The following is a 121,210-nucleotide window of genomic DNA, read 5'->3' as shown; positions in this document are numbered from 1 at the left end:
GCATTCATGAACAAAAATCTGTCATCAGCTCTAAAAATGCATTCTGTTTATTTATAGTGCTATTTTGTCATTCAATTAAGATTCATTTTGCATATTTGCAATTGAAAAAGAATTGTGTTTGCACCTCTCGGACAGTGTGATAACTCAGTAAATTCAAGTATAGAGTCACTGTTTTGTTCTCCAGCTGGGAGTCTTGGCCAGACCGACTTGGCTTAATGAGGATAAGGCTGCTCCTCACATGAATAAGCTGCTTGCCCATGTGCTGTTCCTAAAGTTACTCTGTGCTGTTTGCCAAAGGAAACGACAGCAAGCCATACTGGCCAAGAAGAACGCAGAGAGGACAGTGAGAAGGACTCACTTCAGAAGCCACCACTGCCTCCCGAGGGTAAGGGAACAACAGAATCAAAAGAAACATTCTTCACATTTGGCCCAAACGTCCATTTGGACCCAACAGTGAACTGATTAGAATTTAGTGGTCAAAGGTCAAGGTCACTCTGACTGCACAAAACATGTTTTTTTGCCATAACTCAAGAATTCATACACTTTTTTCATGAAGTTTTCATGGGAAAAAAATTATGACTTCTTAAAATAACTTTTTCATGACATACTCTGCTGTGAATGATTAATGAAATTTTATGGCCTACTAGGATTTTTTCATCTCATTTAATGCATTATACTATAATATACTACACTTTAAAAAAAAAAAAAAAAACTGACACTGTACCATTACAGTTTTACAGCACATTACACTGCGACTATATATATATATATATATATATATATATATACACACAATTTTTATATATAACACACTTCTTTTGTTGACGACATACTATACTATAGCTTTAATGACTTTATATCTTTATGTGACATACTATACTTTGACTTTTTTTTACAACAAACTATACTATGACTTTTTAATGACTTCTACAACATACTATAACTTTTTTTATGGCATACTATACCAGATGTTTTTAATGACATTTTTATGACCTACTATACTATGACACCACACAAATCTGACAGTCTTCACCCTCTTGTCCACATGCAGCAGACCACCGCTGCCAGAAAACCAGCCCCAGTGAAAGACGATTCCTTCTTCGGAGCCTTCCAAGGCCTCAGTCTGGATGAACTGCTGGGAGGCAGCAGTGGATCTCCTGCTGTCTCTGTGTCAGCAGGTGGTGGAGGAGATCAGTGCAAAGTCATGTGAGACCTCACATTTAAGGACAATCAAACTGTAAATATTCTCATGCATGAGAGACTTGAAGGACAAAAGGGCTCATGGTGGAAAGGTGATTTGCAAATGACACGGAGGCTCACACCTCATAACCCAAGAAAAGGCAGAAAGGCACTTATTTGTTATACTGTTTTCATTTCTTTAGATTTTTTTTTCTTTTAGAAAAGTTAATATTGCTTATTCGTAATTCTCTGATGATTGTGCAGATTGTACTCTGTATTACTCTTTGTACAGCTTCTGTCTACTTGTTTTTGTGAAATATGACTGTTATAAAATTGAGCAAATCTGACACATTGGTCTTGAATAACTACAATTTTATTGATCCAGCATTGTCACTCCTGAGCTGCTTTCATTGTGTGGACTTATTTGAAATCCAAAGCAGGAACTTAACAGGTAAAACAATTTTATTCAACATAAATAGAAAATTATGTGCAGCAAACACCGGTCAGGTGTTTTTAATGACAGTATTTTAATGAATACATTTAAGACATGCAGAACTAAGACATTAAATGTAAATCCTGCATTTGTACTGTGGAATATTTTTCTGTGAATTGGTGGACGGTCCAGAAATCTGTTCCTGTTCTGCTTTGATCTGAGAGCACATATCAAGGTTGTGTGTGTGTGTATGTGGTCAGCATAGTACTGGCATATAAAGTATCTGTAATACAACCAGATCCCCAATAACAGTAATGCCACATACCTTTAGAACTCACCCCTCACATCTAGCTATAGCTACCTATCTAATGTTTCTTCACATGTTAGACTCTGCTCTTCAGACCACTGTAATGTAGGCTTGTTTGGACCAAGCTTTATTTAGTTATAAAAACAAAAAGAAAAAAACAATGACAAACCACATTTTTCTCATCAGTTACAGAACTGTAAGATGCAGCATTTCTCTTTCTTACATGAGGAGAGTATGATCTCTGGGTCCAGATCACAAATATGTACATTAGAAAAACCAAGTACAAAACTATGTTTGTCAGGGTCGGGATGAGGAAAGTATCTCGATGACTGTGGAACAACGACTTCAAAGTTGACTGTAGACGAAGAGGTGATAACACACAGAACTGTTTTTTTAACAACAGTAGGTTTATTCTAACAAAGTCCAGCTTTACAACATCATTCCCTCTGTTCCATCTTGACTTTCGGGGGCTTGAGGAAGGACCTGTTCTTTTTCTCCTTGCTCTTCTTGCCTTTGGCCTGGAAGGTCCTCCAACTGTCCACACGCCCATCTCTTGTTTCCTGACAGATGTGGTACAAAAAAAATGGTTATTTAAGAAATGCCAAAAGAAATCATGTGTCCATCTAAAAGTACATCAAGTAACCACGGTCATGGAGGAACACACCTCAAAGTTTTTCTGCCATTCTCTCTCCCGCTTTGCTTTCTCTGCTGCCTCGATTTCTTCCTCTCTTGCCCTTTTCCTGGTAAATTGAGGAATTAAGAATTTAATGGCATTCTGAATGAATTTTAAATTTCAAAAGTGAAATCAGTTACATTAGAATCAACATAATTTAGACACTGAAAGAGGTGAAGGCAGGTTACCTTTTTTTTTTTTTTTTTTTTTTTTACACTTTACAGTATAAAACACAAGTTGTAAAGATAATGTGCAGCAGTACCTTTCATGCATGTCCTTAGCTTCCCTTTCCTTCCTCTTGATTTCAAGCTCTGCGAACAGCTTCATGGTCTGTTTGTACACAGCTTGCTTAAACTGGAAAAGCACAAGGTAAGGTTTGTATTAACCCATATTTAGTAATGGACATGAACGTGACAAATGAAAATATTTTGTTAATAAAACGTCACAAAAATGTCATCTAAAAAAATAACAGTATGTAATAAAAAGGTCATTAAACATTCATACTAAGTCATAAAAAAAAGCCACGGGTATGTCATAAAAATGTTACAGTACAGCATGTAATAAAATGTCATAGTATAGTTCTTCATAAAAACACCACTAAAAATCTATCATTAAAATAATGCCATCGTATTATACATTTTAAAAATGTCCTTAAAAAGTCATAGCATACCAAAATGTCTGATAAAAACATTTGACTTATTTTTATAATGTTTTGACAGCTATAACCACTTACATGTCCGTTAACACAATAATAATAATAATGACTAACAGATCTTTTTCATCACTGTCCCTTTAACTTTGACGTACCACTTCAGGGTCATCTTCCTCCACATATAACGGCTTTCCATCCTTCTTCAGCTGTTTCCTTTTCTCCTTTACCTGTTGGGAGCAAAGAGTGGACAGTAAACCACCAGAACAGCTGGGTTACTTTGAGGGAAAATGACTTGAATGTTTGAATGGTAATTGAATGTGTTGAACACTCACGATATGCTCCACATATTCCTGTCCTGCATGGATCACATCTAAGGCTCTCTTCCTCTGCTCTGGTTCCAGCAGGAGTTTGTACGCCTTGTCCACAGCTAGAACAATGAGATGTTCAAGTGAAATTAAACTGATGTGTTTGTTTTTCATCTACTGACAGCATGCACAAAGGCAGAAGCTGAATGTACTATTAACTGTGCTAACACCACAGAAAGCCACTAACGAGTTCATCTGTTTAACAGCAGCCAATGTATATTTGCAACATACACCTAATCAGAGATGGAAGGAATTTACCTTCAAAGGCTTTCTGTGCTCTGTCTGGATCATCCTGATTTTTGTCTGGATGGACCAAAATGGACAACTGCGCAGTTAAAAAGACCAAATATTAGGTATTAAAAAGCAAAAACATGATGGCAGTATCACTCTGTCCACAGGTATGTCATATTCTCAGAGAGAAGACACCTGAATTTGTTTTTTTTGTTTTTGGCTTACCGCCCGAAATCTTTTCTTCAATTCATCATCAGTTGCCTCCGGATCAATTTGCAGCACCTGAAAATGATATGAACATTGTTTTGTTTATTTTACATAGTGTCTCCATTTTTCTCTGATTCTGTTTTTGGGGAAATACAGAGTTGCAATATTATGTAAAAGAAAATGCTAGTGGTTAAGTCAGGGATTTGATTTCACATTTGGATTTCATGTAAGGCAAGGCAATATATTGATATTATATCGATGTTGTGATATAAGACTAGATATTGTCTAGGATTTTGGTATGGTAAGTGTTGTCCTCTCCTGATTTTGAAAGCTGCATAACAGTAAAGTGATGTGATTATTTGAATTTACCAGACTTTTCTAGCTGGTCTATTATTCGCCTTTACCCAGGGGTCTGTAAATACGATGAGTTCTCGCTATCAACTCAAGGACAGGGAGACTCCCTGCCTCTTAGATACATGGCTAGCAATTGCACCTTCACAAGTCCATTAGAAGGCCGTGGTGTGGACCCTTGGTGCTTTCTGTGGGTCTTCAGGTGAGCACCCCCCTTCAACGGTGTTTCACCAATTTAAGCTCACAACACCTCCGGAGGGCTTGACAGCACGCTCCAGCGTCCTGGGGCAGCCCCCATGGCCCCTCGGGCTCCACAACCACGATGCTCTATGATGTCTCCTCTCTACTGAGTGGGTTAATCCAGCCCTAGTTGTGCTTCAGCTGCTAAGTCATTATATCCATGTTACTGATGATTATTTATCAAAAATAACACTGTGTAATAATTTGTGAAAGCACCAATAGTGAATCTGGCAATATCAGTATCGCAGTTGGTCCAAAATATCACCTGATGTTTGGCACTCAACAATATTTTAGGCATTTTTTTAATTAAAAATAATTCATACAAACATGGATAATGAAAGCACTGAATTGATGGCATGCTTACCTCAAAGGGATTGAGGTTGAAGTAGGACGAGCCAGGTCTGAGCAGTCTGTCAATCTGCTGCTTGGAAGTTAACACAGAGTCTCTCTTTTCAATCTGCTTCACCTGTCAAAAAGAAATTACGACCATGAAAACCTTCATGATACAACCAGAAGTTAAACTGCAATGTCCGTCTGAAAACTAATATACAAAGCGGTGTTTTTCTTTTCTTTTATACATTATGTAAGTGACATGTTTATAACCTGGAAATCCAGATGCCCCACCCCTAGCAAGAGTCTGGATTTCCAGGCTAACATGTTTAACTATCGGGGAAACATATGGGCCAGTCTCAGGCACTGAATTATCTTTATTGGTAGACTGATTTAAATGGTTAAAATATGTTTTGATGGGACCAACTTTCATCATAATTCTGCCTAACAGGGTGGAAAATCAAGATACAAGGAAAAAGACACGTGATAGCCTATATGCTCACCCTACTTTACTATTTTGTGTTCCCTTCAAACGATGTCACCTCCTAACACGATCTCAATGGAATTGAAGTCTATTTGGAAGGTGAGAAACTAGGAAGGGTGGAAAATGACTTGAGGGTCACACAACAAATTAAGAAAATGGTACATTATCTGAGCAAGATATTGATAGTTACCATCTTAAGATTTTGGATATGTTGTTGTTTTCTTTGTTTTTAAAGGATGCATTACAGTAATGTGATGAAATTTTCTGATCTTACCAGGCTGACCTAGCTATTGTATTATTGTCCTTTACCCACATTACTGATAATTATCTATCAGCAATATCATTGTGTAAATATTTCAAGAAAGCACCAATAATCAACCCTGCAATACTACAATGCAATATATTTAGTATATGTTTATGAATTAGCACGTATGTACCAAAAAAGTACAGAAAAATAACACATATTCTTGTATTTGTGTAAACAAACGACTCTAATGTATAATTTAAACCATCTGTTACAGTTATTTGACACATTATAAAGAACATATGAGGGAGTATTGAAGGAGGACAGAGAAGCTGCTACATAACGTTAACAGGAATGACCTGCTATGATATGATGTGACTGGTTAAAACGCAGTTACGCTGCACTATGATTAAAGCTGCTAAATAGAAAACTATCAGCACCTGCACTGACCGTAAATACTGTTTATCCTATTGTGATTCAGACTGCGTTGACTTGTGATAGTTGAGAAAGGGAAACTAAAAACTGAAACGATCTTTGATGGTGTCCTGATAACACCAGAGAGACGAAGCTGCTAACAGAACATCTCAGTATGTTAGCTTCTCGTCGTTAGCCGATGCTCATGTCCGCGAGGCCTCGTAGGTGATAAACACAACCGTTGGTTAAACGGCTTCAGCCGATGTGCGGAGAGCTACCGACACTTTCAGAATACACACAGTCACATGAGTTTAATCCTACCTCCGTGTAAAAGTTTTGAAATAATTCATCTGACACATTTTCGGTGGAAGGCTCTCCTCCGGCGGCCGCCATCTTCCCCCTGGTTTACATGTGACGTATAGCATCACGTGACTATGCAGTCCATTTAATGTAAACCGTTCTAGCGCGTGCTCTACATACAACAACGGCACATCTTTACGAAAAAAATAAATAAAATAATATTTAACTGTTGCTTTAAACTGGAATTAATGGACACGGCTATGTTAGAGGTAACTAGAAATATGAAAATATATCGCTGCTAGAATATAGAAACTTATCTGTACCAAAGACGGAAAATATAATTGAAAGTTAAATTATATTAAAAGTATAACGTTAGCTTCTTTTTTAAAAATCATTAAAAACGTGTTTTTTGACGTTTTTAAAACATTTAAAAAGATAAATGTTTTATCATGCACTATAAAACTGTACTTGTTATATTATTGTTACATTTTATAGAGCGCAACGATTTGCGATGTAACGAAGTCATCCCGACAAGTTCGCGTAGAGTTTACATTTTTCATTTAGAGACCAACCAGCAGAGCTTTGCACTGGGTGTCGCTGGCATAACATAACAATAACAAGGAGCAGCTAGCAGCCCCATGTCATATCCAGGAACTACATTTCCTATAAGTTCCGTGCATGCATCCTTTATTAGGATCACCCCTTGGATCCCACGACGTGTCGCTCACAGGATGCTCAGCTGCTCAAACACTGAATTTAACACCGGTGGCCTTAATTTTAACCTGAATTTTAAGGCTTGAAATTTCCTCCAACATCCTTGAAACACCTGTAGCCACCACGATTATGCAGGAATGGGTAAGCACAGTAAACAGGATTAGCACAGGTAGACCAAAATCAGGTTACACTGGTCCATTCATTATGTTTACATGTCCACCCCGTATTTCCATCCTCTGTGATGAAGTTTGCAGTAACAAACATGTTAATCCTTTACTGAAGGAAACATACTTATTATAATGAGCTCAGTGATGCTGCAGACAATTCACCATGACTGTCATTTATAAGAGCCAAGGTAAAGTTGGCACATACTGCAATGTTTGTAATCAAAACTTCACTAGATCCGTGTTAATATAAAAAATAAAATAAATATGCATACACAAACACACATGTGATTGGGTAATAAAATGTATTGAACAAACAAGAGCAACACATCCTTCACCTTTGCATGACTAATAATTTAAGCTGGCTAAGGAAGCAGCAGTCTGCTGGATGGAGCTCTGGATCATGACATGTCCATCAACTGTATCCTCCTACGCCTCTGCAGTGAGTAAAAAAACATGAACCATTAGAATAGACATTTCTCATGTTGGTCCAGGCAATAAAAATACTACTAGGGTTACAAGAATATGAGATTTCACATTATCAGTGTATTAAACAACTGTTATCGGTTACAATGACCCTTTAAGGAATGAAAGGTTTTTTATTGTAAATAAATGCTTCATTATAATTGAAACTTAATTTTTAAATGGACAAGGCTACAAACCTAAACAATGCAAACTCAAACTTTCTCCAGTACATGAGTAGCTGCACCAATCTGCAATTACTTCTCACCTGTGCCTTCTGCTGAGCTGGGAACAGGGCAGCTAGCTAGCGTTCCCATGCGTACTGGACCTTGAGTGTACGGACCAGTGACTATTTCATGCTGAGGGATGTGAAGCCCTGTGATGAGTGGCAGCAGCTGGTGGAGAACAGTCCCCTGACTGAGAGCTAGAAAAAAGCAACACAGATGCATGTTAACAAATCTCAGTAAATGAGCTCCTTAAAATCGACACACTGACATATGATGCAGTGTATCTAAAACTGACCCAAAAAAGGTGTATGCCAGATTTGTGACTTGATGCAGAGTTAATATTCTGAAAACCAACTTACAGAATTTACTGGCTCTGGTAAGCAAAGAGTTCATAAAAAGAAAGTAGGACATCAAGCACATTCTACAATATAATTAAGTAGGAGCATATTGAGACTTTGTGAGCATTAGTGCAGATGATGAACAACCTTACCAATCAGTCCCTTCCATTTGTGTGAACTCATTCACATGGATGGGGGCAGCTCCTTTACTGCCTAGTGACAAGAGGCAACATATAAAGACACAGTTCTGATATGAGAGACTTGTCAAGGACACTCCAGCATTTCATGGCACTTCAATACAAACCAAAACATGTGTCAACTGATGCAACTAGCCTTGTACTGCAATGCTATGCTCCATGCTTCAGTCTTACCTGTGCACTATAAATACTGGAACCCATCTACTGCCATCTTGTGGCCTTATAGGGTGCAGACATCTGTTTTGAGGCACAGCCATTGTTCCTACATCAGCCAATTTGATCAGTATTTCATTTAGCATCCTCTCGGCTATTTTGATTAATTTGAACAACAGCTCCTACAGTTAATATCTAAGTTTTAGTTAACACCTTTCTGGCTCAGGAAACGGTCAATAAACATAGTGTCGGATAAAGGAACAATGGACCAATAGTGGTGCTGGTGTAAAACTGCTACCTCTACTGGTGTAGGAGGGGAAATGTCCACCACCACCCTCCATTCACAGAGTGCGTGCAGACAGCTGAGCTGCTTTTGGTGCAGTGAGCCAAGGCTTGCAACAGGTGCTTGCAGGGTTTATAGCGCTTACCAAATCCTTGACTGTCAGCCTTCTGGCTGTTTAATCCAGACTAAAGAAACAGCCATTTGGCTCTTAAAATTGTGCGTGACTTCTCATTTGGCTTATAAGGGGAAAATATGTCTGTGGAGGAAATCCGCGCCGCTCATGTTTTCTCTAAACCCAAGAAACATACTGGTAACACAATTTTAATATTTCCAATGATTCTTCAGTCAGCTTTAGTGACTTGTGTTCTTCATAACCTAGGAAAAAAATCACACTCCTATTGAATTTAAAAAAAAAAAAAAAGCTTGATTCGTAGTATATTAGTAAGGAAACAATAAAAAGAAAGTATAATTATGGGTAATGTTTCTCCAGTGATTACAATTAGCTACAGGAGAGGAGACAGTACTCTGTGCAAGGCTAGCTCACCCTTGAGTACCGTTCAGGTGAGTTCCTCATTCTAGTGGTGCCGCTCTCAATGCTTCTCCACCTAGGCAGGTTGGAATAAGAGGACAGACACATGAAACAAGATACAATGATACCATGGTACCAAAAGGCAGATGCTAAATAATCACTTTTCTATGGTATGCAAATTCTGACAGGTGGTCTCTTGCTATGGCAGAAGGCACATTTTAAGAATTTTAACCCTTTGGATGGTCAGATCCTTGGAGTCTTCAAATAGGAGAGCACAAGATGGTTGAGATGATTTGCAGATTTTTGGAAATGAATTCAACTCAGCATACATGTACAAATCCATTCAAAGTCAAATGTGTTGACTTACTGCTTACTGCTGTAAGGGTGTCAGTATCAGGACCATACCAGTGCAAGTGACATTTTAGCATCATTCAAGATTGTCCTCGTCTGTAAAGTTTATATTAACAGATATACACAGTATATGCTTTAGTAAATGTTAGCCAGCCATTTGTATTAAGAAAGGTGAAAAACTCAGCACAGGAACTCTAAACCTGTGAAAATAATGTGTTTTCTACTACGCTATTATACTACATCCCATAATTTTCACAAAATCATCACATTTCTATGCTTTTGCACAAGAAATATATATTTTGAAATGTATCCAAAAATGTTACTCTGGCTATCTGAAGAGGTAGAAATAGAGACAAGAAACATGAGGCACAGTTTAAAGTGAAAGACTGTGCTAATAATTTTTTTTTTTAGGTCTGACCAGGATGCTTCAAAGCTTCAACTGTTGCCAAGGTAATCGACATCCAAATAAGTATTTGCTTTGTTTTTTTCACCTATAAACAGGTGAAGTAAACTGAAAGGAGGTGGCAAACGTCAGACACGATGAGGCCAGTTGGTTACAGACAGTTATCCATGGCTGGCAACTGTAGTGAAGCATTCGCTTTGCATCTGATGTGGCCCGACCTACTGCGTTTTAGTTACAGCTCATTAAGCATCCACAATTTTCACAAAAATAAATTACCTATGTAAAGAGTTGGCTGAAGTTTACTGAAGCATACACTGTTTACCTGTGCACACAACTTTTGAAAGACAAGTACAATCTTGAGTAATGGCAAAAAGTCAAATTAAAGTTTGGTACTTCAGTAGTTGTTGGTACTGTCATATTCACGATATGAATTCTGAGTGCAGGGAATGACTGTAGTCTGATGTAACATGCACTGAAAAATAAAGGGTTAAAATCCTGTTATCATCCAAACACCTTTCAAATTCTCTCTTACACAATTTCAGTCTTTTGAAATTATCCTTTGAGGTGAAAAATTTGAAGATCTTCATCCAAATAAGAGAATTGAGGTAGAAATCAAATCAAATACTAAATGACAACACTGAATTTGAGTATCTGACAATTGACTGATGCTCAGCTGAGTTTTATTGAAACGGAACAAACGTAAAAGTTATAAATACAAAGAACATCAGAACAAACTGCTATGGCTCTTAAGGTAAGCCAAACCAAATTCTACTGGGCAAGTTCAAAGAAAACATAGGAAGTTATGGTATCAGTTTAAAAAAAACACAATTTGTCTACCTCTAGAAATGCTAGGCATACACTTTGACATTACAAAACTTTGATTTCTTCCTTCCTGTGGATTCTTTTCTCCACCATTGCAAAAAATGAAGTATGAAGCTCTAACCATATGCATTTATTTACAAGCAAGTCCCTAAGCAACTATGAGAAACCACAAATAAAGGGAGTACAAGAAGGGGAAGGAGGAAAGGGGCATGGACAAAAACTTCCTGCAAGGCAATGTCATTATTTAATGTCCTCTCAGACTTTTGAGAATGAACGTCCACTTTTTTTTTTTCTTTTTTGTAAATGTTCATTGTTGGCTTAAAAAGAATCAGGAACAAAACGTAACAATAAAAGTGTTTTGTGTGTTTTTTTTAAAGACACGTCCCAATGTAACCGTAGGAGTAAGAAATGATTCACCACAACGGTTACGTTCACTTCTTCAGCCAAAAGGCTTTCCAGCCAATCATCTCGAGCCAATTCTGGGGTCTGTCCATTTTTTTCTGAGATATATACAGATTTTTTTTTTCATGAGGGGTGAAGAATAAAAAGTCAATCAAAAAATTGTGGCCAATCTCCTTTTTTCTCTTTTTATTGTTGTTTTTCTCTTTTTTTGTTGCCAAATACCTTTGGGTGCATCTACTTCCACTGCTGCCCATAAGAATCCTGTGAAAACTCCATGGTGTCATTACTGTAACCATAGTTACCGGAATAGTCGGCCCCTTGCTGCAGGGGCTGCTGGGCGATGGGCTGGGATCCCCAGTTCTGTTGGTTGTTGGTCTGGCGGCGCTTGGAGTCAGGCTGGTTAAACACGTCTGCCTTCCTCTTTCCGCCAACGTTGCCACCACGGTTGCCCCTGGCCCCGCGAGGACCGCGGCCCCTCTGCGGCTGGAAAGGGGCTCCACGCCCTCCTCGGCCACCCCTTGGACCACCAAGGGGCGGCCCTCTTTGGGCGTAGCCCCCCCGGCCCCGTGCTGGGGGTGCTCCACGAGCTCTAGGCGGAGGAGGCCCCCCCCTGCTGGGACGAGTACCACGGCCCCTCATGCTGTACACATCTTCGTAGCCGTAGTAAGGGTCTTCATAGCCACCACGGTAGTCATGATAGTCGTAGCCATAGTAGTCATCATAGTAGTCATCATATCCATAGTAATCTGGTGGATAGGCATAGCCCCCTCGGCCACCACGACCCCTGCCTCGGCCTGGCGGCGGCATGCGAGGAGGAGGGTAATAGTAGTAGTCATCATACCTGCAGAGGGGAAGATAGTGTTACATTTAATGAATTCCTTATAAGAGAGTTGGGCAGTTGACGAGTCACATGTCTCTGTCCCTCACCCTGCATTCCTGGTGGTCTGCCGAGCTGCTTGGCGCTCTTTCCTCTTCTTGTCTGGGGGCTTTGCCAGGACGATCTCAATTTCCTCTCCTCCTAGCTCCTTCCCGTTCATCTCATCCATTGCCTAACCGAACAAAACAATCTATTACTGTAACATACACACAATCAGCAGACATACGAAACATCTTGTCCAAGTGATAAATAACCCACCTTTACAGCAGCATCTCTTTCTTCAAAATGCACAAACGCGTAGTCTTTCAATTTCTTCACTCGCTCCAGCTTTCCAAACTGAGAGAAGGTCTTTTCAAGGAGCTCTTCAGTGACTGCTGTGGCCAGCTTCCTTACAAAGAGCACCTTAACCTGTGACAACAAAAAACAGGATGTTTGTTACCCTGAGAAAAGTGAATGGTTGTCTTTCAAGGACATTCTATGCAGACTTTTCCTAATTAACAATGTATAGACTCCCTCTCAATTATCACTTATGACTTGTGTGGCGGTGTATTTTTCTGTAGAGAATCTGCCTGTGTTTTATTTTCTATGTGAAGATGTACCCCCACAGGTGCCCCCCACAGCGTCCAGGTGCCAGAGCATGAGCAGCAGGCATCCACGAGACAGTGCAGAAAAAATGCAAACATAGCAAAACGAAATGCCAAAGAGAGTGGATCTGGGGTTGGCTTTTACTTTCGCTAGCAAGTGTTTTAACAAACAGTAACTGACAATCCTACATACTATAACTTTAAAGACAGAAAGACATGGAACTAACCTTGGCCATGACCTCCGGGTCTGGCTCAGCAACAGGGTCAGCCCACTCTACAGTGACTGGGTTTCCCCACACCTTGACCTTGCCGCTCATCAGGCGGCGGCGAGCCTGTGCTGCGGACTTGTGATCCTCATACTCCAGGAAACAGAAGCCACGGTTCTTCTTCTTGTCATCTGGCTGGTGGTACAGTATCACCTCTTGGAGACCCTCTGTAAGATTGAACAGGAACATCTCTGACTTTCTATCTATTTTTCTATTCTTAATAAGGATTTGTTTTAATGAGTGTCTGACACAGATCCACAAATGTGCTTTTGAGACTGACCTGTGACTTTGCCAAAGTCTTCCAATATACTTTCCCTCGTCTTGTTCTTTGGAATTGATCCGACAAACAGGCGATTGTTTGCAACAGATATACACACTCCCAAGTACTTGCCAGGGCGGATTTCATGGTTATCACACTAAAAACAAAAAACTGTGTGAAATTCATTGTATATGAACAGCAATTTAAAAAATTAAGCAATGTGAAAGTAAAGTAAAACTCTAGGAATCAAATCAAGACCATTTCCAAAATATCTTGAATATTCCTTTAAAACTAATAACCATTAAACTGTTTAATATATTTCTTTCAATGCATTGCCATTCTACTTACAAGCTTTACAGCCTTTTGTGCATCATCTTTATTGCAGTATGTGATGAAAGCGTAACCTCTATTCTGACCAGAGAGAGGGTCCATCATTAGCCTGAGGTCCCAGATTGCACCAGCCGACTCAAAGAGCGGCACCAGCTCATCCTCATACAAATCCCTTGGGATTTTTCCGACAAACACCTGATGAAGAAAACAGGTGGATAGGTGCATGGATTTGTAAATTGCAATATACAGCATGTTGTGCAGAATTATGAATGACACTGCAGCACAGACCTAATACATTTAAAATTAGGGACTTGAAAATCCATGATGAGCTGCTGTATATATTACTTATCTACCTCAGTTCCAATCCCTGGTTGTGTTCCTTTGAACACATCCTCAGGTGGGGGACCGCCATACTTTCTTTGCCCTGTGGTGACATCCAGGGTGTATCCTGTCCGCTCCAACAGAGCCTGGGAAACACACAAAGCAAAACATTAACTGAGCTGCAGAGGAATGTTTACATGACATTAATAATGACCTGCGTTAAAACAAACCTCAACCACACGACTTTGTTTACCTTTATTTTTGCCTCATCTGGGCCCTTGGTGGACTCTTGTACTTTACTTCCTTGTTTTTCTCTCTGTCTGTAAGTCTTCATGACTCCACAAAGGAAAGCACTTTTATTCTACAATAAAAACAGAGAGATGTTGTTATTTATGACCAACATTAACATCAAACTCCTGTTTAAGACAAGAAGGGCTATAAACCAGTTATGTGGTTACCTGTACGTGGGACAGGTCGCTCTCTTTGAATTGCTGCAGCACAGTAAGCGCTCCCTCCTCGTTGAACTCACGCAGTGCATCAATGGCCCTTTCATCTAGGTCAACATACGCCACTAAGCCTACAATTTCAAAACATGTTCACTGTCAGGCTCAGTTACAGTAGATAACAATACTACTACTGCACAGCTTGTCAATATGAGATCTCATAGCTCTTTGTGTCAAAACATCTATTACCCACCTGTCTGGAAGATGTTATCTAGACTTTCAGCCACTTTCTGGGGCAGCCCAGCATCAATGAGCGTCTGGTAGTTCTCTGTGTGTGTTGTTGTCACATCCATGGGCTCCTCTTCCTCCTTAGGCGTGGCAGAGCTGCCGTTCACCTCAGCGGCAGCCATTGTCCTGAAAAACAATATATGGCAACAAAAAAAATAATTAACAAAATTTCTTTTTTTTCCCATCAGACTTATTTTATATCTATTAACCTCCAGAAAATGTTCCCAAACAGCTCAACTCTGTTACAAATGAACAACACATTAAGGTACATATATCCATTTGTTCCGGTTATGTGACCCATACATTCTTGAGAGAGGTTCATTCTGCAATCCGGGAGGTTACCGGTAAACACTTTTAATTGTCATCTTCATTTTATCTGTTAAATCACACTTCAGAAAATCTTTCTGATACAGACACCAAATTTCTGTTATTAAATTCTCCTGTCTGGCTACAAAGTGCACATTGCTATGCTGGTCTGCCCTGCAGGTCCCCACAGACGGCATGTGGACATCACAGATATCAGCTATTGTCCCTCTGGAGAAACTGACCTATGATCTGGATCATATCTCAGACAAATTCTGCAGACTTTGGAAACACTTGCATTCCTGTTTACAGAGTTTGACTTTAATGTGCTATGCTATTAATCTGTTTCCTGTAATATTCCTGTTTTCCATCTTTTTTAATTATTCATATAATGCAGCGTATGTTTTTTTTCTCTGTTGTTGATAATTCTAGTGTGTTTAGTGTTTCTAAAATTCAAATATCAAAAGAAAAAACAATAAAGAGAAGGTTTATATATCTGTCATCAAGCAAACTGTTTTCAAATGGGTGGATGTTGTGATCTTGACTTTTGGTTGATGGCCTGTGTAACTTAGGGACATTACACACACTTGAGAATAATAATAAAAGCCAATTCTAAAAGTTGTGACAAGAATCTACTAGGAAATGCATTTGTTGTAATAGAAATTGACGTGAAAACGTACAAGTACTGCCCGGTAACACAACATGGTCACTTCAAGAAACCACCGTCCCGCCCCCTTCACATGCAGCTTGCTAGCTACCGAGGTGCACACATTTTATTGTCACATTTACATGCAATAGGTGTTACTGCATAGCAGCAATTACTGTAGTCAGGTGTATTTAACAATTTACAGACCAAAACAGAGCTCCGATATTTTTTTATCTTGAGCTAACAATAATATTGGTTAGCTTGCTGGCTAGCTAACGAGCTTATACGAAGGCCTCGCCGTGCAGAGACAGCTTTCACACACACACAAACACACACGCTCCGTACAAGGTGCAAACAGATAGTTAGCAAAACTCACCGGTCTAATTCGGGACACTAACAGTGGCGTGTGTTAAAATGTGAAACGATTAAATTCACGCACGTATACAAAAATGTCTAATACGAAGAATACGTTTCAGTCTAACCCACGAGACAAATTTCCAGACAGCTTCGGTCTCGTCGTCGGCTCGCCCGAACAACGCCACCGCTCGGCAATCATCGCGAGATGTTAGGGAAAAACGCACAGTTGGGGCGGGTGTGTTTGTTTTGACTTCGTCTTGTCATGGTGATTTTCACCCGGGCGCGGCGTTTTTGCCAACAAAAACAGGTACCTTTTATTAGTCATGTGTCTGGTAAATAAGTGAAGACATACTTTAAAATTCAAATGTCAGAATTTATAGCGCTGAGTCGACTTCCCGCACAACAAACCGTAATGCGGTGCCATCATGTAGAACTGACCTAAATAAAGCAATATCAATATTATTGAGCAAATCTTTCGGCTCCCCTGCTATAGTATCCTATAAAAGGTATAACATACACTCATTCTAAACACAAGGTACGAAAATAGCATTGTTTCATACTAACAAAGCTAGAAGAGATAGTTACGCCCCAGCAACGGCTTTTAACTCGAGCGGGCAGCGCGGTGATTGAAAACGAGCGCTTCATTACCAATTATCCAATCACAGAGACTGAACTTTGACCGACACGACTCCAGCCCAATGAAATCCAGCCATCTTTAAAGAGGATCCGCCTCATTTGTCTAACACAGTTCAAAGCACAATCCACAACTGACAAACTGACAATAAGCAGGAGGGACATACAAACACACACTCATGTTAAAAAAAAACTTTCAAGTAAATGAAAAATTAAGCACTTTATTGGAATTGAGGATGACATTATAACGTCTTATACAGGACCCGCCTTGACCAGCAACAAATCAATCTGTATCAGATAATTATTGACTTGGCAATCAGATGGCTGGGAGGAGGAGTGGTAACAGGCTTCCCAGCTTTAGTCATCATGTTTCAGCTTTCTGATCTTGCCCTCGTGACGTTCAATTTCTTTTTTTAAGCGCTCAATCTCTTTTTTGTGGTGGTCAATCTCTTCTGAGTGATGTTTCCGCAGCGCTGCCATCTGCTCCTTCTCTTTCTGCCTGCAGGTGGAAACGAAATGAAGAGAAAGTGAATCTCGTGGAAAACCAAAGATACAGGCATGAGCCTTCTACAGTGTGATTACTAATGCAATGACATGCTTCTCACCTGAAGTACCGTTCCTCCTGTGCCGCTTCCCGCTTTCCAAAGGCACCCCCGGCCTCCCTGATGGAGCCTCCTCCACCTCCACCCTTGCCTGCTCCCTTGCCCAGCTCGCCAAGCTGAATTAAACAGAGGGAATTGTCAGAATTAATATGTACATGTGCAGCTATCATTCCAAGACTATCTGTTGGTGGTCAACACATTTTTTAGATTAAAAAAACAAACACATTTCATGTTTGTAAAGAAAATAAGCTCTGCCTTACTTGTACCTATTTAACAAACTGGTAAATATAAAAGCAATTTCCCCTATATGCTCATCGTGTGAATCTAAAATACATTCAATGTACCTGGTTGTTTTTTTACTGCTGTTACTCCAAATAATTGTTGTGCAGACATTTCTGTTATTTGCTTCAGGAAACTATATTATTTCTCTGAATACATGGTATTCTGCTCATACTACAACTGAACTCGATGACCATCTTAAAGTTCTCGATCGTCACGAAAAATATAATATCCCTAAGAGAGGCATTTAAGAAACCTGTATACACTAGATCTGTGTTTTTTTAATATACATTGTGTTTTCTTGTTTTATATTGTTTTTTATTATTATGTATTGTGCTATAAGTTTTGCACTTTCTAAATATGTGGCTCTGCATTCACTCATGTGATTTCTTTACTGTATGTTGTCTAATGCCCTTGCAGATCATTTTGTGATTTATGTCTGTAAAAAGGACTATAAAAATACATTTTACTTCCTTACTTACAAACCTAGAAGAACACAGTGTTGCTAAATTAATACTATTCTTAATTAGTGCGAAAAAATATGCAACTTTTAAACAATCTCTGTGATGTAAAAAAAAATAAATAAAAAAATCCCTCTCTTCTAGGAGACTTGTACACATTTGGGGAAAAGTACATATATTTCATTGTCTGTATCACAAGTTGTAGCCTACTTAGATCTTTACTTGTGTAAAAATAACTAAACCACAATGAAAAAAAGATATTTACAAGTTAAAAGTCCTGCATTCAAAATCGCACCTAAAGTAAATATACAAAATTATTAGCAGCAAACTGTACTTAAAGTATAAAAGTAAAGTCTTGTGCAAAATAGCTCCATTCATTGATCATGTATCTATCAGTGTCATGTTACCGTCCAAGGTGAAGCAATCTCTCAATTTTGTCATGGTACGGCATGTACTGTTCATGTAACTATAGCTGTCACATAAACATGGTGGAGGAAAAGTACAGTATTTCTCTCTGAGGTGCAGTAGTGCAGAGTTGTAAACATAATATAGTTACAAGTATTCTAATTTTGTACCTAACTTTAGGCCAGTACTTGATTAAATGTACTCAGTTAGCTACCTTACAGCACTGTGACGTAACACCGGCAGAGCACCTTTCCAGTTATGCAGGACCCGTCTTTGATCGGTCAATGGATGATTTGCAACTTTTCTAACATTACATTGGGGCCATAGGCAACATGCTGCAGTATTTGCAATCACACAACGAAAGGTAATCGATGAACCGGCACAACAAATCTATCCCTGACTGTGCAAGCTAGCAACTAGCCAGCCTAGCTAACTCCATCCGATACCATCTGCTGTGCTGCGGTTAGCAAGCTAATGCTAACGACGTTAAAAGTCATGTGTCACCAATCCACCGCAGTCAAAGTTTACCTGATCAGATGCCATCCTAATCTGAGAAGCGACGCATTTCCTGATGTTTAATCTGATAAGGAATGATGCCATTATACTCTCAGATATGATGCAACTGCAGCTGAGCAGGGAAAGTTTGATGTTACCACCCTGGCGAGCTGAATGCGGAAATATGAACGGGAGCTTCCCATATGGGTGCTGCGCGTGGAGGTGGAGGCATGCGCCTCTGCTCCATGCTGCCACCAGGCGGCGAGGGGTGGGAACTGCAGGGGTTATGTTTATGGTTTGCAGACATTTGAGATCTGCAGCTGTGCTTGTGCAGCACATAAAAACAGTCAACAAATCAACCCTAATAAGAAACCTCACACTCGTACTGATTTGTTACCATTTATATTTGGATATGACCTTTATTCTAGTCAGTACATTTCGGCACCAATTCAGTGCACAGTAAGTCAGTTTTATGTCAATTTTGGCAACAACTGTAGGAGAAAGTTAATTTCTTGAACTGCGACATTTAGACCAAAGTAAAATATCGTTCCTCGTTTATTACTGGAAAATTAATTCTTCATATCTTTTGAATTGCTTTGCCTATAGAGAAGAATCAAATCTTAACATGTTCACCTGACCTGCTCTGCACTGACTACTATCTAGATTACACAAGCAGTTAATTATAATCAAAGGAGCAGTGTGTAGGAATTAGTGGCATGTAGTGATTAGGACAGCAGATTTCAACCAGCTGACACCTCTTCTCCATATGACAAGCGTGAACTCCTGGTTAGAATTCTTTCTGAGTTCAATGTTCAGGACGTTATTACCAGGAGCCATATTATCAGCAGAGGCCCCCCCTCTCCAAAGGCCAGTTCAGGCCAAAGATTCCAGATGCAATGAAACAGTTTTAGTATGCTGCAGAGAAAAGTTGCAGTGGTCTGAATGACTCTGTTGCATATTTGTACAGCTGGGTACCCATGTGGGCTGTACACATGGGCACATGCTGTGGCTGTTGTACATACAGGTTAGTAGTAGTAGTAGCTGTCACAGTCAGATATTTCTAAGACAATGCAATACAATGCAAATAAAAGGTAACATTAGAGTATCTAACCATGTGAGTGGAGTTGAGTAAGAGTTGAGTGCTCTGCTGATACATCCATGTGCTCCCTGGGGTTTATTATGCCGTTCAGCTTTACATTACATCGTAACGTACCTGTTGCTGTAGAAACAACAACAGTTTTCGTGATGTCGCAAGAGCCAGTCTCAGCTCGGTGCCTCGGTGTGAACTGTACTGTTGCAAGACATTGCAAGGCCATTTAGTTGGAAATGGGTGCACGTAGTTGCAAGTTGCAAGTCATTGCAAGGGGAATCTTTGGTCTGAAGCAACCTTTAAACAACAGGATCAGGTGATTTAAACCAGTCAAAACACAGAATGAATCAGTTTCTTGTTAAAAGTCAGTGTTTCTCTGATGCTGTATAGCTGTGTGGCTTGTCACAGATGGGCTGCTAGCCCAGCACCTGCTAATGTGTGCTCAGCTTTTGCCTCCGATAACTCACTGTGTGCTCAGCCTTTCTGTCTAATAACTTGGGATTCAGCTGTTCAGAGGGTTTTTCCACCATGAGCCAAATTATCTGCAGAAATGTCTTCTCCTCTGAAATGGACCAGGTGATTTAACCCGGTAAAAACACTGAATTAGGGTTGCAGCTGTATCCAGGTTCCATTGAACTCACCATACCCTGGGAGCACTCAGTGGATGAAGCTTATGAGTGGAAATGGCTACGCTATGCTGAGCTAGCTGCTGAAGCACAACATCACGGCTGGAACACTGAAGTCTGTCCGGTGGAGGTGGGGTACAGAGGGTTCGTGGCAGCATCTACTAAGAGATCTGGGAATCAAAGGCCAGAGCTTGCGCCAAGCTATTAAGGCAGTGTCAGAGGCAGCTGAGAGAAGCAGTCAGTGGCTGTGGATGAAGAGGCAAGACTCCTGCTGGGCCCCCGGTTGAGAGGGTGATCTGGGAGACACACTGTGGGGACTTGATCACCCCCGTGGGGCCTTCCTCAGCCGAGGGTGTCTAGTAGTAATGGCCGAATCACCCAATGAGATCTGAAGATGTGTACCCTGGATCACCCTCCACAGGAGAGAGCCCACTGGAAAACTCCACCGTGTCAACATCATCAAGTGTATTCTCTAGGTACGTGCTCGCGCTTACTGTTTACATCTCATCCTGTGTTTTGGAAACCCAGATAGTTATCACACCATGAAAATCTCATACTGTTGCAACCCGTCCTAACGTGGCTGCTAACTATGGTGGCCTACATGAAAATGCAAATGGCCCTAACTAGAGTCAGTATTTGGTTTTCCTGGATCTTGTATTTCACGTTAATTGTATATTGTGGTTTTATTCATTTGTTGGGTATGACAGTCGTATATGTCTGTTTGTCCTTTTTGTAACTTGTAACAATGTTTTATGCCCTCTTGGCTAGATCACTCTTGAAAAAAGAGATTTTGTTCACCTGTGCAGCAATTGGACATCCTTGTGTTGTGGGCCTATTACTCAAAAGAACAAGACCTAGTGCTCATATCTCAAGTTCTGGATGAGACATACTCCACAGCACAAAGGAAAGCTTCGCACAGTAAAGAGAGGTGGTGGGTGTTTAGTACAGATGAGTCATAATAGAGCCCTACTGATGAAGAGTCCTCCCTGTCAGACAGTGCTCAGCCCGGCACAGTGTTGTATGAGCTCACCGTCCCTGACACTCCCCTTTCATCATCTGAATCCAGCAGAGTTGACGGTCAATGAACAAGTGTGGGAGTGGTGTGGTTGTGATGACGTGCAGCATGCCGTCAGATTGTTTAAGTTCAGCAATGACCAGAATGATCCGGAAGCTCCTGTGAAAAGCTTGCATACCTGCCTGGCCGCTGTGTTCTTTAATGCAGCATCCTTGGTTTATAAATGGAGGGAGGAAACAAAGACAAGGAACGTTTCAAGGATTGTACACAACAACAGGGTCAACAAAAAACATTTGAACAGTTCTCTCTAAAGTAAACAAGGTTACCTGTGTTGCCGGGTTAGATTTGGACACTTGAAGATACATTTTTGAATATTACTTTACACTTGTCCACACTAGTGAGAGGAAACTGCACATCAGAGGTAGTAACACACTTGCAACAAATGGTGGCAGTGTGCTCTCGTACAGATATCTGCCATGCCTTGCAGTGCATGTGGAATAAGCTACATATGGCATTCATATATAATTATTTCCTCTTGTCTTGTAATGGGCGACAGCACGTAAAGTGGCGCTCTCATTTTGCTTCAAATGAAGATGGAAACTGAGTTTCACATGGAGCAATGAATATATATAATCATTATTGAACAGAAGGCTCCAGTATTCACAGAGTTTGCTGATTTTGCCTTATATAACTCAGCTGTAAGAAACAAAATAGCTTGGCAAAATTACCTATAGATCTTTCATAAAGAATAAAAAGAGTTATGAGCAAGCATCCTTGTCCCTGTGGTGACTGACACATATTTTCCACACCTTTTAATGTAAAATTACCTCAGAGGATACAATTAATCGTGGCCCAATAGAACCGGAAGTCATTTTGTAATGTTTGGGAGAAAATAGCAGCCAACACACCGAGGCAAACTGAACTTTGAGAGCGTTTTTATGTGCGGCCATGCGCATTTGTGCATTTTTCTATGGTCATGTATGGACTTCCAGTCCACTGGATACAGAGCAGCCAGTTATCTGTATCCTTTCAGAGCTGTTCACCTCGCCGGCTCAAGTGTTGCCATAGGAAATAGTATCCTGGCAACAGCACTAACCTGAGCAAAGACAAAGTAAGGTCATGCAGACAACAAGATGTGGTACAATGTTCCTGTGTGAACAACTCATTTTCATAACCTCTGCTTGCAAGGACTTTCATTATAATTTTGTCATATTATCCTTTCAGCGTTTTTGCATTATTATTCCATGTGACATTTAGTATGAACTCACATTTAACTTGCAAAAGCCTTTTTTGGGGTGTCTGTTTTTTTAAAAAATATAAATCCACATGTTGGGATGTAATGCTTATAATCTGCCTCCCTCTGCCAGTGCACTATCAATGATTGCATGAAATAGCGTTCTCATCTGAAACTCACCTGCTGTAAAAGCGTGTTGATATACCCCTGGGGATGTAACTAAACCTTTTGTTCAGGATTTGAAGACATATTGCTGATGTAACAGGACTGTGTCGGCATGGCGTCACTTTAGTAAAGTACTAAAACGACAAGTACATTTTTCTTTGAAGCCTAAATTTTTAATCAGCAATTCAATTGCATTTGAATTGCAATGCAGGAAACTGTGTGCTACAATATCTTCTAAGCCCTCACCCTCTTATTTTAAGTATTTAGACTTCTTGATTGCTGTTATGTGCATTCAGCTCATCTTATTCTCAATATCTGCTGTTGCTGAAACTACTCATTCTTAAATGCCCTCATGAGCAACCTGGATGTTGCCACTGTTGCCATGGTGACCATCAAGGTTGATAAAGGGGTTCAGATTCTTTGTGTTCTGTACATAAGAGGTCTTTTGGCCAAAGAACAGTAGAAGACATTATTTACTGGATTCACGGGCAGCTTGGCAATAATTAAAGAAGGACTGGCTCATTTAGCAAACTGATTACAATGTGAGGAGTGCGTCCAACAACAGCCAATCAATTTTTTTTTTTAAAGCAAAGGTACATTACTTTTTTTCCCACCCTGGCAGCATGGACTCAGACCAAGGTTATTAAAAAACCAGACTGCAGAAAAAAAACTAACTGACACAATATTGTGTACTTACAAAACTGAATAGAATAAAAATAAAAATATCCAGGCAATGTCTTCAGGTTTAGCCTTTGTCAATTTGGTAAACCTTGTCAACACAACAAGCACAAAGAGGCATTGGCGCATATATTTATTGAGACTGGGATGTCCACATGACTGTAAGTCAACTGCCTTCACAAAGAGATGTGTTTGTAGTTTAACACCTATTCTGAACTTCTTAAATCTTGCCCCTGACAAATAACCCTGTATCATAATAGACTTATAAAAACAGTCTGTGAGTTAACATTTTACTACTCATACCCTTGTCTCAAAGTAGGCTAAATGGGCTTTTGGTGTTGGTTAGATGCCTGAAGAAAGGTCTGTGGTTAACACAAGCTCACAAGACTTTCACGTGTTCTTCACTGACATCAAATACGCCAGATAATACCCCACTTGTGAAGTTTGAAGCTTCTATGTGTCCTGAAAAAGGCGGTTGCTAAGTAGCTAAGTAAACCTACAGAAGGTCATCACAGTGAGCCGCACTAAACACGGCTCTACAGTCTTGTTAGGGGGGCCGACGTTAGGTCATGTGACCATACTGTAGTTCATTTATAGCCTAACATCAATGTTTTACTCCTGGTGATTGCATTTAGGTTTTAATAATCATAAAAGTGCCGTTCATTTGTGAAGATTATTTTGCTGAACAAATCGTGCACGAATCATAAACCTTTGTTTGCCACAGAACTCATTTTCAGCAATAATCCAAAATCCAATGGAAAAATCCCATAGACTTTTTGATGATGGACGCCAGTGCGATGCTAACTTCTATGATGGCCTACTGAAAAACGTCATCCCTGGGGCACTCTACACTGAAACTATTAAAACTAAACTAAAACAAAAACATTTTAAACAATAGAAACTAAACTCAATTGAGGAAATCTACTGGAAACTATTTGAAACCAAACTAAATTTGAAAATAAATAAATAAATAAATAAAAATAAAAAACAATAAAAAAATGCAAAACTGGGTTATGCTAACTCTGACTCTGGCTGCTCTCCTAGTGGCATTAACTAAAAGCAACATATATTATGTAGACATCGACTCTTACATTGATAACTGGCCACCAATTGACGATCACAGAATTGTCTGGAATAATGTATATGTATATGAACATATGAATAATGTATATGAACAACATATGAATAATGTATATGAACATGTGAATAATGTATATGAACAATATTCCACAGCCACGCTAACATATTTGTATATCTGAACTAAATACTGATGTCACTATGCTAACATCCTTGCATGAAATTGCTAACATGCTGTGTTTAGCACGTAGGGCTATATTGCCTAGCATGTTCACCACCTTACTTTGGCATGTTAGCATGCTAATATTTGCTAACTAGCATTAAGTAGCACAAAAGCACATAAGCAACTGAGGTGGAATGTCATTAGTTTTGCAGGCATTTTGGTCATAAACCAACATACTGAGGGAATTAAAATCTTGAGGTGATAGTGGTGGGTGGCAGTGGAAGGTTGCACGGTGATGCAGTGGTTAGCACTGTCACCTCACAGCAAGATGGTTCCAGGTTTGAACCTGCCAACCAGCTGGAACCCTTCTGTGCAGTGTTTGCATGTTCTTCCTGTGTCAGCGTGGGTTTTCTGTGGGTTCTCTGGCTCCCTTCCACAGTCCAAAGACATGGTTAACTGACTGTTGACTCTGAATTGTCAATGTGAGCGTGAATGGTTTTCTGTCTCCTGTGTGTCAGCCCTGTGGCTCATTCTAGAAATCAACTAATCAACCATTCTGTTGTTGCTACTTGACTATTGCAGAGTTCAAACAGAAATTGTGAGCTCATGTTTATGTGATGAGAAGTTGTCTACACAAAGTCATGACCTCTGAGCTCTCAGGAAATTTTACTCATGAGGTTGTGAATACCACAAGAGGTGGGCTTTCATATGGACTCTTTTTGTGAACACTTAGCCTGGCGTACTTATCCTAACCCTAACCAGTCTCATTCCTCTTGCCTTAACCAATCCAACTATCAAAAGCTATCAAAATACTAGTCGATCAGGGTGAGAGTTGGATGGGTCATGTGTGCCTTGGCTATCCTAAGAAATGCAAATTTGTGTAAGGGCAAAGTAACTAACGATACAGTTTGTAACACTGTAGAGAACCGCTCAAAAAAGTTGCAAATTCAACACATCAACACGCCAACATGTGAAAAAGCTGCTGGGTGACTGGTTGTATGACTAACAAGACCAAAAAACCATGTCTCTAGTTTTAAACATACAACAGTTGAGGAATTGCAAAGGAAAAAGCCATTAAGAGGGCTAATGTATACATGGACAGGGGAGTCAACAAAACAGACCAAGGTCCCTCAAGTCAAATAACACTGTTTTTTCAGTGTTGTCTTTCCTTTAGTTAACACTCATATATTAGATATGATCAATATATCCTTATTAACAGGCTATGTACCACAGTCTTTTAAGGTAGCTGTAATTAAACCTCTACTAAAAAAAGCCCACCCTGGATCCAGAGGTGTTAGCCAACTATAGACCAATATCTAATCTTCCCTTTATGTCAAAGATCCTTGAGAAAGTAATTGCAGACCAGCTGTGTGATTTTCTCCATGATAATAATTTATTTGAGGAATTACAGTCAGGATTTAGAGTGCATCATAGCACTGAGACAGCACTAGTTAAAATTACAAATGACCTTCTCCTATTTTATCTGCGCAATATTGCGAAAATTAGGCCTATCCTGACCCGAAAAGATGCAGAAAAATTGGTCCACACTTTTGTTACCTCAAGGCTGGATTACTGTAACTCTCTATTATCAGGTAGCTCTAGTAAGTCCTTAAAAACTCTCCAGCTAATTCAGAATGCAGCAGCACGTGTACTAACAGGAACTAAGAAACGAGATCATATTTCTCCTATTTTAGCTTCTCTGCACTGGCTCCCTGTAAAATCCAGAATTGAATTTAAAATCCTACTGTTAACTTATAAAGCTCTAAATGGTCAAGCTCCGTCATATCTTAGAGAGCTCATAGTGCTTTATTATCCCACCAGAATACTGTGCTCTGAGAACGCAGGGTTACTCGTGGTCCCTAAAGTCTCCAAAAGTAGATCAGGAGCCAGAGCCTTCAGCTATCAGGCTCCTCTCCTGTGGAATCATCTTCCTGTTACGGTCCGGGAGGCAGACACCGTCTCCACATTTAAGACTAGACTTAAGACTTTCCTCTTTGATAAAGCTTATAGTTAGGGCCGGCTCAGGCTTGCCCTGTACCAGCCCCTAGTTAGGCTGACTTAGGCCTAGTCTGCCGGAGGACCCCCCTATAATACACCGGGCACCTTCTCTTCTTCTTCTTCTTCTCTCTCTCTCTCTCTCTCTCTCTCTCTCTCTCTCTCTCTCGTATTCTATTACTGCATCTTGCTAACTCGGCCATTCTGGATGTCACTAACTCGGCTTCTTCTCTGGAGCCTTTGTGCTCCACTGTCTCTCAGGTTAACTCATATCGCAGCAGTGCCTGGATAGCATGACGTGTGTGATTGTGCTGCTGCCGTGGTCCTGCCAGATGCCTCCTGCTGCTGCTGTTATCATTAGTCATACTTCTACTGTTATTATACACATATGATTATTGTCACACATGTATACTGCCAGATACTAATATATACTTTCAACATATTGTACCACAGTAGCCAGAACTATAACGATAATAATATTACTTTCATTAATGTTGTTGTAAGCTACTGTCATTACCGTCTGTCCTGCATCTCTCTCTCTCTCTCTGTCTCTCTTTCTGTCTCATTGTGTCATATGGATTACTGTTAATTTATTATGCTGATCTGTTCTATACGACATCTATTGCACGTCTGTCCGTCCTGGAAGAGGGATCCCTCCTCAGTTGCTCTTCCTGAGGTTTCTAGCGTTTTTTTTTCCCCGTTAAAGGTTTTTTTGGGGGGAGTTTTTCCTTATCCGCTGCGAGGGTCCAAAGGACAGATTGATGTTGTATGCTGTAAAGCCCTGTGAGGCAAATTGTGATTTGTGATATTGGGCTTTATAAATAAAATTGATTGATTGATTGATTATGTTTGGTGAGCCAACGGCAAATTCCCCCCATGGTGGACAATAAAGATATATTCTATTCTATTCTATTTTATAATGTTACACTTTTCAAGAGGTGAGAATAATGACAAAATCCCGTACTAATAAGTCAGTTAGGCCTAACAGTGGTATAGTAGCGATACTCTATGCCTGTTTGGTCTTGCATTTTTGCGGTCATAGGGTCAGGCTTTGCCAGTGTAAGTACTTTATTCATACTTGTACTTTACTCATGTTTTAAGATAGCATGAGTAATGTTTTGTAAAACTAGACAGTCTAAGGCATCCATTAGTACTGTGTCAGGGCATAAAAATAGTTGTGTGTCATGTTAGCCACAAAATTCTTTAATCAAAATGTAACTCAATGTTGTGAAATTCACTAGAAAGGATTGGAAACCAAAGATCACTTAAAAATTTGCAGTGTAGACCAGAGAATGCACATCCCATTTCCCCCAAAAAAGATGGTGGCGATCTTGTGACATAACAAAGCCAATATTCATAGTGTCCAAACTGTGGAATTACATTGGTCACATGATGATGAAGATATGGAAAGAGTAGTAGCTGTTGAGATATTTCACAGAGTAAGTGAAAACTTTGACTGGCAGCGCCGGAGATAAGGTCATGGAATCACCAGAGATTCATCCTCTGGGCACCTTAACAATCAAAATGTCATTCAGTAGTTGTATGGAGACTATCGCACACATAGAGACAGACAACCATTCACACCCTATCCCCAACCTGCATGTCTTTGGGCTGTGGGAGGAAGCTGGAGTACCCGGTGAAAACCCACACTGACGCATGCAGGCTCTGCCCAGGAGGACTCCCTCCTGGGATTGAACCAGGAACCCTCTTGCTGTGAGCTGACAGTGCCAACCACTACACCATCATGGAATTTTGTTGTTTTATAAAATTGTTATGGTAATCTCTCATGGATAACCTTCCACATAACGTAACATAAAGGCAAGAAAAAAATATTATTGGTCCTTGAAAAGTCAAGGAAAAGTTTGGGAATTTTGTCCATAAAAATGTGTGGGAACCTTGGATTCATCCTCTGGGGAGCATGTATGTCGGTACAAAATTGCATTGCAATCCATAATATAGTTGATAATTGGACTCAAGAGCTTGAGCCAGGCAAGGTAACATGGCAGAAATGATATCTTCAATTCACAAAGCATTGTTCATTTAATTCATGTCTCTGCAATAATCTCAATCACCTGCCAACTGCACTTGCATCCTTACTAATGGTTATAGATCTATAATAATACCCAGATAGCAGATGCCAAGATGATACCTGTTTGGTGCTATGTAGCTGCCTGGGTGGCGCATACAGCAAAAAAAAGTTTCTAGTTTCCAGGTTTACTTCCACAGTATGTGGCCCACTGAATATGTACAATAGTGTTTCTTCTGCTGGCTCCACCTGTGAGACTTTACATTGCGATGACGTCACAGATTTTTAAATTGCTTTTCTTGGCTCCAGGAAAGCTTTACAAATATAAAACCACCATGGATTACGAATTCACAATAAGAATTGTTTGCAGTTTGAGGTGTTCTGTCAACAGTTTTACAGATGCTGGTTTACTAGTGGCCTATGGGGAAAATGCTTTCTGGGCTGCAGGGGATTTTTCCGCTGCAATACCACAAGCGCCCACTGGTAAAAAATGGCTGCAAGGCTGAGCTGCTTCACTGGGGGCCTGCTATTGACTCACTCACTACGTGACACTGAGCCTCTTTCCAAGTTGTGGCTGATTTTATCATACAAAATGTCCTACACAATTCAATATTAAAACCGTCTGCACTGCATTAGTCACAGTGCCTGTCATTAGCCTCCCCCAGATCGGCCAACCCCTGGGGTTAGCGTATGGTCTGAAACTAAGATAAGTGGTAATACCCTCCAGAAAACCACTCTTGAGAGACTGCTGGCATTTAGCTATGACGCACAGACACAGCTGTAATCCACTTCATCTGACTTCTTGTCATTCAGATGTAAAGGCGCCACATCAGGAGGGAAATTAAAGAAAGAAAAATAGAATGTTTGTATGAAAAGTTGATTGTATAGATATGTGTGGTTGTATCAAATCAGCTAGAGCCCATTTAATATCCACCTCTACAGTCCTCCTCATCATTCCTGCTCCCTGTGCTGATTCACTGAGTGTTCCCTGATTGCTTTAAATATGTGCTGACATTCAAGAGAAATTCTGCCGTACGAAACAGACAAGCCAGCGGTTTAAGCATCTCAGAGGCTGGCTTTCAGATCTGTTACGCTCTGGAAGACAAGAGTATCATTTGAGCTGAAGGACATGCTGTGCCACAGCTGAAAACAATGGATGTAACTAATCTTCAGAGCTGAAGTTTTGTTCTCCTTCAAGGATTTGAAACCATAACAGTTCTGTAACAAAAGCAGAACGTCACAGTGCCTTCAACTGAACACAGTGCAGACAGTTTTTGTTAAGACTGGTTATCTCAGAGTCCTTTCTTTGGGTGTAAATATTATTATTATCATTTTAAATTCATTCGGAAACTTTGTCGATCCACTATGGAAGGGTCATTGCAAAGAAAATCATTCTTAATGTCTGCAACAAAGAAATATCCCTCAGTTTTGAAACCTGGATCACAGAGTTCTCTAGTACTTTACACATGGAGAAAATATGAGATTTCAGGGAAAGCAAGTAGTAAAACAGATAATTGGTACTTTGTCTCTTTTCTTTCTAAAAAGTCATAGATACAATATTACAGAAAAGAAAATTGAAAAAGATAAAGTGTGAACATTAAAGGCTCTGTGTGTAAAGTTTTACATACTCGACTTGATCTGCTGTTGAGGAATGTGTGAGGTGATCAAAAGCTCCAGAATGGCTACTAAATAGACCTTGCAATGAGAAATTGCTACTGTTTCTGATATATCGATATATTTTCAAGCAAGATATAAATTTAGACAACCCCATTTATACCAATATAGGGTCAAGTCATACCAGTGTGCATTTCTTCTCGATCACATTCTCCGCACAGCTCTGCCTCACTCACTCACTCACTCTCTCTCAAGTTCTCCAGCAGCACTTTTTAGAGCTGTAGCCTGACGTGCACCTCCCCAGATATGTAACTACACATCGCAGCAACACAGACCTCCTGTCTATTTTTGTAAGCTTTTATTTACTATAATTTCACAGATAAGAAACAATAAATTGCGAAGCCAGTAAAGCCTCCACACAATAGCATTCTAAGTCTTGTGTGTGATTTATCCTGGCTTCATATGAGCAGAGGAGATCTCAGTATTCACTAGGCTAATTCATACAATGTAAAATGCCATAGGCTTGTGCTAATAATGTTAGCATGTTATATTTATTTGGAAAACATGTTCAGTATAAGACAGTTGTTTTGTCAGTGAACCTCGTGAGTTGTAATGGAGCCAAATTTTGTAACGTTACCTTTGTTAAATGTTGTTGTTGTCCCTGGCTTCATATGAGTAGAAGTTTAGAAGAAAAGTATACTAGATGCTAGGCTAATTTATACAATGTAAAATGCCATAAGCTTGTGCTGATAACATTAGCATGTTATTTTTGTGGGGAAAATGTGTCCAGATAAAGACAAGTGCTTTGTCTGTGAATGCTGTGAGTTATAGTGAAGCCGATTTTTGTACTCGTGTTTGAAATGGTCGCTATCAAACCATGTTTAAAGTGTGTTTTGGGTGTGTTTTGAATCAGCTTTCACAGAAACCCCACTGCCAACCAGTGTTTTGGAGGTTTAACTGCTGTGCAGATGCATATTTTCAACAGGGGAATAAAATCCCTGTCTTTGCATTTTATTTTGATCACAGTCTGTTTTTATAAAACTGCTTGTGACATTTCGAATGTGGCTTTGACTTGCTACTGAAAACATGCTGCCCATTTCATAGAAGATACTGAAGTATATATTGTGTATCGCCAGTCAACCTGTAAATACTGAGATATGAATTTCTGTCCATATTGCCCAGCCCTAGTCCACACCTGCTTATAAATATCATTATATTACAGTAGTCAGGCATGAAGCTGTTGGTAGAGAGTGAGCAGGTGCTGTTTCAGTGTCTCGCTTGTTGACAGGTTGCAGTGATACTTGTTAAAAGACATTGACTAGTTCCAGAGATTTAATCATGAACCAGTTCTTTGGATTGTGTAACGGTCTCTCTAATCACTGCTCCTGTCCAGAATCTCAGATAAAATGTCACCTCACAATGTTGTACAATTTTTAGGTGACAGCATGCCGATAGCAGGAGCATTAATGGGTTCATGCATTGACAGCCAAAGCTAGTTTTACTTTCACTGCTCTCCTCAGCCTATTCTTTTCTCCTTGTTGAATAATACTGTGTGCTCTGCAGAGATATAGTAACATGAATAAGATTCAAGGTTTCTTAATCTCAGTAAAGCTTGGGTTGGCATCATAGTAATCATGAAAATATTATGCCACTGAAAATATTAAAAAAGATAGTAAAGTAATCAGAACTCCACTTTTTTGCATTGTATTTCATTTCCTCAAGCTTAATAAAAAATATTAACTACAAGAGATGAAAGCAATTCAGAACTCAACCTCACTGCTGCTTTAGTCTTGATAATTATAATAATTTTATGTGCTGCTGACAATCATTAAGAAGACATTACTGCCTGTGAAATGAAATGGCGTTTTCTCTGTCTGCTCTTTCTCTTCTCTTCTCTTCTCTTCTGTTCTCTTCTCTTCTCTTCACTTCGGGAGTTTAAAGACCTTCTCTCCTTTCCCCCGTCTTGAGGATTAGCATCTGCTGTTTCTATAGCAACGGCCTTCAATTAAGAGACAGCACAGGACCTCGCTGTTACTGCCAGCAAGGTGCTAATTGATACTGGATTTCATGTCGAGAGGGGTGGGGGGTTGAGATGAGAAGCAGGAGTTGTGTATGAGTGTGTGTGTGTGTGTGTGTGTGTGTGTGTGTTGGATGGTGGGGGGTAGTTAGTCATTGACAGCTTCAGGATGTTATTAGCATTGGGACTCACACACACACACACACACACACATACACACAGAAATAGAGAGAGAGGAACTGCGTATACTAATTATGTGATTTTGATTGGATTTGATTTGTTGACGGCTGATGAGGAGAGAGAGAGAGAGGCTGTATCCTTATAGATATTATTAAACCTGCAACAGTCGGTGCTTCTTTATAGCTGCATACAAACTGTCTGTGTGTGTTCATGTGGGTATACAGTATGTGGGTTTTTTATTGGCAGTTACAAACACTTGCACCTTAAAAAGTAACACTGCCGAAATAAGAAACTACGTTCAATCATTATTTGTGAACATGAGCTACTCCTTCAAGGCCAGAAAGCAGACAACTCAACAACTCGTGATGTTATCAAAAGTCTGGAGCTGCTTCACAGATAATGAATTGGAGCTTGGTTGCATCTGAAGTCACCTAGTATGCACTAAATACTCAATACATGTACTATTGTTCAATATATTTTCTGTCCAGAAGCAGCACTATGTATCTATGTATGTATGAGCTGTTACTACCAAGCTTCTTCTTGAGAGCCTCCTGGCCAGTTGGAAATGCATAATCATGGTAACACATGCTAACCTCAGCTCTACTGGTATCTGCAAGCATGATGAATCTCTTGTGTTTTTGGTTTTTCATCATGTCTGTGAAAGTCATGTTACTTTGACTTTAAACATGAATTTAAAGATGTCTCTTACTGAGTGAGTCTATGGGAAAAGGTCTTGAAAGTTGATATTATACGAAAATTGGCTTCAAAGCTCGCTGCACTCCCTGAGGGCGTGCTGTCGCTTGGATTACAGATTGTCCAATATGTCGGCATTTTCATCAAGGAGGTTAAAAAGTGGAGAAGTCACTGGGGTACAACACATGCAGTAAAATCTGGTTTGCACTTTCTGAAAGGCTCAGTGGCTGGCGCACTATCATAGAACATAGGGATGATTGATTGTATCAAAAACAAATGCTTTCCATAGGAACATGTTCTATTTGAATGTACTTGAAAAGTTCAGTCACGTTCCGTGCACCCAAGGAAGCTAAAAAGCAAGAGTATCTGAGCAGACACCATCAATTAATTCATAGCACCATCCACTGTTACCCTCCAGAATCACAGCTACAGGTACATGGCACATGTGTCATAACCCATAGCTCCAATGAGGTCAAAGAGCGTGTCCAAGTCTCATTTGAATACCCTTGATTTTCATTTGCCTGCCACCATGGACAAAAAGAGTATAAAAGCGGATTGAGAGAGAGACCCACCCTTCTTGCTCTTTCTCTCTCTCTCTCTCTCTCTCTCTCTCTCTCTTTCTCTCTATTTCAACATCCCATAAAACAGTAAAACCAGGCAGCACTGATAAAATGTAAACCAAGATTCGGTTGCTGTATTGCTGATTTTTCACCTAAAATGTCATCCGAAACATATTTTAGTGCACTGTTTGGCTGTAATATGAGAATTGGTGAACAGGAAGTGTGCGCCAAACTGTTGCCTGTCTTGTAAAAATGACGGCTGAAAAAACTGAGATCAAATGGTAAAAATAAACAGTGCTGATCAACTATAAACCAAGATTCTGTTACTGCGTTGCCTATTTCTCACCAAAAATGTTTTCATGAAAATATTTTAGCTTACCATTGAACTGTAATCTCAGATCATTTGTTACCAGCCTGCTGTCATATTGTTTCCTGTGGACAAACAGCCAAACACCCAGTGTGTCACTTACCAGCAAGACTGATTATTGGTGTGGTGTGGTGCAGTGCATTCTGGTAGTTGTAGATTTGTTTTACCTCTGAAGCAAAAGCCTATGACACAGTTCCTTTTCTGTGTTTTCTCTGGTCATATAGCATATAAATAGTGAATGTGAGTTTAAGTACTTTAATTTTTGGATTTGGGAGAGAGTTGCTCATGCTTACTAATACTTTTGGACTGTCTTAGATCACAAAAATAACATTTATGAATTTTGAAAATGGGTGTAGTTCCCCTTTAAAGGGAAGCTGTGTGTCATAATGAAGATATATAAGACATATATACGCACAAATATTTGTAATACTCATATGTGCAGGTTTCACTTTTCCCCCTTTTCAGCATGGTCTATATTCTGTCTGTCTCTGCACCTGTCCATCCATTTTTCACTCAATCTGTCTTCATGCTCACTGATTGCAACTATCTGCAGGTCATGATGTGAAAGAAATATGAATAATGAGGGGCCACAGTGACTCATTTTTGAAGTCACATTTTTCAGATGCTGCAAAATTGCCTCCAACATCAGTGCTCTGAATTATCATGAGCAGGCTACGCAGACATTGCACAGATGACTTTTGGTGTGAAAATAGATTAGCACAAAATGTTCCACAAAGCAAAAATATATATTCAGACGCCACAGAGAAAATGGTGCATACCATGTGACTCTGTAACAAACATGAAATGCAGTGAGAGATGGCACCTACAGTAAAGCACCATTTGCACAAAAGCCAGTCTGCTCTCCAGCTGACCTCACAAAATGAGCAGCGCTACACAAATGGATGATGTAAATCTCCTTTTGCTTATGCCTTGCAGCAGAATTACAGCACACTGGTTCAGTTAAAACAGAGACCAAGAACTGATTATATGGAGAAAAGCGAAAGCAGAGTGGCAATACTGCAAAGCAGGCAAAACTAAATTTAAACTGTTGACAGCATGTCCTATTTTTAAAGAGGTCAGAATCATATTCTGGCCTCTGTCAAATTTGTTTGTTTTCTCATTACTCAACTTCACAGGTCTTTTTTCTCTCTGTAATGATTTGAGTCCCTGCAAAGCATGAAAATAGAACTGAGGAGAATTGTACTTTTATCATCTTAAGAGGTGGCTGCTTTTGTACCTGCAAATCACGTCTATATTTAGAGAGCGAAATGTTTGCCAGGGGCTTTAATGTGGCATGGGTTCAAAATCCATTTTCCCCATGTTCTGTGTCACTTTCTGTATATTGCAATAGGAGATGTAAAGTGTATTTCACCTTTGATCATGTGTTTATTTGCCAAGGGAACTTAACAAATGAAAAATCATCCATTTAGTACTTTTAGTTTACTGGATTGTAATTTCTCTTGTTGTAGCTTTAGATATCCCTGTCAGACAACATGCCAGTTTGACTCTGCAGAAACTGTTTGTTCAGTGTCCTGAATCAGATGATTGCACGACTTCAGAGAACGTGAGACTTAATGTCCAGTGTGTAGGATTTAGGGAGATATGTATATATATCTATAGGCATTATATTTTCTTTTGTGTATAGTCATCTGAAAATAAGAATCCTGTTTTTGTTACCTTAGAATGAGCCATTTATATTGACTTAGGGAGTGGGTCCTCATTTACGCACATCACCATGTGGCACTGCCATGTTTCTACAGTAGCCCAGAAAGGACAAACCAGACACTGGCTCTAGATAGGACCCTTCATGGTTTCACATCTGCCACTGTAGTTAACAGGACTGCTCAGTAAAAAATGGCTCTATTCTGTATTTTTACCAGTTTAAACCATCAGGCCTATTTGTTTTGGAGAGAGGGAGACTTCTGTGGATAATTCAGCTTCCAGTAAAAACCTCCTGAGCATCTGGATCTTAAGTAATCAGAGAAAAAAAATGGAGCACACATTAGCAGGTGCTGGGGTGGTGGCCCATTTGTAATGAGCCAAACAGCATGGTTGACATACGTGAAACTGCTTTATTCAGTGTTTTTACTGTGTTTTTTTTCACCTGGTCTGTTAGTTTAGGAGAGGAGGAAACCCCTGAAGATAATTCTGCTCATGGTAAAAACCTCCCGAACAATGAACTCTAACCAGGCATCCCATTTGGCTCATAGAATATTATTCACAGCTAAATGCCACTTAATCTCACACTCTGCACCTTTAAAGTTGTATTTCACCATTTCAAAGTGTTTATCTGCCAATAATGAAGGATCACATTTTTTTCATGGAATATAGATGTGTTTTATTAGAAATAAGTCACATTCATTTTGTGCTGTGAAAACTGTACATTTACAGGAGGTCAAACAGAACGTAATAAACAGAGCTGTGACAAGAAAATACAAATGGGTATTCAGTACAAGTAACTCGAGGTATGAATTGGGCTCAGGGTAGGACTTAAGAATTCGAAGGGAAAGGGAAATTGGCTGGTAGTACATACTACTGAGTTACTGACAAGGTTATCAAAAACACACTGTTACAGAAGACATGAGGTTCTATTACCCACCACTTAACAGTGGAGAGTAATAACAAAAATATCCTGAAGCACAGTTTAGAGATATTCATAGGCTATCATTCATCCTATATAATGTTTGCTTTATAGAAGTACAATTATCTACCTGTCACAGAGAGCTCCAAATATGGAGTCTTGCGCTAACAAATCTCTAGTGAATAAATTCCTTGAATTACTAATACAGATTTGTTATACAATATTCCCATAAAGCATCTATATGAGGAAGATGGTATAAAAATTTTGAAACATTGGTAAGAAAAGATTCTGCCTAAATCATAATATCAGTCTTGCTTGAGCATCAAGCGCCCATCATATTGCACTATTTCACACTGATGGCTGAAAACACAAATGTGTTGAAGTCTCGAGGACCCGGCGCTGCACTGGAAGGTACATCAGCGCCAGGAGCCTCTGCTCTGTCCTAGAGTCCTGCAAGGCTGAGAAACAAAAGGGCGATGATGAAAGGTCTCGCTGATCCCTAGAATCCACATGTACGACATGGAAGAGCCTGCATCTTGTGCCAGCTGAGAGGGGCGGTATCCCCCCGTCGACCTCTTAACATTTCCACCCAGCATTTCTCCAGAGTGCACTGCTCTTCCTGTGTGAGAGTCTGTGTTCATCCTGGTGCTGGTGTTTTGGTATTAAAGCAGAATGCTGGAGAAAACCAGGACATTATAACCACCTCCATCACCACTCAGTATGTTTGTCCCGATGCAGTTCATATGGGCTCAGAACATATTGAAGATGCATTGAATCTGTTTTTTTTGGAGCCTAATGTTATAGGTCACAACACAAACACAATAATCTTGTGTCTGACAGTGATGAGGGGGATGATCAAATCAGAATATAGGCTATAAACTCAATAATGACAATAATAATGATAATCATAACACTAACAATAATAATTGTAATAATAATAATAATAACCATGATGATAACAGCAATGGAGCTCTATCTGTATGATAAAGCCTGTAGTAGAGTTATATTCTCAGTACAGAGAGTCTCATGGAAGAGTCTTGTTTTAGGCTTTTTGAAGCAGTTCCAGGTGTGAAGCAAACAAACACAGGAAAAGAAAAAAACCCACAAAAACAAAATGCGTGTGCCCATCTACTAAAATGCAGAGTGTTGGACTCCAAGCATGAAACTGGTCTCTTATGCTCTCTCGCCTTGCTGTATTTTGGAAGGTAGCTTGGCTTGAAGCAGCCAAGAGTTCCGGTTGTCCCTCCCGAGAAGTCGGGAGGACGGACCGTATTATCTCATTTTTCTCCAAAGTTGAGTTGAAGGAAAAAAGAAGCACAGACATGTCGACCACATCTTCTGAACCAGGGGTTCAGGAAGCTCCCAGTGAAGCGTTAATGGAACCACAGCCAGTCCTGGTCCATGGAAACCACTGACCGCTTCACTTACCCTTTGACCTTCAGAGCACTCTGACACGAGATGCTTTAAGTCCACACAGAGAAGCTACATTAAACATCCCATCACCACCACCACATCCACTCCTCCACCACTCCTCCTCTCCCTTTCACTTCCTGCTCTGGTTGAGGGTTTGAAGACACTGGTTCTGGGACCTACTTTCTCACTTCCTCCCATTCTTGGTTTCCTCTACTCTATCCATTCAGGATCCCATTCCCAAACCAAAAAGGTGAACGAGGTGAAATCAGGTGGCTTCTCTAGCCCCCCTCCTCCCCCTCAGACCTCCGTCTGCAGGTCGATGATGTCCTGCCCCACCAGAGGGATGGTGGTGCCGGCCTTCTCCCATTCCACAGAGTGCAGCTCCAGAGGTGAGGCAGCGAGGGGCTCCAGGTCTTTACGCACCCATGCAGGGGGCGACTGCTGTATTCCCCGGACTCCTTCCCATGGCCTCTCCATCGGACCCTGCTGTTTGTCCTGTGAAGGTACAAAGAGGGGCTACTTTAACACAGGTGCCACCCATTAGCCGTGAGCAAATTCCTGATTTAATCAAAATGAAATGGGCTTCATTGCATCAGAGGTGATTTTTCTAATAATGAATGTCATTAGGGGAAATGATTCCTCCTTGAGGCAAGTGTAATATCTGATTGTGTGTCTGGTTTACAGGCAGGGAAATAAATTTGAGCATGTGAGTTTGTATATAAACACTCACACTGTGGTTCGTTTTGTCACTTCCTCCTGAAGACACACTCCATCTCACAGACTGTAAGAAGGAAGGAAGAAAATACATCCTTAATCAAATGACCACAACCCCAGCTCAACACACAAGTCACTGGATGTTTTATAAGGCCATTCTCACACCAAAGAACTCCTTTTAAGTGCCTCTATTTTGTTTCCCATGTTTTGTTTGCGTTTCCTGAAAATGAATGCCTATGGAAATGGATGATGAGCACAATATCCTGATATGTTACCTTGCTGTCAGAAGCAGGTGATTCCCTGTCTTTCTCAGCGTGATGTAGCTTCCTGTTAAGGTCCTGGAACATGTTCTGGTGGCGTTTCTTTGTGTGCATTATTTTCTAGAGAAGACAAAGACATAAACATTTTATTTTCAAAATATTGATGCTTCATACAATACATTTAATGGATGTTTTCAAAAGACAGTAACCAAAACAATATTTACCTCAAAGTCCAACTCAGCATAACGAGATTTCTGTCTCTGCAAAGAAAAATTAAGAAAAAGAAAGTTGGTTTAGTTTCAGATGCATATTAGAGATATTGCACAGGAATACACAATTCAACTATTCCGCAAGAGGTCACACTATTCCATCTCCTCTTACCTCCAAGGAGCTCATGGACAGTGTGGAGATGGTCTCACTCTTGGACATCATGGAGTTCATGGACTCAAAGGTGTTCTCCAGGCTGCTGTGGGTGATGTGAGACTCACTGGACATGTTGTGGATGTTCTGGATGGGCGAGTCTCTCTCAGAGTACGACACGCTGACCTGGTCCAGAGGGACCGACTTCATCCCGAAAGCAGCCTGGGGCTCGGCAAAGGGCCCGCTGAGGTGCATCAGTCTGGCCTGGGGCAGTTGCTCCACGCTGATGTTGTATTTGGTGGGGTCGTCCTTGGGCTTGGACCTCAGGGTGGAGGTGGTGTTGGGCATGAGGACGTAACTGCTGCCGTCGGTGATGCTTCCCTCGGCCTGAGCCCGAGCGAGATCGGCGTCCAGCTGCTTGAAGAGCTCCCCTTCGCAGACATACACGGGTTTTCCACAGGATGGGTCGACTCCTCCGGCCAGGCGGCTCTTCTCTCTCTTCAGGGTGAGGGTGTGGCTGGAATATTCGGGGACGGCCTGCATGTGGCTCTTGCTAGGGTTGGATGGCAGGGTGTGGAAGTTGGAGCCCATGGGAAGAGGCAGCTGAGGAGGAGGCATCTTCTCCTCAGAGGAGCTCTTCATTCCTTTTAAATAAATGGTAAGAGAGAGATTTAAAAACAATATAGAGCCATGCCATGTCTAGAAAGAGGAACTGGTTAAATAAATATGTTTTATCTTTATGTATGATCAGATGTTTTAAGTGCAAGGCTTGCAGAAATTTAAATGCAAATGGAAAAATGGTTAAGAGCGAGAGGAAAAAGCTGATGTAAAAGGGGCTTACCTTGTCTGCTTGAATCTCCATCCTTTTCGTTATCAGTCTGCTGATAAACGAATAAAAAATGTTCTATCAGTGCTTAATGTATGCACATATTCATTTAGGGGTAAAATGCAAGAGGCACTCAAGACATTAAAAAGGCAATAAGCCAAGAAATTTACCATATGCTGGGTGTGGCCATTGTGATGGGAACTGCCAGAGTCTCCATTGCCGTCGTCCTTGCGGTCGACCACTCTGCACTTTACAGCTTCTTGAACCTAATGGATGGAGGGGAAAAATTTCAGATAATTGCATCTGAACCACAGCTTGTGTAACCCCATTCAGAAAACCAAACTAACAAGTTTCCTAGTAACTTTCCTTTTTGTTTTAATTCCTCTTTCTTTATCTCATCTAGATATTTTTCCTTACCTCTCTACGCAGAATACAATGAACCATGACAATGATGAAACCCTCCAGAGAGTCAAAGACGGCGAAAAGGATCTGGAAGAGGGCAGAGCGGCGGTCGGTGATGGCCAGGACTGCGGACATCCAGGTGAGGGCCAGGAGGGGCAGAACCACGCAGGAGCTCCAGAGTGATGCTCTGCAAAGGTGAGAAAACAACAGATTAGAATCACACAGGCCGCAATGGACAACTTTTTTTCGCCTAGCAGAGCTCTATTCCCTCCTGTTGTTTGATTGTGATGCTTGATATCAAAGCACATCATCAATATACCTGTAATGGCACTGATGAGGGTGATAAGCGCAATACTCTGGTGTACGGAGAAGATCAATAAGACCTACCCAGCTCTCTCCTTCAGCTTCACATCGGTGATGCCGTCCTTGGACACCAGCTTGTTGAAGACCAGAATACCAATGACCATATTCACCTGTTTGCAAGAAAAAGGGATGAGACAATTTAATAAGAGATAATGCATTTACAAACAGACTACGTATTGTGATGGATTGGGATGCCAAAGTCAGGATGCGTACCAAAACAACAGCTGCAGCAGGGCCAACAAAGGAGTAGAGGAGTCCGCCTTCAAGAGACAGCCAGCAGCTAGGAAAGCGAAGGAGGAGAATTATTAATCCTTGAGCTAAGAGAGGAGCTTTTCAGAATAAATGCAGGGAAAAAAGAGGAAGCCTAAATTCAGCAGCTTGAGACTTGACTTACTAGTTGACAGTGCCGTATCCTTTAGCTTTTGTGAAACCGACAGACACAGCCACAACCAGTGCAGGAAGGCCTGCAAGATAGGAAACATGCAAAGTTAGAGCCTTCGAAGATAAAAAGGCATTTGAGAAAAGTGATGCAAGAGAAAAAAAGAGAGATGAACATAAAGACAGGTGCTCTTACCCCAGCCCAAACATAAGAAGCGCTTGCGGATGATGCGGTTGCGCAGACGACCAGTGACAGCCATGTAGGACTGCCAAGCTTCTGTCAGCACCCAGCAGAAAGAGGAGAGGAAAAAGAAGTGCAGGAGAGCAGCGACAAGAGTGCACACCACCTGTGAGCGCCCAGAAGGAAGGAGAGACGGAGAGGAAAAGATGGGAAATCTGTGTCAGTGGCGCTGCTACTTGCAAAATCCCCAAAGCAGTGAGTTCCAGAGAGGTTTTGAAAGAGAGGTTAGGATTGACTGGAGTAGTGCCTTACCTTGTTGCGAGCCTGAGTTTGTCCAATGAGAATGAGGGCATTGGAGCATATAATGGAGAGGCAGAAGTTGATGAGGATAACGGAGCGCTCGGAGCGGATGTACCTAGAGTTTTGAAAAAAAGGAGAAGAAAAGAAGGCGTTTAGGGAGGTAGAGGAAACCAGAGCACACAGCGTGTAATGTTAGAGGCCGACATGCTGGACTTTGCTGTTAGGGCTACTTACTTCCACACGGAGACATAGATGATGATGAGGAGCAGCAGGGTGAGAGAGGAGACCCCACAGCCAACGATGAGAGTCACGGATGGGAGCAGTGCCTTGTCCATCATCTACAGAGAGGAGACAGGACCAAACATGCCTCTTAGAGCTGATTACAAACACACACATTCATGCAGAGGGGAGACCAGCACACACACATGTGCACACACTGGCGAAGCCTCTGGGTGTGCGCTATCTGGAAGAGCAGACAGCTCCCTGTAGGCGAACAGTTGAATGGCACAATCAGGCCATGGCTGAGGCAAGGTGACCCCAAGGTGAACATGTCAGAAAGATGGAGCGGCAAACTAAACAAATGGTCAGGGTCACTGCGTTTCTCCAGTGCGCTTTTGAGTCAGCAAATGAGGCGAGGAGGATACTGCACATAAATCTCTCTCCACTAAGCAAAGAGGGGGGTTGTTCAAATCTCAGGGGCAGTTCACAGGGGTTGCTGTGTTCAGTCATTAGTGTGAGCTGCTACAGCAACCTTCTAATCACTGACAGACATCCTTAGCTCCTCTTTTTCTCTCCCCTTTCGCTGCATTTTCTCACTAGGTTGGTGTTACTGTGCCCACCAGCAGCTCCTAGCCCATCCCTGCAGGAGTGAACAGGTGGACCATTATCACCTGTGCATTAATCTGCCACCACCTGCCCTTCTGATCTCTGAGAGCAGCTTAGCGCCTGCCACTGCCAGTGGCGCTGACCGCCTCATGTTTCAAACAGCCCTGGCACCGAACCTCTGGTGGAGGGAACCGAGGAGGGATTGTCTTTTGCCTGTCTCTCCTGCTGCTCATTCACCTGGAGGGCCGACGGGTCGCTGCTGCACACACAAATCTCAGCTCCTTGAAATTTCCCAAAGCCCTCGCTGCCTGGCCTAACACACCTACAACCCACCAGCAGCTAAATGTGTGGTCTCACTGTGTCTATAATCCTGGTCTGTCTCACACCCACTTGAGTGGCTTTGATACGGCTATGAGTTAATCTAACACCTCTGATCAAGATGTCATCGCCACAAAATGTGTGAGCTGGATAAAAACCACCTAGGATGAAGTCACCCTCATTGACAGATAGTGTGATTATATTGTTGATAATGTGTTGAGGGGGAAAAGGGCAAGAAAAGTCCAAAAAGGTGAGTGATAATATGATAAATCTGCTGGTATCAAATCAGCACAGATAGAGGGGGAAGAGATGGATACCTCTTTGGCCTTCATTTGATTTATGACAGCCATAAATCCTTATACTGCAAGCGTATGTGAATCATGGCTTCCAGTATGTTTGCCATTGTCGATAGTGAATTTAAATGGCACAATACTGACCCTTAAAGGACTGTTTCTCTCAATATGTGCTCCACATAGGCTTTTCTGATATCGAAGCACAGCTGGTGGAGTCCGGCCTACGGCAGCCAAAGACTAATTTAGTGTGGCAAATTTGTTTCAAAATCTATCCAACTACATCAGAAGCGCCCCAAAACAGATGGCAGATAGCAGAGCGGTGTGCTGTCTTTTTGCTTCAGCCTTTACTGAATCTGGGGAGAGGAAAAAATAACAAGGGCGATACAGTATGTTCTGTTCCCTCTCTTCCCAATCTCTATATCTGGGTTGACGCTTGCACCATAGGCCTCTGAGTGAAATCCAGACAGCCAGTTTGACCTAAATATGAAGCATGTCTTCTGCCTGTCCTTGACCGAATCACGTGTTCCCATTTTGAACGAATGTGAGGCAGGTAAAGGGAGAGAAATGTGCAGAGAAACACACTTGCTCTGCTGTCTTTTGAAATTGATTAACCCAGTGGACAAGGGCATCTGCTGTACTAACTATGTGGGCTGCTCCCACTGGACCATCATGCCTCCAACACACATGATGCTACAGACCCACTGATATCAGACCATATCGAATGAGAGCTAACACACTGCAGTATCTGGCTGTTTTTCCACATCTCTCCCTCTCTGGTGTTTCTCATACATGGGAAGACGTTATTGAAAATGTCCACGGCACACATCAAAGGATGGCTGGAGAGGCAGGCGGGAGGGAGAGAGGAGGAACCATCAGTGCATGACCAGACGTCTGTCTCTTATTGGTCCGCCTCTCTGGCATTTTCAGGCTTGCTGCTGTGGCCGAAGAGGAAGGGGGGGTGGGGGGGTGGGGGGTGGATGTAATCGAGAATTCAGAGATACTGGCACACTGGAATGATTGGCGCAGCTGCCTTTTTACTGTTGCAGGAGGTTGGAAGGAGGGGGGGTATGTGCAGCCTATAACAAATATGGGAGGCGCTGTTCAGACTGGCAACAGCAAGACAAATCAAATTGAGGATGTAAACAACAGGTTGGGGGAAAGAGAAAGAGGAGACTGAGCGGGCTTAGCAACAGGAAAAACACTGCAGTGTGAATTCAGGAGCTGTTCTGCTACTTAAAGGAGGAAATCAACAAAATGCACATTTTAAATACACATTTCCTCAAACTTAAAGACATCTGTTGATTGCTTTCATGTGTGCAGCTGATATCAGATGCACAGCAGAGATGGGCACACCATTCCTTATGTCCTGGGGGGCTGCACAGAGCAGAAATGAGGTGTGTTTTTTTCCCCCCTCCTCAGCATCTCAGTTATCAAAAATCACACAGGCCGAGTTTGCGCTGCAGAAGCCGTTGCCACGGCAACTGGAGAACGAGCGGCTCGAGAGGCAACACAGTCTATGGAGGAAAATTACACATTGTCTTTGCGCATGAAACAGATTTCGTGTATAATAAAGGCAAAAAAGCCCTTTACGCTAACTCTGTTTATTTAATCTTACATGCATTATTCATAAATCATGCATAGTCGGAAAATGCAAAGCCAGATTACACGATAATCGTGTGTCATTTTGAATGACTGAACAAAGAATTTAATTGTCATGCGATTGAGTGCATACGCTATTTCCCATAGGTGCTATCATATTAATTAGCCTATGTCGATTATGCGGCCGATTGCCAGCACATATGCTTCAAGTAACGAGCTCGTGCAAAAAAATCGACATGCCAGTATTCTATAGTTTTAAAACCTAAATGCAAATCCTGCATATCAACACGTTGCTCGGTTATTTTCAACATAAAACAGATTCTGTAATTCTCCGATCAGCAGCGGCACCTGCACGGAGACAAAGAGGTGCTGGCAGGCAGCGCTACAGCAAAGCGCTCGAAAACAACAAGTCCTATCCGCATTCACACACACACATACACACACACACACACACACACACACACTGACTGCACGAAACATATAATGTTTGACAAAAACAACCGAGCACCCATTGTTAAAAGACAGAAGACTTACCGTGTCGAAGTTGACGCGCGCTAAAATGGCGAAGGTGGAGAGGCTGTCACACACGCATTTGGTTCTGAATGAATGAACGGGGACCGCTCTGCAGCTCCGAGCAGACCAAGACCCAAGCAGAGAGGAACTGCACAGGGAAGGAGAGGGAAAGGACGGGTTAGGAGGAGAGGAGAGATCTGACAAATCTCTCTGTGAATGCCTCTTTTTTTTTTATTTCTCATATATATGATTAAAAAAAGACATTCAGAATATTCTATTTATGGCAGGCCCATCAGGACTGCATGTTTAAGAGCCCAATGCAGACACATTGTTTCACATTTTATATAACACTCACACACTGAAATATCAAGTGTGAGAAAATTAAATACTATTTTATATAACTTGAGGTGCAGTTGCATCTCAGGGAAGCCTTGATGGTTCACATTTATGTGATTAATACCCATCTGTGCTGTGATTAATGGTGATAGGCCTTCATTAATCTCATTATTAGCATCATTTGTATGTTTTTTGTTTTTTTTTGTGGCAATCTTTCCTCAGCAGACATGAGATTATTGGCAACACTTACCCAGTGCATTCGGGGACAAAGGACAATGTGTTCCCTCTTTTGAAACAGAAGGAGGGGGAATGTGAAGACAATCTGATTTATGATTTCCATATGTTTTCACAGTGAGGAAATCTACACTCCAGCTGATTGATGTTTGCATTTATGCAATCTAAAGCAAAATCAAAGTGATAATTAAGAAATAAAACCCTGGTGAAAGCCTGTTAAAGTTGAAACACACTGGTCATCCATGTATTATTGAATAATCTTTAAGTTACAGTTTGATGCTCCTATCAGGATGCCAACCTCTACCATTGACTTTTACATTAAATTAGCTGGACAGTCATTGGTTTTTATTCTTATTTAACTACTTGCCCTACTTTTGAAGAGCCCCTATTTTTTACCAACACTAACACATTGTTTCTTGAGCCAGCACAGCACTCCCTGTGTTTTCCTTCAAAATAAAAGTGAGTTTTGACATAATATATGTATGATATCAGTCTGGATTGTCCTCACTCACACTGTGCCAACCCTGGTTTAGCAAAAAAATGGATAAATTACATTACAAGCAAAATCAATAATGAGTGCTTCACTGAGGCCATCTATTCAACGAGATGCACCTCTCGTCTGATGACAAATCAACTTCTAAAAATGACTGCATCTACAACATTTTGTTCTGAGATCTGAGCAGCAGCAGATGCCACAGAGCACAGAGGAGGCTGAGGCAGTGAGCAGCACCCTGCGGCTCTGACTGACTGGTGAATACAGAGAGGCATCATAGCCAGCAGGTCCTGCCTGGTGCAGAGTGTCATGGGCGCTCGGGCCGCGGGGCAAACTCATCGTGCCAGTTAACTGAAATGGCATCTCAGCAGGCTTGGCTGCACAGTTTAATGCGTGTTATGTCGGAGCTGTCATATCATGCAGATGGGTTAAATGTTGCGTGATGCGAAGTAAGCCAAAAAGAAGAAAAAAAAGAAGCATGTGTGGCCCTGTAATTTGTTCCATATCTTTTGTCACAAAAAGCTGCACATCATTTTATCTGGTTTAAGTTCACAGGAGCTCATGGAGCACTTCCTATGATCAAACAGATGCAGCTCTGCAAATGTTGACCCCAAACTCTGCCATCAGCTTCCTCTCCACTGTCTCTATCCTCCCATTAATCACATCCGTCGTCAAAAGTGAATCTAATTTGACTAGAAGCACATTGCCCTTCTTCCGAAAGCAAAAGAGTTAATTACATTTTCTCCTTCGATTCATTTTTGCTTTTGCTTTGACTCTGGTTGTGTATGTAAAAGAGGTGTGGGGGGTATCGGGTGCAGGTGCATTGTCATTTCTTATCTGTCCTCCACAAGTGTACAAATCTATCTAAATGCAAATGGTCCACCTGTGTATTCTTCAGGAGGGCAGAGTAGGCCTGGGGCTGATTGATCCACGCAAGGCCACCAGGAGCTCCTTTCATAAGTCATTCAGATGCATTTAAGCGTCTTTAAAAACTCCCACGCACCATAGCCATTAACCCTGGCGGTGACACATGAACACGACTTAGAGGCTAGGGAGGGAGAGCTGCCATTGTCTTTAGATTGACACTCTGCGGTGTGACCTATAGGGACGCTGCAATGAGTTTACTCACTGATGTATGTAATGAGGTTAGGAGTGATGCCTGTGTGTTTATCCCTCCCCAGGATGTGGTTCATTTAAAGCGATGCAGGACACGGTTAGATCGAAGTGAAGTGTCACTCAAGCGGAACCACTGAGGATCACTGAGGTTGTCATTTAAGTCTGTGTGTCATGCAGTAAGTATGTCAGATGTCCGAGGGAGGTCTGGTTGCTTCTGGCTGGGAGAGAGGGGTCAACATGTTGTGACATTGTTTTGTCCTCCTTGTTGGAGATGACTGACATGAAAAATGCCTGCTCTCTCTCCGGTGAGTGTGGATCTGGGGGGGTGAGGGGGCTGTGTGTTCATATGCAGTGACAGATGCCTGACTGCAAGGACCTAGGCTACAAGTGAGGAGATGAACAAGCGGCTTACAAGGCCACCCAGAACAGAAAGCAGACACGAGTGATGGTTAGCTGCATGTTTAGGAAGAAAAACCACTGTGCTCAACACTTACGTTTCGCTCTCGTCCCATGAGAGGCATGTCTCATTTATGGTGCCCTGCAAAAAAGACAGACAGATGGAGAAGTCAGTGTGAGGAGTCTCTGCAGAAAAAGGAAACATGTAGGCTGGGATCCCGTACTACAAGCGTGTGAGATGCAACAGCTTGCTGCCAGCCACCTGCCCACATTTCTCGTCACCCTCCCACCATTATACGTGCAAGAAGCTAAAAACAGCACCCTCTCAGATACAGGGACTAATTACTGCGTGTGATTTCCTCATCATCTTCGTCAACTGACCGGTTTGGTTCAGCTGTGATCTTTGCCAGGTTTCAAGTATAAGTAAAAGTCACAGTGTCACTGCAAATGTCAACAAAATGTCAGGCTCTGTGTGCCGCGGCGAGCAAACACCCAGAGGGGGGTTGATATTTTTCGTAAAGCTCCATTAGATTGGGTAGAGACTTACATTGTGGAGGTGGGGGAACTCAATCTCAACAGGGGAGGACAGCAGAGTGGGGGTGGGCTTGACAATCACTGACACCACCTTGGAGTTTAGGAGGGTGGTGTTACTGTGGAGAAAGAGAAATGTACACAGTTAGAGCCCATATGAGACATAATAGTTGCGTTAGTATAGTAATGGTTTAACATGAAGAATCTGCAAGGCCTTCACGTACTATAGAGGTAAAGTAGTGTGTGAGGCGCCATCTGGTGGCCACAAAATATACTTCATGCCAGACCTTTTACATGCATATAAAAGCAGACAAATTGTATTACCTCTGGAAGGATAGAAGAGAGGCAAGGTTTCTGTAGAGGACGATGCCAGTCACAAAAGCATCGTTGCCATCTGGAAGGAACAAAAATGCCTTCTTAGACTCTACTTCATAAGAATGCACACTGGTTGATGTAGAACAGTCGGGTTGTTTGCTCTTACCAGACTGTTCAATAGACAGAGCATCACGGGACACAGTGATCTTCTCCTCAGAGGTCCTGACCCAGTCCAGCATGCCTCTCCAGCCCTTCACAGGGAAGGTGAAGTTGGAGTTGGTGGTTGTCGGGCGCTTGTGGATGCTCAGCACTGAGTAGGACAGAGATTGAGAGATGGGAGCTTTGTCAGTGAACAGCACTTAGAGGTCACGGGGGTTTTTTTGTGTTGGTTGAGAAACTGTCTAATGCCAAGGACATTTTGATTTCATGTGTGTGTGAACAGAGAAGTCATCCCCTACTAAATGCTGTGCGAATGTCACCTTCACTGAGTCCAAACAGTCACAGAAGTTACAGTGACTCAGAGTGTGAAGCGTACAGTTATTCTTACAGTATCTGACAGAAGCTTGTGTAAAAGCCATATGTGTGTCATGCCAAAAGATGGCACAAGTGATATGGTATAGCTGATGGACTTGACACTCTTGTCAAAGCGATAACTGACGCCTTCTGCTGCTGATGCTTATATGGACTCAGATTCACAAGATGAAGATTGATGCACTCTCCGGCTGGAGAGAGGACAAATCATCCTGACTAGACGAGAGCAGAGAGCAGCTGGCAGGGGAAATTAGGGCTCACCTAAATTCTCGGTGACTTCATAAATGTCCTGGAAGCCGCTCATTTGCATACCGATCATGTTCACAAAGTCCTCAACAAGGCGAAGGAACTCCTTAACATTGGCACCCATCTGGATAACAGAGAAAAAATGGAAGAGAAAAGGAGGGTGAGTTAGGATGTGGGAAAAGTCATTAATTATATGCAATTTACACAATTAGTATAATTGAGCACTCCGGCTACCACTTATTGATTACATACTCATATCTAGATTTCCTGTTCTTGTGTCAGTCCAGCTCGTACTTATTCTTTAAGAGCACTCGGCAGTGGTGTGAAAAAAAAGGAAGAAAAAACACACTGCTTGCTGCTATGCAACCCCAGAACTTCCTTAAGGCCATAAATGGGCAGGCTGTTGATTCATACTCAGGTTTTTTTGTCCTCTCGCTCTCGCTCGGTGGAAGGGAGGGCTGCCTGACTTGCGTGTCTCTGACGCAGAACTGCAGCGATGTGGGCGCAAGGTGTGTGCTTGTATGTGATGTGCTGTCTGTGTCCCCTTACAACCACCATCGGTATGTAGGATGGCATAGAGACTCACAGATTGCAAAGTGGGCGTAGTGATTCTCCCTGATTCAATCTTACTCTTCCTCTCTCTTTCTCCTCTGTCACCTTGACGTGTTTGCGTTCTCCTGTCGCAGTGGCCTTGGTTACTCACAATCCAGTTTTCAATTTGTACGCATATATGTGTTTACCCTCTGCAGTGGGAGTCTTTGGTTTGTCTAAGTTTTCTACACTTGCTCATCTTTCCCAGGAAACTCCATCTGTGGGGTCTGTTTCTTTGCTCACTGTGGCAGGATTTGTCATGACACAAGTGCATCAACAGGTGGTCAAACAAGTTACAGCTCTGTTGTCTGTCTGTAAGTGTAACTTACAAATGAATCTTAAAAAAAGAGGTACATCTAGATTATACACTTCTGCCGTTGTGATCATTTTAGTTCTTGGCTTAACACTCTTATTCTCATCCAATATTTGGGTGACTAAAAGGGCTTTTGGGAGCATTAATCAGTGCAAGTGCAGCAAGTCATTGAAACACTACACCCCCTCACTTCCCATAAACACCCCGAAAATCTCCTGAATTTATCCTGTACACATTCATCCCATCACATCGTTAGCACAACAGACTTATTCTCTCCCCTGCTCACATTCACCCTGAAACACTCACACTCACACATACTCTCTTATCACATACCAGCTGTGCCTCTTCCCATTTGTCACGATGTTCCTCCTTCAGTAAGTTGCTGATTGTCTGGACGTAGTTCTGCAGATCATTAAATGGAGGCACAGGTGTGAGAAGATACCAAATCCAGCTTAATTAGAAAGTATATTTGGGTCAGAGAGACATGTACAAGGTTTTATTATTCTTCAATTTCAGTTTACCTCGACATCAGCGTTGCTCAGTCTCAGCCTGGTTGCCTTGCACAACTCAGTGGTGTTCTCCAGGATTTCCATGACGGCCAAGAGGTCGCCGCTGTACTTGGCCCCCTCATCGGAGGAGAATCTCAGGCGTGAAATCACCTCGGCAACCCCGTCCACACTCTGCCCCATCTGTGCTTTGGAGTTGTAGTCCCTTGACTGCAGAGGAACAGTCGAGAGGTTAATCTGAATCTTTGACATTGGCTTGTTTGACTTTACTACTGGGAAATTAGCCATATGATGAAACAACAGATGAGGCATTTAAGATTTTAATTAGGAGGCTTACCAGCATCTGAATGTTCTCGTAGTTCTTGGAGACACACTTGATATGAGTTGGGCTTTCCCAGGAGGCAAGACCTACAGCGTCCAGGGTGCACCGGCGCAGAATCAGACCTGTTAATGAGAGACAGCACATACTTGTAGTTGCATAATGGGGGATGATAAACAATCTAACATGCACAAGGAAAAGCATGTTGTTGTCTCTGTACCTGAGGCATCAGCAGGGCAGGCGATGGCAGCCATGTCTCCAGCGGGGGTTCTCTTCCACACAACATCTCCAGTGTTCTCCTCAGGGCAGATCTCATGGGGCTCTGCAAAGTTACAAGGATAAGTAGGAGGATAAGTTCTCTGGCCTTACTGAATTATATTGTAGTGCAGCCACCCTTATGCATTGAACAGGTGTCACTAACCAGGGCATCTCTTCTCATTGCAACGCTTCTGCTCTGCCTTATCACCGGGGCAAGGCTCTCCACCAAAGAAAGGTCCTTCACACACTCTCTGTCTCTGCTGGATGCCTCCACCACAAGTCTTGCTGCAGCTGCTCCAAGTGCTCCACGCATGCCAGCGACCATCAACTAAAGACAGAGAATATTTCACAACATGAACTCTGCACCATAATGAGTCTGATTCAGTTAATTTAGGCAATGACTCTTAGATATGTGAATTTAGTTTCTTTTTTTACCGGGGCACTCTTTCAGGAAGCAGTTGACTGACTCTTTCCAGCTGCCGTGACACTCAGAGCCGCCGTAGGATGGTCCATTGCACTCCCGGATCCTCTGCCTGGTGCCGTTGGAGCAGGAAGCAGTACACTCGCTCCATGCAGACCACTCATTCCAGGTTCCGTCCACTAGAGGGAGGCAGAGGCCAGAGAGTTACAGCAGAGCACCAGGACAAGATGCACTCCCAGGCTACAGGCATCGGGGCACACACACTGATGGTACTAACATTTCACATGATCTACTTCAGCTGACTTTAATGAAACACAAAGTTGGGGCTTGGTTGTCAAAAGTAAAATCAAGTTGATGTCATTGTGGACATTATGAGCATTGTTTGGTGCATTGACTCAGCAGGTAAGTGATTTTTCTGTCTAAGAGACCCATCTTTTTTTCATTTAAAACTCTATATTGGGCATTTTAAAATAAAAACATCAGTGAGGGAGGAATAATGACCGACTACAAGAAAACACTTTTAGTATTCCGGATATAATTTGGGGATATAAAAACATCAAAAACATTAAAATTTTTGCTATTAAATGCTGCTGGGGAGAGAGAATAAAGTGCATAGACTTAAAAAAGTAAGATTGGTCAAAATATATTGGAAAAAAAGGAGCATGCTAAAGGCCTATTAAGGATGACTCAGTTTTCTAAGCTTTTCATTTTCAAATCAAAAGTATAATCATCTCTCAGTAATGACTTTGCCTAACAGCCTATCTCTCCTTTCAGACATTAATTCAGCTGTGGCGCAGAGAGACATCTGCTGATGGTAGCATGCAGTGCATCAAGGAAATATACAGTTGGATTGATAGGGAAATTACTTTTTTTGTGTGATAATAATAACCACCAAACCTGGTGTGGAGAAAGTTGGAAAAACTGACTTTAAAAAACTCCTTTAAAAAAGGAGTGAATTCCTTTCAGTAGCACGAGTAGGTGGTAGAGTAGGAAAGCTTCTAATGTGTGAGTGACCAAGAGCGCAGTATGAGTCACCTACCACTATTATAAAGCAACTGACTAATACCCACAGAGGCTTTTATTCTGTCAATGCGTCACATGTCATGCCAACCTGCCACTGCAGTTGCTGTTTGTGATGGTGGTGATGCTAGTGAGTGGTTTAATTAGTTCTCATGTATGACTCAGTTAGCTGAAGGGTCAGATATCCCGGCCCCGGGTTCTTTGACATGGTAGTAAAAGATTAAAGTCATTGGATCTTTTTTCATGTAAAGTTTTTTTTAAATCTCTTTTATGCATCTGACTGGAAATCATCAAAGCTAAGTCAATAATGAGAGAAATCTTCCCTGACTCACCTGGGCAGACAGCGATGTTGCAGAACTTGGTTTGCCTCGAAGGGCCGCGGCAAGGCTCTCCTCCATTCTGGGGCAGCTTGCACTGGCGGGTACGGTCACGATATCCACGGCCACAGGTGGATGAGCACAGGCTCCAGGGGGTCCACTCATCCCAAGCACCATCCACTACACATGAAGAACACAAAGGGATATTTTGATGAAGGTTAGTTTGTTTAAATAAATGTGCAACTGGTACTGTAATTTCACCTGAGGATTCAGATGCTGCAGGGACATTTTGAAAACTGTCCACTAGGTGGGGCAGTCCTTTACACAATCTCTTGGACAAAGCACCAAATGCACAAACTATTAGGAAGATTTACTTGAAATTGAATTGCAGCCTTTCCACAATCCAAATTTCACTGTGTGAAAGCTCAAAAACGCCTCTCTAACGCCTCCTTGTTACTTTTCCTTTGTGACTGGTGTCATAGGAAAGGAGGAAAGGAAAAGCATTAAGGGATAATGGCTTTTACCTCTACTGTGCACTTCAAAAAGACCAAGTGTCCACTTCTTCAAGATCACACTCTCTTTTTTCTCTCCTTTCTCCTCCTGTCACAATCACATTAGAGAAGAGGAACTGGGAACTTACCGGGGCAGACAGCTGTGTTGTTACAGGGCCGGTTCTCACGCAGGGGGCCAACGCACTGGGTGGTGAAGGAGGAAGTTGCGCAGACACGTGTGCGGCTCTGCCAGCCCTCTCCACAGGTGATGGAGCATGCACTCCAGGGTGACCATTCATCTGTCTTAGCATCTACTGCAAAAAAAGAAACATGAATTAGAGGGTCTGAACACCAAGAACCCCAATTACACCACCAAGAATTTTGTTACACTGCATTCTTACTCCATCTAAGTGTGTCAAACTCTTATGAATAAAACCTTCCCATCTCACCTGTTTGGGTTGCAACAGCTCCATGGTTAGTATCATCAGCATTGTCTCTCTTCAAACCGACAATGGCTCTCAGACCCTGGCTCCTGTTGCGCTCTTTGCCTGAAAGAATTTTGGAAATTGCATAATTATTACATTGAATCAGAGCCACCTGCAGCTGAGTGCTCCCCACTAAATGACTAAATGACAGGTGGCTTACCAATGCAGGCCTGAGGGTTGCAGGCCCGTCCTTCTTCAACTGTTCCCTCACACACACCATCCTCGGGCTGGCAGGATCGGCTGCGCACCTGGACTCCACCGCCGCATTCCTGGCTGCACACTGACCAGCGGCCCCAACCAGCCCAGCCCTCTGCAGGAAGAGATAAGAAGAGCAGGGATATTGAGCAAGGTTGTATGTTTTTGCAAGAAATGACAGTAAGCTTGAATAGTTCTCGCCACTTCATGTGTACATAAACGTATACAAAGCCTGACTGAGCAAGTACTTCCTCCATAAAGTTACGCAAGAAAAGAAAGTGAGGATGGTTTGCATTATGTGCAGAGAATGAGCAAGAACACTTTGTGTGAGCAGCACCGAGCACTCAAGTCGATAGCTATTACATTTGAAATGGTGATTGTTTGCTTTTAACCACCTGGTCTGAAACTCAGTGGAGCTGTACGTGTAAAGCCAACAGGTGCGTTGCTATGACAACCACAAGTGCTGCACTTCGATTTCCGCTGCCAGCTGACTGTGAGGTCTTTGTACTCATTCTACCCCCTCCTCTTTCCCCCTAACCTAACACACAAACATGCCCTCTATCCCTCCCCAAACCCCACGTTCCTTGCCAAGCGTTAATCCTAACAAGCCTGCCTAAGACATAATGGAGAGCTGGCGATGTGTGCTGTTCAGGCAGTCTTGCCAATGATGCTGCACAAATACTCTAACACCTTTCATTTACTTCTCATTACTTTGTGGCGGCAGAGTGCACATCCTCCGCCTGTGCCCCTGCTCTACAGGCATGGATCATTACCCTCAGAAGCTTCTAAGGCACCAACACTGCGAGACAGCAGAGCTGGAGACCGCCTGCAGAGCTGTCTGGCCCCTGAGAACATGACCCCCCACCTAACCCAGTAGATGTCATTACAAAACACAGCAAATACTGGGAACATATTGTTTCTGTTTGTTTCTTTGGAGGCTAGATGCTCAGACAAACCTCCTGAGATTTTTGTTTTTCTTCACTTTAAAAACTTTAAAAAGTTTCTCTGGGAGCAAATTAGACCAAACATGTTACAAACTTACTGATAATCTCAGCATCGCGTCCGTTGTCTCTGGGAACTGGAAGGCATTTCTCAACGTAGACACCGCCCCTGTAGCAGCTTCCTGGCTTCCTCTTTGGGGCCTCCCAGCACTGGCAAGGTGTGTTCATGATGCCACAGGGATAATCATGGGTGCTACTGGACAGGCACTTCTCAAGCCACTGGCACAGCATCTGGCAGGCAGGCATACTTGGGTTCCTCTTCCCCACGACCAGAAACTCAGCCTTGAACTCACTGACATCACTCTGCTCCTCCAACATCTCCACGCCGTTCCTTGGGGCCACCTTGCGGATCTGCAGGAATTGCTTGCTGGACTCCAGGTAGGTGACGGTGGTTGATGCGTCGCACAGCCTAACAACCTCGTCGAAGCTCTCCATGCCCAGGTAGGTGCGAGAGGTCTCGATGAAGGAGTCAAACTGGAAGGTTCTGATCTGGCGGGGCACGCAGGAGTCGGTTGGCTTGGTGATTTTCATGTAGACAGTGTAGCGGCGGGGATCAGGGTTCTGCAGGGTCCAGGAGCATGGTGTGGAGTGCAGGGTGGTTGTAGAGGAGAAAACACCAAAGAAGCGACTCTGTTCCAGGGTGGCGCAGGTGGCAGAGGCCGGTCCGGAGGGGGTGCAGGAGGTCAAACCGAAGAAGAGTAGAACGAGGGCCACACAAGGGCCGGTAAGAGCTGACCACGCCATTGGGTCGGCTTAGATAGAGGATGGTGCTGTTCTTGTTTCTGTGATTGCTGGTTTGACCAGGTTGTTTTTTTGACTTATTTCTTGCAAGTTACTGCACCTGCTTCAGATCTTTTGATGTTTCTGTGAAACCTTTCTTGAGAACTGTAGGATTTGCAGACTTTAGTGCATCAGACAGACTGTCATGTCTGTACCAAAGAGGGAGCTGCACAGAAACAGGGAATGAAAAAGAAGAAAAAATTTGTCAGAACGCTCCAGCATCTAAATAATCAAAACAAAACACAATACATTAGTATGCAGGATAAGAGCTCTCTGCAAATGAAATGCATTTTTCCCCCACAATATTCATGAGATGCATTTTAATTGGACCTATTGTTGATCTGATATCTATGCATCAGGGATTTGCCTGAGATCAGGATCATAGTGTTTCAGGGCAGATTCGATGATCTAAAATGCCCAGTTCTTTGGGACATAATTGGTCCGGCACTGCAATTACAGTCCTTCACAGCAGGCTGGTATCTCCAAGCTCTTGCTCTTTCCTCCCACACACTGAACTGAACCGCGAATCATGTGCGTCAGTCTGACGTCCATAGAAGCATTGCCACTGGCAACCACAGACGCTTATTAGTTCCATTATTTGTGCAAAGCATTCCTCCTATTGAGCAGTAAACAAGAGAAAACGGTTTGTGTGCGTCCATGCCGAAGTGTGATTACATACCCTGCTGTGGCGCCTCACATTGCTTTTGGGAATATTTCCTGCACTGCATACCAGAGCACAGAGTGAAATGATATATGCATCTAGAGTGACTAAATGACAGTCACTCTTGCACATTAATGCAAATGCATGCATGCTAATGAAGATGCATCACTACTTAAACGATGCACGTTTATGCCACTCTGCAGAGGGGCTTCATGCATTTAAATAAAGCATCTACAGTCATTGCTTTTTTTTTGCTGTTCCCACGACACTCATCTTGCAAACACTTTACTTAATCTTGCACTCTGACTTTTGCTACTAAATGACAACCCCTTCCTGGAGAAAGAGTGCAAAGTCAGTATCTAGGTTTCTGTACCTGACTGGACTGGCTGCAATAATGGCAGATGCTCCTTGGAGCACAGATGAGAGGAGGCAACACTGTTGCTCAGCAACATCTTTCTCATGCATTCAGGCTAACTCTTCTACCTTTTTATCCCATCATATTCTTTCCTTTATCACTGATTACTGTCAGTGGAACAGACCGAAGACATCATGGTGTCTGTCTGAAGGAAGGTGTTATTTGAGGCTTAGCAATAAATGCATGTGCTTTCCATATGTGACCGAGGGGTTAATTTTAAAGAAGGGGCACTGCAGAGACACAGCACCACAATTGATGCCTACAGCGACATTCACATCGAGAAGCACCTGCACTTTTCAGACAGAGAACTGGTAATTACGTTCCTCACATCTCTCCCTCCCTCTCCGCCTCACTCCAACCCTCCCTCTCCGCTCTGTGAGCAACACAGCAAAGACCTCTACTTTGTGTAGGTGGGTGTTTCTCTCCCGCCTCCCAACAACCGGAAGCTCCATGAATGGGCATCTGATGAGGCAAGCAGTGAAAAGAAAGAGGTCCAGCTGTCGTAGAAGAACTCTGTGTTGCTCATTTGCTACACCCCCCCACCTCCCCTCCCCACCATTCTGTCCCTTTCTCTTGCTTGTCCATTTGCTGTCGTCAACAACATTTCTGCAAAGCAGGCAGCCCGTAAAGTGGGCCATTTGTTTGTATGAAGACAGGGGTAATTTTTTTGCAGAGCAGTATGAAAAGCAGAAACGAACTGCAAAATAACCACCATGCACTCTATTTACGCTGCTGTGCACAGTTTTGTAGGAGGCTGTCTCATCACAGATACACAAGTCATACTGAGAAACACGAGATTACATTGTAAAGAAGAAATGTGCAGGCATAAGATGAGATGTGACAGGCTGCAGATGGTTAAGTAATTTGCATGACTGCCTGAACCAGAAAGCTTTGAAAAGACATGAGACAACCTGAAGTTAAAAAATTGAGACAAACTGATGAATATTCATCTGATGCATACAGCTGGAAGGCTGGCAGAGCAGTCTTTTGATTTTCCAGCTGGTAAATTATAAGCTTCTCTGTCCAAATGACTTTCTCCCTGTTGCATGATATATTTCTGCCTTGTGTGTGTGTGTATGTGTGTATCTATGAATGCAATATATAGAGAAAGACAGACAGGTAACCACAATTACCTAACCTCTCTCTTTTCTTTGCAAGATGCCATCTTCTGCTGAAGCAAACTTCAGAAAAAAGAAACAATTTTATGACCATTACAAGTCACCCTTCATCCACAAATTGCTCACGCCTTCTCTTCTGCTGTGCCCGGTGCAGATACTTGCACACGTGCGCAGGAAACTGGACTACTTGGTTGCTTTGTTTGCAAATCCATGTGACAGCAAAAAGAGAAAGCTGCAAAACTCAACAAATCATGGCAGATTGCTGACAGCAACTCCCTGCTTATAGGGATTCAAAGAATGTGTGTGTTCATGCAGGGACTGTATTACAAAGCTTTCAGCTGTCAGGCATGTATTACTCATTGGTATCTTTATGGTGACTTGTATGGTGCAGGAGGCTTTACTTTCTTAAAGAAAAGTGAGCAGTGCAAATAAAATCCAGTCTGCTGTTTGTCAAAACCTCCATTAAAGCAGTGTTTGATTCACCGGAGATAAGATAGATGTACGTCTTTGCAAAATCATCCTCATTTGACAGCCTGATACAAAATGATAAGATATTCTGGCATCTCCCACAACCACACCCAAATCTGTCATGTAATCTGAGTGATACGAAGAAATCAGAAAGTTGTTGCAACTAACCTGTTGCTGCCGTCTAACTTTGTGCTGCGCAACTACCTGATCGCTCACATCGCCTCATCCACCATCACTGAGTCCTGTAGGACTACAGTCCTGTAGGACTACAGAGATGGTGGATGAGCAGCGAACTTTCGAGAAAATCACAAAGAGTGGAGGGAAGCGGACATTGTGGTGATCAGATGTGTGCAGAAAGCAACGCACGTTGCAGAAGTCGGTTGAGGGAGTTGAGAGAGAGTTTCAGCACCACGGACAGAGACAGACAACTCTGATGAAACAAACTCAGAGGCTACAGGACAACACTCACATCATCACTTTGTCACTTCTTATGCTTCGTCCATTAGAAACATACAAAGCCATAATCACAGAAAACAGACATTTAAAAGTAATGAAGAAATGAAAGAGTTGTCCTACCTTGACAACGTCTCTTGGAAGTCTTGTCAGTGGCTCTCTATCCGCTCGCCCAGGTGTGTCGACTCCTGGCTCGGGTAGCAGCTGCTGAGCGTGTTCTCAAAAGTCTTCAGATCTGGACAAAACTTTCGCAGAGCTTGAAGCCGCTGAAAGGATGGTCCAAGCCCGACCCCAGGACGGGTCGATCCCAAGCTTCAGTGCAGTCCACTCTCACAAGCGAAGAAATAATTGCGACTCTAACCAAACTCCAAAGAGTTTACTACCAACTTTGTTTAGCTGCTATATCCAGAGAAACTGGCGTATAGCGGAGGGACAAATTGGTTGAATCGGAGCTCCAAGCAGACAGTCCGTGGAACCAAAACGCTGTGGTCTCGCTTGTCTTTTCTATCTAAGCTCCAAGATAAAGGTTGGTACTTCTACTCCCGGCTTCGGAGTCTTCTTGCTTGTGGTCTCTTTGCACTGCTAGTGGGTCCAGTCTCAGTGTAGCTTGTGGCCTCCTCTTGGAGGTATATATCCAACCCCGCCCCCCCTGCTCCAAGTTGGAGTCAGTGCGTGGATGGCGTACTGAAGTGAATGAGACAGCACCAAGACGGGGGGAGTGTGCGGGGGAGAAGTGTTTGTGTGTGCGCGCGCGCGTGTAAAGTGTGACTGTGTCAGCGCACGGAGGAGGGAGGGAGGGAGGGGAGGGACTTTCTGAATGTGAAGAGTAGGGAGGGATCTGTGCGCATGGAGACAGAGACAAACGATTATGAACACCAAACTACGCAGATATTAACGCAGAGCCAAAGGTACCGGAAAGAGGATCAGCGGAATCGGTGTGCATGGTGCATGCACGGGGATGAGACAGGGAGGGTCACTCTTTCACATGAAATTGCAAAGACAAGTTCAGTGTAATGATAATAGGTATATTAACCATGAAATATCACTGTTAATCAAAAAGCAGCACGTGTTTATTGCCCAATCCACTTCATTTCATACACATGTCATGCTGGATTCATGCGCACTCGCCAGTTCTCCAGGGATTACCTCCTTTGTGGGGTTAATTAAAAGGCAATCAGAGTTACTGAATGGTCATGTGGGGTGTTTTGTGAAATCAGCTGTGCAGAGAGCGCAACTGTTCCGGCGGCTATAGTGCCAGTATCTCCACATCAGCCAATTAAAAGGTGGTGCTGGTGGAGGTGCAGACAGTAAAGTTATGCAGGAGAGGAAACACGCTCCGTCTCCGTCTGTCTGTCTGTCTGAACTCTACATCTCTCCAAGACACACACTCACATACACAAGCACACGTGTGCACACAGGAATAAGGCGTCCCCCTCCCCTCCACCCCTCCCTGTTTCCTCCTCCTTTTTCTCCCTCCCTCTCTGGGGATGTGGGCGGATCTGGGTAGTTCTCAGTGTGAAAGGGATAACCTAACGTGGGTGTCTGCCTGTTGCTGTGAGGTTGGCTCGCTTCCTCTTCAAGTGAAGCTATGAGAGAAAGAGAGAGCGAGAGAAAAATCCAGAATAAGTAAATACATGAGTCAGGAAGTGTCCAAACAGCACAGTGATCACCAGTCATTGTTCTTCCTCATTACTGTCCCTCGGTTTCCTCAAGAAAACTGAGCGTGGTGGGAGTGAGGAGTCATGCTAGGCTGTGTTGTGGTGGCATGGGAATTTTTAGATGTCACGTCTTGTTGGGGGTAATTGCCGTATACTTTACAGAGCAACATAAAAGAGTCATTTCCTCCTCCGATAATTAGTTTGCCTGGTTACATAATCCCTCATCCTACCAAATGGGGTACCCAAAGACCCCAGAGGAAGAATTTTTGGTCACATCTCTCACAGGTGCTTTGCTCTGTCATTCTAGTTTTTCACGACTTTGTTTGTTCCTAGTGACTAGTGACTAGTTTTTTTGGCCCCTCATTCAAAAGCAACCAGTGTGCCTGTGTAGTTTTAAGAGACGAAGAATTTATTGAGTTCATGTGTGCCATGAGCCCTAATTTAATAAAGTGTCACACATTGTCAGGGCAATGGGTAGATTATGTGACAACACAGACGTGAAAAAGGCCCCACCACTTCTCCTACACAGGAGCAAGACGCACAGGCTGTGGTGATTTAGCATCTTTTTTGAGGTTTGGGTCTTTTTGTGGAAACTTTGTGTCTCTTTGTGGTTATTTTATGTCTCTTTGCGGTTCCTTACAGCTCGTCGAGGTCTTTTAGAGTCTCTTTGTGGTCATTTTGAGTCTCTTCCTGGTCGGTTCACATTATTTGAGTGACATCTTGAAGGTGAAGGCCAGGTGGGCCCCTGACACTTCGGGCCCCTGCGCCTTTGCCCAGTAGGCCTGTTGAGTAATCCGTCCATGATCTCGGGGTTAGGGGCACTACGAGACAGACGCAGATTTCCTAATGTGCTATCTCGGCCACCTTAAACACTGCTCTTCCTGTGGTAAGATCATGCTCAGTGTCAACTATCTGTAACTATTCAAAAATAATGACCTGGATCTTTTTTTTTTTACGGATGACATTACTCACATATGTGATAACATTTTGAGAAGAAACAAATTGACATTTTTCTATGATGGTTATTTCTAGAAGCAGTTAATTCAACCTGGTATGTTTGATAGGATGTTTTTTAATTCACCTAATAACCTAAGTGGTCATGGTGACCTGCAGGACTGGAAATTTCTCTGTACAAATAACCTGGAAAAGATGTAGCACTTGTACCAAATTTGGACACACCGCACAAATTCAGATTGCTATTACAGAGCCACAATTGTGTCATGAACTCTGTCAGCGTTCGTAAATATTCTACATACTGTGCTGTGTTTCTTACTAAAAGAAAAGCCTTAACATTGTATTATTATGTTTTTGGAGGTAAATAAAATGTGAAATTGTGCTTTTCTTTGATACCTTGTGTTCTGTCACACTTTTTCTGGCCTTGTAATTAGTGCTAAAAAGGCAATTATCAACTATTTTGCTTTATATCTTTGTTAATCGAACATCTTTGAATTATGGACTGTTAATCAGACATAAAATAAATGAATTGATTCACAGACATCACCCCAGGCTCCGGGAAAATTGTGATTATAGTCTAAACACTTAGTTGAGCCCTAATGCTATTATTGTCTTTGATTTTATTTGTTTTTAGTAGCACACAAAATATTAGTTATGACCATCTTCTAAACCCACTGTCATTTAGAGGTAGCACTTGTTCTATTCATTGCACTGGTCACTGTTGCTTTTTAAAAAGTAAAATCATTTTAACTTGTCTCTTTAACCTTAATACTGCGCATAAACACTAGTGCAGAAATTCCTTCTTGTCTCCTTATTGCCTTCCTGACAGTGTGGATATTTGAGCGTGCAGCCATCCAGCCCAAATCCCTTCAGCAAGTTACGCTGCTGTGAGTTACGAGAACAGCTGCAGCAAAATTGCATTTGTTGTTTGGACTGGGAGTCAACAACCAGGCTTATGACGTTGGCACAGAGAGAAAAAAGGAACAGCATTAGTATTACTTCACACGTTTGGACAGCCTCAGAGTAAAATGTGTCCCTGTGAAACTTTTGTACAGTACAGCACAATAAGTCATGCCATGCTTACGTAGGGCTGCTTGTCACCATAATGTCTCCAGCCCACATGTTTGTACTCTCCTGTAGGCTACTGTAGATTTTACTCATCAAAGCCCATTACCTGCTTTTGTAGAGATATAGATGCAGTAATTACCATCGTAGCCCTGATATGAGTCATAAATGTACACATTACCCTTTGATTGTGAAGTGAATGTGTCATTTGATCATTTGATTTGTCAATGCTCAGACTGTGCAGGTTTTGTTTCAACATCCAGGGACACATATGTGACGGGGGGATTTTGGGGTCCTGTGCCAGAAAATGTTGAGCATCAAACACTTAATTTCCTGCCTTCTGGTTATTTTTTTATGCGCTAATTTTGTGCATTTTCTGCATCACTTTATGGTGTAAATGTCTTTAATTTTGTTTAAAAAAAAGTCCTTTTATTGGGGAAGACATATGCATATGTTTTAAATACCGAGAGGGATATGTCCCCTGTGTCCCCCCGAAATCTACACCCATGCACAGACAAACCTCACTTCTCTTTTGCACTGACTCACCAATCTTAAGAAATTTTATCCAGGTAAAATGAAAAGTAGCTGATTTATTTACTAACAGGTTTCCTCTGTCGCTCCAAGAAGACATTCTCTAGGTTAATGTTAGCTCACATTTCACTCCTCTGTTTGAGAGCGTCTGAATGGATGTACCTAATTTATGCCCAGCTGAGTAATCACATGAGCTGTTAAACGCCTCAGAACCTCCCTTCATCTGTATAGAGGGAGGTTATGTGCATTTGTAATGGCAGTCACAGGGGAGCAGGAGAAATAATGAGTTGTGACGATGACCTGATATTTAATAGAATAAACCTGACAAACAGTGGTAGCCAGTCTGGTGGGAAGTCTCTAGACAGTCTGGGAAAATGAGATAACAAATATGGAGTATCTTTGTTCACTGTTTCCTCCTAAACTGCAGTTAATGTAACCTCCAGATCCGCTCAATGGCCAGAGCTACAAGCGCAAGCACATGTGCACTTATGGAGCTAATGTGGGTGTAATTAATAATATATGTCATGTTCTAATAAACAACCTAATTCCAAACAGCCAACTTGTTGCACCTGCTCGTTTGAACCTTGAATGCCTTTTGGTTTGTCAGAGCTCATTTGCGAAGGAGGCGTGGGCCGCTGCCAGCACAGTTACATAAACAATTGCCCATATAAGTGAATGTTAGAGGAAAAAAAAGTTTCGAGGAATCACCACTGCACTCTTGCACCTCTCGCCTCCACACACTCTTCCAGCAGGAATCAGGACAGCCCTCTCACTACACAAGTATTTTGGAGGCAGGATGCAGCACTCATGAACCCAGAATAAGGCAAATCCCTGATGAATCATATTTCTGAATCACAGGATGTGGTTTTCTTACTGATGTAGGAGAGTTCCACAAAGTGATTTTGGTGTAAAAGTGGCAACAGGCTTCATTTACTACTATTTTAACAATCACGTGTTTCCTCGTCATTTCAGCCTTTTCTTTTTTGGACATTGTGCCCGTGTTGCACAGTCTGTGACTCCTTCAGAATGTCTTGTACTTGAGTTACACCACAGTTTCTCCTTCCTGCCTCGCCTTCATGGGTGTTCCTTGCAGCTATGTGGGTATCTGGACCCTAGATGGTGCTATTTTTTAGATACTTTATGCTTCCATGAGTTATGTGGCTGCAGCAGATTGTGCCTGTCTACTGTTCATGTGTAAACCAGAAAAGAAGAGAGGAGAGTTTCATGATCAGACAGAGAAAATTTTGACATAAACAGCTAGATATATAATCAAAAAATGACAGAAACATGTAAGAACACACAGTTGGCACAGTCATATACACAGACTGCAAAGTATGGAGGAGCATACTGAAATATTGAGACATACTGATTCGCTTTTGCAAAATGCAGAGTGCAGATTATATGTCATTTGCATAGTAAGTGTAGCAAGGCTCTAAATGACTGATTTGGTGCTGATTTGGACCAAAAGTGTTGCACAGTCTGATGGCTGCAGGCGCAAAAGAGCACTTAAAGCAGCCCGCGCTGCACTTTTGGGGAATACAAAGAGGGTTGAAGAGGCTTAGGAGAAGAGGCTGTTGATTATCATTAATGCAGGTGTCGTAAACTGTCAAAGGTCTTGATGCAGCTTTAAAGTCTTACTATAACCCCGGAGTCACTGCCTGCACCTATATTTCTACATTATGTTTGTTTGTTTATTTGTGTGTGTATTTTTATGTGTATGTATGCATCTCTGTTTGCTGCACATTTTTTTCTTGGTTTTATGTGGCACTCTGAATGATACAGTTCTTTGTGAACAAATTTGGAACAGATTTAATAGAATTGGTTTAGCGTGTGTATCCCACAGGTGCTCCTATAATCAAGTCAGCTGTGCCAGTGTGTTAAACCTCTGTGATGTACTGTACAGGACGCAGATTGTTTTAATAATCCATCTGAATGAGATGCTGCTTGAACTGTCTGTTCCATGCTGCACACCTGCTGCAGCTATAATATAAATGGAAGTCTGCAAGAGAGAGAAAGACGGAGAGTTACAGGAAGAGTGAATCATAGGTTTTAATTTTTTTTTTTTTTTTTTACTTTTTTACTATGTTGGTAGCTTCCATTCTCTGTCACAGGGATCTATTCATCAGTGAAGAGCAGAAGTAGAGCAGGCACAACAGAGGGGAAAAGGGGCCAGTTCTGGTGCTTGTTCAGAAACCAATTACCATGACCTGTGACTGCAAATCACTGCTCACAAACAAGGCAGCGCTGCGCTCTGTTAAAGAGCTCTCAGTGCTGTTGTTAGCACTATATAAATGAACTGCAGCAGCTCATCCTGTCTCAAATGCACCCAGGTCACCTGGAGAGGTGAAGAACTCTACCTGGGATAAAAAGAAAAGGCAGGGTCTTTATTGTGAAACAAATGAGCAACAAATCCAACTGCTAAGTAATTATTATTTAACAAGATGTTACTGAGACCTCCAAATCTAGAACCATGTAAAGAGGGTTTCTTCTGCTAAAGGCAAGTTTGATTTAAGACTTTTTTTAATGCTACTTGGAACTAAACTGAAGATCACTGTCATAATTTAAGATAAAAAAAAAGGAAATGAAGTACTCAGGGTTAAAGACAAATTTGCCCAAATGTTTCTGACAAAACTTGACTTTTTCGGAGAATGCCTGGGGTTTGTTGGCATGTTTTCTTTTGTGTTTCTCATTCAGCTTGCAGGATTCCACTGGCTTGATTCCCATCCTGACGGGTTTAAAAGACTCTTTGCACAGAATACACAGAGCCTCACATGCATCGCCTTGCACCATGCCATGAAATCTTGATTAAATAGCCAATTGTGCCGTTCAGAGTACAGGGAGAGAGAGCTAGCAGACAGTGGATATTTTGTTTTGTCCATCCCAGCTGGAAACAAAATATGAGTGTTGTTAGTGGGTTCAGCTATTCTGATCTATGTGACGTTAATGTAAGAGGCATTTGGCAAATTATTTCAGAAAAACGGATATATATTTTGAGATTTTACAATACAAGGTTAGACTTCCCATGTCTTTTGAAAGATTGATTGAAGCCATTTTAATACCAATTAAGGCCTTATTTTCAGATGAATGAATCACAGGAGGTACACATTGTGAGAAGAGTGGACTGTAAGATATCCATTCCTACATTTGCATAATGACCAATATCGTAATACATTCATCTTAATTAACTTCATCAATATTGTATGATACATAGCCTTAATTAAACCAAGCCCTCCAGTTATGTACATATGAAATAAAGACACATTTTTGCACCCTTTAATGAAAAGTGCACCCAACATCACCCCAACAACTGAGTGTCATTGAGTGTTGGTTTTAATTTCACTTAATGTAGTTTGTGAACTGACAAGGTTTGCATAAGTTTTTCTGTGTATCATGTATATATGTGTGGTTTCATTTTAAGTGCTGGCCAAGATATCATAGCAACCATTTCAGACAAAGCGTGAAAAACAAAAGACGAAAACAGAATTGGGTGGGCGTCTGCAGGCGTGAGCGATGCTGCAGTCCTCCGACTGCTTTGCTTGGCACGGACTTAAAGTGCTGCTGAAATATTTTTTATCATATTTATTTGATTTATTTGAAAATGAACCTATGATAATTTTCTAGTGGGGGCCAATTATTATTATTTTTTTTTAAAAAAGTAGATTTTTCAACCCCAAGAGAGAAACAGACAATGAGCTGCCTCTTACGTTCACTTAGAATGACCTCTTGTTCTTTCTTCCTAACTCCTTCTTCCTCTGCTCACCCAGAGTGACTCTCCTTCATGTGTGGCAGGAGTCACAGTTAATAGGTTCACGAGTATTATTGGGAGTACAGGTCGCCCTGTCTCTTCACTTTGAGATAAGAGCCCTCCTGGAAGCAAAGAAAAGAGCATAATGTAAAGGAAAGTTACCCAATTACATAATTTTACCTTACAAGTACAAATAAAAAGGTCTGTACAAGACAGAGGAGAAAGCACGGTATATTTGCAGAATAAACAAGACTTTTTTTCTTTATGAAGTAAGGGAACACACTTTCAGCGACAAAGGGGACCTCTTAGTAACTGAAGCTGAGAGGAGAGAATATCTTCAAAAGTCTCTCCAAATTATACTGTGACACCTTCCACCTCTTATCCCAGTGAAGCCAGTCATCGTCTTGTGTTTTCCTCTTCAGTTCTTGCTTTTCTCTGAGCTCTTCTGCCCTTCATCCTTCATGTGCTGATTGACAAGGGGAAGAGTTCAGATAATTACGCCGAGTGGATAAGTTTCAAAACTAATCTTATGTTGGAGGCTGTTCTTTGAGCCACACTTCACTCTCTCGAGCAATCATGCCTTTTAAAAAGAATCTTAAGAGGGACAGTTCAACCTGAAATCAAGAAGACATTTGGTGTGAGTTGCAAAGTGCTGGAGACATCTGCCATAGAGATGTCTGCCTTCTCTCCAACATAATGAACTAGATGGCACTCGACTTGTGGTGCTCAAAGTGCCAAAAAACAAAAACAAAAAAAACAACAAAAAAAACCCATTTGAAACACTCAGCAACAATGCCTCTCTCCAGGAATCATGACCTGGTTACTCAGGATAATCCACTGACCTTGTTGTGAGCAGTTTTATGTTTTTGAAAGGGGGCCGGATGAGGTAATGTGGTTTACTTCCTGTTTATGAGAACACATTAGTTCTGCCTTTGTACTTCCTGCTTGATGCATGTCTACAAACCATAAGATAATTCTGCCATTGTGAGGTGAATGGAAAAAGTTCACTGTGATTTTGCTTTATTAACCAATATTATATGGAGGGCCACATGTAGGATATTTTGAGAGACAAGCCACAGGCCATTTCAAATCGATTCAGGGGCCATGACTGGCCTTTGGGCTAGACTTATGACATGTCTGATGTAGGAAGCATTTTCTTTCCACCAAACTACACCCAGCGACTATATCACTGCGCAAATTGAGGCGTCCATCTACTGCTAGCTCACCTAGTGCCACTGAGCTAACTAACGTTCAGGCTTGGACTGGCCATTTGGCAATTCTGGCAAATTCTAGATAGGGTGGCCCACTGCTGGCTGCAGCCTACCTGATATAGGAACAGTACATCTGCAGTTTTATGTAGAAACTGTTTTCTATCTAATGAACTACACCCACCAGCCGTATCCCAGCACCAAAGGAAGCATGCATCTACTCATAGACAAGAGGCTCATGGTTGTGACAGCGCGAGATGCAAACATTGATGTGTCCTCCTTGGCTGAGCTGTAACATTAGCTACACGTAGCTCCGTGATGCTAGGTGAACTAGCAGTAGATGCACACTTCCTCCTTCTTTTACCTTTCTTCTTCTTCCTTCTGGAAAGAAACATTGCTTTTGAGTTTTCAAATTTGTTTAATTTTTGGCGCTTTGATCACCACAAGCCGAGTGCCATCTAGTTAGGGTTGGGTACTGAACTCACTTTGGTTTCAAGGGTACAGACCAATTTATGTTGGCACTACCAAGTGCCAAATCACTTTAAATCTATTGGTGTGAAATTTTGGTTCCTGGGAATGCTTCCAGGTGAGCACGCTGGGTTTAGAAAGGAGGCCCAAAGTGCCCAAAGTCTGGAAGCCAGTCATGGAGCTCCGAGGCTGGCACAGAGCTTCGTGAATCTGCTGGGTCCAACTTCATTCAGAGGATGGAAGTGACCCATAAAAGGGCAGCCACTGGGGTCTGCAGCTTCTTTGGGTTCCCAGTGTGTTAAACTACCGCTGCAGTGCTGATCTGCTGCAATATATTAGTAGTAATTAGTAGGAGAATATAAACATAATTTCTAGGAGACAGAGGTGTAGTGTCTTAAGCGTTAAAACCATTTTAAAGGTCTAAAGATTCAAACATATTCGACTCATATAGTTCAGACTCAGCTCCACAGACACTTTAATGGGATCTCACTCTTGTACTTGATGTCCCACAGGGCTCATCAGCTGGTCAAAAACTCTGCCATTGTCTCCGATTCTCATTTAATGCTGCCTCTGCTGAACATCTTGGGTGGCAGCACAATTGTTTTGGTGGTCAATACGGACACGGAGACCAAAAAGCCCTTAAATGCTGCCATTTGAGTTGAGGCAGGACATTGATTTTTTTTTCTAATGCAACATCCAGCAGAGCTCACCTGAACCCTCTGATTTTTTCCTCAAGAGCAGGAATGAGTTCACCTGGCCTGCGTTGCAGTCAAGCAGAGGTGGACGGACCTGTGATTCTGCAAAGAAAAACAGGGCAAGATGGAGCACTGTGAGGATGCTTCACATGGGTTTGTGCTGGTTCATATCTTGAAGATGAGAGTTTTTGCCAAGAACACAAAGCCCATTTTAATCCAGCAGAGGCTTCCCTGCTGTTCATCTCTTTCAACAACAAAAACAAACTAACAGCACAAACCGAACTGTTCTTAGTCATCGGCACGTCTATGAGAGGGACAAAATTCATTAGGAATGGATGGGGCAGGTGGTGTGAATTTAATAAACACCAGAGATAGAGAGAGTAGGCATGTAGCAGAATGACTCACAGGAGTTTCGCTACACTGAGTGCCAGAGGAAGGCCTCTCCACGACAGCCTCCCAGAGAGGAAACTCACACGGCTGCAGGAAAGACATACATGGTGTTACCTGTGAATAATTTGTGCGGTAAGTCCCTGGAGAAAGCAGTAAAAAGCTTAGCTAGACTGGCCTTGATGCTGTGACTCTTGTTAAGTTTTGGCAACAAAGGAGACACTGACTTCTGATTTTTCACTTGTGCTCTAACACATCACAGTACACCTTACCTTAATCCTTAGACACTGTTTGCATCACATTTGATCTTTTTTGATATTTGACAGCAGTAAAAACACCCTTAAACACATGATGACCAGACAAAAAACAAAAAACAAAATGCAATGCCGCCTCTGTTAAAAGGTACATTATTATGACCTTCTCTCCTGAAGCCATATTTGTTGCTGTCAGAAGCTTTTGATTCTGCCCCCTGGAGCCATCTAGCCAATGTATCTATGCCAACATAAAAGACACATAAAAGTATGTGGGCAGTGATGGATACAGTTTATCTAGTTTTGTCTGTAAAGGGAGTATAATTGAACATTTGGGTTGCAGCCAGCAGATGGTTAGCTTAGCTTAGTACAAAGACGGGAAACACAGAGAAACAGTGTGCCTGGTTCTATCCAAATAAAGAAAATCCACCCTATGTGTTAAATCCACTATTTAATACATATCTTGTTTGTTATACCAGTATAAAAACAAAACTGTAAAAACAACATTCCTCCATTTTACAGGGGGACATGTGCTGGATTACTTCTCGCGCTTGGTTGTTGTTTTTTGCACATATCAAACAAACAAAATATAACTTGTTAATAGCTTGAAGGGCAGGAAGTGATAAATCCATGTACTGCGTGAACTGGAAATAGAGGAACGTGACCACATGAAAGGGCTGGAAGAACGTACAGGTATCGTCAGGAAATTGAATCTCACGTTGGATGTGATCCAGACAAAGAAAAGCGATTTTACCAAAACTTGACTGATTTGCCCGGTTTGGACACAATGGTCATTACAAATGACCTCATCCTCCAGACCTCCTGACGTTATGAAACAGTCTACTGGACTATAACTAATTTAAGTACGGTTGGGACCATGACGAGTGCACAAGTTTAACTGTCTTTCACATTTCAACTTTGTACAAGGATGCATCGCTAACTATAGCTACTATTTTCTACCCAGCTAACATTCGTATGTGGGACCCATGTGGGTAGTAAACTGATTGAAAAATGGGCCCTACATGGGGTTGTCCATGGGTTCCATAATGGCCCCATGCCAATTGCCCACACTGATGGCTTGACCCAAGTGGGCCCCACATGGTTATGTGACGGCTACCAGGGTACCAAGTGTGTATGGGCCCAAAATGGGGATCTCATCTGAGCCCACTTGGGTAAACCCCCACATGTGGGCAACTGGAATGGGGCCAATATGAAACCCATGGACAGTCCCATATAGGGCCCATTTTTCAGCCCGTTCACTACCCACATGGACCCCACATGTAAATGTTGGCTGATCAACTGTTCCAGAGGTCTGAAATGCTATTAAAAATCTGAATTGTGGCAACAGATATGAGGAAGTTGTCACAACACATTGTGATTGCATCTGACACGCTTTTACATAAATGTTTGACATTAGATGACTCTGCTCCTCCAGACTGAAGATGGAGGTTTTTGATCCCCATCTGCCGCTGTTTCTCAGTGAATTTTAACTGAATGTCTTCTCCCGTTTATGTTCTACTATTTTCGGGGTTTTAAGTGGCCCTTTTTCCTCCGTTTGATCAATTGGAAGATCTGTAAGCAGCGTAAACCATAGCTGTTCGTGCAGTGTCTGTATTCTTTTCTCCAGCTGCCTGCCCTACACTAATGTATCACATCACATCACATGCAAAGGCTAGCTGTGTCCCTGTTTACAATCCTTATGCTAAGCTGAGCTATCCAGCTGCTGGCTACAGCTAATCACCATATATGAGAATAGATCTCTTGTTCAGCTCTTTGCCAGAAAATAATTACGCATATTTCCTCAAAATGACGTACTTCGCCTTTCAAGGTTAAGACCCCTAATGATTGACATTGCAGCTTCAGACCTGAACATTGATTTCAAAAGGAAGTGCTACCAGTCTTTCATAAGAGAAGCCCACAATGTGTTTCAGAAAAGTGAAAGTACGTAGATTGGTGCTGCTTACAGTACAGCAGGCTAAAAATATAATGCTGACATATCTAGACGTAAATGTGTGGTATGAATGTCATTAGCACGTTTTGTCCCACCTCTCTGTTGTTGACAGTACCTGCACATCCAAGACTAAAATTGGCACTGAGTCCCTTGCTGCTTGGCTTCCATTCCCAAAGACACACTGCAAGAAAATCAAAGCAATATCACATATTTTCAGTGTCTTCAAGGAGGCATATATATATATATGTATATGTATCAAAGTTAATGCAACTAAAGCTAAAAAAGATGCTGTAAATATTAACTCAAGATATCCTCCAGGTGTAACTGAATTCTCTCTTTGAAAGAAGCGACGGACAAATGTCCCAGTTTGGTCACATTTTGGAGACAGTGTAACATCGTGTTTCCTGGCACACAAACTGCAGAGAGACAAGCTGTTCTGGCTCAAAAGGGATTAAGCTCATTCTCTCCAAAGTGGGAGGTCTACGAGTTAAATTATGTGGCTCTAAGCTGTCCAAAATAATTAGTGGCAATTTTCAATTTTGTAGTGTATGATTGTAATTTATTATAAAAACTCTAGAGTGTCAAATTATTACCTTCTGTTGGGGATTGGTTTCTATTGCATTCAGCTTGAATCTGAACTTGAAACAACTTCACTTGGTGGTTCAACACACTACAGTGAAATATCTCAATGACTTTTGGATGGATTGCCATGAAATTTGGTGCAGACGGCCACGATTCCTTGAGAATGAATCTTAAAGCAACAGTTTGACATTTTGAGAAATATGCTTTTTGTTAGACTGTTAGATGAGAGGATTGGTAACACTCCTGTATTTGTATGATAATAATAATACTACTGCCCGCAGCCAGTTAGCCTAGCATAGCACAAAGAGTGGGAATGAGGAAACAGCTAGCCAACAAAATCTGTCTTCCATCACCTCTACCTAACTATCTTGTCATCACTGTGGTGTTGCCAGAAAGCTAGCGAGACTTTAGGAAGTAACTGCCCTGTCTGGCATGCTAATTTGGGAATCTTAGGTTAGCGAAGGAATGGCTCACCTTACTCTGTCTGTCATTGGCTTACCCTGACATTCTCACCCTACAGCAAACTAATCCTACTCCTCTTAACCTAAACCTAACCAATCCAACCCATAAAGGCAGGTCAGAGTATGGCGGGTCATTCCGTCATTATCCTAGGATTTGATCATTTGCATGTGGCACATAAACTCCTTGTTAAACCATATGTTTTTACACTTTGGTTTGGCTCTTCTTGTTTCCATAATTACTTATTTTTCCAAAATGGATGAAAGTTAGCTTGTTTAAAGACTAAATTTGAGTTATTGTCCCCATCCGGACACATTTTTAAAGACTTTTCTTAATCCTAATATTTAGTTAAAATAATTTCCCGATGTAATAGTTAAAAAAAAAAAACTTTGAGAAGGGACTGGAAGTGGATAAACTCTTCTTACTCATTGAGAAATTCTTACCTCCACTCCACCCACCACACCTGCTTTCGCTTTCTCCAGAGATGTTTGCGTGCCCTTTAAGATGACGGGTTAGTGTCAGAGGAAACATCGGAGAGATTCAGCCAGACCTGTTTGAACTTTAGTCAAACCAAGACTCAGATGAGGGGTCTGTAGGGCACCAAAAGGAGGCCAGGAGAAATAAATCTCAGATGTGCACAGATATCACCACCTTCAGTAGAGGATTGTGCAAACACCTCTGTAGTGACAAACTTTGCACGGATGCATGTCAGTATAGCCAAGGTCAGACATTTTAGGGGGGATAAACATGAGAAAAACACATTTTGGAGTGGACAGAGTTTCTGACTTTAAAGTAAAATTGAATAGATCTCTTCATTTTTCATCCTTCTTGCAGTTTTGATCTCCAGTGCGTAAAGAGTAACACAAGTATTGCAAAACTTACCATTTCTGCCATACTAGCATGCATAGCAAACTTTAAGTTTTAAAAGTCACTATCGGAGGGGAAAAGATGGAATCAGATTAAAATAAATGATCATGAAATTTGCAATTTAGTCTTGATTGCACAATTCCCCAAGGACATATTATTTTCCATCCTGCATTGTAATGCACTGCAACATGCATGACACATAAAGGACATCATGTACAAGCGCAGGTATTTGAGGCGAGGAAAAGGGCTTATATCACAGACTACAAAGACTAATGTTATGCACAGTCATTACTGCTGTTCTCTAATGTCATTATTTCCTCAGTGAAAATGTGTGTATGTCACATCGTTACCACCATTACTTGGTTCGCAGCTTAGCTCTACACAGTTTTTTGCAGAGCTTTTATTTCTTTATTCTCTTGCTGTCTCACTCTGTTTGCTCTCCGTCTCTGTCTTGCACACATCTACGGTCGGGGAGTGTGGGAGTCTGAGGGATGACTCATCTGTTGCACACCTCATCGTTGCTTGGCCATATTTGGGCTGCCCGGAAATCCATTTTTCTGCGCTTGTGTAGTGGAGAGGAGCAGGCATTGCAGAGACAACATGATGAGCTCCTTGTTGCTTTCTGTTCTCTTCTCCACTATTTCTCAGAACAAGGACCTCTAATTCACATTGAGGTATCTTTAATATATAAAGGACAAATATTAGACTGCTTTTAGGTTTTCCTTTATTCAGGGAACATTTATAGACATTCTGAACAATGAATCAGGCTTGTATATAGCAATTAAGTGTCCTCTCTCCCACACACAGACACATATAACCATGTATAAATACAGTACGCATGCTACATGTCTCTTCATCATTCTCTCACGTAAAAACACACAGAGGCTGAACTAGAATAACTCCATTCATTAGGCATACGAGCAAGACAAAACAACAGGCTCTCCATAGTGTCAATGTTCCCCTTTCATCGCATTTGGCGTATTTGAGCTATTTCTTATTATTTAGGGCCAGCTAAGAACACATTTTTGCAATGCTATGTGTGTATGTGCAAGATAGAAGAAGAAAATACAGAAAAAAACAGACTTCTTTCAGTGACAGGGACATATCAAAGCCCTTTGTACCAACACAGACAGTTTTGTGTCTTCACTCACAATGGGCAAAAACTGTTCTGAACACAAAGGTCATACCGATCTAATGTGCTTTATTTGGTCTTTTTTTGTCAAAGAAAGGGGAATGCACACACACACTTAACACACACACACACACACACACACACACACACACACACACACACACACACACACACACACACACCAGGCTCTGTGTGGCTTTTTCATCTCATGTGAGACATCTTCTCCCAGCAGTCTCTCCCTCTGAAATGGCACGTTGTCTTCACACCTGTGGGTTATTATTACCATATATTTTGGGCATATTGGTGTTTCCTGTGTTCACTGTGGGACGCATTGTGTCACAATGACACTTTGATCATATGATTTCCATCTCTGCAGGCTTGACCTACTTCCTGCAGGTCAACAGCCCCTGGCGCTTTCATATATCCATAACATGTAGCCAACAGAGACGAGCTGCTGCTGTGACAAACCTGCAGTGAAAGAGACAGCAGCCTCTGACTGTGGCTGATACAATGGTAGGCACTGAATCACTGTAGGAGAAAATGGATTCAGATAAAATAATGCTAGTATTATGTCTATATCTTCAACCCCTTATTCAACCCGGCAGCACGACGGCTGCACTGTCTCCTAAAAGACAGGTGCAAAATGACTTGAGTCTTGCATTTCTGTTCTGTATTTCTTTGGGTTTTTAAAAGGTGCTCCACTTTGCTGCCACTGTCTACAAACATGCTAGGGGGTAAAATGAGGCCTCTAAATTGCACATAATGCATTTGACCATTTGCGTGTCAGTGCATTATGGAACATCCTCCCTCTCATCCTGCACAGCAATAAGCAGGAGTAGAGAATGAATAAATTATTCTTGGCGAGAGAGAGAGCATTTTAGTCTGCGTATACTTTCATTTATCTTTCTGTCAAATGGTTTTCAGCCGGTCTCCAACACTTTGTGCACATATTCTCACTAATGCTGATCAACGGTAACTTTTTGAGATAGGATTAAAGGAATACTTCACCCTGTGCTATGTTGAATTCCTGAGGAAAACTTTCTTCTCGTTTTTCTTGCATGCCTCCATGGTGAATGAAGAATCCCAAAACATCCTTGATGAATTTAAGTCAGTGGGGGCCACATTTAACTACAGCAAAATTCTATCAAAACATCTGTTCTCACACAGTTCTTGCAATATAATCCAAGTCTTACTCATCATGTGTTCAGTACTTCCCAAACACATGCATTTTTATTAAATACCGCATGAGTTGTATGTTTGTGAACGAATGTTTTGAGAGAGTTTTGCAGCTGTTAAACGGGGCCCACCTTTCACTCCAGTTCATCAAGAATTTCTCCATTTTTGGATTCTTCATTCATCCTGAGGGCACGTGAGGAAAAAAAAAGTTTTATTCATGAAATCTGGCGTACCACAGGGTGAGTAACTGGTTTACAAATGGCCACTTTGTGGGTTTTACTTTCACAATAATGGCCAAAGGCATACTCTTTATTTAAAAGATTTCTTTTTTGGAAAACAAAAGCTCCACCTCTGCATTACAGTTAAGGCTTTTAAAAAAACTTAGCCCTAATTAGTTTAAAAAAAAAATCAATGTCAAACCATTTATTTATTTAAAATGGTACTGACTAATTTTTTAACTGCTAGTGTTAGCAAACATTTGCCTATCTGTGTGTTATATGAGTTGTTTATCTATCCATCTGTTGAATTAAAGTTCAACGTGTTCTACTTTGAGACCTCTTTTGGTCTCCTTTAGCAAATATCTGGCTCTTTAGCAGCCAAATAAACCACAGTGTTTACCAGCTAATTTCCAACTGTGTCATTCTGCTGTTTGGTGCAGAGCAGCCAGTGTACTATAGGTCTGTCAGAGGTTTTTTTGGTGAAAACAGCTGCCCACTGTGGCTGAAAACAGGCTGGTGAGTGCTGTGAGAGTAATCCAAATAGTACAGTTTGTGGGCTGTAAAACAAAACAACAATTAAAGATGCTAAAATACTTCATAGAGCTGACTGGAAATGCAGAGTCTGGTGATACTTTATTTAAAAATGTCCTGGAGTCATTTCTCTTGTCTCCAGTGACAAAAGCAGAGGACTGTTTGACACATAGGTTACTCAACAATGTTGGACTAACAACAAATTTACAAAGTTAAAGACTTGAGAGTGGAATTTCACTCATCATTTTCCTTATTTTGATTATATCACATTTAGTCATCTGATCATATTGCGTCTGTGTGGTAAAAATAATCACTTGGTTTGGCTTGGTCACTTGCAGAACCCACTCACAGATACTGGTGTGAAGTGGGTGACAGAGAAAAGACTGCTGAAGCCTAAGCAGAACTATTTATTTCCCATCATGATGCTGTTTTGTCTTTCTCGTTCCCTCCCCCTGCCCCTGCAAAGATGGATTTATTGTCATCGTGACTTTTTCTGTTTGTTCCCTTGATTGATTTGACATCACACGTTTTTAACCAACAAGCCTGGTTGCCTTATGTAAGTGTCTATGCAATTCATCTATTTTTACAAAGACAAGAATAAACTCATGTATAAAATGCCACACATACTTAGCCCTAAAGGGACAGCTCCCCCAAAATAATTTAAAAAACAAACAAAAAACCCACATTTTTCTTCTTAACTGTAGTGCTATTTATCAGTCTAGATTGTTTTAGTGTGAGCTGCAGGGTTGATTTCCGCCCTCTCTTGAATATAATTAAACGAGATGGCGTTCGTCTTGTGGTGCTCAAAGCATCAGAAACATACATTTGAAAAACTCAACAGCTATGTGTCTTCCCATAAATCATGACTTGGTTACTCAGGATAATCCACAGACCTTGTTGTGAGCAGTTTAATGTCGGAACTATTTTCCTTTTTGCAAACTACACCCACCAACTCATAGCACAGAGGAAAGTGTGCATCTTCTCAGGGAGGCACAAGCTTAATGACAACACAAAAAACAATAGCGTCTCCCTTGGCTGAGCTGTAACTCTTGCTAGCTCAGTGGTGCTAGGTGAGCTAGCAGTAGATGCACGTTTCTGCGCTGTGATACGGTTGGCAAGCAAAGCAGAAAGAAAACTGTTTCTACATGAAACTGCTCACACCAAGGTCTGTGGATTATCTTGGGGACCCAGGTCACGATTTCTGGAAAGAGACATTGCTGTTGAGTTTTCCAAATGTATTTTTTGACGCTCTGAGCACCACAAGCTGAGTGCCATCTACTTCCATTATACTGAAGAGAAGGCAGACATCTCTACAATCAATACCTCCAACACTCAGCAACTGAAACAAAACAATCTAGGCTGATAAATAGCACTACAGGAAAGAGGAAATATATCTATTTTTGATTTTGGAGTGAACTGTACCTTTCAAATTTCCACAAATAGACAATATGAAAGAGGAAGTAAAAGCAAGTAAAACGCATATAACAACATAAAAAACTTTGTTTGTAGCTATACACTAGTTTTTATATGTGAAAAATGAACTTTAATAAGATAGTTTGAGTTTTATGAGTGAGATGCAAAAGTAAGGTCTGACTCATTTGACTTGTGTACTTCTGAATGGCTGAACCAAGGTCAGTTTAGTCACAGCAAACCTGACTATCTGGAGCCAACAACTCTTTATAATGTTCAGCTGTCCTTTGATCTGGCTATTTACAGGAGCGAAAAAAAATATTCTTCCTGATGGCACAAAGTGGTGGCAATACAATTACTCCGGACACCTATTTTTTTATATATATATAGCCAGACGTATTCCTTGAAACATGCTTTGGTTTGTAGAAAAGATGCAAAAACAACATAACAGCCAAACTGTCAGGACATCAACATAGAATTTGTGATGCAAAGAACAAAAGGAAACAAACACTGAGAGCCTGTTTGTAGAAAAATAAGGCTGTGGGGCTGTCTCTTACATCAGCCAGTAATGGATGTGAACATGTTGCAGGACTGTTGATTTATCCTATTCTAACAAAGGACTCTCTTGTCTCTTTCTCCTCTGTCGCAGCATGTTGTCTGTGAAACAATGGATAATGATTCCCTGTGTCGTGATGCTGCAGTAGACCTGCGAAAGAGAAAACAACAAATACTTAGCTCATATTCTCTGTGAAATACGAGATGTTGATGATATTGAAATGTTTAGAAAAAATGCATTTTTAACAATTTTTTTTGGACTAATGCTTTAATAAAGTAAAACACATCAGAGTCCCTTGACATGCTCTGTGCCGCCTTGTCCACTTTACTATCTCATGAAATGTTTACAATAGCATGTATTAGGTATCACTGTTACCACTAAATTCAATACAGCTTTTCATCACTGTTGTGGTGAAAATATTATTTTGTGAATGACATTATAAATAATAATAATAACAACTGCATGAATGTATGATTCATCCATGGTCATGGTTTGGTCGCATTCACCTGTCCGCATGCATGCATTTGAGGAAGCTCTCGAGCGTCTGAAAGATACTAGAAGATGAGGACCTTGTAGATGTTCAGACTGCAGTGGTAAACAAATTGAACCAAGGGTTAGACGACATTCTTTTGAGTTCTCCAAGGTGGCGTGATCACACATGCTTCTTTTTCTTCCTGATTGCTATATGTGGATCCAACAGAGCAGAGGGCCCTGGCAAAAGAAGGAGAGGAGGTATGTGCTTTAAGGTGTGAAGGTGGGATTGTGAGAAGCTGTCCTGTTCCTGCTGTGGATCACTGCTATACACTGTTCAGAGGCACTGCAGAGGAGTGCCATAATCAGGAGGGGCGCCCATGTGGCCGTTTTGTTGGGGTCAGGATGTGTGGACAGTTAAATCATTCCACAACCAGAACCATCTGAAAACATTAAAGCAGCAGCCAGTGATATCAGAAGACACAAAAAATGACTAAATTATAGTGCACAAGTTAAAAGGACCTGATGAGATTCTATATCACTGGAGTTGTACCTTGTATAATTCCATGTGACAATAAATGATTGGCTGATTCTGTATGACATGGGAAATACGCTATGTAAGGCTGGATAATTGTTCTGTTAAGTTTTTGGTATGTCTCTGTCCGTGCACACGTGCTGTACAAAGATATTCTCAGATCAGACTTGCTGTATAATTAAACTTACTTATTCAAGTAAGAAAAACTGAGGCTCATCGAGTTTAATATTCATCAAAATGAAGATTGGCACCCTCAGTGTCTGAGGGCCTGAGGCAGTGCCCACTTTGCCTGTTTGATAATTCAGTGTAAGTGCCGTAAGTGACAGATGTCATCGACAAAAACTTAGTTCTGCTCTTTTCTAATCACACATGGAGCCACTCTTCTGACTCTTTCTGTCTGTCTGCTTGTCTGTGTGTACATGTGTGTTTGTGTGTCTGTGTGTCTTCTTGTCCAGCAGTGACACCAGGCTATCACTAAAATAATACAGGAAAGAAAACAGACAAGACGCAGAAACTATCGTGGTAGATCAGTGCTGCAGTGATAGTTTTGGCCTCCTGAGCAGCGGAGCTCTGCAGCCAGCTTCCTGGCTTCGGGGCTTTTTTGCCTCTTGTCTGGCGACCCCGCAGAGCTCCTGCCTGGCGGGCTTCCAGGTACCTTGCAAAACTTAAACCTCTTGTCTAAACCAGATGTCCTCTTTCAGATGTGCTCACAGGTACCGACATTTGTGCTTGGTAGTACTGACGTAATTTGATGGTACCCTTAAAAGTACTGAGTTTGGTACCCAACCCTTCTACAAAAACAGGAAGGTAATTCACACAAAATGCCCCGTAAAGTCCAGGAAGCCAGTCTGTAAACTGTGATAGATGTTTACAATGAGCAGTTCAGCTAATCTTACAGTTTGCCTCCATGTTCTCTTCCAAGTAAGCATATTCAATCATCTGTAGTAAACCGTAATCATCTTGTGAGCATGAAATCAACAATGAACATCGAGCCAACAAGGCAAGGTCAATCCATCCATTTTCATAACCGCTTATCATCTTGAGGGTGGGCTGGAGCCTATCCCAGCTGACACTGGCCGAGAGGCAGGGTACGCCCTGGACAGGTCGCCAGACTATCACAGGGCTGACACATAGAGACAGACAACCATTCAAACTCAAGTTCACACCTACGGGCAATTTAGGGTCACCAATTAACCTAATCCGTATGTCTTTGGATTGTGGGAGGAAGCCGGAGTACCCTGAGAAGACCCACGCAGACACGGGGAGAACATGCAAACAGAGGGGCTCCCTCCTGGGATTGAACCAGAAACCCTCTTGCTGTGAGGTGACAGTGCTACAATACACCACCGTGCCACCCCACGCCACAGTGCCGATTTAATGCATACATTTTTTCTTTTTTAGTACAGTTTCTTGTTGGCGACAGTATTTGTGCTTTCTGCTATAAAGACAGTTGTGCTGTCAGTCATGATTATTTTTAATTAGGAAAGGGATTACTTCTCAAAAGTGTAAATGAAATGCCACATGGTAAAACTGGTAAATCCTGCACAATTTAGGCAAACCAGTAAAACAACCCTGAAATAAATCCCACCTCTGTGAACCTTAATGTTCAGCTTTTCATGAGACAGGATCAGAGAGGGGTTTTCAATTCTACAGTCATTTCTGAGGCTCTTTAGTACTTAGTGGTGTTCTGACAGCAATTATATTAAAATGTGTTTCTAATATTTTGTCCACCCACTCTTACACACGTAGGACAATCCTTTTAATATAATGTCGGTGAGTGCACTTCCTCGCACAGCAGCTCACTCACTCCCCCATGGATTAATTCAGTGGCTCCCTTGCTCATATACCGGTACAGAGAGCGTGAGTTGCTACGACATTTAAACCCTGCTGATTGAAGCAGAAGCAATAAGCACTACGGCAGCAACTTTAAATGAGCTGAAGAGGGGATTTACCTCAGCAGCAAGAAGTACCCCACCATGACTGTCCATGTTAAAAAGGTCTTTTGGCTCTTGGAAATGTGCGTCATTACTTCCCAAGTAGAGCACATTTCTATGCTTGTAATTGGCAGCGGGGAAAGACAAGTGCTTTTCTTGGTAACTGATGTCAGGATAAGTGCAATCACATGTCTAGTTACGTACAGTACAAGAGATTTTGAGTTGTATATTGGACCCAAAGGGCCTTGAGGGAGTGACGGTTGTCTTATTACTGACATGCTGAAGGTAATCACACTGTAATCACAAGTGAGTACATCATTAAAACAATCTTTTTTTCTAACATTACTTTTACCAAGTTCTCAATGTCACTCATTTTATTACTTCACATTGAGGACTATAGAATTAATAGGCAACATTTAAGGGTAGTGTGGCATTTTTGTTAAGCATGCCTTTTGACTTTCTTGTCGAGAGTAAGATGAAAACATTGAAACCACTCTCGTGTCTGCGTGTTAAAGGTCAGGTCAGGCTCAGGCAGAAGCAGTTGGTTTGGCATGTCCGTAGTTTTTTCAAATGGTTACACACGAGCACAAAAATACAAATGACCATTTGTGGTTGTAGAGCGTGTTTGGCAGTCCTTCTGCTAAGCCATCTGTGCTCAGCTATTGTTCACCAAGAAATAGTTACAGCACCTGACTACCTGTAAAACCACATGTGCACAGATTAAAAACAAAGTGACATCTTTTGCAGTGAGCTTTAGAGGTTTGAGTAAGTTTATGTTAAACTTTGGATTTCAAAGCTTGCTGTTTTCCTCCTGCCTCTGGCTACACTAATAGCTTCTATGATGTCATACATTGGTGCACTGTCCAGATGGAGGGCAACTGGAGGCAAGGACCATAATCACTGCACAAATGCCTGTGATTTGGGATGTTTAAGGCTCTTGTAGTTGATCAAATCGAACAAAAAACAAGAGCCACTAAAAGTCCAGAAAACAGGACGTAAAGGGGAGAGGCCTTCAGTCTCGTGGAGCAGAGTCAACTAATGTCAAACACGTGTTAAACGTGCCTTGAGTTGGATGCAATCACAATGTGCTGCAACAACTTACCATAACCCATATTTTTGTCACAACTCTTCTCCTCTTTCAGAACTCTGGGAATGGTTGACCTGGTACGTAGCTCTCGAGCACATTTAATCACCCAGCCAAAAACAAGACGGCAGTCGTTTCAGTTGTAGACCACCACACACAAAATAATTATGGTCCACTAGACTCTTGTTCAATTTCACTGGCTCAGGACGACTGGAGGAGAAGGTAATTTGTTATGACGATTATTTCCACACCGGAATATCTGCTGCCTGTAGGTTCATCCAGCCCTTTCTTGTAGTCATGTTCCTCTATTTCCATTTCACATAATGAATTATCACTTCCTGCCCTCCATCTGAATTCCGCATGCCATAATAGTTTCGTGATTGCAAACAAGCTATTGACCTCTGGCTCCAGCTGCATAGTTAGCATACCAACATTAAAGCATAGACTGTATAATAGAGATGGATGACATGGCGGCTGCTGAATATGTCACCAACCCCGCCTCCTCTATGTTAGTGGATGGGACATGGACCATAATGGTGGTGATCTTTTCTGTCATTTAAGGTGGTTCTTATCATGCTGATGTATGTTCAAGTGTTCATGTGCAAAGACTTGATACCATGGAGACTGACTTTGCGCAGACTCTGGCTCCAAATGACTTAACCAACTCAAGATGGCAGCGGCTGTATTTGGGATACTTTGGCTTCATTTTTGCACAGTGGTAAGAAGTGGAGATGTGTTGTCTATCTTCATATACAGTCATTGCATTAAAGTGGTGATATTTTCATCCAGTTCACACACACACACACACACACACACACACACACACACACACACACACACACACACACCAAAGACGATGAAAGCCTAACCAGCATGGTCTCAAATATAAAAAGGCCACTGGATTGATCACTCGTCTAGCTAGGTTTGGCTCAATATCAGACAAATACGCCACTTAAATATCATTCTGACAATTTCTTAGAGAGAGACTGTGCTCTGAACAGTTCACAGTATCAAGCTGTATTCCTCGACTTACTGTAACAGCACTAGGAACTCTTAGGTTATTATGTGCTATGTGCATTTAGTGTATGTATTCTGTGTATCAAATGTGTTGAATGAAAAAATGTACCTTGATTTCCTATTACATGCTTATGAAGAACAGAAATTGGGAACGCTATGTCCCTTAGGAGTTCAGCTTGGTCCTATATTTCATGTTATATTTCGGGTTTTGCCTGTAATAACACGGAAATCAAATCAATAAAATCCAACCACTTTACCCTTCTCTGTGAAAACTTGAAGGTGTTTTAAAAAGTATTGGATGTGGCAAGACCAACATTTCATCACAGGAGGTTTTTTCCCCTCACACCAGAAAAAACATGAATAGGTTGTTTGCTCTCTCTTTCAACCGGTCTAGTGTTTCCAATCAGTGGAAGCTGCCGTCTGCTTCCTGCAGGGCAGGGAAAAATTACTGAAAGCTCAGGCAGGGGTCGAGTATTTTTGGACTTGTTTGTGGACCAAGGCACACTTCAGATGTTGTTTTCATCATATTTCGTTTGCAATTTATATAAATAAATATGAGTGCTATTTTCACCTGACCTTGATTTGTTGTAATAAATGTAATCGCTCTGTGTGTGACTGATGAGTCCCAAAAACATCAACACAGACATGCACGGTCTCACACACACACACACACACACACACACACACACACACACACACACACACACGTACAAATTAACACTTAAATCCAGCAAAAATCTAAAAGTTGTCCCTTTACACCTTGTGTTAAAATGCGTTTCAGGTGACTGGATTGTAATCACATAATATCTGACCACATGTCAGGTGTAGATGCACCCAAAATGCATTAAGCATGGATTGTGAGCCGATCGACCAAACCAAAGCTTGAGGTGGTCAGTGACACACTGTGACCACATTGAACACAAGTATACATGTAAATGCTTTTGCATTTTCAATCCACATACAAGTACATGGGCTACAGCTACATGATTGCATGCAAATGTTGAAACCAGCAAGGCAGCAGTGACTCTCCCTCACCTGACACTGAAGCTGCTGGACGCACAGTGGTTTCTCTCAACTGATGCTAACACTACACTATTATGTAATGCATTCTTCCTGTCAATCACTATCTTTACAATCAGGTAAGCCAATTTCATCCTTGTTTACCCTCGCTGTTGCTCTCTAACAGTGCTTTCACCACTGTGGTTCAGTTCATTTGGTTGCACCACAGGGAAAAAACTGATAAGTTGTTGCATTTTAGTTTGGTTACTGTTCACACTGACTTTTTGCAAATGAAGCTAAAGCTAGGGGAGTAAACATGATGTTCTATCAACTGACATGTAACTTGTTGATTGGACGGTTTTGGCATTTGTGTCATGCGGTATGATGGTACCCGAATGCAGCACACTGAGGCAGGCAGACAGTTGGTAATGACTTTTATTGTTAACACAGACATGCAAAAAGTTCAGGGGTCTTTTAGTCAGCTTGACTGTAGTTCCAGCAGTGAGTGAATATGGCAAGAGCAGGCAGGCAATACTTGAAAGCGGTCTGAGAGTTGTAGACTGACCGTGCAGGGGGCTCTCCTGAGGCTGGTAATGGGGTGAATTCAGACGGAGCTAGCAGAACCAGGAGAACTGAGGGATGCAGGACTGGTGTTGCACCATGCAGCCACAGAGCCGAGCAGACGGGAACCAGAAAGGGGGCAGGCAGGAATCAGAGTCACAGACAGAAGGCTGAGGTTACCAGGGCAGTGGCAGATTGGCCGATGAGCTGCAGCTGTGGAGGCAGGGGAGAGGAGTTGTCTAGATGAGGGGGGCGTGGCTCTGTCTAGCAGGGTGTAGGGCCCAATCCCAAACCTGCCCCTATCCCCTCGCCCTATTCCGCCATATTAAGGGCTGTCCCAAACCAATTATCCCAGCCCTTAGATAGCGAGTGTGCATCAGTGCAGGCTTCTGATGAGCCCAGCAGGAAGAACGTACAACAGCGTACAAATGTAGAGTTTCGTCTTTCTACTTTTCTACGTCTTTCTGTAAAATATTTTAGATCAAACACACACATTTGTTTTCCTCACACTGACTTTACAGTCTCAAACAAACTCACTGAATGTTTGGTGTCAAAAGATGAAAACCTACATGTCCATATTCTTAAATAAACCATTTAAAATTGTCTAAAAAAAATTCCTCATCCCATTCTCATGATTTAAAAAAAATTCTGTGTTCACAGGGACAGAAGAAAAAACAAAGCAGTGAATTGATCTACGGACTAAAAATGAGAGTCTCTTCTCTAAAAAGAGGAATGCTGCAAAGCAGAGATGGAGGTAAGATTGCCCAGATGAATTAATCTGTAAATGTGTAAATGTGTAAACTGTGTCTAGAAAATATGAACAAGTTAATTACTTTGATTACACTGCACTGTATCTCTTATCTGACTCAGTCAAGTTTATTTTTAATATAATCAAAAAAAAAAATTATAGCCTGTTGCTCTATTTTGCTATCACAAAGCATGGTTACATCTGCTTCCTTCTTCCGGTAGAGTGGCGAGGGCGTCCCATGGTTTGGCTTCTCTTTCATACACTTCCCCTTAATCAGGAGTGCCCTCCGCAGCTGCGAGTGTAACTTGATTTGGAGTGAAACTCGGTAGTGAAGTGGTAGTGGGTAGGGAGTGGTTTGGGATTGGGCCTAGGTGAGTGGAAATTTACCAGGAGCAGGTGAGGGAGAGAAGCAGACTGTGACAGTTTTTCATCCTGCATCATCAGGACCCATGTGAGGAAATCACTCTCCCGTGACTGACAGACAATCTATGCAGCAGCGCTTTAATACTTCTAAAGTGTTTATATTGATGTTGTTTGATGCCACAAAGAGGCTATTATTAGACTGCAAACTGATTGCATATTATGAATAATTACTCCAATAGAGACAGAATGAAAAGAATGTCTTGTACATTAAAGATTCGGGGCTTAATACTGTGTGATCTCTGTCAAACACTTTTTTTAATGGACTTAATAAACAGACAAAGTTCACAGAGTCGGATACAATGATGGCAGGTTTAACAATTATTTAATCAGGGAAAATATCCTCACTGACGTGTGTATGTGTTACCATGTTTACATGTATGCATTAGCATTAATAGGTGATGAGATAAACATGGCCAATTATGAGATCACAGACAGAATTCAGGATCAGCAGATGGCTTTATTATTGGTTTAGCTGTTACAATCATGCTAAAATCACATATCTGCTGTCATGAACAAACCACACCAGAGTCCAATTGGAAGCGCACCGAGACCCACCTTTTTAAGTGGTCTCAGTTCGGTTGCTGGGCCTGCACCAGGGTTTGACTGACAGCTTTCACACCAGCCCAAATGAACTGTACTAACCATGCAAACGGACCAGCAGCCTAAATCTTCCTGATTGCTCCAGTGTATATAACATAGAAAACTTTGGACCAGAAAAGAGTTGACATGTAAGTCAAGCTCTTTGAAGACACACTACAGGGCCATAAATGTAACTTTTTTCCGCACACTTTAGTGGCCCTGGATTTGTTTTCCCCACACTGTGACGTGCCAAGTTACTGTCTGAGTGACTCGTCTCACATCATCATCTTGCTTATTTATCCCTCCCTTGTTCTGTTGTTGTTATTTGCACAGTATGCAAATGGAATATCCTTTTATCACTGCCCAAAATAACACCATGGCCATGCTGTGAGGTGTTGTTCAGACAGTCAGTGACGAAGAAGTCTGCCCCGTGAGGCTGTGTGGTGATGAAACACCACTGCGGGGAGTAAATGATGTTTTAGTTTACACCTCTTCCCACACTGCCCAGGCTGCCAGGCTCAGGCCTGACTGTCACTGTCCATCCCAGTCAGAATACCACTTGAATGATACATCACATGGCATCCATCAGTCCAGTCCGTACATGTAGACTAATAACTCGGCTGGATGCCCAGAACAGGACACTGATGGCTGGCACGTCCGCAATACAAGGGACCACTCTAACTTAGTCTTCATCCTTGCAGAAAGTGCCATAAGGGTTGAATCATCAGTGGATTTGGCGTACAATGGCAGGGCCTCCCACCCACACAATTGTTATGAGTGGCTCCAATGAGGACTCATTTGAGTAGACAAGACGTCACAAGGAGCCACCCACTGTATTTCCTACAGTTTATCGTGATGTTATTTGCATTCATAGAGACATCAACCTGTTGTCCTCCAGGGGACCTGAAGGAGATTTATCCATTTACCACCCACTGTTCTCACTGTGGGATGTCAGCAGGATGTACAACTTCCACAGACTGCAGTGCACTGTAAACAACTGAAACTTAAAGAGACATCTGACATTAAAATCAAAGCAACATATTTTTCCTCTTACCTACTGTCCTATTTATCAATCTAGACTGTTTTGGGTGTTGGAGATATCATAGAGATGTCTGCCTTCTCTCAAATATAATGTAATGAGATGACAGTCATCATTTTGGAAAACTCCACAGCAAAGTCTCTTTCCAGAAATCATGACTGAGTAACTCAAGATAATCCACAGACCTTGTTGTGAGCAGTTTCATGTAGGACGTATTTTCTACCCAGCTACACCCACCAGCCATATCCCTGTGCAGAAGGAAGCATGCATCAAGTGCTGGCTCACCTAGCACCACTGAGCTACCTAACATTCAGGCTTGGACTGGCAATCGGGCAACTCTGGCAAATGCCAGATGGGGCATCCCACTGCTGGCTGCAGCCCATTTGATGACGGAACAGCCCATCTGAATAGGTGTTACATGGCCGGTAAATTGTTAACAGCCTACTCATATGGTATGGTAGCTGCAGTGGTAGCAGCTGTCATCTCCCCCCACACCTTTAAGTGGATGGTCTGTCATGTAATGTTAGAGGTCAAGCAGGAAATGAATGAAATCAAGACAGAGAGAGTGGAGTAAGTGGAATGAAAATGCAAATTTGATGGATTAAGGAGCTATTATAGGAAAAGGTGGAGCAGGAAAAAGAAAAAGAAGTTGAAGGTGATGCTGCAGAGTGTTTTAAGATTACACATTTATTGTCATAATATCATTACTGGCAGCGCCAATGCTGCACAATTCCAGTGTCTTCAACTGATCTTTTAATCATTTGTATCTACACTGTAAATCCTGTTTTAAATCCATTATGTAAAACCAGACCGCTACAATGAACAATCAACTGTTGCTGTGGACACAGTTCTGATCATAGGCGCTTAGCACATGCAATAAAATAACTGAACATTTCTAGAAACATTTTGCTTTTTGTGACTGTTACCTTCCCTGTTTCCAGCCTTTGAGCTAAGCTTACCGCCTGCTGGCTGTAGCTTCATATTTTACATAGAGACATGAGAGTGGAATCAATCTCAACTCTCAGCAAGAAGGTGAGTGAATGTCAGTCCAATAGGTTGTTGTCTTCCTTCCTTCAAAGCAGTCTGGCAGTCAGACAGTGCAATTGTTCCTTTCAAATGTACATTTGATTTAATTGTAAGGGTCAATAGCAATAAAAATAGTTCACTTGTTCTACTTTTGATGGGCCACCCCCTTTTGTGAAAGGGATGTTGACTTTGTTTGGTCTTGTCGTGCTAAAAGAAAAGGTAGTTGCTGCATGCAAAGGTACCTGCCTGCACACCCACAGCTATGCACACCTCCATGCCGACACTTAAATATCTACACGAATCACCTACACCCACTCTTGCAGCGAACCTCACAAGCAGAGTACAAAGTAAACTCAAACAAATGCTGAAGCAGGGATTCAAAGGCCATCGCTGGAGAGACTTAGCTTTGATTCAGTTGTTTTTACTGTGAGAAGAAGCAGTTGGACTCAGCTTAGTAATATAATCTGTTTAATCCTTTCGGCTTCTTCCACAGCTGGCTGCCCCTATTTGCTCTGTCTCTGTTTTCTTTGTTTCCCTTGCAGCTCCCCCTCCTCTCCCGCCAAAATCATAATTGAAGTGTGGATGGGAGCTGATTTCCCTTACTATTCTGTTAAATAAGAGGCAATTTGCTGGAGTCATAGGTATAGGCGGACGGATTAAAAAACTTTTGCTTGTGGATTTAGTTAATGTGCCTAGAAAAACCCCCAGATCTTATCAAATGTGCAACAGCTTACTTTTCAATGTGAGCCTGAAATTAGATATTTTTTCCGAGAATCTTTCGTGGTACATAATAATTGATGTTCCGAAAAAACCTCAGGACCAGTAATTCCGGTAATGACCTTTATTTTCCAAGCAGATGAGATGTAGTCAATGTGCAGTGCATTTAGGACTTTGCGAGGGCGACTGCCGAAGCCTTACACCAAGATTACCTGTAATGATTTTGCTTTTGTGTGCTCGAATTACAGGTCGTGGTGCTGATATCAAAAACTGTACTGACATGAAACCAGAGTACCTAATCCCTCCCAGGCTCGTGACTTCTGTCCTTTTGTGATGCCCACATGCCCATTTTGTAATACAGTTGTTTATTTCCGACTGGGAATCACGAACCACTTTTCCATGGGAAGTTGATTTCGGACAATGGCCGTTAATGGTCTAACTGCAGTTTCTGAAGGGCTCAGACACTGATGTTGGCTTTTTACTGGGAGTTGTTGCATTAATGACTTATATTCTAAGACAGGGGTCAACTCATCTAGTACATGAGCTACATGCAGCCCAGTTTGATCTCAAGTGGGCTGGACCAGTAAAAGCATTGCGTAAGAACCTATAAAAAAGCAACACCTCCAAATTTTTCACTTTATTTAGTGGAAAGAAATACATTATGAACACATTTATCCATTTACAAAACACATAAACAGCCTGAGATGTCTTAAGAAAAATAAGTGCAATTTCAACAATGTGTTTCAGGTTTTCCACATTCAGCCAACCGACTACTCACGGACACATTTTCACTCCTGTGTCGTAATGCTGACATCAACACACTAAACTAAAGTGGAAGGTACGGAGGAAGCAGGTTAAGTTATCTCCTGTCTTACAAACCATTTAGAAACAAATGTTTTGGCAGTGCCTTATTCTGTGTTCACACTACAAACGACACAGCAACAGTTACCGGCTACATTATCGCTGAGTCATGAGTAAAGTGTTACTCAAGAACCTGTTAACGTAGTTATGTCATGACAGGCTTGTATGTGTGTGTGTGTGTGTGTGTGTGTGCTACTTGCCACAAAACAACTCGACTGAACGCCATGTTAAGTTTGTATTTAGTTAAAAAATATCTGTACATTTTACCGACATCAGGACCATTTTAACATCACATTTCGCTGCCCCATTGCATCCCTGCTATTCACATAAAGCTAGCATAACATTAGCTAACTACGCTAAATAACACAGCACCACAGCTAGAAACAAAAACATATGATTAGATGACGTTTCATCGCTGAAAAAAAGTTGAGGCTAATCCAGTTTCATTCATAGCGCGCCACACCCATCGGCAGCGCTAAGTGTCAGGTGTAAGTTTGTAGCTTCATGTCACTGGCTTCAATTGAAAAAGACTTGTAGCCTGTTGCTGTGTCACTTGTAGTGTGAATAGAACATCAGCAATAGGACTCCACCAATATTGTTTTACAAATCTGAAGCAGATTCTTTTGTACTGAAGCTGCTGATTGATAATATCTTACACGATGTTCAGTGTCTTTAAATATGACCACAATAAGTGCATTCTAAATGAAGTAGGCTACTCATTGTTTAACTTGCTCCTGAAACCTGGCACCTCTTAGCCTTCTCAAGTGCGTCAATGTTAGGTGTGTGAGGTCATCCAGTGGGCTAGATTGGACCCTTTAGTGGGCCAGTTCCTGCCCACAGGCCGTATATTTGACACCCCTGTTCAAAGAGTTGTGCAATATATCAACAATGATACTCCACATTGATTTTAGCTGCTGGTCTGCCACATGAAGCCACAAATAATTCAGTGACAGTCGAGCCTCACGGCATCGCTAGTGGTACCATCCATCCGGTCCTGGCTGCTGTACTTTTCCATATTTGCTATCAGTACACCACCAAACCAACTGCTGAGCCTTAATATATGACGTACAATGCTAGCACTCTGCAGTGATGTGATCTGTCCAGTCGACAAAACAAACCTTCCTAACAAGAGCTAATGAGCGAGCTGTATGCAGCAGTTGCAGACATGATAATGGGCCTTTGACCAGTGCCTGAGTCATTCTCATCTGCTGCCACCTTGACCCACTCTCATCGTCAGACTCCAATTCTGATCAAAGGATAATAAAGCTGTCATCCTGATATTGTTCAAAATGAATCCAGCATACAGCAAACTGTAACAATGAAGTGTTAAATTCAATCTCAGAGGGATGACTTTACTCCCTCAAGTTTTGATAAATGTCTCTCTAAATTACTTTGACTTTTGATTACTTTACTTTTTGTGTGGCTCAGTCACCCCACATACAAAGTTCATTGTTCTGTTTTGATTGACAGGAAACCAAGAAGTCTTTATTAAAGCATCAGGCTGGCATTACTTTATCTATGTATTGTTTTTATCAAAAAGTACCCAGAGGAAACCAAAAAACATTTAATTTGTCATTTGTTACACACATCATATCTCCAGTGACGGCCTGTGTATGAAGCTAAAGCCACGAATTCCACTGTCATCAAAGAACTATTGAAAACATTAAAAGATCCATACTGTCAGTGATATATTCCCTTATTACAATAAACATGGTCGGCGTTGTTGTATTTTCTGAAACAACTTCAGCTGCATCGCTGGGGAGCAGCTGTGTGTAAACAGGAAGTCACTGTGTGCTCAGGTCTGTTTTAATGAGGGAATATGTCTCCAGAATGCGGACGTCTGTCTCTTTTGGGTTCTTATTAGTTTTTGGGTGATAATGAATTCTTATTAGTAGGATAAATTCAATGATGGTTTGTTTTCTTTCCATTCATTACTGATAATAATAAAGGATAATGCATTGCCAGCCTCACCATAACCTTATTGACATTTCAAAGCCTTAGCAGGCCTTCACATAATCAAAGTAATTTTCTTTCAAACAGGTGAAAGATGTAGAGTGAAAAGACAAATAAAAGGCCTGTTACATCGTGTCGAATTAAGCAACTGTCTACAGCCACACTGGGAGCTCAGATGGGAGTCGATTCTCTGTCACGCTGAAACATTTAACCTTTTGCCAAGTTTCTCCCAGTTGTGTCAGAAACATCACAGTTGTGGGTGCAGCGAACACGTCTTTGCAGTTTGAGATAAATGGTGCTCAGCGCATCAAATGCGCAATTTCACAGTTACTTTTCCCATCTGCTTTAACCAGTAATAAACCACAGACTGTGGCATTATGAGAACACAATGTGTCATTCCTTTAATGAATGTTGGGAGTTCATATTCATGTGCACTTGCCAAATTAACGGCGGATACATCTGTGACTGGCAGATTACTCATAATGTGTCTGACTGTATCGATTGCATCATGGAGGACCTGAGAGGGAACAAGAGATGCACATTAAAAACAGAGGTGCCAAAGTTGTCGTAATGCCAGAGTTTAGGTAGTGTTCATTACCAGCTTGGAAATAGTTTACTTGCGTGTTTTTCTAATATGATTTCATAACTGCAGGCCTTATTGGATAAACTAATCCAGTAATCTGAATTTCTATTATTTTTCTGACCTTCATTGTGTCACTTTCTGTGTCAATAGATGTCAGTCAAACCTTGGAACACCACTACCAGTTAAACGCAAAGAAAAAGCCCAGTGATGGAGCCTCAATTTTGAGGCACTTCATTATTTTCTGCTTCTTTATACTTCTACTCCATGACATGTTGGGTGCAACTCTTAAATTAAGTTAAATTAAGTTTTGCAGATTCAGATTCTTAATACAAGACACTACTTAGCAAATACATATTTTTATAGGTTAAGATAACCAGCAGTGTATAAGTAAGGGATAATGCCCAACGAGGGGTCCATTATCAGGAATTAATGGCTGATGCGAACTGTCCGAAGCACAGTCGCAGTTGCCTCAGTGGAGGTCCTCGAAGGCCATGACTCGGTTTTCCTTATAACACCTGTGGGTATAAAGCAAATAAAATTAGCGTTATCTTTACCAGCTGTCACATTAAAGTGATGAACACATCAGGGCTGGAACACTTCTTCACTTCCTTAACTGCCTGGAAAACACATGGTCGGGTGCTGAGTGCCGCTCGCCTACTCTGTGCCAACGGGTGTAGAGGCACGTTGTATAGGAGGTTGCTATGCAATCATAACCAGCACCGTCTCCTTCCAGGCATTGTTAATTAAGTGTGTATTAGCCCTAAAATGTTGTCCGTGGAACATATGTAAAGCTCTGGGAAGCCCTGTACAAAAATGACTGAATATTTATCATTAACTGATATTTAAGAAGGAACGCATATCTACTTGTTGTAGCTGGTTGCTCCTCATCACATGACATGCGGTGTGTGCACTGTGTTCTAAAAGTTGAACTTTGTTTATCTCACAGCACAGCTGTTGTACCCTGAAAGAGAGGCACTTGTGAACGCTTGCAAACACAGTGGCATCGCTCTCATTTTTGGGCGCACCTTCCACGCGTTGACATTGAAAACAATGAGTATGAGTACTTAATACAACATTAATCAAATTATATAATACATATGATTCTGAAAAGGGCCATTCTGCATAATTAGCTATCTTACTTTCTGTCCTTTTACTCAATTTTGGATTGATGAATACTTTTGTATTTTTTCTTAGAATAATTTTGAATGCATGACTTTTACTTGTAACAGGCTATGTTTACATTGTGGTGTTACTACTTTTATTTATGTAAGAGATCTGAATACAAATCCAAATGCTTTTCCCACAATTTATTAAGTTTTATCTCAAGATCTTTCTGGAGCTTTAATACCACCACCCAAAATGTATTATCATTTTTTGTATGAAGCTGTGAGCAGTTCCTCCGTGTACTTATAGGGCATTGTATTGGGGAGCAATGGTGCACACCAACAGAACAATAAGCAAGCTGAAGTGTTTGTTTTGGTTTGCATAATGACTGTTTTGTGTGTATATGTTTTTCATTTAGTCTATTTCCAAGTGTCTCAAAACCTGCTTAGTGTTAATCTGGGACACTGCTTATGTCTATATATCACAGGCCCACAAGCACATCCCAGCTCTTTCTGTTGCTTTTTGTCATAACAGACCAACTGGAAAACACTGCAAATAAGAACACACATACATTGATTAGAGTAAATAAGAAAAATAAAAACTGATTTAAGCGTACCAACAATAACAATACTGCTCATGTTCTCGAGGGAATTTTTTTTTTTATTTTCCTTTGGTGTGGCCTGGAAACAACTATAATAAAAACAGCCCTGTGCACCACTCAGGCTCCTTTGATGACATCCTACATGCTGCAGGTCAAAAAATCATTTACATAACATACCCCAGCTTTGTTCTTCGTTTAGATACCATGTAAGAGAGCTGGTGATTTATCTGAAACACATACTAAAATAGTAGCTAGGAATCCCTCCCCCCTAGGAACACACGCGAGTCATTCATAAGCAGAATGTGTGTAGGAGACCCAAACCATACAAAGAAATATCCGGCTCGCACACATTCTTATCAATTCCAGGGTGATACATCTATTTTTTCCCCCATCCTCACCCTCCTCCATTCATTCATTTACCATGAGGTGTCTTGTGCGATTCGTCATAGATGTGTGCTAACTATATCTGGGCTAATGTGTGGGTCTCCTTCATGAGATGCCCACAATACAGTGCGAGGGCAGGCAAGGGCTTACAGGGCTGAAGCGAGTGGTAGGCGGAGGAGAGGAGGATAGAGGGCAGGTGATCGGGTCAGCTGGCACGCATTGGGAGCTCAGGAAGAATGTTCTATTATGCATGCAGCAGATACAGAATTTTACAGTGTTGATGAACTTTCTACTAACAATAAATGTGTTTTTATTATAAATGAATGCATGGAGGGTGGACTACAAATGAGATGGAGGGAAACAGGAAGACTGAGAAAGGGTGATTTGACTGCTGTCATAATGAGGGCCACATGGAGGTACAGTCATTACACTGTAATGTGGCAATCAGTGTGGAGGAGCAGAATTAGTGTGGTGCACCACTTCAAACAGGAAAAGAGAGACAGACAAGCTGTGGGAGGGGATGGCGACCTTTTGTGGTTTGTCATGGAATCTCCTGGTGATGTCATCTTCCTTAATGACATCACAGTGTGCAGTTGGAGCACTGGAACATTACAACAAACAGCATAGCGATAGCTTCCTGGTGATTCATTCATAATAACCTCCTTCACTGCCCTATGATATCTATTATCAATGCTCTATATGTGGAACACTAACATGTTCAAATGCAAGAGTTCATCTTTTATCTTCCCATGTCGCCATGACAACTTCACAAGATCTTTGCATGGTAAATTTTTAAGGAACTGGCAACTTTACAGTATGAATTATTAATTCCTGTTCTTTCTGGGCAGCTTGTGGTGGGAAAGAGCCAGAAGGCATCTCATAATAAGATGCCTTCACAGTTATCTATTTATCAGAAGAGGATCATGTGTGATTCGTGACTTTCCTTTAAAACACATTAAAAAGGCACCTGGCCTGCAACAGCTTTCTTCAAAAGCGTTAGGCTGTTTTGTCCCGTGGAAGCTGTTGTCCCCAGTGTTATGATATGTTATCAAATCTTTTCTTACTGCCTTATGGTTTGCATTCACATCTTTGCTTTCATTTCACTTTGGAAGTGAATTCTATAACGTGTTATTTATGCTCACCAAAACAAGGCTCTTGTTGCAGCCACAGCAGGTGGAGTTACCAGATACCTGCAGTCATGGAAAGTCCTGAAATATAACACATATTCTCTGATCAATAACCATACACAAACTTAGAGCTTTAGGGCAACAATTTAATGGTAGCTTATTTGGAGTTGTGTTTCTGCCCACTTGACTAATGTAAATAGAATATTTGCGTCTTCAGAAGCTAAATGTTTCAGTATGTCCACCAGCTAATCAGTATCTCACTGTGGTCTACAGGGTTTATCACAGCTGTTTGCTGAAATAAACTGCCTGCCATGGCTGAAAATGAACCTAAGAGTGGTGCAACTTTACCAAAACTGCAGTCATGGACTGTTAAACCAAAACAAAGAGAAATTTGCCATAAGGCCTCATTTCCACACAGTTTTTACATAAACATAAACACCAATAATGCATAAAAAAACCACAAGTGGGGAGGTCATCCTGTCAGGTGCCAGTTTCATGAAATATTTGTTAAAGACATATGATCCACTATGCATGCACTCTTTGTGTTACACAGCTAGCATGTTTCCACTGTTTGCTGGCTACACAAGCGGTCAAACTTTTCACTTAGAAAAAATGTATTAGAGCTGACTTCCTGTGGTACGATGCAAAAGGTCTGTTCAACTGTCCAGCGCAAAAGCTCACTTTTTTTTTCAACATACTCCAGGCAATTTCTGGATTTAAATTGTTGCTCAATACAGTCTTTAGAACTCAACGTCTCTGTCTGTGCTAAAAATGTACAGTCAAACCTTTGTGGTGCCCAGGAGACCCAGGCTGATCAGCACAAAGCAGCAAGGAAACACTTGAGTTATAAGGACAAAGGGTGATGGGACATCTTACGGAAAAAGAAACAGACAGAGTAGTTTCCCAAACACATCGGAGATCAAGGAGGTTCTCATAGGAATGAATGGACTTCAGGTTGATTCGCATATGTAACAGAGCTATGTGGAAACATGGCGTAAAGCACCCTGTCACACTACATACAGTATAGTCGTTTGATCTGCTGTTAATACAAAAATAGTGTAGCTTTAAACATTTATCCAACATAATTAATCCCATGGAGAAATTCACCCATCTTAACTCTTGTGTGCTTTGTGCAGCCATAGTGCATCACAACTGACCAACTGACTGACCTCTGACAAGAAGGAAGCTTCATCCCCCAGTCAACAGGAGCCAACAGTACTGAGCCACTATACCTCTATTTCTTCCGTTTTAGTCATCTTAATAAATATGGTGTTTAAATTTGGAGTTTGCGTAAATAGAGGGATTGGTCTTAAAAAAGATGCTCATTACGTTACTTTGTCTGGGAGTTTTCCATTCACAGAGCTGGTTAGATGTACCGGTAGACACAAAAGATTTATCAATTGGAAACTTGCAACTCTTGAGAGATCTCATCTGGAGAGCGAAAATGATTCGCTGGCTCTTTTATAAACCTCTTGCTAGGCAACGTGATAATACCATTGGGGTAAGTCCATTAAAAATAACTGCTGGGATGTTATTCATAATCCAGTTGCTAAGCCAACCGGGACAAAAATAATGTAAAAATAAAACTTGATGACGAGGTGAATCAGCAGGAGAGCTTCCTGGAACAGCAAAGTTAACTTGTGAAAAATACGGAAGGTTCACATGGTTCAGACTCCTGAGTGCTCTGAATAGTTTGAAGTAAACATGGTGACTGACGTGTCCTGTTAGAATAAAAAAAAGGCCTTGTCCAGCTTCCGAATTGGAAAAAAAAAACGTTCAGGTCAGTTGGTCATTCAAAACAAACAAGATGAATGAATGTCAAGTCAGGATAAAAGCACCTGCACTGACAAAATGCTGGCGGTGGTGAGCCTGCAGTGTGCTTAAAAGGCAGTTATTACTTTGTGGTGTACAGTGGACACTTTGAGATTATGCACAGTGGAGCTGCACGAGTCACAGCCAATGAATAGGCTATGCACACTGATTAAAAAAAAAGAAATGCAGTGATGTTGATAGGTTTTCAGTGTCATTAGTTCCTGTGACCCACAGATAGTCACTTGAGTGGGTCCCCACTGCATTTTTTGACAAATTGTAGTCAAGTGTTTTTATGTTTTTCTTTCACCTATTATGAACAAACCAGGAAACAACAACAAATATATCTTGCAGTGAAGGTAAATTATCGATATATTGTGCATCCAATCGATATATCTTCAATCCAATGATGCAGTGGACAGTGTAATGTGACTCCCAGCTGGCAACTGTCACAGGTACAGTGTTACAACATTGTGCAATCAATGGTAATGTTATCTTCAATCTTCATATAAGCTCAATCACTTTGAGAAATCTCACAGAACTTCTGTAAGGTTTTTCACACTGCATATTCTTAGCCCTGAGCTAACTTAGCCCCTTCTTACACACACAGTAGCCACTTTTATACTGCCTCTTCAAGCCCCATAACAATGGTAATGTTTTTGAATCAGTGTTATGTGTGCGACCCACCACAGGAGATTTAAAAAGTAGCTGATAACAGTTAGCAGCTAACTCAAAGAGGAAGAACGGTGTTTGAAAATGAGGTCCGGTAGCTCCTTATCCTTTGAGCAGAGGACAAGATTAGCCACCAGATAAGAGGGAGTCAGGGACAGTAAATGATTGTTATTGACATGTAAATACCATTGTTACCCACTGTTGGGTCACTGTTGCTGACTCAGTTAAAAACTGGTTTTCAGCAGGTTCCTGTTATGCAACCAAAACACATTACAATATAAAATACAAACAGAAATAATCAGCAGAGGCAAAACAAGAAAAAAATAGGCAGCTTCACAGACATAGCAGAGTAGCGGACTGAAATGGAGTGAGTAAAATGGGATATGGGATTTAAATCAGTGGTTGCAGGTCTGTCTTTCCATCAGATAGTGTTTAAATGCATGTTTGAAATGTGTAAACGATGGTATTGCTCTGATGTAGTGTGGGATCTTGTTCCAAAACTTAGTGTGAGTGTTACAAAATGATCTCTGGCCATAATTGTGGTACAGGAATGAGTGCATGCAAGACTGATCTAGTGACGCGTTGCTGTCTTGTGTTGTGACTTGGAAGTAGTGCAGTAAGTGTGGGACTGGAGTTGTTGTGTAGGATCTGAAAATAGAGTTTAATGGCTAGATTATTTGTGTAATTTTGAAAAGTCAGGGCGTTAGAATGGGAGAGTGCTATGCACTGATGAGTCTAAAGAGGGAGGTTATGAATCTTGTAAGCTCTGTTGTATATTCTTGCTATGGGTTCATTGTTTTCCTTAGTGGTGAGGGACCATATGGGCAGACAGCACGATATATTCGAGAGAATGATTGCATGTACTTTTGCATGTACAGTTCCATAGTGCCAGCATGCTGTCTAAAAATCGGAATGCTGGAGTTGTTTGGTTCTGTGTAAAAAATGCAAGGACACCATAAAGAATGGACTTAATACTGGCCCTATAGTGCAATCTCTGTATAAAAAGGGATATTGTTAACCCAAGGTTAACCTAAGCCCAGGGCCATATGATTCACACTGCACTTCTACTTGCCCTGAGTTGACTGGAACATGTGACTAATGTTAATAACGCTTCTACACTCTGTTAAATTGTAGCTTTATGTTAGAGCTGTGCTAAAACATCACAGAGAGAGCCCAAGGCTAACAGCTACCTCGGCCTGGGACAAAGTTCAGTGTGAAAAAGGCTGGAGTTACAAATTTTAGTGAAACTATATCTATAGTGGTGAAAATTCATGTTTTTTAACGTAAACCTGCATTAATTGATATTTTGGCCAAGAAAATGTTGACATATTACCGCGTTATGAAGCTCATATGGTAAACATGTAAACAAATAATGCCTATTTGCAGATTACAGCAGATACAAAACAGCATTAGGAGTCATTTTTGAGTTGTTTCTGGCCACCTTTTTTTTTTTTTTTTGTCTCCACCAACTGTGGCTGAAATGATCTCTCTATTTAGCTGCTAAATGCTCCACTAATCACCAGTGAGTCTCTGATTTTGTCTGTCTGTCTGCTGTTTGACGCTTAGCAGGTAGGGTTCATTGAGTTTCATCAGAGCTTATTTGCTGTTGACAGCTGCCTGCATTGTCTAAAATGGAAGTCGTTGAGTGCAGCGAGAGTGAATTCAAACAGCGACGGTGTGGGCCGTAAGACCAAAAGGAAGGAAAACCAAAAGATACTAAAATGCTCCATTAAGCTGAAAACTGCAGTCATCTGATAATTGGGGCGGCTGTGGCTCAGGAGGTAGAGCAGTCATCTACTAATCAGAAGGTCGGCTGTTTGATCTCCAGCCCTGCAAACTACTGAACCCCAAATTAATTCCAAAGGCTGTGCCCTCAGTGTGTGAGCGCGTGTGTAGGCGCGTGTGTGAATGTTTATCTGATAAGCAGATGGCACCTTGTATGATAGCCTCGGCCACCAGTGTATAAATGTGTGTGAATGGGGTGAGTTCAAATCTTGTTAAGACTAGAAAGGCTTTATATAAATGCAGTCAATTCTGTGGGTTTGTCACTACATGTGATCCCTGTCATATTGAAGTAATCCTGTGATCCATTGTTACTATAAAGATATCCACTTAAACTTTCAGGAATACTCACAAAATGACCATTTGTGTATCAGTTAGTCATGCTGTGTTTTAACTTGGGATAAAACTGACCACAAATCATGTGCACCTCGCATCCTATAGGAAAGGTTACAGTTTACCCAAATCACAACCAACTGCATCTTCCTTCTGACCTCTAGTGACTTCTGCTTCTACACCAATACAATAGAGGTGACATCAGACTATTAAAATTTCACAGCAGACATGCTGATGTTGAGTTTAGACCCTTAAAGCTATAAAGTGCATTTTCTTTCCCCTCTATTGCATTTGAGTCGCAGTTACCGCAAAACCTGAGCACATAAAACCACAGCAGAGAGGTAAATGTGATTTAAAGAAACCAACTTTTTAAAGTAAACACCCTCTCTTAAAATGTATGCGGGTGTGTTTACACCGGGGTAGGAAAGTGTAAGAAATGGTTTACAAAGGAAATGAAGAGAGATGAAAGTGTTACAGCGACAAAAACAGAGGCAAAGCCTTTAATGAGAACACCAGACTGAGAGACAGGCCTAGCCTCCGCCGCGTCATTAGCTCTTGTTGTGTTTGTAGCATAAATTGTCTGCGCCTGTGTCAGAGGTTGCAGACAAGTGTTTGCTAACACAATCTGGTTTTCAGCATTTCTGATCTTCTGGCACCAGACATGCTGTTAACACCTACATCCTGACAGGCACAAAGTCAACGTCTTTGATAAACTCCACAACACCACCTCCTTGGCCTTTTACCATACTTATGCAAGACTCCCAAATGTCACAAGAGGCTTTTTCCTCGCGGTTAAATGTTAATGGATGTTGCAAAATGAGAGCAGCGGCAGACAATTTTGGGTTGCACAGTCAGAAAAGCAAATTGTGAGGCCTGGTTACCAAATTTGACATGTGCCAACAGACTTGATTTCCAATTTTAGTGTAAAGGCTGACGATTACTGATGACTACTGACTGCTAACAGTTAGGGCTCAGAGACAGAGAGAAAAACAGTTGTTGTGTCATCCAGCTGCATAATTCACTTACCGTTTCATCTAGTCGTGATGATCGTGACTTAAGATTATAATGACTGCAATAACATTTTCTCGGAAAAGACTTTCAGATCTTTCAGTGACATCATTTAACACGTACAAAAAGATCTGCATTTAAAAATGTCTAGCTGACTTGACTTAAGAAAGCACTGCAGTAATGTGATGCGGTAATCCCAGATATTGTCTACATTAACTAGCTGGGGACCATTACCAGAGGAGAATGGTGCAGCAATACTACAAATCTGGAAAGACACAATTACAAGTCTTGCATTCCAAATCATAAGGAAAGAAATATTGTCGGCAAAAGTAAAAGTACTTGTTACACAGAAAAAGGGTCATTGTATGTCAATCGATTTTTTGACACTGATGCGACAGTGACAGAGACAATAATGATGGTATGGAAATAAAAAACATTTCGCTTCAAAATTTGTATAGATTGTTTTCTCTAGTTTTTGTTAATGGTTTAGTGTGTAGGATTCAGTGGCATCTAGTGGTAAGGTTTGCAGACTGCAACTACTGGAAGTTCTCCAGTATGCCAAATGTGAAGGACACATAGACTGTAAAAATAACGGAGGCAGCTAATGTGACATCCCCACTTGGTTTGTGGACTCCTGTTGTGAAGTCTCCAGTTTCACATTTTAGCTGCTACTATCTTGGTTTTTTGGAGTCAGAAGTGACCATATTTGGGGAAGAGGGTGGAGCTATAGAGGAGCAAATGGTGGATCTGAGCGAGAAGCGAGGTCACTCAAACCAGCCTGTCCTTAATTATGCAGAACTTTAAGCCTTAATAAAATGTAAATGGGTGAGTCATATAAAAATTTACCCCCCGCACAGTTGTCATGAATGTTGAAATTAGCTATAGCCAAACTCCTTTTTTGTACCAGGCTATAAACATGTTTATTGCTGCTGTATGTGGGGGTCTTTGAGGACTGACTGGCTTCTGGATTCAAGGAACAGTAGTTTTTGGCTCTTCAGTGTTGGCTTCATTTTTCAGCCCCGGAGGTTGTCGTTTGGTTGGACAGGGGTGTCCAAACCTCTTTTGAATGGGGGCCAGCTGCTTCTTGTATCAAATGAGTCATTAAGAGAGAAAAAAATGTCTTCATCTTTCAGTGACAAATTATTTTCAACAGTTCCTGAAAGTGACAACCCTTGTTGTCACCTTTACGCTTTCTTGCTGAGGCCATGTCTGTTACCTAGCAGTAAAATGTCTGCTGTTAGGTAACCGTCCGTTTGCTTGGTTACCATCTGTTTATGAAGTTCTAGTTCCTACTTGATACATGTCTACAAACTGCATGATAGTCTTGCCATTGTGAGGTGAATGGAAAAATGAGAAGTGACTTTACCTGATGAACTAGTAATGTGTGACAGGCCACATACAGTATATTTTGAAAGACAAACCACGGGCTATTTAAAATTAGTCTGCAGGCCACGACTAGTCCCTGGGCTGTACTTTGTACATGCCTGGTGTAGGAGAACTACAGTGGTCAATGCGGAAAATGCAAAAATGGCCCTATCTAGAGACAGTTTTTGGTTTGTCTGTTCTGCCCTACTGTAGAATTACATAGTGGAATCTGTGGAAGAGGACCCATTCTTTCTGCACATATATGCAGTGAGTCTTAGTTTCAGGTGATTGTACACTTAAAAAGTTATGAATATTATATTCCATTTCCTCTAATATATACTCTAAATCCTGCACACTGGCCCTTTAAATATTGGATGATTGGGCCTCTTTAGGTCGCATTAAATCATAAATTGTTATTTAAGTTAAACCATTTGAGATGTTTTGAGATGACATCTCTCTTAGGTTAAAGTGTGAAAACTCATAGACATCTGAAACGCCACAGGAAGACCCAACGACACACTGCCAAAAAGGTGCACTGGTTCAATCTTTGACAATTCAGTGTGTTAAGTAATCTTGTGTGTTATGCAAAATGTTAATCTGAAGAGTGACTAAGCTGTCAAATAAGTGTAGGAGAGTAAAAAGTACCTCAAATTTGTACTATACCCTAAATGAGTAAATGTTCTTTGTTACTTTTCACCACTGGGCCTTGCTGACCCTGATTTGTCAAGCTGCTAGTTTTAGATTCATCTTCATGGATCACTTATGCAGAGTACATGACGGCCTCATCCGAATTGCATCACTGCATTTGTATTACTTTGCAATTATAAGCATAAAAGTGGGCACTAAAAGTAGGTTTTTCATTGTTAAAAGAGGTGGCAGAGTTTACAGCACAGTGATGAATGACTAAAATGTTTTTGTTTTTTTCTCCAGGAATGACTACAGCAACGCTAACACATGATGATTTAATTAATGAACTTTGGTCTTGCCAACAGGCTGGAGTGGGAGGAGGTAAGGTAATGCATTCATGAAAAAAACCCAAAAACCTGTTGTTAGCAACATCACGTCCATGGCAACTAACCGGGATTGTCCATGTGTTGAAATGTCCTTTTCTGCGTGTGAACGTAGGAGGGGACTTTTCGGGGATCACCTGTGGAGGTTTTGGAGCTCATCAGATGGAGATATGTGCTGTTCTCCGAGCTGTGAACAGGAAATCCCTTTATCGCCATGACAACGCCGTGCACCTGCGTCGGAATGGCGTCAACACAGTCCCTGAGCCTCACAGCAATATTTTTTTTCCTCTGAAATCAAAGGAAAGCTTTCCCTTCAGCTTGAGTCATATTATCGTCTTAATGTCAGGAACAGGATATGACAGGAACACAGTCCTTGGTGCTCTGATTAGGCCAGTAATCGCAAGCAGTGCAATGACCTGAGCCTGGCATTTCCAAGCCAATGATGCAATCCTAATCAATAACAAATAATTTAGCTGTGTTGTGGCCATCTTTTCAGTTCTAACTTCTTGATTTGTCATAATCCTCCATGGACTAATCCTGAAAAAAGTCTCCTCTTTTCTCTCTTAATCCCTTAATCCCCTTTAAAGTAATTCATTCCTGATCTGTCTACAATAGGCAAAATGTGTGAAAGTTAAAGTGAGAGATGAGGGACAATGGATTTACGGGAGAAACTGATTTTCCACCAAAGTCCTTCATTATCCATGTCTCTTGCTCTCTCCCTGCTTGTGGACAGTGGTTGTTACTAGTATGCAGCGCCTGGGTGCAAATGAAACTTGAACCTCTCATCAAACAGCATTACATTTAAATGTGTAATCAGAGACTGTTTACTCTCAGATGAGTTGTGGTCTCTGACAATGGAGTCTCAGGGAGTCTGTAGGTGGACAAGAGCCTCTTTGATACCTTTGGTTCGGTAACCTGCGTCCTCGAGTGGGTCCATCTTAATTAGACTCAGTGATGGCACAAAGAGACGTCAACTCTTATCCTCTGTGTACTGTGAAATTCATGCTAATCCCAGCAAACTACACTACAACAACTCTTCTAACTTGCCACTCTCAGGGAGTGTTTTCAGGTAATACTTTTCTTGCAATTAAACGATGATGTCCTTTTTGGATATGGAGTATGTAACATTGCTTCATTAAGCTGCAAGTGAGGAGTCTTAGTTATTCAGACATTCTGACTTTTACATAACTGTTTCTTATAGATTTATTCAGACGCTGATGACAATCACAGAAATTGACACATACTGGAAAACATTTGGCTCCCACTGCATTTTCCAATTAGTTTTGTCATTTGTTAGATAGTGAGTTTTGCTGCTGTACACATATAACAATACAGACTATTCGAATAATACATCAATTTGGAACTCACAAATTGATTTTTTTTTTAAAACCTCTGGTCTTGTACCTTCAGGGTAAAAATGATTCTGACTGACAAAGTAAAACTGGCTCATGCTCAGTATTTTATTTATGTAATTTTGAGCGTGAGACATGCGATTCCCCATGAAATCAGATGAAATAAATTATGGCATGCAGACTGGAAGTCTATATTTATATTTTCCCTGGAAAAAGTTTTGCAGGCAGCAGTTTATTAGCTGGTTAAAAAAAAACCGTCTGATGTTTGATGTTACTTTACATCCTGCAAACAGCTGTGTCAGTTGTGTCTTTCCTTCGCAAATGCATGCACTAGCCATATCAAGGTCTTGACGGCATGAGGCGGTGATGCTTGTGGGAAATGCAGTCTTCATTCTGGAAAACATCGCCAACACGGTGACTATTATGATGTGCAAAATTCAGATGGAGAGCATGAAGTGATAAAGCCATGCACTGCTTGAACAGGAAATAGAGGAATGAGACTACCCTAAATGGTTTGATAACCCTGCATTCAGCAGGTATCGTCAGAAAAGTGAAACTCATGTTGGATATGATCCACACAAAACCCGGATTTCGACGACTTTGGAGTGAGACCAGGCTCGCTAATCACCATATATGATGGTATCAATCCTCTCCTTATGCTCTCCGCCAGAAAATGAGTATTTCCTCAAAATTTTGTACTTTTACTTTTAAGGGTAAGACCTCCAATAATTGTAGATAAACAAATCTAATTGCATCATTTTGACAAGCTGTTGTGATTGCGATATGAGTCACAGTGTTAGTGGGAGTTGTAATTTTTTCATTTCATTTTCACAGAAAAAAAATAGAACTGATGATGTGATTTCTGCTAGTGTCTGTACCAAATAAGCATGTTTCCTTACGTTAGGCTGGTGCATCTCAGTAGAGCCACAATGCTTCATTTCTAATCTTATGTTGTGACATATATTACCTTTTATCAATAAAACTGCAGTTCCTGTGATATGGGTATTGCACTTGGCCATATTGTGATTTCAATAATATTTGATTAACTGTGCAGCACTAGTTTGGTGCACAGGAACCCAAAAGAAATTCAAGAAAAGATAGAGAGGAAAGACAGAGATTTTAATTATCATCATCTTCCTTTGAGAAATTCTTAATGTCATGCAACACTCATGCGGGACAATTTGCAGAAAATGACACGACAAGGGATGAGCTGGATCAAGTCTCTCACAGTAACATCTGGACACTCCCACAAGACCTTCACACTTCGCCTGGTGACTCAAGCCTCACCGCATAATCAGTAGACTCAGCCTTCACACTAACTTGTCGAACTGACACCCTCCCCACCCTCAGACTAATACTTAAGGCCCCCCTCATTTTGAACTGTGGATGACTGCAAATGCGATCATCCAATTTGTAATCTGTCAAAGTCCCTTCATTTCTATACCTCATGTCTGGTTTGCTTGACCTCTCTGCTGCACTTCATCGTTCTCTGCATTTCAAACATGCATGCATTTATGCAAAAACTCACACTCATGAACACAGTTTTCCCAGCTTTATACACACACAAGACCTGTTTACTTTCTAACCTTTGTTATTCCCTGAAGTTCACTGCAAAGCCTGCTCCGACTGTCAGGGTTTTAGTGGAGATGAACAGAAAGCAGATGGCTCAAGTAGGAGATGAGAGTCTCTCAGAGGGCATGGTGAACATGGCGGTAAACACGCTGAGTCGGAGTACAGTATTGAAATGTTAGATAAGAGTCTGTAGGTGCAGTATGTCATGACTGGCAGGGAGAAAAACTTTTGAACTTTTGATGAAATTGTGAAAAGGAAAAATTTCTGGGGTGGAAATCTACTCATATACAAACAAAGACTTTGTGTTCTGTGGTATGTTTTCAGTGGAGGGTTACCTGCAAGAGCGGAGAACCACAAAGTGAGATTGGTGAGTTAGTAATCTCGCATAGCCAGACCTACAGTATCTCCACATGCTGTGTTAGTGCTAGAGAAAGGTCTGGAGGCATGCATTGTCATTCTGCTATAAGGGAAAAATGCTCTGGCTGTAAATGAATCACAGTGGCCTTGGGTGGCGCTAAGACCAGGATACAGACAGAGGTCTTGCAAAGTAGTGTTGAGGGGTGAACCTGTGTTGGTGGAACATTTGCACGTTGAACATTGAGGCAAGCCCTGGCATTAAAATGGCCCCATAAAAGAAAATGCCACCAAAAACATTAACAGTGGTATGTCACTGCGTGAGTCAACTTTAAGTAATAAAAAAACATAATTTGATAATCACTGTCCTGGAGTTGAAGCATGACTATAGTTTAGCCCTGGAGGACCTGTTGAAACTCCACATAGTTGCTGACTGTATGTAGGAGCACATTATTACAATGATATCACAGAAACTTGTGTGAAGTGGAACAGATTGGTACATTGAAGAAGTCAGTGTCACTGGTGCATGCCATCGCCTCACTTAAAAGATGTGGCAAATCAACACCGGCTGGTTGTGTCAGAAATCCGATCAATGCTGGGCATGAGGCTCTGCATACTTTACTGCACGATCCAAATCTTGGTCAAACCTGTAATTTTCAGTGTGTAGGTGTGTCAGGACTGGTTTTTACTCAGAGTTTTGGCTTGAAATCAGCAAAAAAGAACCTTGCAGTAACCTTTGGAAATAGCATCACTCTATAGTCAGTAGTATCTATGAACGACACAGATTTGCAGCTGAGGGAATATAGTATGAATGCGAGCTTGCTGATATGTATCATAACATTAGTAATGCCACTGAACAAAGCTGTGCAACTATACTGTAGTGGTGCTTACTGTATGTATCATGTTGCTTTTTTTCTGGCCGAGGGAACAAACAGTATAACCTATAGTACAGTGATAGAATACATTTAATTCCCAAGGTCGTTGTTGCTCTGCACTGAATTACTGAATGTGTTTCTCCAGTCCATTTACCCACGCTGGCTCTGAAAGAAGCCTTTCATAAAACCGCAGGAAGCACTGCACATTGACAGTTCACTATATTATTAATCAGTATGATGTTAATGCAGTAGAATTCCTTCTACTAGTGTAATTGCTTTACACTGCTGGTATGTCACAGCTAATAGAACTCCAATCTGAAAATGAATAAGTTTACTGGTATTTATTGAAGATAACTTTCAGATAATACATTTTATTTTGCTTTGATTTGGCTTATAATTGAAGTGATGTCCATGTTCGCTTCATTATGTGACCGTGTCAGACCTAAATGCAGAGTATAATGTTAAAATCTGCTGCATAAAGTTTAATGTTTAAAAATTATAGAATGTGCGGCAGTCACGTTGAATGAACAGAGTGCTTAAATAAATAAATAAATTAAATAAATTAACTTGTGAATTTACACAATGAGTAATTTTCTGCCAGCATTCCTCTTTTGCCTATACTGAAGCAGCAGTGAGTGTGATTACATGGACATGAAAAACCTGTTAATGAGGTTTGTCCTGGGTATGATCATATTTGGGATATGGAGTTCACATAAGCACAGAGAAATGTCATTATTAATTTTTCCCATATGCATCCCATTTTCTTTCTGAGTACTCCTGCTAGCATCTTCATGTGTCCCATTAACAGAACATAGTGTTTACATACTCAAACTCGTAAACATGATACATAGAGTAGACAGCACGTAATGCATCAATTTTGGTTATATGGGAAAGCACACAGAGGCAGAAGAAGAAAGCTTGAGTTAAAAGAGGAAACTGAAGACCACCTTAGTAGTACTGGTCACCTCTGACTGGAATTTTAGGAATTGTCCGGCCAGCCATGGCAAAAAAACCCCAACCTAATTCTGTCAAACATACGTCATCGTACACCCCTCAGATCTCAACAGCTAATATTCCAACCTTAAGACTTCATCAATGTTTTCCTGAACTAGAGCTTAGATTCTCTGCCCGAGCCTGAACCCGACCTGACCCGTGGGCCGGGTTGGGCCATAATTTCCCACCACTATCCTCTGGCTTAGTCAGGCTCCTCATAATAGTTCTAGGTTATGGAACCAACTACTTATCACACCTGGGGGGTGGGGCTGCGGCCCCCCCTTGACAGCGCCATTGGCCGCACACATGTGAGTTGTCGATGGTGACAACGTGTGTGTCGACTTCGTTGGGTGTACCAAGTACAGCACGATGCTGGTAGCCTATATGACAGCAAAAAGACGGGGACCTCGACACTTAAGAGGCACATGACGAAGGCTTGCCACGGAAAGAAAGACTAGAGTCAGCCTTCAAATGTTGGGTTTAAACCGGGCTCTGGCTCGTAATTACAGTTAAAAGGATGAGCCTGGCCGGGCTCGTACAGAACATGCACGGGCTCGGGTGGGGTCGGGCTGGATTTTTTGGGCCTGTACCCTGTACTGTTTGAGTATCATTTAACAATTATACAAGTTGTAATATCCCTTTACTTCCTTATCTAAAAATTCTGTTTTGTACTTCACTAACATTTCTGTAAAAGTTCAGATTACAGACAACAGGAGTGAAAACCCAAATGCAGACACTGAGACTCAACTGAGACACTGCAGTGTTTTATAAAAAAAGTTCAGGGGTCAAATAAACAGGTCTACAATTGCCAGCAGGAAGTCAGTCAGACCAGACAAACAAGCATCTAAAATCAGCAAGCAGGCAAGACATCAGTGACAGGAAATCAGAGCAGGCAGCAGGAAACAGGAACACACACCACAGCAACTACAGTAAGCAACATAATGGGTGAAGCAAAGTCTGGCTGAAAACTGTCCCTTTTTTTACACTGAGACGTTGTGAATAAGACGGAGCTGGTGACTGGATCAGGTGACGTCAGGAAGAAGAAAACTCAGGGTGCTTTGAGTAATTTACTGGCCAGGGTCTTTTTCCACTGCTACTTGAGTAGATTTAACACATGGTAATTTCCACTTTTACCTGACTTAATTTTTATGGCTGTGACAGACCATTTGATCTGCCCCTTTGTGATGGTCCATCAAGCTGTCAGAGCTAGCATGGAGCCCACACTGCTGCTAACAAAAAGAGATTTTAGAGAGGAACAGATAGAAGTATCTACAATATGCTTTTTGAAGGATATATCCTGAATGTCCATGCCGGACATTGAAGAGCCTGTCCATCCAGTTTTGTGACCGCTTATCCTATTGATGGTTGTGGGGGGGCTGGAGTCTATCCCAGTTGATATTGGGTGAGAGGCAGGGTACACCCTGGACAGGTCACCAGACTATCGCAGGGCTAACACATAGAGAGAGACAACCATTCACACCTAAGGACAATTTAGAGTCACCAATTAACCTGCATGCCTTTGGACTGTGGGAGGAAGCCGGAGTACCCGGAGAAAACCCAGGGAGAACATGCAAACTCTGCGCACACTCCTGGGATCGAACCAGGAACCCTCTTGCTGTGAGGTGACAGTGCTAACCACCACACCACTGTGCCACCCCATGTGTAGACATTCAGGGTATATCTTCGGTAGCTAGCCAGCTACCATTTCAGGGTGTGACTTTGTGTTTCGAACAGGGAAGGAATTTAATATCCTTTTAACCTCTCCAGATAATGAGTATCATTATTACACACACCCCAGGAACAATGTTTGGCTCCGAATGAAAAACAAACAGCCTGAAAATGAAGAATATCTGTTCCGATTGCACGAGAGTCTATGGAGCACAGCCATACAGTTGTCAGACCCTTGTCAGAGTTGGCCGATGCTATGCTATGATTGAGCGGTCTGCATTTGAGGCATGGGACAAAGGGCCAGTTGTACTTTTAATTGATCGTGGGCTTTTATCATTTTGGATTGAAGACAAATAAAAGAAAGCTAATGAAAGAGCTAACATTGTGTACAAAATGAGCATCAATCATTGGGTGACTGACTTGAAGGCACATTACTTAGCAACTGTAATTCAGCTGAATGGAGACGCAGATGATGAGTGTAAATGAAAAAAATCAATCCCGCACACACTTGTCAGTGTGAGGGATTGACTTTTTTCCCCTCTAAATAAGTGTAAAATGGTGCCAAACTTTTGTAACAAAGGCATATGCAGATTGCAGAGGTGAGCACTTTGATGGCATTAACATGGAGAACGGTTTATCAAAGGCTACATAATTTAGACAGGCTCTTCAATGTCCGACTCCCACGCCCTTAACATGCTCACTGGCCTGACAAAACAAAACACTAGACCACCACCTTTGTCTTCTTGTCATTATTATGTGTGTGTGTGTGTGTGTGTGTGGGTGTGGGTGTGTGTGTGTGTGTGTGGTCAGCTAACACAGTGTGTGGGATACATGGCTACCTTAATGTATTCCACTGTAATTTAAATTCATTATGCCATTTTCCCTGCCTAATTGTGATTGGGACAAAGGGGGCAGAGAATGACTAACACCTTGTCTCACTATCCATCTCTTTCTCTCCTGCCCTCTCAATTATAAAATGACCTCTCAGCCCTTCTCTTTGAATTTGTCTCTCTTTGCCCTTTTTGTCGGTGTCACTTATTATCACTTGCAGTCCGGCTTACTGTACCCAAGCCTCTCTCAGACAGACCCATCAGTTATGTTGCTGCCTTTGGGTTAATAAGCGATGAAAGAGTGGGCAGCCATGTGGACTTTGTTGATCCTTTGCCTAGTAAACACTTTACATACATGCTGTCTGCTCAGACACACTGACTAACCAGGACATGTGATGCGTCAGAAGCGGGGGAAACACAGTGCCCTCTATGTGGGTGAAGTGGACAGAGTGGAGGATGTAAGGGGGGAACAAGGAGGGCCGCAAGTTAAACCACAGGGAGGAGAGGGAGGGTCTGCAGAGCTGGGATCAAAGCAGTAAAGTCTGAATGGTTGATCAAAAAGATCTCTTACTGGGGCATCCAGTACCTCAGTGGGTTGACTGGGCATCCCATGTACAAAGGCAATGTCCTCAACACGGTGGCCGTGGGCTCGACTCCAGCCTGTGGCCCTCTGCTGCATGTCATTGCTTCCCTCTCTCCCCCCTTCACACTTAATACTGTCCTATCGATTAAAAGCAAAAGCCCCAAAAAATAATCTTAAAAAAGATCAGTTACCATTTCCTCATCATGAGCATCAGCATGTGCGTCAAGTACTACGGTAATACAATACTTAGAACCCATCACAGCAATGTCCACAGTATTTCTTGGACTGTTCTCTGTTTGAGGAGTTGTGTCTCATGCATGACCAACAGAAAAATCAATAGGTCTTTTACTTCATGTCTGTTACTATACTGGGTCAAAGGAGTAGTTTGAGAACTAGATGACAAGATCAGATAGACTGAATCACAATGTTTCTTTACAATAACTTCAGGGTAGAAATCCTTGTACCATGCTGCCTCAGTTAGTTAGCTTTTTGCCATCTAAGAAATGGCTAACAAAAAGAAATCATTGTCAGTGTAAGTGTATGCTATATGTAGAATATTTTCACCACTTTTTACCTCGCCGTCAGACAGCCTTTTCCTACACTGAATTGAAGCTGTTATATTCCAAACTCCATTGACAGTTGCTGGTCTACCTTAGTGTGTAAAGTAAAGCAGAGCGAATATTTTGATATAGCATACACTTACATTGACATAGATTTTTTTATAGGTGGCTGAAATATGTTTTGCTGCAGTGCTCATCCATTACAGTACCTTGCTTAGCTTCCATGCTGGTAGATTTGGTTTGTCAAAGATGATAGCAAGGCAACAAAGTACATAAAATAAGTAAAGCAGCAACATCAGATACGTATACATTTAAACGTTACAGTTTGGGCTGAAAATGATTTAAAAAAACCCAACAAGTTTACATATCTCTGCAATTATTATCAACTACCAGTTGTCTGCCCAAAGTCATTCGATCTATACACACTCTGGTCTTTATGCTAACTATCTAGCTACAGCAAACAGCTGGTTAGCTTAGCACAGCTACTGGCAGCAGTAGGTTCACTGATGAACACATTACATCTGGTTGCCTGGTAACCTCATGATAACAACATGAGGTCACTGCTCCTGACCCAGAAATAGTCCCACACATAACCACCTGAAAAACCACAACGTGTAATTTTTTCACCTCTGTCTGTGTATGGATTAAGCAAAGAAGATATAGCATGATAATTAGAAAGCTTTAAAGGTGCTGGTTGGAGGATGTCTTTGTTACCTTTGGACAAAGCCAGGCCCCTGTGTGGCCCCATGATGTTAGGCTACGCTAATCATATCTTCAATGTTGCCTCACAGTCAACAGATATGAGAGTGCCATTGATTTCATCTAATTCTCAGCAAGAGAGAAAGAAAACATATCTTCCCAAATGGCAAATTACTCCTTTAATGAAAAGATGCTAATTACCAGGTGTTTGATATTCTGTGCATGGAGGTTATTTCTCACAGTCTTCATTCAGCAAATCATTCAGGACCTCTTGTCCATGCTTGCCTATGATCGAGCAGGAATGTTTGTTCTTGACTTCTGGGAACAAAGTCTGGCAGAAGTGTTTGAAATCTCAAAATCATTAGTAAGTGGACTTTAATCTTAGTGCTTCTCTGACATAAGATACCTGCCCCTCAAAGGGTTAAATCATATGACTGTGCATATTTTTAGTTCAATAACTACAAAATATACTTAACATTTCTACCATGCTTTTCCAAAGCTCACAATACTGTGTGTTCTCAGAGTGACCTCCCACCCTCCAGGCAGCTGTTGGTTTCCTTTTATTTCAGTTTGCCGAGAAATACACCATGCAGAGACCTGACATTTGGTGCAGTACTTTGCAGTACTCCTGGATATGTTTTATGGGCATAATTGTATAAGACCAATTTTGCTTTTGCCATTTCCCAATCTGATTCCTTTTACCAGCACATCCCTGCAAAGTGTCACTCAGCATGATTTCACACTCACAGCTGTGCAGGACACCCTGCATTATGATGGAGGGTACAAATAAACAGGTTAACTGTGGGATGCTTTCTCCAACTCTGGCAACTCCAGCAGAAAGCATCTATTGCCATGGATACTGACTGATGTGTGTTGTGCGTTTTTAAAATTATTTTTTTAATGCATCAGATAAATTGTTAAAAATTATACAACAGTTAGTTCCGGCCCTGCAATCTGATTGGTCGAGAGACAGTAAAACCGTCACGATATTGGAGTACAACATCACGGTTATTTCACTGTGTATGTATCACTCCGCCTCACAGCTGATTGCAATCAACAATCAAATCAAAACTGACAGTTAATGTCAGTTCCTAAAATAAGTTTTGAATTGAACTATGAATGGTCATCAGAGGAAGATGAGGGAGAGGAGAAGCTGAATCCATCTGAGCACACATCCATGTTTGTCAGTGTTTCATCAGCGGAGCTCAATGACTTGGAGAAAAGCAACATACAGTCAGATCAGAAGGCAGAGTCGGCTGTGCCTGTGATTCGGCCTCGTGCCTACGACCGAATCACAGGCATGACGATATCACAGTACAACATCACTCCCTCTCGTGTGATATTGCTTAAATAGAACATGGTCCACTTGACTATAAAATAAAGTTGATTTTTGCACTTTATTCATGAAACAATACATTGCTCATTTCAACATTATAACCTTATCTGTTGATGTCACTCAATTATTTGCATTTTATACATATAATATCACCTTCATATTTTCTTTATATTGGTAATCAGGTTTTATAGTTTTATATATATGGTGTGAATGCATAGTTTGAAAGCATGTGCCATGGAAAAAATGAAAAACTGATACCAGATTTCTGGAGATTATAGACTGGAATTTTCAATGTGATTGATTCCTTATTGAACACGATGCACGTATTGTGAATCACAGAGGATTTGTTCAGTGAAAGGGGAAGATCATCAAAGCGGCTGGCACACATTCCCATCCTCACTCACAGGTGCTGCAATGAATAGAAACTGATAGCTGCCTGGGGAGCTATTCTCCTAAAAAGAACGACCATATGCTTTATACAGTTTGTGGTTTATAGGTCAGAACAGTAAGTTCCCTAAAATAAAGCCTGGTGCAGACCATAATAATCCTGGTTTGAATGTAAGAAGTTGTTTTTTTCCTTTGCAACATTATTATATTTTCAATTTTTTGTCAGTTTTCATCCGTGTAAATGAATAATGTTATACATGTCACTCTGTTTATCAGCTAAAAACAGCCGTGTTTGTTATGATGTGGTGACATGTACACAGTATGAGCTGATTTTGTCATTAGGAGGAGGAGGAGGGGATGGGGATGGAGTGAGACCAAAAAACTTCATTCATTAGTGTAGCATCAGGGCATATCAGGTGACGTTTCTGCTCTCAAATGTGAGTGTTTTCTAGCGACCTGTCGCTGCAGTTCCAAGACAGTTTAAACCCGAACATGGGTGTTTTTTGGTGGCCTGTTGCTGCACTTTGAGACTGATTTCTGCCCTCAAATGTGGGTGTTTTTAGTGACATGTCAGTGCATTTCCAGGATGGTTTCTGCCCCCAGATGTGACTGTTTTTTAGTGGCCCCTTGCTGCATTTCAGGGGTGTTTCTGTCCCCAAACATGGGTGTTACGTAGTGACCCATATCTGCGTTTCCAGCATGCAGCAAAGTGTCCTGGACCAGACACGAACCCAGACTGCTGCAGTAAGGACTCAGCCTTAATGGCATGCATTCTGCACAGTGAGCTACAAGGGTGCCAAAAGTGGTTGTTTCTTTTCCAAGCCATCGCCACTTTTCCAGCAGGGATTGTGCCACCAACACCAGGTATTTGAAGCCAAAACATAATCTTTTCCTAACCATAAACAAATGGATTTTGTCCCTAAACATAACCACACATTAACCACAGCGTTGTTGAAACATAAAGAAAGTTGTTTTTCCAATTGGCGTTTAAGAGGTTACAACAGCATTCTGAACACACTAGTTGGTGAAGCAGGAGCCTTCTGATCTATATCTATAACGTCGATAACAACAACTGTTTGCTTCAAACTGCATCTTGAGGAACAAGTAAAGCATTGTGAAGTTGAAAAAGTTGATTTGTGGATTTAAAACTACCTCGACGTGCTGCTGAAAACATTATGGATGTTTGAAAACTGCTTGGACTGATGACATAAAAAGAAATTAATTCCCTGAGGGCATTGTCTACATATAAGCAACTGATGTTTTACTTGTTTTGTCTTGTCTCGTCCACCATTCTTGGGCAGGCTGGTAGCTTCTGTTTGACCTCATACTGCCCCATGATCCATCAATAGTTAGTAATGTTAATGTTAAATGACGTGGGTGTTAAGGCCCTGACACATCCACCTCTGTTTGTTCCGGAATTTAAGAACATCCTATTGTCTCATTTTACGGCACTCTGGATGAGGGGGTGAGCTAAATGTCTAAAAATAAAATGATCTATTCTGCTAAGCTGTCATTGGAATTCATCCCAGTCTGAAAAAAGTGCAAACTGACAAAAAAAAAAAAAAAAAAAAGATGGGGTGCAATTCCAGTTATGAGATTTGTAAAATGGATAAATCTCTGACAAGAATTTTGTGTATCATCTCCCACCCTCATGATCCATCCTATTTACTATTTTGTGTCTCTTTCAAATATCAGCCAAGAGGATATTGGCCTTAGCCAAGAACAGCACATAATATGTAGCCCACATTTTTACATCATCTCCCTTAAACCTTCACACATACGCACTTCGTCTGGGTTTGGAAACTGGAAATAGTGTCGGATTTTAAAATCAGGCTATCACTTACAGCATGGGAGCCATTCGCCTGCCAACCCCCCAGTGCCCTATGGAGCTTACATGCGTCATAAGGAGTGCTTGTTGGCATCTATGTGATATTTCTAGTCCAATGGGAATGATAAAGACAAATGAGCCCATAACAACTCATTTCTTGATCCGAGTCATGTTTAAATTAAATCTGTATTTCTTTCTAAATATTGTGCATAAGGGTCCCTTTACAATAATCATACTTAGAAATTGTTTATAGGCTCCCACTGACACCCTTATTAATAATAATAGTATTCAATACAGATTATTACTTCAGCAGCATTAGTTGTTCAATCTAAAATAACCCATAATTACGTTTTCTTGATAAAACGTCTCGCAGTCCTGCGAATACTCACTTTCACTGAAGAAAAACTGGATCACTGGCCACTTTGTGTGGTTATGTAGTAGGCTCTTATTATTAGGCCCACACAATTGATTTCTTCAAAGTAGTTATGTGTCTAAACTCATCTAAGGTTGAAGAAAGTGCTGCCGATGTGTCTTCGTCCTATGAATGGGGGACCAGATCAGCAAGACACTGATATGAGTCATTTTGGAATGAACTGAGCTTCTAGTAGAGCTGTTCAAATACACAACAACCCTTATTCATTCAGCCTAAATGTTCCATAGCCACACAATTACTCTGTGGGCAAGCTGGCACAGTAATGCAAAGTATCACACACACTAGTGCCAGCAGAGAATGGACTCAAAAGTAACACTCACTGACAGAATGAAAGAAGAAAAGAAAGAAGTCTTTATTTGTACACAGTTGTATACACAGGAGACAGTCTGGAAAATACCAGGCAGAAGGATCCAAAGAAAAGCAAATCAGTTTCAAAGTTTAATACGCAGAAAGGTAGTCAAAAACACAAGGTGATCACTCAGGAAAAACAATGCTGCAATGCTTACTAAACAGACAAGATGAACTGACACAGACAGAGGAGATTTTCCATCTTCAATAACTGTATCCAAAAATAACATGGTTTCACGGCATTACACATCTATTATTATTATCATCACTGTGATTGTTATCACCAGTGTCAATGACCCTTAAAGGAGTGGAAATATTTTTTGGTTGAACAACTTTTCAGTATAGTTGAAAATTTAAACCATTTTAATGTAGAAGTATGTGTAACTGTCGAGGAGGAAAGGAGAGGCGAACATGTGGGTGAGATTCTTTGTCTGATTGTATTTTTTTTTTCAACACTGTAGATAAACAAATGTACACTTCTGCAAAGAGCACACAGACTACACATGGGAGGAAGGTCACAATGAGGGACAGAAGACAGGATGAGGAATAGGTGAAAGACATCAGGGCAGGTCAGACAATCACTAAGGTGGGAATACACTCAACACACAGGAAGTAAAACAAGACATGACACATACGGTGAGTATATGACACATAAAACCGGCAACATAAAACAAGAATAAATAAATGAATGACACAAGGAGCAAACTCAAAACAACAAAACCCTCTTGATACGCTAAATGCTGGAGTGAAAACACAGGGATGAAATTAAGAACAGATAAACTCAAACAAGCAACTAAAAGATATGATGCTGTACAGTCATAAACAAAAAGTCTCTGGAGAGCGGGACTGTAACACAAAGCCTTCATATGGTGCATCTATTGCATTCTGAAGACTGGCATTTGAAACCAACAATTTAAGAAATATTTTGGATGTTTTATTTGTCAGAGAAGCCAATTTCACATTTGTTTAGTCAAAGGGCTATTAAGTAATGTATGATCTGTATCAATGACCAGTAATAAGAGTTGCAAAGTCAGCAGCACTCTCTCTTTTACACAACCCCAGTCTGTCTCATCTCCTACCTTAAGCCCCATTTCCACCAAGCAGTACAGTACAGTTCGGTACGCGTTTTTTTCTGTTTCCACTGTGAAAAGTTGTGGATGGCACCAATGGAACCTTTCCGTACCGTAACCATTTTTGGTCCCCCCTCTGTTGGGGTACCTAGCACACAGATCTGGTACTGAAAGGTGGAGCTGTGAACACTGCTGTCCATTGATAGTCAATAGGGGATAGTCACTCTGCTCAGGGCTGAGTTGTGGCTGGTTTTGAGGCTCATGTAACCACTGTTCATATTGTGGAGAGTTTAGTTAGTAGACTGAAACTATAAAATGAAAGAGTGTTTTGCTGCCCCTCACAGCAGCTGGAGTCAGAGAAAAAAATAACTTCATTCACTGGGCCGACTGCCGGTGACTTTTAAGGTGGAACGCTAACTTGTAATCTTACTCAATGCACGAGGCGATGACGTGAATCCATCAACACACCTTAAATTTCACTGTGACAGTTTTGACCATCACTTTAGTTTTTATATGACATACACTTTTAGTAATGAGTAGATCTTCAAGCATTTATATATATTAATTCTGACCATGTGAACTGCATATATTCTAATCTTCACTTGCAGAAAAACAGAAAGCATTGTGGAGAGTCATTCCTGCAGGCTATGGAGCACTAAACCCCTGAGCTTGCCTGAGAAGGACTAAATGCACAAAGCCATTATTTTTAAATATCCCATGGAGAGAGACTCTAACTGCAGCCTGTTTTATTCTGTTCTGAAAATGTTGGCGTGGACAATGTACAAGGTGCAGACTTCCATCTGTGTCACCAATAATGAGGAAATACAGTGAGTGGTGGAAGGAGCAGTGAGTTACAACAACCCTACGTTTAAGAGTATTGCTTGCGTTGGAAATGCCAGGGTCTAGGTACCAT

At 41.5% G+C, this 121,210-nt stretch overlaps 4 protein-coding genes across 8 annotated transcripts; all 4 read right to left on the bottom strand.

Moving 5' to 3' along the window:
• Positions 1-1,534: 1,534 nt before the first annotated feature.
• On the bottom strand, positions 1,535-6,569 carry dnajc8 (DnaJ (Hsp40) homolog, subfamily C, member 8). Its single transcript, XM_049601694.1, has 9 exons — positions 6,432-6,569; positions 5,003-5,104; positions 4,066-4,122; positions 3,868-3,934; positions 3,577-3,671; positions 3,400-3,471; positions 2,855-2,946; positions 2,584-2,659; positions 1,535-2,479 (listed from the first exon to the last, which is right to left on the bottom strand). Exons 1-9 carry the CDS (start codon positions 6,501-6,503, stop codon positions 2,357-2,359), a joined length of 756 nt encoding a protein of 251 aa, XP_049457651.1. The 5' UTR covers positions 6,504-6,569; the 3' UTR covers positions 1,535-2,356.
• Positions 6,570-7,574: 1,005 nt separating this feature from the next.
• LOC125904507 (heterogeneous nuclear ribonucleoprotein R) lies at positions 7,575-16,330 on the bottom strand. Of its 2 annotated transcripts, XM_049601953.1 has the most exons (15): positions 16,149-16,330; positions 14,789-14,949; positions 14,551-14,669; positions 14,346-14,453; positions 14,125-14,238; positions 13,790-13,966; positions 13,463-13,598; positions 13,144-13,349; positions 12,591-12,740; positions 12,383-12,504; positions 11,758-12,296; positions 9,493-9,553; positions 8,468-8,528; positions 8,019-8,174; positions 7,575-7,725 (listed from the first exon to the last, which is right to left on the bottom strand). In XM_049601953.1, the coding sequence occupies exons 2-12, from the start codon at positions 14,943-14,945 to the stop codon at positions 9,519-9,521; spliced, it is 1,863 nt and encodes a 620-aa protein (XP_049457910.1). In that variant the 5' UTR covers positions 14,946-14,949; positions 16,149-16,330; the 3' UTR covers positions 7,575-7,725; positions 8,019-8,174; positions 8,468-8,528; positions 9,493-9,518. The 2 variants fall into 2 exon arrangements, with proteins under 2 accessions (XP_049457910.1, XP_049457909.1); XM_049601952.1 differs by lacking the exons at positions 7,575-7,725; positions 8,019-8,174; positions 8,468-8,528; positions 9,493-9,553 and having other exon boundaries at positions 10,884-12,296; positions 16,149-16,329.
• A 633-nt stretch (positions 16,331-16,963) lies between these two features.
• LOC125904506 (ATPase inhibitor A, mitochondrial-like) lies at positions 16,964-19,199 on the bottom strand. Its single transcript, XM_049601950.1, has 3 exons — positions 19,038-19,199; positions 17,368-17,480; positions 16,964-17,261 (listed from the first exon to the last, which is right to left on the bottom strand). The coding sequence occupies exons 1-3, from the start codon at positions 19,107-19,109 to the stop codon at positions 17,120-17,122; spliced, it is 327 nt and encodes a 108-aa protein (XP_049457907.1). The 5' UTR covers positions 19,110-19,199; the 3' UTR covers positions 16,964-17,119.
• Positions 19,200-36,829: 17,630 nt separating this feature from the next.
• LOC125905159 (adhesion G protein-coupled receptor B1-like) lies at positions 36,830-60,460 on the bottom strand. 4 transcript variants are annotated; one of them, XM_049603048.1, is made up of 32 exons: positions 59,964-60,460; positions 55,987-56,891; positions 54,910-55,059; positions 54,714-54,812; positions 54,414-54,578; positions 53,789-53,953; positions 52,451-52,615; positions 52,179-52,343; positions 51,978-52,079; positions 51,776-51,882; positions 51,454-51,648; positions 51,266-51,334; positions 50,044-50,152; positions 49,418-49,561; positions 49,261-49,330; positions 48,953-49,055; positions 48,504-48,547; positions 45,852-45,978; positions 42,517-42,620; positions 42,295-42,397; positions 41,998-42,148; positions 41,818-41,887; positions 41,637-41,703; positions 41,448-41,533; positions 41,076-41,247; positions 40,829-40,924; positions 40,674-40,710; positions 39,854-40,476; positions 39,697-39,732; positions 39,488-39,592; positions 39,229-39,279; positions 36,830-38,993 (listed from the first exon to the last, which is right to left on the bottom strand). In XM_049603048.1, the coding sequence occupies exons 2-32, from the start codon at positions 56,687-56,689 to the stop codon at positions 38,796-38,798; spliced, it is 4,581 nt and encodes a 1,526-aa protein (XP_049459005.1). In that variant the 5' UTR covers positions 56,690-56,891; positions 59,964-60,460; the 3' UTR covers positions 36,830-38,795. The 4 variants fall into 4 exon arrangements, with proteins under 4 accessions (XP_049459005.1, XP_049459003.1, XP_049459006.1 ...); XM_049603046.1 differs by having other exon boundaries at positions 40,674-40,713; positions 59,964-60,458; XM_049603049.1 differs by having other exon boundaries at positions 40,674-40,713; positions 54,414-54,575; positions 59,964-60,458.
• Between the last annotated feature and the right edge of the window lie 60,750 nt (positions 60,461-121,210).

The sequence above is a fragment of the Epinephelus fuscoguttatus genome, linkage group LG17 (assembly GCF_011397635.1).
Source record: "Epinephelus fuscoguttatus linkage group LG17, E.fuscoguttatus.final_Chr_v1".
Lineage (NCBI taxonomy): Eukaryota > Metazoa > Chordata > Actinopteri > Perciformes > Serranidae > Epinephelus > Epinephelus fuscoguttatus.
The sequence above is the reverse complement of the archived record's forward strand: the minus strand, read 5'-3'. Positions and strand labels throughout refer to the sequence as shown.

Bases quoted from the DNA above. Each gene is read 5' to 3' on its own strand.
- LOC125904507 (XM_049601952.1), bottom strand. From the start codon at position 14,945: ATGGCTGCCGCTGAGGTGAACGGCAGCTCTGCCACGCCTAAGGAGGAA. The intron at 14,239-14,345 runs GTAAACAAAGTC...TGTGTTTCCCAG, and splicing joins CAGATGAGGCAAAAATAAAG to GCTCTGTTGGAGCGGACAGG. The intron at 13,599-13,789 runs GTAAGTAGAATG...TTTTGTTTTTAG, and splicing joins CACAAAAGGCTGTAAAGCTT to TGTGATAACCATGAAATCCG.
- LOC125904506 (XM_049601950.1), bottom strand. From the start codon at position 19,109: ATGGCATCATTCCTTATCAGATTAAACATCAGGAAATGCGTCGCTTCT. The intron at 17,481-19,037 runs GTAAACTTTGAC...TGTTTAATTCAG, and splicing joins TTAGGATGGCATCTGATCAG to CTTGGCGAGCTGGGCAAGGG. The intron at 17,262-17,367 runs GTGAGAAGCATG...TTCCACCTGCAG, and splicing joins CAGGAGGAACGGTACTTCAG to GCAGAAAGAGAAGGAGCAGA.
- LOC125905159 (XM_049603046.1), bottom strand. From the start codon at position 56,689: ATGGCGTGGTCAGCTCTTACCGGCCCTTGTGTGGCCCTCGTTCTACTC. The intron at 50,153-51,265 runs GTATGTGATAAG...TCTGTTATCCAG, and splicing joins AATGGGAAGAGGCACAGCTG to ATGGGTGCCAATGTTAAGGA. The intron at 38,994-39,228 runs GTGAGTGTTTAT...GTACCTTCACAG, and splicing joins GTGACAAAACGAACCACAGT to GACAAACAGCAGGGTCCGAT.
- dnajc8 (XM_049601694.1), bottom strand. From the start codon at position 6,503: ATGGCGGCCGCCGGAGGAGAGCCTTCCACCGAAAATGTGTCAGATGAA. The intron at 3,935-4,065 runs GTAAGCCAAAAA...TTAACTGCGCAG, and splicing joins TGAAGAAAAGATTTCGGGCG to TTGTCCATTTTGGTCCATCC. The intron at 3,672-3,867 runs GTAAATTCCTTC...TCATTGTTCTAG, and splicing joins AGCACAGAAAGCCTTTGAAG to CTGTGGACAAGGCGTACAAA.